Raw genomic sequence first — 144,179 nt, 5'->3', positions numbered from 1 at the left:
ACATTGCTGGACACCAACACCACCCCCAGTCTCAACCCCGAGGCCTTGCTCACTGCTTCACAGGCAGCAACAGCACTCCCCCACCAGCACACGGCCCACCAGCACCCGTCACACTGTTAAACAGACAGCAAGTGCGCCAGCCAGCTGTTTCCAGTTGTTGGAAAGTGACCACTCAGCTGTTCATAGCAGCTCCCGGCCAAAACAAGCAAGTGTGGCCAATGAGAGCCAGCGAGGAGGTGGTTTTGGGGGGGGACGGGGGGACGGGGGGACGGACACATTGAGGGTTACTCGAGGACACTGAGGAATGTGGAGCCCTTCCCAGGATATCGACTCTCCCATCACATCGACCATCGGGCGCAGTGAGACGCATCGGGCAGGAGCACGGACTGTGTGGCCCCAGTGCTGCTCCGGCATACCCACGCGGTGGGCAAGCTGAGCCGATGCCCCCCACGGTTCAATATCCAGCCAACGCTCTGTCCATTTGGAGGGAGATGCAGAGCTGGAGTCGGTGAAATGACAGCGAGGGGGGGGGGGGGGGGAGCAGCACCTCTTGGGATCACAGACCACCAACCCCCCCAACCCCCCGCCAGTTCCCCAGGGGTCCCAAATCAGAGACCGCCCCCCTCCCCCCCCACCCCCAAAGGGACCCAGAGTCCCGTACCCTCCCCTCCTCCCCCACCGCACCCCCCCCCCCCCCTACCCAGGGGTCCCTGGCACAGCTGCTGTGGGGCAGCCCCTATGGTCAAAGCCCAGATTCAATTTCCAATTCAAATTTAAAGCTCCATCTGTCTGCGTTGTGGAAGATTTGCGAAGAGTGAGATTCGGGCCAGGAACAAGCACAGTCTCGGCAGCAACAACACTCAACTCTTTCCACATCCCTCCCCTCAGCCCTGCCCTCCAGTCACCTCAACCTCATCCTGCCCTGCCCTCCCCTCCAACCGTGACCCTCGCCCACCCGTCTCACCCAGGCCCCCGTCCCTGGGACCTCAGTGCCCACAATGTGAGGATGTAGATTGGGGAGGGGGTCAGGGAGTCTCGGACCAGACAGTTCAGCGAAGGTGGGTCCACCCTCGCTCTTGTGCCTCCCCCAGCCCCCTCAACCTGCCCCAAAGTGCCTCACAGTCTGAAGGATAGTCACTGCTGTAGGATGTAGGAAAAGCAGCAGCTAACTTATGCACAGCAAGATCCCAGAAACAGCAACCTGATAATGGCCCCGATAATCTGCCTGCAGTGACCTTGACATAGCTTCCATCTGCCTGAGAAGGTAGGAAGAGCCTCGCTTCAACATTTCATCCAAAAGACAGCACTTTCAACACTGCCGCGCTCCCTCGGCGGCGACCCTCCGGCACTCCCTCGGCGCCGACCCTCCGGCACTCCCTCCCTCGGCGCCGACCCTCCGGCACTCCCTCCCTCGGTGCTGACCCTCCGGCGCTCCCTCCCTCGGCGCTGCACAGGGAGTGCCAGCCTGGATTTTGTGCTCTGTTGGGGGGGGGGGGGGTCTGGATCCTATGACTCTGAGGTGAAAGCACTGCTCACTGAGACATTGCTGATTTAATTGTGGTGAGCGTGTGCGAGTGACAGTTGTGTAAAGGATGAGAATCAGATTGCTGCAGTGTGAGTGACCCTGAGCTGACTTCATTCACCGTGTGGTAAATTTAAACAGCGGCATCTTCCCGAAGTGAGGGACCAAAAGAGAAAAAGCTCCTCGAGTGTGAAACCCCCTCTCCTGCCGGAGTCAATCCAGGGTATTTATTTAATTCCCTTCATGGTTATGTTCATCTGCAGCCTGTAGTTAAAAAGCAGCTGCTTCATTGGGAGGCTCAGAGCTGGAGAGGAGAAGGCTGTGGGTGGGTTGGGGGAGGGGGGGGGGGCGGCGGGGCGGTGGTGTTGGGGTGGGGGGGTGGGGGTTGGGGGGGTGAAGCGGTGGCTCAGCTGCAGCGGGACTGCTTCCTAAACTCAGGAATGCATTGCTCGAGTTCCAGAGCGAGTTGATAGCTCCAACCCACACACTCGACAGAGAATTCAAATCCTTACCATTCCTGCAAGGACATAAATCAACAGGTGCTCCCTGTCTCAGTGAAGATTGTTCACTTTCACACACATTCCAGATCTCCCTCTCTCTCCCTCGCACGCTCTGTCCATCCATCCCACATGCTCTCTCTCTCTCCCTCACACATACACACACACACTCTGTCCAACTTTCTCTCTCACACTCCGTCTTTCTGAATTTCCCTCACACGCTCTGTCTCGCCCTCTCCCTCTCGCATACATGCACCTCATCCACACTCTCTCCCTCTGGCACACTCACCCCGTCCAAATCCGTCAAAAACAGTCCCTCTCCCTCACTTTAAAGCAGACACAAGCACTGGACGTAACATATTGACATGGATAGAAGATTGGTTGGCTAACAGGAGGCAGAGAGTATGTATAAATGGGTATTTTTCATGTTGGCAGGATGTGATGAGTGGTGTTCCACAGGGATCAGTGCAGGGACCTCAACTGTTTACAGTTTATATGAATGGGCTGGATGAGGGGATGGGATAGTTGCCAAATTTGCTGATGACACAAAGATAGACAGGAAAGTAAATTGTGAAGAAGACAAAAGGAGGCTACAGAAAGATATAGACAGGTTCAGTGAGGGGGCAAAGATCTGGCAAATGGAGCGTAATGTGGGCAAATGTGAAATTGTCCATTCTGGCAGGAAGAATAAAGAGAGGCATATTATCTAAATGGTGAGAGATTGCAGAGCTCTGAGGTGCAGAGGGATCTGGGTGTCTTAGCGCATGATTCACAAAATGCTAGTGTGCAGGTGTAGCACGTAATTAGGAAAGTTAATAAAACGTTATAATTTATTGTGAGGGGATTTGATTACAAAAGTAGCGAGGTTATGCTTCAATTATACAGAGCACTAGTGAGACCACATCTGGAGTACTGGGTACAGTTTGGTCACCTTATTTAAGGAAGAATGTAATTGCGTTGGAAGCAGTTCAGAGAAGGTTTACCAGACTAATACCTGGAATGGGTGGGTTGTCTAATGAGGAAAGGCTGGACAGGTTAGGCTTGTATCTGCTGGAGTTTAGGAGAGTGAGAGGCGACTTAATTGAAACATATAAGACCCTGAGGGGTCTTGACAGGGTGGATGTGGAGAGGGTGTTTCCTCTTGTGGGAGAATCTAGAACCAGGGGGTCACAGTTTAAAAATAAGGGGTCGCTCAATTATAATGGAGATGAGGAGAATTTTTTCTCCCAGGGTTGAGAGTCTTTGGAACTCTTCCGAAAAGGTGGTGGAAGCAGAGTCTCTGAATAATTTTAAGGCAGAGGTGGATTGTAATCAAGGGGGTGATAGGTTATCGGGGGTGGGTGGGATGCAGATTTGAGGTTACTATTGGATCAGCTGTGATCTTATTAAATAGCGGAGCAGGCTCGAGGGGCTGAATGGCCTACTCCTGCTCCTTGTTCGTTTGTTTGTATGACACGCACACAGACACACACTCCTGCTATCACACTAACACTCTCCTAATGTCTGCCTGTCTCTCTCTCCCTGTGTAACAGAAGGGCACTTGTTACCTCTACAAGAGTGGGACCAGCTGTTCTGCACAGGCAGGGGATGGAGCTGGGATCTTGCTGTGCTGTGTGTGCAGTACTCAGTGCCAAAGAAGACAGTACAGTTACAAGGACAGCCTGTCTCAGCTATCCTCCAGAATGAACAGAGTCTGCTTTCCAAGCAGGCAGCCCATTGGAGGGTTAATTTAAAATGGAGACAGTTGTTATTGTGCGAGAGTGAGAGTTGGCTGAAGGAGAATCAATTTACATTGCTATTCAACTGTGAACTTTTCTTTTTTTACTCATTCACGGTATATGGGTGTCTCTGGCTGGACCAGCATTTGTTGCCCATCCCTAATTGCCCCTTGAGAAGGTGGGGGTGAGCTGCCTTCTTGAGCCGCTGCAGTCCATGTGGTGTAGGTACACCCACAGCGCTGTTAGGGAGGGAGTTCCAGGATTTTGACCCAGTGACAGTGAAGGAACGGCCGATATATTTCCAAGTCAGGATGGTGTGGGGCTTGGAGGGGAACTTCCAGGTGGTGGTGTTCCCATTTATCTGCTGCCCTTGTCCTTCTAGATAGTAGTGGTCGTGGATTTGGAAGGTGCTATGTCAGAAGCCTTGATGAATTTCTGCAGTGCATCTTGTAGATGGTACACACACTGCTGCTACTGTGTCTCGATGGTGGAGGGAGTGAATGTTTGTGGATGTGGTGCCAGTCAAGCAGCTGCTTTGTCCTGGATGGTGTCCAGCTTCTTGAGTGTTGTGGGAGCGGCACTCATCCAGGCAAGTGGGGACTATTCCATCACACTCCTAACTTGTGCCTTGTAGATGGTGGACAGGCTTTGGGGAGTCAGGAGGTGAGTTACTCGCTGCAGGATTTCCAGCCTCTGACCTGCTCTTGTAGCCACAGTATTTATATGGCTGGTGCAGTTCAGTTTCTGGTCAATGGTAACCCCCAGGATATTGATAGTGGGGGATTCAGTGATGGTAATGCTATTGAACGTCAAGGGGCGATGGTTGGATTCTCCCTTGTTGGAGATGGTCATTGCCTGGCACTTGTGTAGTGCGAATGTTACTTGCCACTTGCCGCATTTGGACATGGACTGCTTCAGTATCTGAGGAGTCGTGAATGGTGCTGAACATTGTACAACTATCAGCGAACATCCCCACTTCTGACCTTATGATGGAAGGAAGGTCATTGATGAAGCAGCTGAAGATGGTTGGGCCAAGGACACTAACCTGAGGAACTCCTGCAGTGATGTCCTGGAGCTGAGATGACTGACCTCCAACAACCACAACCATCTTCCTTTGTGCTGGGTATGACTCCACCCAAAGGAGAGTTTTCCCCCTGATTCCCATTGACTCCAGTGTTGCGAGGGCTCCTTGATGCCACACTCAGTCAAATGCTGCCCTGATGTCAAGGGCAGTCACTCTCACCTCACCTCAGGAGTTCAGCTCTTTTGTCCATGTTTGACCCAAGGCTGTAATGAGGTCAGGAGCTGAGTGGCCCTGGCGGAACCCAAACTGGGCATCAGTGAGCAGGTTATTGCTAAGCAAGTGCCACTTGATAGCACTGTTGATGACCCCTTCCATTACTTTACTGATGATGGAGAGTAGACTGATGGGGCGGTAATTGGCCGGGTTGGATTTGTCCTGCTTTTTGTGTACAGGACATACCTGGGCAATTTTCCACATAGCCGGGTAGATGCCAGTGTTGGAGGTGTACTGGAACAGCTTGGCTAGGGGCACGGGCACACACAACAATACATAAGATCAGCTCTTCAGCTATCCTGTGAAAGGGATCAAGGGACACCAGCCAACTGACATCAATTGCTTGACACAGTCACAACATTCCATTTCAAGGGATCATAGAGAACAGAAGGCAGCCATTCAGTGCATCGTTTCCTGTATTAGCACCTTTGAAAGAGCTATTCAATTATTCCCACTCCACCACCACCCCCCATTTCTCCCCCAGCCCTGCACATTTACCCCTTCAGGTATTTATCCAATTCCCTGTTGAAAGTTCCTGTTGAATCTGCTTCCACCGCCCTTTCAGGCAGCGCCTTCCAGATCACAATAACTCGCTGTGTAAATAAACCGTCCCCTCTGGTCCTTTTCCCGATTCTCTTCAATCTGTGTCCCTCTGGTTACCAACCCTCCTGCCACTGGAAACAGTTTCTCCTGATTGATTCTATCCAAACCCCCTCATGATTTTGAACGCCTCGATTCAATCTCCCCCTTAACCTTCTCTGCTCTAAGGAGAACAATCCCAGCTTCTCCAGTCTCTCCACATGAACTGAACTCCCTCAGCCCTGGGAACATTCTAGTAAATCTCCCTCTGCACCCTCCCCAAGGCCTGGACATCCTACCTAAAGGGCGGAGCCCGGAATTGGAGCCAATCCTCCAGCTGAGGCTGAACCCCTGATTTATAAAGGGTTTAGCAATAACTGTATTTCCCATAGCTCGACTGATGAATTCCAGAACTCACAACTCATTCTGCCATGTTTGTGAGGATTACACCGAAACACAGGGAACAACAATACATGATCCCAGTCTGACAGGAAATGTTATTAAACGGGGAATACACAGATCAGACTCAGAGTCATTCCACTTGTCACTGAGACCATCCTGGACACAGAGCCCATCCACTGCCTGTGTCACCTTAGGTCACACCAACAGGTTTCACCATCGCCCAGTGTGAAGAGTCAGGCTTCACGATTGAGGGTGGGAGATTGTGACGCCCTCAGAGTAGAAGAGCCATCTTGCACTGGCGCAATGGGGGCACAGACCCAAGGATCAGAGTCAGAAACTTCTGGGTTCTCCGACTCTCGAAAGATGAGCCTCAAAATACAGACAATTACACTAGTGCAGGACTGAGGGAGTGCCGCACTGTCAGAGGGTCAGTACTGAGGGAGTGCCGCACTGTCGGAGGGTCAGTACTGAGGGAGTGCCGCACTGTCAGAGGGTCAGTACTGAGGGAGTGCCGCACTGTCAGAGGGTCAGTACTGAGGGAGTGCTGCACTGTCGGAGGGTCAGTACTGAGGGAGTGCCGCACTGTCGGAGGGTCAGTACTGAGGGAGTGCCGCACTGTCAGAGGGTCAGTACTGAGGGATGCAGCACTGTCGGAGGGTCAGTACTGAGGGAGCGCCGCACTGTCGGAGGGTCAGGACTGAGGGAGTGCCGCACTGTCGGAGGGTCAGTGCTGAGGGAGTGCCGCACTGTCGGAGGGTCAGTGCTGAGGGAGTGCCGCACTGTCAGAGGGTCAGTACTGAGGGAGTGCCGCACTGTCGGAGGGTCAGGACTGAGGGAGCACTGTCCAGGGCTGTGTTGGATGGGCCACATGTTTCTCACTTATTCTGTTGCGTACTTAACATCATAAAGCTCTAGGGGCTTTTACTTAAGTTAGAAAATCAAAAGTAGCCTTTGAGATTTGTGAAGATGTCATCTTCGAGTGGTTCTCACCTTTTTTAAATAAATCAAATTATATTCAATTCAACTTTTTGAATCCTGGATCATTTTGTCTGATTTGGAATTCTGCCTGAGAGCTCAGACAGAAAACATGACTTTGAGGATTGAGGATTGGTTATTAACCCAACAACGAGCTGCTCTGCTGCGGCTCAATGTCTGAGACACTCAGCTGAGTTGACAGCACTCCCAAAGAGCCAGCACAGGTACGATGGGCTGATCGGCCTCCCTGTGCACCCTATGATACTGTATGAGCAAAATTCTACACCCCCAGTCACCCCATGTCCTAGAACAACATTTGCCCCTCAATCAACATCACTTAATGTAGATAACCTGGTCCCAGAAAGATAGCTGCATTCACCTAGATACCTCAGTCACTATCACTACACCCTCGCGTGATGTGTGCAGAGAAATTAGGGTAATTGGCCACAGAAGTATGGTAAATACGAGGTAAATCAAACTCTTTCACACAGCGAGTGGCTGTGCGCTGCCTGAGAGCTGGGGGGAGGCAGGTTCATTTGAAGCATTCGAAAGGGAATTGAGTGTATCTGAAAATGGTGGTGGTGCAGGGTTACAGGGAGAAAGCAGGAGAATGGCACGAGGTGAGCACAGGCGTGAAGGGCTGAATGGCCTCCTTCTGTGCTGGAACCATTCTGAGAGTTGTCGGAGATGCGCGATGGGCCCCGAGTCATATCCTTACCACGGGGTTAAACTACCTCCAGCAACGCTCCCTCGCTCAAGTGTTCAAAAATGCTGGGCAGAATTGAGCTTGTTAAATTACTTCAGTTAATAATTGGCAGCTAGAGCGATGGCCCACACCGAGCTGAACGCGCCGAGCTGAACGCCGAGCGCCGAGCTGAACGCGCCGAGCTGAACGCGCCGAGCTGAGCGCCGAGCTGAGCGCCGAGCTGAGCGCGCCGAGCTGAGCGCGCCGAGCTGAACAGGCCAGCCTCGGGACGGCACGGTCCAGCCCGGGCCAGCCTCGGGACGGCACGGTGCAGCCCGGGCCAGCCTCGGGACGGCACGGTCCAGCCCGGGCCAGCCTCGGGACGGCACGGTCCAGCCCGGGCCAGCCTCGGGACGGCACGGTCCAGCCCGGGCCAGCCTCGGGACGGCACGGTCCAGCCCGGGCCAGCCTCGGGACGGCACGGTCCAGCCCGGGCCAGCCTCGGGACGGCACGGTCCAGCCCGGGCCAGCCTCGGGACGGCACGGTCCAGCCCGGGCCAGCCTCGGGACGGCACGGTCCAGCCCGGGCCAGCCTCGGGACGGCACGGTCCAGCCCGGGCCAGCCTCGGGACGGCACGGTCCAGCCCGGGCCAGCCTCGGGACGGCACGGTCCAGCCCGGGCCAGCCTCGGGACGGCACGGTCCAGCCCGGGCCAGCCTCGGGACGGCACGGTCCAGCCCGGGCCAGCCTCGGGACGGCACGGTCCAGCCCGGGCCAGCCTCGGGACGGCACGGTCCAGCCCGGGCCAGCCTCGGGACGGCACGGTCCAGCCCGGGCCAGCCTCGGGACGGCACGGTCCAGCCCGGGCCAGCCTCGGGACGGCACGGTCCAGCCCGGGCCAGCCTCGGGACGGCACGGTCCAGCCCGGGCCAGCCTCGGGACGGCACGGTCCAGCCCGGGCCAGCCTCGGGACGGCACGGTCCAGCCCGGGCCAGCCTCGGGACGGCACGGTCCAGCCCGGGCCAGCCTCGGGACGGCACGGTCCAGCCCGGGCCAGCCTCGGGACGGCACGGTCCAGCCCGGGCCAGCCTCGGGACGGCACGGTCCAGCCCGGGCCAGCCTCGGGACGGCACGGTCCAGCCCGGGCCAGCCTCGGGACGGCACGGTCCAGCCCGGGCCAGCCTCGGGACGGCACGGTCCAGCCCGGGCCAGCCTCGGGACGGCACGGTCCAGCCCGGGCCAGCCTCGGGACGGCACGGTCCAGCCCGGGCCAGCCTCGGGACGGCACGGTCCAGCCCGGGCCAGCCTCGGGACGGCACGGTCCAGCCCGGGCCAGCCTCGGGACGGCACGGTCCAGCCCGGGCCAGCCTCGGGACGGCACGGTCCAGCCCGGGCCAGCCTCGGGACGGCACGGTCCAGCCCGGGCCAGCCTCGGGACGGCACGGTCCAGCCCGGGCCAGCCTCGGGACGGCACGGTCCAGCCCGGGCCAGCCTCGGGACGGCACGGTCCAGCCCGGGCCAGCCTCGGGACGGCACGGTCCAGCCCGGGCCAGCCTCGGGACGGCACGGTCCAGCCCGGGCCAGCCTCGGGACGGCACGGTCCAGCCCGGGCCAGCCTCGGGACGGCACGGTCCAGCCCGGGCCAGCCTCGGGACGGCACGGTCCAGCCCGGGCCAGCCTCGGGACGGCACGGTCCAGCCCGGGCCAGCCTCGGGACGGCACGGTCCAGCCCGGGCCAGCCTCGGGACGGCACGGTCCAGCCCGGGCCAGCCTCGGGACGGCACGGTCCAGCCCGGGCCAGCCTCGGGACGGCACGGTCCAGCCCGGGCCAGCCTCGGGACGGCACGGTCCAGCCCGGGCCAGCCTCGGGACGGCACGGTCCAGCCCGGGCCAGCCTCGGGACGGCACGGTCCAGCCCGGGCCAGCCTCGGGACGGCACGGTCCAGCCCGGGCCAGCCTCGGGACGGCACGGTCCAGCCCGGGCCAGCCTCGGGACGGCACGGTCCAGCCCGGGCCAGCCTCGGGACGGCACGGTCCAGCCCGGGCCAGCCTCGGGACGGCACGGTCCAGCCCGGGCCAGCCTCGGGACGGCACGGTCCAGCCCGGGCCAGCCTCGGGACGGCACGGTCCAGCCCGGGCCAGCCTCGGGACGGCACGGTCCAGCCCGGGCCAGCCTCGGGACGGCACGGTCCAGCCCGGGCCAGCCTCGGGACGGCACGGTCCAGCCCGGGCCAGCCTCGGGACGGCACGGTCCAGCCCGGGCCAGCCTCGGGACGGCACGGTCCAGCCCGGGCCAGCCTCGGGACGGCACGGTCCAGCCCGGGCCAGCCTCGGGACGGCACGGTCCAGCCCGGGCCAGCCTCGGGACGGCACGGTCCAGCCCGGGCCAGCCTCGGGACGGCACGGTCCAGCCCGGGCCAGCCTCGGGACGGCACGGTCCAGCCCGGGCCAGCCTCGGGACGGCACGGTCCAGCCCGGGCCAGCCTCGGGACGGCACGGTCCAGCCCGGGCCAGCCTCGGGACGGCACGGTCCAGCCCGGGCCAGCCTCGGGACGGCACGGTCCAGCCCGGGCCAGCCTCGGGACGGCACGGTCCAGCCCGGGCCAGCCTCGGGACGGCACGGTCCAGCCCGGGCCAGCCTCGGGACGGCACGGTCCAGCCCGGGCCAGCCTCGGGACGGCACGGTCCAGCCCAGGCCAGGCTCGGGACGGCACGGTCCAGTCCAGGCCAGGCTCGGGACGGCACGGTCCAGCCCAGGCCAGGCTCGGGACGGCACTGTCCAGTCCAGGCCAGGCTCGGGACGGCACAGTCCAGTCCAGGCCATGCTCGGGACGGCACAGTCCAGTCCAGGCCAGGCTCGGGACGGCACAGTCCAGTCCAGGCCATGCTTGGGACAGCACAGTCCAGCCACAGGAGATACAAACCATGTTGGGGTCAGCAAGCCCGAACAACAATTGTGAAAAGCACCAAGAATTATTTCAGCAAATATCCCAAGAGATTTAACCTCAGCTCTTCCACTTGAGTTGAACAATGTAAGTGTATTTATACAGTGCATGTAGCACAGTTACATATCCCAAACCAGGGAACGATTATCAAACACAAACTGACCCTGAGACTCAGCAATATTGACAGGTGTGGTCCAAAGCCATTCATGGTGGAGTGATTGAAATCGGTGGGGGGGTGGGGGCGGTGTTCAAGAGCCCAGAATTGGAGTAGTGCAGGGAGCTTGGAGGGTTGTAGGGGCCGGAGGAGGTTACAGAGATAGGGAGGGTTGTAGGGGCTGGAGGAGGTTACAGAGATAGGGAGGGTTGTAGGGGCTGGAGGAGGTTACAGAGATAGGGAGGGTTGTAGGGGCTGGAGGAGGTTACAGAGATAGGGAGGGGTGTAGGGGCTGGAGGAGGTTACAGAGATAGGGAGGGTTGTAGGGGCTGGAGGATGTTACAGAGATAGGGAGGGTTGTAGGGGCTGGAGGAGGTTACAGAGATAGGGAGGGTTGTAGGGGCTGGAGGATGTTACAGAGATAGGGAGGGTTGTAGGGGCTGGAGGAGGTTACAGAGATAGGGAGGGTTGTAGGGGCTGGAGGAGGTTACAGAGATAGGGAGCGTTGTAGGGGCTGGAGGATTTTACAGAGATAGGGAGGGTTGTAGGGGCTGGAGGAGGTTACAGAGATAGGGAGCGTTGTAGGGGCTGGAGGATGTTACAGAGATAGGGAGGGTTGTAGGGGCTGGAGGAGGTTAGAGATAGGGAGGGTTGTAGGGGCTGGAGGAGGTTACAGAGATAGGGAGGGTTGGAGGGACTGGAGGAGATTACCATCACCCCCACCACCTCAGTATCACAGACAGGTTCCTGTTAATATTCTGAAAGCATTAACATCTTTCACAATCTGTAACTGAAATATCAGATTCTCTCCAAAAGGACCTGGTAACCAAATGCTACGATGATTAACGGCTACAACATTACAACGCTGGGTTCTGAGGGCAGCCTGAACAGATTCTGATTGGATCAGCAGTGGGCGTGATTTACAGAGAAAAATGTGAGGAAATCACTGATCATTACTAGAAGAGGAAGCTGTCAGTGTTGGGGTGACACAACAAAACTAATTCACTGCAACTTAGACATGAGAGAACCAACTCCAGTTACCGGGCTAAAGCTTCCACACACACTGACTCTCACTGGGGTACGGGTCCCACACACACTGACTCTCACTGGGGTACGGGTCCCACACACACTGACGCTCACTGGGGTACGGGTCCCACACACACTGACGCTCACTGGGGTACGGGTCCCACACACACTGACTCTCACTGGGGTACGGGTTCCACACACGCTGACTCTCACTGGGGTACGGGTCCCACACACGCTGACTCTCACTGGGGTACGGGTCCCACACACACTGACTCTCACTGGGGTACGGGTCCCACACACACTGACTCTCACTGGGGTACGGGTCCCACACACACTGACTCTCACTGGGGTACGGGTCCCACACACACTGACTCTCACTGGGGTACGGGTCCCACACACACTGACTCTCACTGGGGTACGGGTTCCACACACACACACTAACTCTCACTGGGGTACGGGTTCCACACACACACACTAACTCTCACTGGGGTACGGGTCCCACACACACTGACTCTCACTGGGGTACGGGTCCCACACACACTGACTCTCACTGGGGTACGGGTCCCACACACACTGACTCTCACTGGGGTACGGGTCCCACACACACTGACTCTCACTGGGGTACGGGTCCCACACACGCTGACTCTCACTGGGGTACGGGTCCCACACACGCTGACTCTCACTGGGGTACGGGTCCCACACACGCTGACTCTCACTGGGGTACGGGTCCCACACACGCTGACTCTCACTGGGGTACGGGTCCCACACACGCTGACTCTCACTGGGGTACGGGTCCCACACACGCTGACTCTCACTGGGGTACGGGTCCCACACACGCTGACTCTCACTGGGGTACGGGTCCCACACACACTGACTCTCACTGGGGTACGGGTCCCACACACACTGACTCTCACTGGGGTACGGGTTCCACACACACACACTGACTCTCACTGGGGTACGGGTCCCACACACACTGACTCTCACTGCGGTACGGGTCCCACACACACTGACTCTCACTGCGGTACGGGTCCCACACACACTGACTCTCACTGGGGTACGGGTTCCACACACACACACTGACTCTCACTGGGGTACGGGTCCCACACACACACACTGACTCTCACTGGGGTACGGGTCCCACACACACTGACTCTCACTGGGGTACGGGTCCCACACACACTGACTCTCACTGGGGTACGGATCCCACACACACTGACTCTCACTGGGGTACGGGTCCCACACACACTGACTCTCACTGGGGTACGGGTCCCACACACACTGACTCTCACTGGGGTACGGGTCCCACACACACTGACTCTCACTGGGGTACGGGTCCCACACACACTGACTCTCACTGGGGTACGGGTCCCACACACACTGACGCTCACTGGGGTACGGGTCCCACACACACTGACTCTCACTGGGGTACGGGTCCCACACACACTGACTCTCACTGGGGTACGGGTCCCACACACACTGACTCTCACTGGGGTACGGGTCCCACACACACTGACTCTCACTGGGGTACGGGTCCCACACACACTGACTCTCACTGGGGTAGGGGTCCCACACACACTGACTCTCACTGGGGTACGGGTCCCACACACACTGACTCTCACTGGGGTACGGGTCCCACACACACTGACTCTCACTGGGGTACGGGTCCCACAAACACTGACTCTCACTGGGGTACGGGTCCCACACACACTGACTCTCACTGGGGTACGGGTCCCACACACACTGACTCTCACTGGGGTACGGGTCCCACACACACTGACTCTCACTGGGGTACGGGTCCCACACACACTGACTCTCACTGGGGTACGGGTCCCACACACACTGACTCTCACTGGGGTACGGGTCCCACACACACTGACTCTCACTGGGGTACGGGTCCCACACACACTGACTCTCACTGGGGTACGGGTCCCACACACACTGACTCTCACTGGGGTACGCGTCCCACACACACTGACTCTCACGGGTTGCACTGTTGTACAGAACTCTGCCCACTGAGTGTCGGCAGGATATTTGATGAGAAGAGGGAGAGAGTGGAATAAGAATGAGAGAAGTTTGTGAGGAGGGGCAAGGCTCTTTATAGCTTGAGGAACTGTGGTGTAAGGATAATTCTGATTCTCCTCCATCATCATCCTACCGAAATTTGACAAGGGCGGTGACAGCTTCTGTCTACGCGCCACGGAATCTTTTCAGGGCAGAACGAGGCTATTTGGCCCATCGAGTCTGCACTGGCTCTCTGAAAGAGCATTCCACCTAGGCCCACTCCCCTGCCTTAACCCCGTAACATTGCACATTCTCTCTTTTCAGGTAGAAATCCTATTCCCTTTTGAATACCTTGATTGAACCTGCCTCAAACACCCTTTCGGGAAGTTTGTTCCAGACTCCAAATACCTTCTGGGTGAAAAGATTTTTTCCTCCAATCACATTTACTTTTTTTGCCAATTATTTTGAATCTGTGCCTGCTAGTTCTTGATGTTCTCTTGAATGGGAACAGTTTCTCACTATTTACCCTGTCCATACCCCTCAAGATCTTGAAAACCTCTTTCAAATCTCCTCTCAGCCTCTTTTCTCCAAGGAAAACAGTCCCAACCTCTCCAATCTATCCTCATAGTTCTTCATCCCGGGAATCATTCCTGTGAACCTCCTCTGTATTCTCTCCAATGCCTTCACATCCTTTCTCAAGTCTGGTGCCCAGAACTGGATGCAGGACTCCAAATGAGGCCTAACTAGCTTCTTATTCAAGTTCAACATGATCTCCTTACTCTTGTACTCAATGCTCCTATTAATAAAGCCTAAGATACCATGTGCTTTATTGACTGTTTTCTCAACATGCCCCGCCATCTTCAATGACCTATGTACATATACACCGAGGTCCCTCTGTTCCTGCAACTCCTTTAGACTTTCTCCCTTCATTTTATACAGTCTCTCCATATTTTTCCTGCCAAAATGAATCACCTCACACTCCTCTGCATTGACCTTCACCTGCTACTTGTCTGCTGTAATCCAGCAACATGTTTGTGTCCTTTTGAAGTTCAAGACTATTCCCATCGCAGTTGACAACATTTCCAATCTTCGTATCATTTGGAAATTTTGAAATCGTGCCCTGAACACCCAGTCTAGGTCAATAACACACGTCAGGAAGAGCAAGGGTCCCACCACTGGCCCCCACATCCGCTACAAACTTTCTTCCAATCTGGAAAAACAACCATTTATCAAAACTCTGTTTCCTGTCTCTCAGCCAATTTCTTACCCAAGGGCCTAGTTTCCCTTTTATTCCATGAGCTACAATCTTGCTAAGTCTGTTGTGTGGCACTGTATCAAATGCCTTTTGAAAATCCATATACACCACATTAACAGCATTTCCTTTATCAACCTTCTCTGTTAGCTCCTCAAAACACGCCAGCAAGTTACTTAAACAATAATTTCCCTTGACAAATCCCTGCTGGCTTTTAATTATCCCGCACTTGTCTAAGTGACTATTGATTTTAACCAGTGCCATAGTTTCTAGAAGTTCCTCTACCACTGGGGTCAAAGTGACTGGTCAGTAGTCGCCGGCTTTATCCTGGCAGCCCATTCAGCCCATTCACAACAAGAGTGTAACATTCACAATTCTCCAGTCCTCGGGCACACCAGCTGACCGGGTCTCAGAAATGACCCACCCAGGGGTATGAGAGAAGCAGCCCAAACTCGCACCTTCACTTACTCATCACACGCACACACGTGTGCGCACACGTGCGCGCACACGTGCGCGCGCACACGCGCGCGCACACACGCGCGCACACACGCGCACACACGCGCGCACACACGCGCGCACACACGCGCGCACACACACGCGCACACACACGCGCACACACACGCGCACACACACGCGCACACACACACGCGCACACACACACGCGCACACACACGCGCACACACACGCGCACACACACGCGCACACACACACGCGCACACACACACGCGCACACACACACACGCACACACACACACACGCACACGCGCACACACACACACGCGCACACACACACGCGCACACACACACGCGCACACACACACACGCGCACACACACACACGCGCACACACACACGCGCACACACACACACACGCGCACACACACACACGCGCACACACACACGCGCACACACACGCGCACACACGCGCGCACACACGCACGCACGCACGCACGCACGCGCGCGCACACACACACACACGCGCGCGCGCACACACACAGACTCCTGGGCACAGCGATTCAGAAAGAGCAACATTCCAACTCGGCCAAGCAGAGAAACTGCAAGTGCCTGGAAATGAATACCTCCTAACCGCAAATATTCTCGACTGAAAGAATAGGAAACAAATTCACAGCAAAGATTCAAAAGTCACTTGTCAGAATGTGAATCAGGAACAAGAAATAGAAAATGCTACAAACCCCCAACACAACAGCCCCAAGTACATTCTCCCCACTCCCCCCCCGCCCCCCCCCCCATGTACACTCTCCCCCCGCCCCCCACCACGTACACTTTCCCCTCGCACCCCCCCACCATGTACACTCCCCCCCCGCCCCCCCCATGTACACTCCCCCCCACCCCCCCATGTACACTCCCCCCCCCCGCCCTCCGCATGTACACTCTCCCCTCGCACCCCCCCATGTACACTCCCCCCCGCCATGTACACTCTCCCCACAATCCCCCCCATGTACACTACCCCCCCGCCCCCCCCCATGTACACTCTCCCCCCGCACCCCCCATGTACACTCTCCCCCCGCACCCCCCCATGTACACTCTCCCCCTCGCACCCCCCCATGTACACTCTCCCCTCGCACCCCCCCATGTACACTCTCCCCCCCCCATGTACACTCCCCCCCCACACCCCCCATGTACACTCTCCCCTCGCACCCCCCATGTACACTCTCCCCTCGCACCCCCCCCATGTACACTCCCCCCCCGCCATGTACACTCTCCCCCCGCCACCCCCCATGTACACTCTCCCCCCGCCTCCCCCCATGTACACTCTCCCCCCGCCACCCCCCCATGTACACTCCCCCCCCGCCACCCCCCCATGTACACTCCCCCCCCGCCACCCCCCCATGTACACTCCCCCCCCGCCACCCCCCCATGTACACTCCCCCCCCGCCCCCCCCACCATGTACACTCTCCCCTCGCACCCCCATGTACACTCCCCCCCCCGCCATGTACACTCTCCCCCCGCCTTCCCCATGTACACTCCCCCCCCACCTCCCCCATGTACACTCCCCCCCGCCTCCCCATGTACACTCCCCCCCACCTCCCCCATGTACACTCCCCCCGCCTCCCCCATGTACACTCCCCCCGCCTCCCCCATGTACACTCCCCCCCGCCTCCCCCATGTACACTCCCCCCGCCATGTACACTCCCCCACGCCCCCCTCCATGTACACTCCCCCCCGCCTCCCCCATGTACACACCCCCCCCCCCCGCCCCCCCATGTACACCCCCCCCCGCCATGTACACTCTCCCCCCACACCCCCCATGTACACTCTCCCCTCGCACCCCCCCCATGTACACTCCCCCCCCATGTACACTCTCCCCCCATGTACACTCTCCCCCCACACCCCCCATGTACACTCTCCCCTCGCACCCCCCCCATGTACACTCCCCCCGCCATGTACACTCTCCCCCCGCACCCCCATGTACACTCTCCCCCCGCCACGCCCCATGGACACTCTCCCCTCGCACCCCCCCATGTACACTCCCCCTGCCATGTACACTCTCCCCCGCCCCCCCCCCATGTACACTCTCCCCTCGCACCCCCCCCATGTACACTCCCCCCCCATGTACACTCTCCCCCCACACCCCCCATGTACACTCTCCCCTCGCACCCCCCCCATGTACACTCCCCCCCCATGTACACTCTCCCCCCACACCCCCCATGTACACTCTCCCCCCGCACCCCCATGTACACTCTCCCCCCGCCACGCCCCATGTACACTCTCCCCACAATTCCCCCCATGTACACTCCCCCCCCGCCCCCCCCACCATGTACACTCTCCCCCCGCCCCCCCCCACCATGTACACTCCCCCCCCGCCCCCCCCACCATGTACACTCCCCCCCCCGACCCCCCATGTACACTCCCCCCCCGCCATGTACACTCTCCCCACAATCCCCCCCATGTACACTCCCCCCCCACCTCCCCCATGTACACTCCCCCCCGCCTCCCCCATGTACACTCCCCCCGCCATGTACACTCCCCCCCGCCCCCCCCCATGTACACTCCCCCCCGCCTCCCCCATGTACACCCCCCCCAGCCCCCCCCATGTACACCCCCCCCACCCTGTACACTCTCCCCTCGCACCCCCCCCATGTACACTCCCCCCGCCATGTACACTCTCCCCTCGCACCCCCATGTACACTCTCCCCCCGCCACGCCCCATGTACACTCCCCCCGCCATGTACACTCTCCCCCCGCACCCCCATGTACACTCTCCCCACAATTCCCCCCATGTACACTCCCCCCCCCGCCCCCCCCACCATGTACACTCTCCCCTCGCACCCCCCACCATGTACACTCCCCCCCCGACCCCCCCCATGTACACTCCCCCCCCCGCCATGTACACTCTCCCCACAATCCCCCCCATGTACACTCCCCCCGCCCCCACCCATGTACACTCCCCCCCCGCCCACCCATGTACACTCCCCCCCGCCCCCCCCCCCCATGTACACTCCCCCGCCCCCCCCCCATGTACACTCCCCCCGCCCCCCGCCCCGCCATGTACAATTTCCCCACTATCCCCCCCCACAGCCCCTATACATTTTCCCATAGCACTGACGACCCACCCATTTAACCCCCTCCCCCAGACAACCTATTCTCCACGTATGTTTGGCATTGTGACAGCCGCCCGGGCCTGCGCCGGGACGCCCGGGCCTGCGCCGGGACGCCCGGGCCTGCGCCGGGACGCCCGGGCCTGCGCCGGGACGCCCGGGCCTGCGCCGGGACGCCCGGGCCTGCGCCGGGACGCCCGGGCCTGCGCCGGGACGCCCGGGCCTGCGCCGGGACGCCCGGGCCTGCGCCGGGACGCCCGGGCCTGCGCCGGGACGCCCGGGCCTGCGCCGGGACGCCCGGGCCTGCGCCGGGACGCCCGGGCCTGCGCCGGGACGCCCGGGCCTGCGCCGGGACGCCCGGGCCTGCGCCGGGACGCCCGGGCCTGCGCCGGGACGCCCGGGCCTGCGCCGGGACGCCGGGCCTGCGCCGGGACGCCCGGGCCTGCGCCGGGACGCCCGGGACGCCCGGGCCTGCGCCGGGACGCCGGGCCTGCGCCGGGACGCCGGGCCTGCGCCGGGACTGCGCCGGGACGCTATTTTAGCAGCAGCTGAGATGAGCTGGGAGTCACCGAGACCAGATGGGGCAATGAGATAATTAGACTGATCTGGGCACTTCCCCTAAATCCTCGCACCAACACAAACCGACATGTACAGGGCACCGCAGCAGCTCCTGCAAGGGAACCTCAGCCAGTGCAAGAGAGAGTGTGGACGCGAGACCGAGTGACCCAGTGCGAGAGAGTGAGAGTGAGCAGGAGAGTGAGAGTGAGAGTGAGTGTGAGAGTGAGAGTGAGAGTGAGCAGGAGAGTGAGTGTGAGTGTGAGAGTGAGAGTGAGAGGGAGATTCAGCCCACAGCCTCTGCCTGCCTGACACACTTGCACGTTTCCGCTGCTAGTTCTCTCAGGATGTGGTTTTGCCTGTGCACATTGAGATCAGCTTCTTCCTGGCTCTGGTGTAAACAACCCAAACTGCCTGTCTTGGGCTGCATAACACACGGCCAAACAGGCCACACAGGGTCAAAGTGCAAAGTTAAATACCACCTCCTAACACCATCTGTCAAAGAATGGTAGCATTTACTCTGATTATAAATTTATATTCTCTTGTCCTGGTCACTGCCACCATCTCAATCTCTCTCTCTCTCTCTCTCTCTAACCTACCAATTCCTCTTAAAATGCAAAAAACCTCAAACTGCTAAATACAGGTCCAGATTATATAACCTCCCCTCATAATCCAACCTTTATCGGGATCGGAAATGATTCTGCTGAATCTATGCTGCATCCTCGCTTAAGGACAATATGTCCTTCATCTGGTACAGAGCCCAGGACTGAATCCAGTGACGCCCAGATTCTGGATAGCTCTGGATAAACTTTCTCCCAAAGGCACTGGCACCAATTTGCCAAAAACTTTGTGGCTATCACAATGATATTCACTGGACAGTGATCAGGAGCAGGAATACTGTCTGATTTCCCCTCTCTCTCTCTAAACCAGGGATCACTGGACAGTGATCAGGAACAGGAATACTGTCTGATTTCCGCTCTCTCTCTCTAAACCAGGGATCACTGGACAGTGATCAGGAACAGGGACCCTGGCTGATTTCCCATCTCACTGGACAGTGTTTGGGAAGCTGGATATTCCTGGTCTGTTGCCTCTATTTCACACAAGGTCGTGTCCACTGGGGGAGTAGCAATTGCTGATCTAAACTGTTTGTCAATCTCGGAGATGAGGGAGCTGGGCTAAGAGCCAGTGAGGTGATAACTGTGATCAAGTGGCTCAGATTCACAGCCAGCAGTGAGATTCTCTGTTAATGACCTTGGGCATGGTCCCATATCTCCAGGCAGTTACTGATTAAATAGTAAGCTCAGCTTTACATATGCGTGCTCTCTCTCCCTCACAGCAGACTCGGTTCCTTGGTAAAGACTTTATAAAAAAACATTCTACAAGGCCAATTGCATGAAACATCTCAGTAATACCAATGCTCCAAAGGATTTAATACTTTCAGGTCTCGATCAGGGTAACGGGCTGATGTTCCATATCATGCACAGTCCTGTGCCCCAGGCCAATAAGAAAGCTGTACAGAGGAACATCGGGCACACCCAGTTCCCAAATCACTTCATGGGTAATATCTCAATGAGAGACAAAGAGACACAGACAGAGAGAGCGAAAGAGAGAGAGACACACACAGCGAGAGAGAGCGAAAGAGAGAGAGACACACACAGCGAGAGAGAGCGAAAGAGAGAGAGACACACACAGCGAGAGAGGCGAAAGAGAGAGAGACAGCGAGAGAGGGCGAAAGAGAGAGAGAGACAGCGAGAGAGGGCGAAAGAGAGAGAGAGACAGCGAGAGAGGGCGAAAGAGAGAGAGAGACAGCGAGAGAGGGCGAAAGAGAGAGAGAGACAGCGAGAGAGGGCGAAAGAGAGAGAGAGACAGCGAGAGAGGGCGAAAGAGAGAGAGAGACAGCGAGAGAGGGCGAAAGAGAGAGAGAGACAGCGAGAGAGGGCGAAAGAGAGAGAGAGACAGCGAGAGAGGGCGAAAGAGAGAGAGAGACAGCGAGAGAGGGCGAAAGAGAGAGAGAGACAGCGAGAGAGGGCGAAAGAGAGAGAGAGACAGCGAGAGAGGGCGAAAGAGAGAGAGAGACAGCGAGAGAGGGCGAAAGAGAGAGAGAGACAGCGAGAGAGGGCGAAAGAGAGAGAGAGACAGCGAGAGAGGGCGAAAGAGAGAGAGAGACAGCGAGAGAGGGCGAAAGAGAGAGAGAGACAGCGAGAGAGGGCGAAAGAGAGAGAGAGACAGCGAGAGAGGGCGAAAGAGAGAGAGAGACAGCGAGAGAGGGCGAAAGAGAGAGAGAGACAGCGAGAGAGGGCGAAAGAGAGAGAGAGACAGCGAGAGAGGGCGAAAGAGAGAGAGAGACAGCGAGAGAGGGCGAAAGAGAGAGAGAGACAGCGAGAGAGGGCGAAAGAGAGAGAGAGACAGCGAGAGAGGGCGAAAGAGAGAGAGAGACAGCGAGAGAGGGCGAAAGAGAGAGAGAGACAGCGAGAGAGGGCGAAAGAGAGAGAGAGACAGCGAGAGAGGGCGAAAGAGAGAGAGAGACAGCGAGAGAGGGCGAAAGAGAGAGAGAGACAGCGAGAGAGGGCGAAAGAGAGAGAGAGACAGCGAGAGAGGGCGAAAGAGAGAGAGAGACAGCGAGAGAGGGCGAAAGAGAGAGAGAGACAGCGAGAGAGGGCGAAAGAGAGAGAGAGACAGCGAGAGAGGGCGAAAGAGAGAGAGAGACAGCGAGAGAGGGCGAAAGAGAGAGAGAGACAGCGAGAGAGGGCGAAAGAGAGAGAGAGACAGCGAGAGAGGGCGAAAGAGAGAGAGAGACAGCGAGAGAGGGCGAAAGAGAGAGAGAGACAGCGAGAGAGGGCGAAAGAGAGAGAGAGACAGCGAGAGAGGGCGAAAGAGAGAGAGAGACAGCGAGAGAGGGCGAAAGAGAGAGAGAGACAGCGAGAGAGGGCGAAAGAGAGAGAGAGACAGCGAGAGAGGGCGAAAGAGAGAGAGAGACAGCGAGAGAGGGCGAAAGAGAGAGAGAGACAGCGAGAGAGGGCGAAAGAGAGAGAGAGACAGCGAGAGAGGGCGAAAGAGAGAGAGAGACAGCGAGAGAGGGCGAAAGAGAGAGAGAGACAGCGAGAGAGGGCGAAAGAGAGAGAGAGACAGCGAGAGAGGGCGAAAGAGAGAGAGAGACAGCGAGAGAGGGCGAAAGAGAGAGAGAGACAGCGAGAGAGGGCGAAAGAGAGAGAGAGACAGCGAGAGAGGGCGAAAGAGAGAGAGAGACAGCGAGAGAGGGCGAAAGAGAGAGAGAGACAGCGAGAGAGGGCGAAAGAGAGAGAGAGACAGCGAGAGAGGGCGAAAGAGAGAGAGAGACAGCGAGAGAGGGCGAAAGAGAGAGAGAGACAGCGAGAGAGGGCGAAAGAGAGAGAGAGACAGCGAGAGAGGGCGAAAGAGAGAGAGAGACAGCGAGAGAGGGCGAAAGAGAGAGAGAGACAGCGAGAGAGGGCGAAAGAGAGAGAGAGACAGCGAGAGAGGGCGAAAGAGAGAGAGAGACAGCGAGAGAGGGCGAAAGAGAGAGAGAGACAGCGAGAGAGGGCGAAAGAGAGAGAGAGACAGCGAGAGAGGGCGAAAGAGAGAGAGAGACAGCGAGAGAGGGCGAAAGAGAGAGAGAGACAGCGAGAGAGGGCGAAAGAGAGAGAGACACAGCGAGAGAGGGCGAAAGAGAGAGAGACACAGCGAGAGAGGGCGAAAGAGAGAGAGACACAGCGAGAGAGGGCGAAAGAGAGAGAGACACAGCGAGAGAGGGCGAAAGAGAGAGAGACACAGCGAGAGAGGGCGAAAGAGAGAGAGACACAGCGAGAGAGGGCGAAAGAGAGAGAGACACAGCGAGAGAGGGCGAAAGAGAGAGAGACACAGCGAGAGAGGGCGAAAGAGAGAGAGACACAGCGAGAGAGGGCGAAAGAGAGAGAGACACAGCGAGAGAGGGCGAAAGAGAGAGAGACACAGCGAGAGAGGGCGAAAGAGAGAGAGACACAGCGAGAGAGGGCGAAAGAGAGAGAGACACAGCGAGAGAGGGCGAAAGAGAGAGAGAGACAGCGAGAGAGGGCGAAAGAGAGAGAGAGACAGCGAGAGAGGGCGAAAGAGAGAGAGAGACAGCGAGAGAGGGCGAAAGAGAGAGAGACACAGCGAGAGAGGGCGAAAGAGAGAGAGAGACAGCGAGAGAGGGCGAAAGAGAGAGAGACACAGCGAGAGAGGGCGAAAGAGAGAGAGACACAGCGAGAGAGGGCGAAAGAGAGAGAGACACAGCGAGAGAGGGCGAAAGAGAGAGAGACACAGCGAGAGAGGGCGAAAGAGAGAGAGACACAGCGAGAGAGGGCGAAAGAGAGAGAGAGACAGCGAGAGAGGGCGAAAGAGAGAGAGACACAGCGAGAGAGGGCGAAAGAGAGAGAGACACAGCGAGAGAGGGCGAAAGAGAGAGAGACACAGCGAGAGAGGGCGAAAGAGAGAGAGACACAGCGAGAGAGGGCGAAAGAGAGAGAGACACAGCGAGAGAGGGCGAAAGAGAGAGAGACACAGCGAGAGAGGGCGAAAGAGAGAGAGACACAGCGAGAGAGGGCGAAAGAGAGAGAGACACAGCGAGAGAGGGCGAAAGAGAGAGAGAGACAGCGAGAGAGGGCGAAAGAGAGAGAGACACAGCGAGAGAGGGCGAAAGAGAGAGAGAGACAGCGAGAGAGGGCGAAAGAGAGAGAGAGACAGCGAGAGAGGGCGAAAGAGAGAGAGACACAGCGAGAGAGGGCGAAAGAGAGAGAGACACAGCGAGAGAGGGCGAAAGAGAGAGAGACACAGCGAGAGAGGGCGAAAGAGAGAGAGACACAGCGAGAGAGGGCGAAAGAGAGAGAGACACAGCGAGAGAGGGCGAAAGAGAGAGAGACACAGCGAGAGAGGGCGAAAGAGAGAGAGACACAGCGAGAGAGGGCGAAAGAGAGAGAGACACAGCGAGAGAGGGCGAAAGAGAGAGAGACACAGCGAGAGAGGGCGAAAGAGAGAGAGACACAGCGAGAGAGGGCGAAAGAGAGAGAGACACAGCGAGAGAGGGCGAAAGAGAGAGAGACACAGCGAGAGAGGGCGAAAGAGAGAGAGACACAGCGAGAGAGGGCGAAAGAGAGAGAGACACAGCGAGAGAGGGCGAAAGAGAGAGAGACACAGCGAGAGAGGGCGAAAGAGAGAGAGACACAGCGAGAGAGGGCGAAAGAGAGAGAGACACAGCGAGAGAGGGCGAAAGAGAGAGAGACACAGCGAGAGAGGGCGAAAGAGAGAGAGACACAGCGAGAGAGGGCGAAAGAGAGAGAGACACAGCGAGAGAGGGCGAAAGAGAGAGAGACACAGCGAGAGAGGGCGAAAGAGAGAGAGACACAGCGAGAGAGGGCGAAAGAGAGAGAGACACAGCGAGAGAGGGCGAAAGAGAGAGAGACACAGCGAGAGAGGGCGAAAGAGAGAGAGACACAGCGAGAGAGGGCGAAAGAGAGAGAGACACAGCGAGAGAGGGCGAAAGAGAGAGAGACACAGCGAGAGAGGGCGAAAGAGAGAGAGACACAGCGAGAGAGGGCGAAAGAGAGAGAGACACAGCGAGAGAGGGCGAAAGAGAGAGAGACACAGCGAGAGAGGGCGAAAGAGAGAGAGACACAGCGAGAGAGGGCGAAAGAGAGAGAGACACAGCGAGAGAGGGCGAAAGAGAGAGAGACACAGCGAGAGAGGGCGAAAGAGAGAGAGACACAGCGAGAGAGGGCGAAAGAGAGAGAGACACAGCGAGAGAGGGCGAAAGAGAGAGAGACACAGCGAGAGAGGGCGAAAGAGAGAGAGACACAGCGAGAGAGGGCGAAAGAGAGAGAGACACAGCGAGAGAGGGCGAAAGAGAGAGAGACACAGCGAGAGAGGGCGAAAGAGAGAGAGACACAGCGAGAGAGGGCGAAAGAGAGAGAGACACAGCGAGAGAGGGCGAAAGAGAGAGAGACACAGCGAGAGAGGGCGAAAGAGAGAGAGACACAGCGAGAGAGGGCGAAAGAGAGAGAGACACAGCGAGAGAGGGCGAAAGAGAGAGAGACACAGCGAGAGAGGGCGAAAGAGAGAGAGACACAGCGAGAGAGGGCGAAAGAGAGAGAGACACAGCGAGAGAGGGCGAAAGAGAGAGAGACACAGCGAGAGAGGGCGAAAGAGACACACACAGCGAGAGAGGGCGAAAGAGACACACACAGCGAGAGAGGGCGAAAGAGACACACACAGCGAGAGAGGGCGAAAGAGACACACACAGCGAGAGAGGGCGAAAGAGACACACACAGCGAGAGAGGGCGAAAGAGACACACACAGCGAGAGAGGGCGAAAGAGACACACACAGCGAGAGAGGGCGAAAGAGACACACACAGCGAGAGAGGGCGAAAGAGACACACACAGCGAGAGAGGGCGAAAGAGACACACACAGCGAGAGAGGGCGAAAGAGACACACACAGCGAGAGAGGGCGAAAGAGACACACACAGCGAGAGAGGGCGAAAGAGACACACACAGCGAGAGAGGGCGAAAGAGACACACACAGCGAGAGAGGGCGAAAGAGACACACACAGCGAGAGAGAGCAGAGCGAGAGACACAGCGAGAGAGAGCAGAGCGAGAGACACAGCGAGAGAGAGCAGAGCGAGAGACACAGCGAGAGAGAGCAGAGCGAGAGACACAGCGAGAGAGAGCAGAGCGAGAGACACAGCGAGAGAGAGCAGAGCGAGAGACACAGCGAGAGAGAGCAGAGCGAGAGACACAGCGAGAGAGAGCAGAGCGAGAGACACAGCGAGAGAGAGCAGAGCGAGAGACACAGCGAGAGAGAGCAGAGCGAGAGACACAGCGAGAGAGAGCAGAGCGAGAGACACAGCGAGAGAGAGCAGAGCGAGAGACACAGCGAGAGAGAGCAGAGCGAGAGACACAGCGAGAGAGAGCAGAGCGAGAGACACAGCGAGAGAGAGCAGAGCGAGAGACACAGCGAGAGAGAGCAGAGCGAGAGACACAGCGAGAGAGAGCAGAGCGAGAGACACAGCGAGAGAGAGCAGAGCGAGAGACACAGCGAGAGAGAGCAGAGCGAGAGACACAGCGAGAGAGAGCAGAGCGAGAGACACAGCGAGAGAGAGCAGAGCGAGAGACACAGCGAGAGAGAGCAGAGCGAGAGACACAGCGAGAGAGAGCAGAGCGAGAGACACAGCGAGAGAGAGCAGAGCGAGAGACACAGCGAGAGAGAGCAGAGCGAGAGACACAGCGAGAGAGAGCAGAGCGAGAGACACAGCGAGAGAGAGCAGAGCGAGAGACACAGCGAGAGAGAGCAGAGCGAGAGACACAGCGAGAGAGAGCAGAGCGAGAGACACAGCGAGAGAGAGCAGAGCGAGAGACACAGCGAGAGAGAGCAGAGCGAGAGACACAGCGAGAGAGAGCAGAGCGAGAGACACAGCGAGAGAGAGCAGAGCGAGAGACACAGCGAGAGAGAGCAGAGCGAGAGACACAGCGAGAGAGAGCAGAGCGAGAGACACAGCGAGAGAGAGCAGAGCGAGAGACACAGCGAGAGAGAGCAGAGCGAGAGACACAGCGAGAGAGAGCAGAGCGAGAGACACAGCGAGAGAGAGCAGAGCGAGAGACACAGCGAGAGAGAGCAGAGCGAGAGACACAGCGAGAGAGAGCAGAGCGAGAGACACAGCGAGAGAGAGCAGAGCGAGAGACACAGCGAGAGAGAGCAGAGCGAGAGACACAGCGAGAGAGAGCAGAGCGAGAGACACAGCGAGAGAGAGCAGAGCGAGAGACACAGCGAGAGAGAGCAGAGCGAGAGACACAGCGAGAGAGAGCAGAGCGAGAGACACAGCGAGAGAGAGCAGAGCGAGAGACACAGCGAGAGAGAGCAGAGCGAGAGACACAGCGAGAGAGAGCAGAGCGAGAGACACAGCGAGAGAGAGCAGAGCGAGAGACACAGCGAGAGAGAGCAGAGCGAGAGACACAGCGAGAGAGAGCAGAGCGAGAGACACAGCGAGAGAGAGCAGAGCGAGAGACACAGCGAGAGAGAGCAGAGCGAGAGACACAGCGAGAGAGAGCAGAGCGAGAGACACAGCGAGAGAGAGCAGAGCGAGAGACACAGCGAGAGAGAGCAGAGCGAGAGACACAGCGAGAGAGAGCAGAGCGAGAGACACAGCGAGAGAGAGCAGAGCGAGAGACACAGCGAGAGAGAGCAGAGCGAGAGACACAGCGAGAGAGAGCAGAGCGAGAGACACAGCGAGAGAGAGCAGAGCGAGAGACACAGCGAGAGAGAGCAGAGCGAGAGACACAGCGAGAGAGAGCAGAGCGAGAGACACAGCGAGAGAGAGCAGAGCGAGAGACACAGCGAGAGAGAGCAGAGCGAGAGACACAGCGAGAGAGAGCAGAGCGAGAGACACAGCGAGAGAGAGCAGAGCGAGAGACACAGCGAGAGAGAGCAGAGCGAGAGACACAGCGAGAGAGAGCAGAGCGAGAGACACAGCGAGAGAGAGCAGAGCGAGAGACACAGCGAGAGAGAGCAGAGCGAGAGACACAGCGAGAGAGAGCAGAGCGAGAGACACAGCGAGAGAGAGCAGAGCGAGAGACACAGCGAGAGAGAGCAGAGCGAGAGACACAGCGAGAGAGAGCAGAGCGAGAGACACAGCGAGAGAGAGCAGAGCGAGAGACACAGCGAGAGAGAGCAGAGCGAGAGACACAGCGAGAGAGAGCAGAGCGAGAAAGGGAGAGGGAGAAAGGGAGAGGGAGAAAGGGAGAGGGAGAAAGGGAGAGGGAGAAAGGGAGAGGGAGAAAGGGAGAGAGAGAAAGGGAGAGAGAGAAAGGGAGAGAGAGAAAGGGAGAGAGAGAAAGGGAGAGAGAGAAAGGGAGAGAGAGAAAGGGAGAGAGAGAAAGGGAGAGAGAGAAAGGGAGAGAGAGAAAGGGAGAGAGAGAAAGGGAGAGAGAGAAAGGGAGAGAGGGAAAAGGGGAGAGAGGGAAAAGGGGAGAGAGGGAAAAGGGGAGAGAGGGAAAAGGGGAGAGAGGGAAAAGGGGAGAGAGGGAAAAGGGGAGAGAGGGAAAAGGGGAGAGAGGGAAAAGGGGAGAGAGGGAAAAGGGGAGAGAGGGAAAAGGGGAGAGAGGGAAAAGGGGAGAGAGGGAAAAAGGGAGAGAGAGAAAAAGGGAAAGAGAGAAAAAGGGAAAGAGAGAAAAAGGGAAAGAGAGAAAAAGGGAAAGAGAGAAAAAGGGAAAGAGAGAAAAAGGGAAAGAGAGAAAAAGAAAGGGAGAGAGAGAGCAAGGGAGAGAGAGAAAGGGAGAGAGAGAAAGAGAAAGGGAGAGAGAGAGAGGAGCAGTGCTGTTTTAATCACTCCACTACCTGTGGCCCTGTCTTCAGCTGACTGAGCCCTAAGCAGGAGAAAGGTCACTGATACACCACACAAGATCCAGGCTGCACATGGGACTCTCTCAGCCTCCAGTGCAACCACAAACAGAACCAGACAGTAGCTTAGAGCTGGGGAGGGCGTTGGGGGGGAAGAGAGCGCGCACGTGTGAGTGGGTGGGGGAGGGTGAGGAGGTGGGGGGTGGTGGTGAGGAACATGGCTGAGGTATGAAATGAATACTTTGCACCCGTCTTTAGCCAGGAAGCAGGAGCTGCTCAGGGCCGGGTGAGATGCACTGAAGGACACTCAGGGAAGTGAGAGTACAGAGCAGGCAGTTTAACTTTCTGGAGGAAAACTTCCAGAAACAATAAATTGGGACAAAATTAATAGTCACCTGGCCAATTGTGGGATATTCAAGCACAGATTTGTCAAAGTGAAATCATGTTTAATTAACTTGGAGTTTTTTGAAGAGCTAACACAGAGGGTTGATGAGGGCAATGGTCTTGATGTGGTGCACATGGACTTCCAAAATCCCTTTGATACCGTTCCATACAACAGACTTGTGAAAAGGTTATAGCTCAGGGAGTAAAAGGCAACAGCAGCAACAGGGAGACGGAACTGGCCGAGTTACAGGGAATGGGGATCAGCCTGTGTCAGGGTTCATGTCTGTTTCTCAGGGTGAAGAGAGGGTTATCGTAGAGTTCCCCAGGGGTCAGGGTTGGGACTCTTGCTTTTCCGGATATATATTTATGACCTAGACTGTGGTGCTCAGGGCACAATTTCAAAAAGGGTGGATGATACAAAAAACTTGAAAGCATTGTCAACGGTGAGGAGGATAGTGCAAAACTTCAGGAGGACACAGACAAGTTGGTGGAGTGGGCAGACAGGCGGCAGATGAAGTTCAATGCGGAGAAATGTGAGGTGATTCACTATGGTAGGAAGAACATGGGGAGACAATATAAAATAGGGGGTACAACTCTAAAGGGGGTGCAGGAGCAGAGGGACCTGGGTGTATATGTGCATCAGTCATTGAAGGTGGCAGGACAGGTGGAGAGAGCGGTTAATAAAGCATAACAGTATCCTGGGCTTTATTAATAGGGGCATAGGGTACAAGAGCAAGGAGGTTATGTTGAACTTGTGTAAGGCACTACTACAACATCAGCTGGAGTATTGTGTCCAGTTCTGGGAACTGCACCTTCGGAAGGATGTGAAGACATACAGAGAGAGAGTGGGAGAGTGGGATGAGGGACTTCAGTTCCATAGATCGACTGGAGAAAGTTAGGACTGTTTTTCTTGGAGAAGAGAAGGCTCAGAGGAGATTTGTTAGAGATATTCAAAATCATGAGGGGCCTGGGCCAAGTAGATCTGGAGAAACTGTTCCCACTCGTGGAAGGATCGAGAACCAGAGGGCCCAGGTTGAAGGTAACTGGTAAAAGAAGCAGAAGTGATACGAGGAGAAACCTTGTCACACAGTGAGAGGTTAGGGTCTGGAGGGCTCTGCCTGAGAGTGTGGTGGAGGCAGGTTCAATCGAGGCTTTCGAAAGATAGTTGGAGCGTTATCTGAAAAGGGAGAATGTGCAGGGTGAGGGGGAGAAGGGGGATTAGGTGATGCTGCTCATTCGGAGAGCCGGCACCGGCACGATGGGCCAAATGGCCTCCTACTGTACTGTAACAATTCTGTGAGTCTGCGATGGAAGAGGGAGAGGGAGCTTAAATCCGATTGCAACAGAGAATTTGAATAGAGTTTAAAAATAAAACAAAAAGTTAACTGCGGCTGTGAAAGAGCCAGACTGTTGTTAAAAAAAAAACCCCTAGTGATTTGTTTAGGGAAGGAAGCGGATGATCCATACACTGTCTGCTCTGTATGTGACTACAACCTACAGCGATGTGGCTGGCTGTCAGCAAGTCACTCAGTCAGATCAAACTGCTAACCAATGGCAACCATTGGCCGATGTCTTTGCTGGTGACACCCTCGGGCCTCAGAACACTCATTCTTAAAAGTACAGAGTCAAAAAGAATCAAAGTGAAGCCGCTAATATAATAACAGAGTGAAATCTCAGTCACTCATTTCAAAACAGAGACAGTTTAGGCCGGAATTTTCAATAAAGGAGAGAATCAGGTTGTGGAATTAGAAACCAGGATAGGGCAGGCGAGGTCCCAAGCCGAGAGAGAGCGAGAGGTGGAGCGGGACAGGTGCAGTGTCAGAGAGCAGGAGAAGCCGGAGAGGATTCAATGTTAAGGGGCAGGTGGGTGACAGACCCGATCCTGAGCTTTGCAGCAAAACAGACACAAGGGCTCCCCCCAGGGCAGCTACAGCACGGGGTTAGATACAGAGTAAAGCCCTCTCTACACTGTACCCATCAAACACTCCCAGGAAAGGAACAGCATGAGGTTAGATACAGAGTAAAGCTCCCTCTACAGTGTCCTCATCAAACGCTCCCAGGACAGGTATAGCACGGGGTTAGATACAGAATAAAGCTCCCTCTATATTGTCCCCATCAAACCCTCAAATAACAGGTACAGCACAAGGTTAGATACAGAGTAAAGTTCCCTCTATATTGTCTCCATCAAACAGTCCCAGGACAGGTACAGCACGGGGTTAGATACTGAGTAAATCTCCCTCTACACTGTCCACGTCAAACACTCCCAGGCCAGGCACAGCACGGGGTTAGATACAGAGTAAATCTCCCTCTACAGTGTCCCCATCAAACACTCCCAGGACAGGTGCAGCACGGGGTTAGATACAGAGTAAAGCTCCCTCTACACTGTACCCATCAAGCACTCCCAGGACAGGTACAGCACGGGGTTAGATACAGAGTAAAGCTCCCTCTACAGTGTCCCCATCAAACACTCCCAGGACAGGTACAGCACGGGGTTAGATACAGAGTAAATCTCCCTCTACAGTGTCCCCATCAAACACTCCCAGGACAGGTACAGCACGGGGTTAGATACAGAGTAAAGCTCCCTCTGCACTGTCTCCATCAAATACTCCCAGGACAGGTACAGCACGGGGCTAGATACAGAGTAAAGCTCTCTCTACACTGTCCCCATCAGACTGTGGGTTTGGATGTCAGTACTGCCTCTCTGGTAGTCAGACACTCCTTCAGGACTGACCCACTGGCAGGCTGGTGTTTCCTCGGTTCTGAACGACAGACAGAACAGGGCTCCCTCGGTATAACACTACGTGTTGGTCTGGGTTTTGTGCTCAGGTCTCCGCAGTGGAGCCTTGAATCCCCAGGTCTGAGTGGGAGACGTGAGTGGTGCCCTCTGAGCTGCTGCTGGTACCTGAACCTGAGGGTCACCTCCTACAGCACACAGGGGGGGGCCCTTCCATTCTACTCCCTGGCCAGATTGTTAAAATACTTTCTCATGGTCACTGGCTGGACTGTGGGCTCCACAGCCCCCAAGACCATCCTGGCTTCTTACCCAACAGTCGCAATGGGCAGTTACAGGCAGTCCAGGCAGCCTTGGGGGGGGGCTAAGGAACGGAGACAAAAGGTGTCACGCTGCACACACAACCCCCACCCCCACCCCCAACCCCAACCCCACCAAGAATCCACCAACTGGGTTTAAAGCAGGGGTAACTTTCCCTCAGACGATCATCGTTAATGGATCCTGTCTCTTACAGGATGGTAGAATCCTGTAGTCTGGGCTCTTTCAAAGCCCAGGATCCTATTCAGGCAGTGGATCCACAGAACATTCCTCCTGAAATTCTAAGATAATCTCGAGCTCTGCACCCGGAGCGGAACTCTAAGGCTCTGAATAAGGTTGGCAAGCTGCCTGCACTGACACAGTCCAAATGGCACCGAGTAAGAGCTTGTGTTTCACAATCTCCTTCTACTGTCACAAACTGCCCCGAGGCATTTCACAGGGAGCATCAGACAAACATCAGACCCTGAGCCACATGAGCAGATGTTAGGACAGGTGACCAGAAGCTCAGTCAAAGAGGGAGGTTTTTTAAGAAGCACCTTAAAAGCAGGAGAGAGGCGGAGAGGTTTAGGGAGTGGGGCGATGGGAATCGGGGGATGGTCAAGAGGCCGGAATTGGAGGAGCACAGAGATCTCGGAGGGTTGTAGGGGCTGGAGGAGGTTACAGAGATAGTGAGGGTTGTAGGGGCTTGGAGGAGGTTACAGAGATAGGGAGGGGTGTAGGGGCTGGAGGGGTGTAGGTGCTGGAGGAGGTCACAGAGATAGGGAGGGGTGTAGGGACTGGAGGAGGTTACAGAGATAGGGAGGGGTGTAGGGGCTGGAGGAGGTTACAGAGAATGGGAGGGGTGTAGGGGCTGGAGGAGGTTACAGAGATAGGGAGGGGTGTAGGGACTGGAGGAGGTTACAGAGATAGGGAGGGGTGTAGGGGCTGGAGGAGGTTACAGAGATAGGGAGGGGTGTAGGGGCTGGAGGAGGTTACAAAGATAGGGAGGGGTGCAGGGGCTGGAGGAGGTTACAGAGATAGGGAGGATTGTAGGGGCTGGAGGAGTTTACAGAGATTGTGTGGTGGGGGTTGGGTGTGCGAGACAATGGAGGGATTTGAAAACAAGGATGATAACTTTTAAAATTGAGGCCTTGGTGAGTGGGAGTCAATGTTGGTCAAGAAGCATGGGGTGTGGGGGTACTGGGAGAATCAGGGCAGGGTGTTGCTGGGAGAATGGGACTCAGTGAGAGTTAGGATATGGAAAGCAGAGTTATGGCTGATTTGAAGTTCACCGTGAGAGTGGTTAATAAACAATTCAGGAGCCGACCAAAGGATCCCAACACTCAGCAAACGAACTTTGCCCTGGTCCAGATCAGAAGTTACCAGGTGTGACCCAGATGGGGGAAAATGGTCAGGAGTTGGCTCTGGATGCAGAGACATGCACAGTTCAGAATCCTCTGATCCCGCTGTGATATACAATGCTCCCTCTCCCCAGATACCCCTGTACTCCCTGCCCCAGATACCCCTGTACTCCCTGCCCCCAGATACCCCTGTACTCCCTGCCCCCAGATACCCCTGTACTCCCTGCCCCCAGATACCCCTGTACTCCCTGCCCCAGATACCCCCTCCCCAGATACCCCTGTACTCCCTGCCCCTGTACTCCCTGCCCCCAGATACCCCTGTACTCCCTGCCCCCAGATACCCCTGTACTCCCTGCCCCCAGATACCCCTGCACTCCCTGCCCCCAGATACCCCTGCACTCCCTGCCCCTGTACTCCCTGCCCCCAGATACCCCTGTACTCCCTGCCCCCAGATACCCCCGTACTCCCCTCCCCAGATACCCCCGTACTCCCCGCCCCTGTACTCCCTGCCCCCAGATAACCCCTGTACTCCCCTCCCCAGATACCCCTGTACTCCCTGCCCCCAGATAACCCCTGTACTCCCCTCCCCAGATACCCCTGTACTCCCTGCCCCCAGATACCCCTGTACTCCCCGCCCCAGATACCCCTGTACTCCCTGCCCCTGTACTCCCTGCCCCCAGATACCCCTGTACTCCCTGCCCCCAGATAACCCCTGTACTCCCCTCCCCAGATACCCCTGTACTCCCCCAGCCCCTATTCCACCAGAGGATTGCCCCTGCCCCAGCCCCGCTGCTTCCCGGTACTCACCAGCCTGGATCAGATCCGACAAGTCATAGTTAGTGGCTGCTCGGGGGAACTCTCGCAGTTTCCTGTTGCTCAGGTTGAGGATGCCGTTGCTGACCGCCTCCTCCAGCGCCTTCTCCACACTGCGGCTCAGATTGGCCACCGCCGAGCCCGAGGGCTGAGGCTCGTCTCCCGTGGCCATATCGCCCGCCCTGTCCGGAGCTGGACTGACGCTGCCAGCGGCGGGGATACAGTGTAACCAGCCGAGGATACACCGTCTCCACTCGGGGGATACTCTGCCACCAGCGCCGGGATCGCCCAGGAAAGCAGGGCGGGGCCCCCTGGGCCTGACTGACAGACCTGCCGACCAATCACAGCCCGGGCCCTGCAGCCTGCTCCGGCTCATTGGCTCCTATTAGCCTATCAGAGCTCGGCTGGGCTGGGCTGGGCTGGGCTGGGCTGAGCGGGCGGGGGGTGGGGGGGGGGGTGGGGGCGGCGCCCAGGCGCTGATGGACACCCGGTCTACCCAATCGGTAAACAGATCGGCCAACCAGGCGGGTCCCGATAATGATTGACACAGGTGTGGACCTCTCAAGATAGAGGAATTGGCGCTCCTCGACCAATGGGAGGAGGAGCGCCATTTCGGTCGTCAAGGCCAGGTGGACCCCCACCTAGCCAATCAGGAACATCGATAGGCAGGTCAATTGGCCAATAGTGAAGGAGAGAAGCTCGTTGGTCTTTAACCCAATCAGAGAGGGAGATCCAAAAAGCGAAAGGTCCCAAATGCTGGAGTTGCCCCAGAGTAGAGAGAGGGGTGGTGGGGGGAGTATGTTAATGAGGGAGACAGCCAATGAATGGAAGGGTGAATGAGGGTCTCAGCCAATGATGGCGAATGACTGAACGGCAAAGTGACAGAGGCCCCTCATTGGCTCAACAGCCCAAAGGTTTGGGCCAATGAAGAGCGGCGAGCTCCCTGGTACTTGGACCCTGGTGCCCAAGTGGTGCCAACTTGCCTTTGGGACTGGAATCCTTCACTCCTTCAGGGGGCAGAGTTAGTGCAGATACCACACCGCCCCTCCCCTCCCCTCCCCCCACCCCCCCCCCCCCCCCCTCCCCCTCAGAGGTTGGAAGAGGAGGGCGGACAGAGGAGCTTCCAATTTTGGGTGTTTCAGTGAAGTGAATGGGGAAGTTCTGTTGGCTTGTGTGCTGGTAAGTACAGCAACAACTCGCGTTTGTATAGCCCTTCTAAATAGCGAAATATTCCCAGGCACTTCGTAGGAGGGGATTATGAGATGGAATGTGCCACCGACTGACTGCATTGAGCAGATACTGGCACAGGTGACTGGCCAATAGCTTGGTCAAAGAGGGAGGTTTTTAAGGAGCATCTTTCAGGAGGAGAGAGAGGTGGAGAGGGTTAGGGAGGGAATTCCAGAGCTGAAGGCAAGTAGTCAGTTGAAGCATGTGAAGCTATAGTTAGATCTTGGAAGGTTGTGTGGCTGGAGGAGGTTACAGAGATAGGGAGGGTTGTAGGGTCTGGAGGAGGTTACAGAGCTAGGGAGGGTTGTAGGGGCTAGAGGAGGTTACAGGGATAGGGAGGTTTGTAGGGTCTGGAGGAGGTTACAGAGATAGGGAGTGTTGCAGGGGCTGGAGGAGGTTACAGATTTAGGGAGGGGTGTAGGGGCTGGAGGAGGTTACAGAGATAGGGAGGGGTGTAGGGACTGGAGGAGGTTACAGAGATAGGGAGGGTTGTAGGGGCTGGAGGAGCTTACAGAGATAGGGAGGGTTGTAGGGTCTGGAGGAGGTTACAGAGATAGGGAGGGTAGTAGGGGCTGGAGGAGGTTACAGAGATAGGGAGGGTTGTAGGGGCTGGAGGAGGTTACAGAGATAGGGAGGGTTGTAGGGGCTGGAGGAGGTTACAGAGATAGGGAGGGGTGTAGGGGCTGGAGGAGGTCACAGAGAAAGGGAGGGTTGTAGGGGCTGGAGGAGTTTACAGAGGGATAAGAATTTTAAATTGAGGTTTCACTTGACGGGGGTCAATGTGGGTCAGCAAGCACAGGGGTGATGGGGGAATGGGACTTCGTGTGAGGTAAGACACAGTCAGTAAAGGATTGGGGCAGCTGAAGATTGCAGATGTTGGAAGGTTGAAGATAAGCTGAGGGAGGGGCACATTTGGGCGATGCTATGGAAATGGAGATGGGCGATCTGAGTGATGAAGAGGGTATAGAGTCAGAAGCTCCTCTCAGGGTTAAGGAGAACTCCAAGGCTGTGAACAGTCTGAGTCATTGTCTGAAAATTGTCCATTTAAGGTTAGAATGAATTTTTGGACAGAAGGTTGTTTTGGGCTTGACATCCTTACAGAAAATGGTCAAGCAGAATGCGTGGTGAGAGAAAATGGAAAGTATTTCTAGTTAAATCAGGTGGTGATGTGTGACCACCATCTTTAATGACCTTGCCCAACCTTAATTCTGTTTCCTATTCTATCTTTATTCCACTCCCTGCCCAGCTGTGACTCTGTCCTCTACCCCGGCCCTGTTCCATCCCACCCCTCCCCACAGCTCTGTCCCCACAGCCACCCTGCACTGCCCCCTGATCCCCTACCTCCCTCCGTTCTAACATCCCGCCCTTGTCCCCAGACCCACATCCACATCTTGTGCTGCCATGTCCTTTCTCCACCTCCCCTCCTGGCTGTTCCCCTCAGCCCCTTGCCCTGCCTTGCTCACACCCTCTATCCTTGTCCCAGTGTAACCCACGGCACTATCATATTCCACTCCTTTACCCCGAGTCTGCAGCTACAGAAACAGGCCATTCGGCCCATCTGCTCCGTGCTGGTGTTTCTGCTCCACACGAGCCTCCTCCCCACCCCGCTCTCCGTCTCCCCCCATCCCCATATCCTTCTGTTCCTTTCTCCCTCATGTGTTTATCCAGCTTCCCCTTAAATGTCTCCACACCATTCACCTCAACCACTCCCTGTGGGAGCGAGTTCCACATTTTCAAGTGAATTTTTTAGAGAACACCTTTTTATGGCCATACTAGTGCTTTGATTTTGCAAGTCTAAGCATCTTCTTTAAAAAATATAAGAAATAAGAAATAGAAGCAGGAGTAGGCCATTCAGCCCCTCTAGCCAACTCCTGCCATCCAGTAAGATCAAGGCTGAACTGTCCCAGGCCTCAACTCCTCATAACCCTCAGTTCCCCGATATTTCAAAAATCTATCCACCTCCTCTTTAAACACTTTGTGATCCAGCCTCCACAAATCTCTGGGGTAGAGAATTCCAGACATTCACTACTCTCTGAGAGAAGAAATTCCTTCACATCTCAGTTTTAAATGAGTGTCCCCTTATTCTGTAACTATGTCCCCTTAGTTTGAGATTCCCCCACTAGTGGAAAGATCTCAACATCTATCCTGTCAAACCCCCTCAGAATCTTATATGTTTCAATAAGATCACCCCTCATTCTTCTAAATTCTAATGAATAAAGACCTAACCCATTTAGCTGTTCTTGATAAATCAACCCCTTCATCCCAGGAATCAGCCTGGTGAATCTCTTTAGAACTGCCTCCAATGCCAGCATATTCTTTCTTAAACATGGGGACCAGGACTGTACACAGAGCTCCAGATGCAGCCGCACCAACGCCCTGTACAGTTGTAACAAGACTTCCCTATTTTTAAACTCTAACCCCCCGAGCAATACAGGCCAAAATTCCACTTGCCTTCTTAATGACTTGCGCCTGCATACTAACTTTTTGTGTCTCATGCACAAGAACACCCAGATCCCTCTGCCTTTTTGTCTACCCTCTTGAACCCCTCCATAATGTTAAACCTTATCTTTCTGAGGCACAGTCAACTCAGCCCCTCTGGGTAATCTCTACACCCCCCCCCCCGCCACCGAGACCCCCCTGAGAACCCCTCAGCCCTGCAGCCCTCCTGCGCCCCCAACTCCAGCTCTGCTCCCCTCCCCCACCCCCCCCACCCAGTTTTTGCCCTCAGGCCAGGGGTCTGCCTGGGACCCCCAGCGGTGATGTCAAAAGTCCGACTGTGACATCACAATCGTCACTGTTATCTCCGGGGCGACCGCTGAGGGTGACATCAGCGCTGAGGGTAGATTAATGGGGGGGGGAGCTGCTTGCAAACACTTTTACACCACAAACAGCTGAAACAATGACATGCATGTGGTTACCCTGGGGAAAACTGCAGATCACAATCAGTCCTTAGCAGTACAACCTGGACAAAAATAGCTGCAGAGAGAGAGAGAGAGAAGGATAATGACCAGCAGAGGCAAACTTCAAAAATATTCCCGATTAAATAAAACTGAGAGGGCACCCAGTGTAAGTATCAGGCACATCGACCACTTAGAATATGTTCTCCGCAAGCCTCGTGACCCTCAGACGCGCCTGCTTCGTCCCCCTCGGTAGCCGAGAGGGGAGGGGGTTTAACGGGGTCAAACTGGGCACGGTTTAGACCTGTGCTCCCGACGTCTCGCTGGCTCCATTCCACTTGCTCCGGATCTGGCTGTGGGCGGTCATTATTCCGGGTCTCGAATGCCCACTCCCGGTGGGCACACCCATGGCAGTGCTCGGGGAGTCCTGCATTCCCACAGGAGCCGCCCATCGGACTGGATGGTTCCTGGGTTGTCTGTTAAAGGTACAGTTGGGGAAGGCCATTCCTGCCCATTCTGAAGTTCTCTTCTCTTCACCGTGGCGATTGTTTGTTAAATTATTCCAGGTGCTTTTTGCCTCTATTATAAAGACCCCATGGCACTATTGAAGGAATTTTGTACCTGATGTCCCGGCCAACACTCCTCCTAAATCCAAGAGAACCAAATCGTCCCAATGGGTAACCTGTCATCTACAACAGAGTTAAATGGGTGGTTAGAGTGGGCAGGGACTGAGGGTGGAGTGGGCGGGGACTGAGGGTGGAGTGGGCGGGGACTGAGGGTGGAGTGGGCGGGGACTGAGGGTGGAGTGGGCGGGGACTGAGGGTGGAGTGGGCGGGGACTGCGGGTGGAGTGGGCGGGGACTGAGGGTGGAGTGGGCGGGGACTGCGGGTGGAGTGGGCGGGGACTGTGGGTGGAGTGGGCGGGGACTGCGGGTGGAGTGGGCGGGGACTGCGGGTGGAGTGGGCGGGGACTGCGGGTGGAGTGGGCGGGGACTGTGGGTAGAGTGGGCGGGGACTGTGGGTGGAGTGGGCGGGGACTGTGGGTGGAGTGGGCGGGGACTGCGGGTAGAGTGGGCGGGGACTGTGGGTGGAGTGGGCGGGGACTGTGTGTGGAGTGGGCGGGGACTGCGGGTAGAGTGGGCAGGGACTGAGGGTGGAGTGGGAAGGGGCTGGAGGTGGAGTGGGCAGGGACTGAGGGTGGAGTTGGAAGGGGCTGGAGGTGGAGTGGGAAGGGGCTGGAGGTGGAGTGGGAAGGGGCTGGAGGTGGAGTGGGAAGGGGCTGGAGGTGGAGTGGACAGGGACTGCAGGTGGAGTGGACGGTGTCTGGGGGTGGAGTGGACGGTGTCTGGGGGTGGAGTGGACGGGGTCTGGGGGTGGAGTGGACGGGGTCTGGGGGTGGAGTGGACGGGGTCTGGGGGTGGAGTGGACGGTGTCTGGGGGTGGAGTGGACGGGGTCTGGGGGTGGGGTGGACGGGGTCTGGGGGTGGAGTGGACGGGGTCTGGGGGTGGGGTGGACGGGGTCTGGGGGTGGGGTGGACGGGGTCTGGGGGTGGAGTGGACTGGGTCTGGGGGTGGGGTGGACGGGGTCTGGGGGTGGGGTGGACGGGGTCTGGGGGTGGGGTGGACGGTGTCTGGGGGTGGAGTGGACGGGGTCTGGGGGTGGAGTGGACGGGGTCTGGGGGTGGAGTGGACGGGGTCTGGGGGTGGAGTGGATGGAGACTGAGGGTGGGGTGGACGGTGTCTGGGGTTGGAGTGGACGGTGTCTGGGGTTGGAGTGGACGGTGTCTGGGGGTGGAGTGGACGGGGTCTGGGGGTGGAGTGGACGGGGTCTGGGGTTGGAGTGGACGGGGTCTGGGGTAGAGTGGACGGGGTCTGGGGGTGGAGTGGACGGTGTCTGGGGGTGGAGTGGACGGGGTCTGGGGGTGGAGTGGACGGAGACTGAGGGTGGGGTGGACGGGGTCTGGGGGTGGGGTGGACGGGGTCTGGGGGTGGAGTGGACGGGGTCTGGGGGTGGAGTGGACGGGGTCTGGGGGTGGAGTGGACGGGGTCTGGGGGTGGAGTGGACGGGGTCTTGGGGGTGGAGTGGACGGGATCTGGGGGTGGAGTGGACGGGATCTTGGGGGTGGAGTGGACGGGATCTGGGGGTGGAGTGGACGGGATCTTGGGGGTGGAGTGGACGGGATCTGGGGGTGGCGTGGACGGGGTCTGGGGGTGGAGTGGACGGGATCTGGGGGTGGAGTGGACGGGATCTGGGGGTGGAGTGGACGGGGTCTGGGGATGGAGTGTATGGGGTCTGGGGGTGGAGATTGGAAATAAATTTCTTCTGTCCTCTGCTGTGGGAAGGGGAGTGAAACAGAAAAGCCTAAAACTCGCTTCCCTTTGTCTTTCTAAACAGGTGAAGAGAAGGCGGATTACTTTCTCCAGGCTGGATGGACAATGTGACCTTGGTGGAGGATTTAGCATCAAAAAGGACAGAACAGGTCCCTTCTCCATCCTGTCGATCCCTCCTGAGTTAGTGAGTATCCAGTGTAGTACATGGAGGAGAATGCACCACCTTCATCCAAAGGATGAACACAAAATTCCACAAGCATCCAAACCTTGTAAGACACAGTTATCATACCGCTTCCTTAGAGCAAACTCCTGTTAATGTTAATCACTGTGTGCTTATCCTGGGCTCTATTCTGGTTATATGCTCTGTGTTGTGTTCCGTGTTGGATATATTCTCTGCTACCATGAGTTTACTCCATCTATACTGTACTCCATTCTAGCTGTGTTCTGTACACGATGTGACCTTGTCTCAGGCCAACTTAACCTGAGCTGTGATATTAGTTTCTTTCCCTCAGGGAGTAAGTTCAGCTGTGGTGCAGAGGGTAGCGCTCTTGCCTGAGAGGCCAGCTGGTTACGGGTTCAAGTCCCACTACAGAAACTTGAGGCCGCAGTCTGGATTTCCACTGCAATGCAGCCATTGGGTGTTGTTGGAGATGCTGTATTTCAGTTGACCAATGAGGTGTCTACCCTTTTAATTGGAAATTAAAAAATCCTACTGTGTGGTTTCAAAGTGGAGTGTGTCTAAACCAATATCACTAACACAGCTTATCAAATCATTGTATCACAGAATCACACAGTGCTGAAGAGGCCCTTCGGCCCATCGAGTCTGCACCGACATGTGAGAAACACCTGACCTATCTACCTAATCCCATTTACCAGCACTTGGCCCATAGCCTTGAATGTTATGATGTGCCAAATGCTCATCCAGCTACTTTTTAAAGGGTGTGAGGCAACACACCTCCACCACCCTCCCAGGCAGCGCATTCCAGACCATCACCACCCTCTGGGTAAAAAAGTTTTTCCTCACATCCCCCCTAAACCTCCTGCCCCTCACCTTGAACTTATGCCCCCTTGTGACTGACCCTTCAACTAAGGGGAACAGCTGCTCCCTATCCACCCTGTCCATGCCCCTCATAATCTTGTACCCCTTGATCAGGTCACCCCTCGGTCTTCTCTGCTCCAACAAAAACAACCCAAGTCTATCCAACCTCTCTTCATAACTTAAATGTTTCATCGCTGGCAACATCCTGGTGAATCTCCTCTGCACCCCCTCCAGTGCAATCACATCCTTCCTATAATGTGGTGACCAGAACTGCACACAGTACTCCAGCTGTGGCCTCACCAAGGTTCTATACAACTCCAACATGGCCTCCCTACTTTTGTAATCTGTGCCTCAATTGATAAAGGCAAGTGTCCCATATGCCTTTTTCACCACCCCACTAACATGCCCCTCCGCCTTCAGAGATCTATGGACACACACACGCCAAGGTCCCATTGTTCCTCAGGACTTCCTAGTGCCATGCTGTTCATTGAATACTTCCTTGTCAAATTACACCTTCCAAAGTGTATCACCTCACACTTTTCAGGGTTAAATTCCATCCGCCACTCATCTGCCCATTTGACCATCCCGTCTATATCTTCCTGTAGCCCAAGACACTCAACCTCACTGTTAACCACCCGGCCAAGCTTTGTGTCATCCACATATCATTGCTGTTGGTTGGAGCTTGCTATGTGGAAATTGACTGTTATGTCAGTGACTACAAATCAAAAGTGTTTAATTGCCTGTAAACTTGGGGATGTTATGAAAGGTGCTAAATGCAAGTCTTTCTCTCTTTCTTTTTATAGATTTTCTACCAATCTGACCAGTTTCTCAGGAACCCCAAAGATCCTGAAGACAGGCCTTACCCCTTCACCCCCTCCTGCTCACAGGCCTGATTCAAACCAATGAAGTTGTTGTAATGATGGAAGTGGTGTTTTATATGTTTTTCTGAAACCTACCTCATGACAAACACTTGATCGATTGCAAACTATCCCGTGAAAAGCCAGCTTCAGCTCCAACCCATATCTCCCCACCTATAGTTCTTTATTAATATCTTGGCAAATACTTATCTGCATATAATGCTATGTACCACTCAGTACAATGTCCTGCTCTGGATTGACTCTCTCCAGTTTCCTGTTCTGGATCGACTATCGCCGGTATCCTGTTCTAGAACGACACTCTCCTGTTCTGGATCGACTCTCTTCCACCTCCTGATCTAGATCAACTCTTTCTTTCTCTCTTCTGTTTTGGACCAACTCTCTCATCTCTTGTTCTGGATCAACTCCCTCCTGTCTCCTGTTCTTGATTGACTCCCTCCTATCTCCTGTCCTGGATCGACTTTCTCCAATCACCTGTTCAGAAATGATTCTATCCCACTTCCTGTTCTGGACACTCTCTCCCCCAGCCCATGTTCTGGATTGACTGTCTCCCATCTCCTGTTTTGGACTGACTCATTCTCATCTCCTGTTCTGGATCAGCTCCCTCCTACCTCCTGTTCTTGATCCTCGGTTCCCCACAGCCTGTTCTGGAGCGCCCCCCCCCCCCCCCCGCATCCTCTTCTGGAATGACCCTTTCTTGCCTTCTATTCTGGATTGACTCTCTCCCATCGCCTGTCCTGGATTGACTCTCTCTCACCTCCTGTTCTGGATCCTCTCTCTCCTGCCTCCTGTTCTGGATTGACTCTGTCCCATCTCCTGTTCTGTATTGACTTTCTCCCATCTCCTGTTACGGATTGGCTCTTTACCATCTTCTGTTCGGCATTGACTCTCTACCGTCTCCTGTTCTGAATGGACTCTCTCCCATCTCCTGTTCTGGATGGACTCTCTCCCATCTCCTGTTCTGGATCCACTCTCTCCCATCTCCTGTTCTGGATTGATTCTCTCCCATCTCCTGCTCTGGATCCACTCTCTCCCATCTCCTGTTCTGGAGCGACTCTCTCCCCTCTCCTGTTTTTACATGACTCTCTCGGGCCTCCTGCTCTGGATTGACTCTCTCTTATCCCCTGTATTGGATTGACTCTCTCCTCTCTCCTGTTCTGGATGGACTCCCAACTCCTGTTCTGGATAGACCCTCTCCTGTTTGTGAATGATTCTTTCCCATGTCCTGTTCTGGATCAACTCTCACCCAAGTCCTGTTCTGGATTGGCTCTCTCCCATCTTCTGCTCTGAACCGACTCTCTCCTACCTCCTGTTCTGCATCGACTCTCTTCCATCTCCTGTTCTGCATCGACTCTCTTCCATCTCCTGTTCTGGATCGACTCTCTCCCAACTCCTATTCTGGATCAACTCTCTTCCATCTCCTATTCTGGATTGACTCTCTCCCATCTCCTGCTCTGAACCAACTCTCTCCCACCTCCTGTTCTGGATCAACTCTCTCCCTTCTCCTGTTCTGGATCAACTCTCTCCCATCTCCGGTTCTGGATCGACTCTCTCCCATCTCCGGTTCTGGATCGACTCTCTCCCTTCTCCTGTTCTGGACCAACTCTCTCCCATCTCCGGTTCTGGGTCGACTCTCTCCCACTCCTTGTTCTGGATTGACTCTCCCCTCCCCTGTTTGTGAATGACTCTCTCGAGCCTCCTGTCCTGGAATGTCTCTCTCCTTTTTGCCAGTTTAGCCCTTGGACCCTGTTCTGCCATTCATTGATACGATGGTTGATCTACAACCTAATTCCATCAACCTGCCTTTGCCCTAGCTCCCTCCGATACTTGGTTCATAAAAATATTTCAATCTCAGAACTAAAAGTAATAATTGATCTGGAAGATAGTGCCGAACTTCTACCACCCTTTGTATGTGGAAGCGTTTCCTAATCTCACTCCCGAAAGGTCTGGCTGGAAGTTTCAGACTCTGAGCCCTTGTCCTAGCTACAGCAGAAATACCTCCTCTACATTTAACCTACATGTTTCATTATATTTCTTGAAAACTTTGATCAAGTTACCCATTAATGTTCTAAATTCCAGGGAATACAAATCTAGTTGGTGTAATCTTTCCTCACATTTGAAGTCCAGTGCTATCATTCAGGTAGACCATAAGACCATAAGACATAGGAGCAGAAATTAGGCTATTCGGCCCATCGAGTCTGCTCCGCCATTTAGTCATGGCTGATAAGTTTCTCAACCCCATTCTCCTGCCTTCTCCCTGTAACCTTTGATCCACTTACCAATCAAGAACGTATCTATCTCGGTTTTAAATACACTCAATGACCTGGTCTCCACAGCCTTCTGTGGCAAAGAGTTCCATAGATTCACCACTCTCTGGCTAAAGAAGTTTCTCTTCATCTCTGTTCTAAAAGGTCTTCCCTTTACTCTGAGGCTGTGCCCTCGGGTCCTAGTCTCTCCTACTAATGGAAACATCTTCCCCACGTCCACTCTATCCAGGCCTTTCAATATTCTGTAAGTTTCAATCAGATCCCCCCTCACCCTTCTAAACTCCATCGAGTATAGACCCAGAGTCCTCAAATGTTCCTCATATGTTAAGCCTTTTATTCCTGGGATCATTCTCGTGAACCTCCTCTGGACCCTCTCCAGGACCAGCACATCCTTCCTGAGATACAGGGCCCAAAATTGCTCACAATATTCTAAATGTGGTCTGACCAGAGCCTTATAAAGCCTCAGCAGCACATCCCTGCTTTTATATTCTAGTCCTCTCGAAATAAATGCCAACATTGCATTTGCCTTCCTAACTACCGACTCAACCTGCAAGTTAACCTTAAGAGAATCCTGGACTAGGACTCCCAAGTCCCTTTGCACTCCAGATTTCTGAATTCTCTCCCCATTTAGAAAATAGTCTATGCCTCTATTCTTCCTACCAAAGTGCATGACCTCACACTTCCCCACGTTTTATTCCATCTGCCACTTCTTTGCCCATCTCCTAACCTGTCCAAATCCTTCTGCAGCCTCCCCACCTCCTCAGTACTACCTGTCCCTCCACCTATCTCTGTATCATCTGCAAACTTAGCCAGAATGCCCTCAGTTCCTTCATCTAGATCATTAATGTATAAAGTGAAAAGTTGTGGTCCCAACACTGACCCCTGCGGATCTCCACTTGTCACCAGCCGCCATCCTGAGAAGGACCCCCTTATCCCCACTCTCTGCCTCCTGCCAGACAGCCAATCTTCTATCCATGCTAGTACCTTGCCTCTAACACCATGGGCTCTTATCTTACTGAGCAGCCTCCTGTGCGGCACCTTGTCAAAGGCCTTCTGGAAGTCCAAGTAGTTAATATCCATTGGCTCTCCCTTGTCTAACCTACTTGTTACCTCCTCAAAGAATTCTAACAGATTTGTCAGGCATGACCTCCCCTTGATGAAACCATGCTGACTTTGCCCTATCTTACCATGCACTTCCAAGTATTCTGAAATCTCATCCTTAATAATGGACTCTAAAATCTTACCAACGACCAAGGTCAGTCTAATCGGCCTGTAATTTCCCATCTTTTGCCTCACTCCCTTCTTAAACAGGGGGAGGTTACATTAGCAATTTTCCAGTCCTCTTGGACCCTCCCTGACTCGAGTGATTCCTGAAAGATCACGACTAACGCCTCCACTATCTCTTCAGCTATCTCCTTCAGAACTCTGGAGTGTAATCCATCTAGTCCAGGTGATTTATCCACCTTCAGACCTTTCAGTTTTCCAAGCATCTTCTCCTTGGTAATGGTCACCATCTCACCTCTGCCCCCCCCCGACTCTCTTGAACTTTGGGGATGTTACTCGTGTCTTCCACTGTGAAGACTGACGCAAAGTACCTATTCAGTTCCTCCGCCATTTCTTTGTTCCCCACTACTACTTCTCCAGCGTCATTTTCCAGTGGCCCAATGTCCACTTTTGCCTCTCTCTTACACTTTATATATCTAAAAAAACTCTTGCAATCTTCTTTTATATTACTGGCTAGTTTACCCTCATATTTAATCTTCTCCCTCCTTATTTCTTTTTTAGTTGTCCTCTGTTGGTCTTTGTAGGCTTCCCAATCCCCTGGTCTCCCACTGCTCTTCGCCACATTGTACGCTTTCTCTTTAGCTTTTATGCCGTCCCTGACTTCTCTTGTCAGCCATGGTTGCCTCGTCCTCCCTTTAGTATGCTTCTTCTTCCTAGGGATGAATTTTTGCTGTGTCTCCCAAATTACTCCCAGAAACTCCTGCCATTGCTGTTCCACTGTCTTTCCTGCTAGGCTCATCTCCCAGTCAATTCTGGCCAGCTCCTCCCTCATGCCTCTGGAGTTGCCTTTATTCAACTGTAATACCGTTACATCTGATTCCAGCTTTTTCCTTTCAAATTGCAGGGTAAATTCTATCATATTATGGTCACTTCCTCCTAAGGGTTCCTTCACCTTAAGCTCCCCTATCAAATCTGCCTCATTACACATCACTAAATCTAGAATTGCCTGTTCCCTAGTGGGCTCCACCACAAGCTGTTCCAAAAAGCCATCTCGTAGACATTCCACAAATTCCTTTTCTTGGGATCCACTACCAACCTGATTTTCCCAGTCTACCTGCATATTGAAATCCCCCATGATCACTGTAACCTTGCCTTTCTTACACACCTTTTCTATCTCCTGGTGTATCTTGTGCCCCACATCCTGACTACTGTTCGGAGGCCTGTTCATAACTCCCATTATGGTTTTTTTCAGCTTTGCGGTTCCTCAACTCTACCCACACCGATTCTACATCATCTGAGCCTAAATCATTTCTTGCTATCGATTTAATTTCATTTCTTACAAATAAAGCAACCCTACCCCCTCTGCCAACCTGCCTATCTTGTCGATAGGATGTATATCCTTGGATGTACAGTAAATCCACACTGCGCTCCCATTCTGATCCATTTGGACCTACTCTCTTGTTATGTTATGTTCTGAATATAATCTCAACTGGGTTATAATTGAGATTAATTCTCTATTGTATTCTATTCTGTGTATATTCTTTACTGTGTTCCGTTCTGGGTATATTCTGTTTGAAATTCTATTTTAATGTTTCCAGTACCAAGTTCTACTCTGAGTAGATTCAGTACTGTTTTTAAAACCTATGCATATTCTTTAACTGATTTTATTCTAGACGCGCTAAGCCCACTCCCAGCCCCAGACTGCATTCTCGGTGTATCCTGCACTATGTTCTATTCTGGATGTAATTTATACTGAGCTCCATGCAATGGGTATTCTCTGTTCTGTTATATTGCTGGGTGTGTTATATATAATGATCTGTTAACCCTGGGTGTGTCATATTTAATGCTTTGTTAATTAAGAGTGTGGACTATTTAATGATTGGTGAATTCTGGGTGTGGAATATTTAATGATTTGTTAATCCTGGGTGTAAGATTTTAATTGATTTATAAATCTCGAGAGTGACACCAGTAGAATTTAGGCACAGTGAGAAGAACTCTCTCTTCTCAGACAGAAGATTGTCCGTTCGAGCCCTACTCAAGCGATCTGAACTCCTAGTTTGGGCTAACATCCAGAGTGTAATACTGAGGGGGTGCTGCACTGTCAGAGGCTCAGTACTGAAGGAGTGCTGCACTGTCGGAGGGTCAGCACTGAGGGAGTGCAGCACTGTCGGAGGGTCAGTACTGAGGGAGAACTGCACTGTCAGAGGGTCAGTACTGAGGGAGTGCCGCCCTGTCAGAGGGTCAGTACTGGGGGAGCGCCGCACTGTCGGAGGGTTAGTACTGAGGGAGTGCCGCACTGTCGGAGGGTCAGCACTGAGGGAGCACCAAACTGTCAGACGGTCAGTACTGAGGGAGTGCTGCCCTGTCGGAGGGTCAGTACTGAGAAAGTGCTGCGCTGTCGCAGGATCAGTTCTGATTGAGCACTATATTGTCGGAGGGTCAGTGCTGAGGGAGTGCCGCACTGTCAGAGCGTCAGCACTGAGGTAGCACTAAACTGTCGGAGGGTCAGTACTAAGGGAGTACTGCACTGTTGGAGGGTCAGTACTGAGGGAGTGCCGCACTGTCGGAGGGTCAGTACTAGGGGAGCGCCACACTGTCAGAGGGTCAGTACTGAGGGAGTGCCGCACTGTCGGAGGGTCAGTACTGAGGTAGTGCCGCACTGTCGGAGGGTCAGTACTGAGGGAGTGCCGCACTGTCAGAGGGTCAGTACTGAGAGTGCTGCACTGTCAGAGGGTCAGTACTGAGGGAGTTCCCTGCTGTCAGAGGGTCAGTACTGAGGGAGTGCTGCACTATCGGAGGGTCAGTACTGAGCAAGCGCCGCACTGTCGGAGGGTCAGTACTGAGGGAGCGCCGCACTGTCAGAGGGTCGGTACTGAGGGAGTGCCGCACTGTCAGAGGGTCAGTACTGAGGGAGTGCCGCACTGTCAGAGGGTCAGTACTGAGGGAGTGCCGCACTGTCAGAGGGTCAGTACTGAGGGAGTGCCGCACTGTCAGAGGGTTAGTATTGAGGGAGTGCCGCACTGTCAGAGGGTCAGTACTGAGGGAGTGCCGCGCTGTCAGAGGGTCAGTACTGAGGGAGTGCCGCACTGTCGGAGGGTCAGTACTGAGGGAGTGCCGCACTGTCAGAGGGTCAATACTGAGGGAGTGCCGCACTGTCAGAGGGTCAGTACTGAGGGAGGGCTGTGCTGTTGGAGGGTCAGTACTGAGGGAGTGCCGCACTGTCAGAGGGTCAGTACTGAGGTAGGGCTGTGCTGTTTGAGGGTCAGTACTGAGGGAGTGCCGCACTGTCAGAGGGTCAGTACTGAGGGAGGGCTGTGCTGTTGGAGTGTCAGTACTGAGGGAGTGCTGCACTGTTGGAGGGTCAGTACTGAGGGAGGGCTGTGCTGTTGGAGTGTCAGTACTGAGGGAGTGCTGCACTGTCAGAGGGTCAGTACTGAGAAAGTGCTGCGCTGTCAGGGGATCAGTTCTGATGGAGCATTATGTTGTCGGAGGGTCAGTACTGGGGGAGTCCTGCACTGTTAGAGGGTCAGTACTGAGGGAGGGCTGTGCTGTTGGAGGGTCAGTACTGAGGGTGCGCCTCACTTGGAGGATCAGTACTGTGGCAGTGCTGCACTATTGGAGGTGCTGCCTCTCAGATGAGACATTAAACCGAGCCTTCATCTGTGCTTTAGTGAAACTAGAACTGATCCCAGTCATCCCATCATTGTGATACATTCTCAGTTGACTGGAGTGTTTGCCAATGTTGAAATGGTCACTAGCCCCTACAGTGGTCACTAACCCCCACAGTGGTCACTAACCCCCACGGTGGTCACTAGCCCCTACAGTGTTCACTAGCCCCTACAGTGGTCACTGACCCCTACACTAGTCAATAACCCCTACAGTGGTCACTAGCCCCTACACTGGTCATTAGCCCCTACACTGGTCACTAGCCCCTACACTGGTTACTAGCCCCTACACTGGTCATTAGCCCCTACAGTGGTCATTAGCCCCTACAATGGTCATTAGCCCCTACCCTGGTCACTAACACCCACAGTGGTTACTAGAATCTACAGTGGTCATTTGCCTCTATGATGGTCACTAGCCCCTACACCGGTCACTAGTGCTGACAGTGGTCACTAGTGCCTATGGTGGTCACTAACCCCTACAGTGGTCACTAGCTCCTACAATGGACACTAGCCCCTACAGTGGTCACTAGCCCCTACAGTGGTCACTAGCCCCTACAGTGGTCACTAGCCCCTACACTGGTCACTAACCCCCACACTGGTCACTAACCCCAATAGGGGTCACTAGAACCTACAGTGGTCACTAGCCTCTATGATGGTCAGCAGCTCCTACAATGGTCACTATTCCCCACAGTGGTCACTAACGCCCATTGTGGTCACTAGCACCTACAGTGGTCACTAGCAACTACACTGGTCACTGGCCCCTACACTGGTCATAATACCTCTGATGATCACTGGTACCACCAGCGGTCATTAGCCCCTACAGTGGTCACTAGAACCTACGATGGTCACTAGCCCCTACACGGGTCACTAACCCCCACAGTGGTTACTAGAATCTACAGTGGTCACTAGCCCCTACAGTGGTCACTAGCCCCTACAATGGTCACTAGCAGCTACAGTGGTCACTAGCATTTACAGTGGTCACCTACACTGGTTACTAGCCCCTACACTGGTTACTAGCCCCTACAGTGGTCACTAGCACCTACAGTGGTCACTAACCCCTACACTGGTCATTAGCCCCTACACTGGTCATTAGCCCCTACACTGGTCACTAGCCCCTACACTGGTCATTAGCCCCTACAGTGGTCACTAGCACCTACAGTGGTCACTAGCACCTACAGTGGTCACTAACCCCTACTCTGGTCATTAGCCCCTACACTGGTCATTAGCCCCTACACTGGTCACTCGCCCCTACAGTGTTCACTAGCCCCTGCACTGGTCACTAGCCCCTACAGTGGTCACTAGCACCTACAGTGGTCACTTGCCCCTACAGTGGCCACTAGCCCCTGCGATGGTCACTAGCCTGTAAGATGGTCACTAGCTCCTACAGTGGTCACTATCCACCACAGTGGTCACTAACCCCAATATGGATCACTAGAACCTACAGTGCTCATTAGCCCCTTCGATGGTTACTAACACCTATAGTGGTCACTAGCCCCTATGATGGTCACTAGCACCTACAGTGGTCACTATTCCCCACAGTAGTCACTAACTCCCATTGTGGTCACTAGTACCTACAGTGGTCATTAGCACCTACACTGGTCACTAGCCCCTACACTGGTCACTAACCCCCACATTGGTCACTAACCCCAATAGGGATCACTAGAACCTACAGTGGTCACTAGCCTCTATGATGGTCAGCAGCTCCTACAGTGGTCACTATTCCCCACAGTGGTCACTAGCCCCCATTGTGGTCACTAGTATCTACAGTGGTCACTAGCAACTACACTGGTCACTGGCCCCTACACTGGTCATAATACCTCTGATGATCACTGGTACCATCAGTGGTCATTAGCCCCTACAGTGGTCACTAGAACCTACGATGGTCACTAGCCCCTACACTGGGCACAAGCACCTACACTGGTCACTAGCACCTATGATGGTCACTAGTCCACACAGTGGTCACTAGCCCCTACACTGGTCACTAGCACCTACAGTGGTCACTATTCCCCTCAGTGGTCACTATTCCCCTCAGTGGTCACTAGCCCCCACAGTGGTCACTAGCCCCCACAGTGGTCACTAACCCCCACAGTGGTCACTAAAGCCTACAGTGTTCACTAAACCCCACAGTGGTTACTAGAATCTACAGTGGTCACTGCCTCTATGATGGTCACTAGCCGCTAAACCGGTCACTAGTGCCTACAATGGTCACTAGCCCCTACAGTGGTCATTAGCCCCTACAATGGTCACTAGCCCCTACAGTGGTCACTAGCACTTACAGTGGTCACCTGCACCTACTCTGGTTACTAGTCCCTACACTGGTTACTAGCCCCTACACTGGTCACTAGCCCCTACAGTGTTCACTAGCCCCTACACTGGTCACTAGCCCCTACAGTGTTCACTAGCCCCTACAATGGTCACTAGCCCCTACAGTGTTCACTAGCCCCTACAGTGTTCACTAGCCCCTACAGTGTCCACTAGCCCCTACACTGGTCACTAGCCCCTACACTGGTTACTAGCCCCTACACTGGTCATTAGCCCCTACAGTGGTCACTAGCCCCTACAGTGGTCACTAGCCTCTATGACGGTCAGCAGCTCCTACAGTGGTCACTATTCCCCACAGTGGTCACTAACGCCCATTGTGGTCACTAGTACCTACAGTGGTCACTAGCAACTACACTGGTCACTGGCCCCTACACTGGTCATAATACCTCTGATGATCACTGGTACCACCAGCGGTCATTAGCCCCTACAGTGGTCACTAGAACCTACAATGGTCACTAGCCCCTACACTGGGCACTAGCACCCACACTGGTCACTAACACCTATGATGGTCACTAGTCCACACAGTGGTCACTAGCCCCTACACTGGTCACTGGACCTACAGTGGTCACTATTCCCCTCAGTGGTCATTAGCACCTACAGTGGTCACTAGCCCCCACAGTGTTCACTAGCCCCTACACTGGTCACTAACCCCCACAGTGGTTACTAGAATCTACAGTGGTCGCTGCCTCTATGATGGTCACTAGCCACTAAACCGGTCACTAGTACCTACAATGGTCACTAGCCCCTACAGTGGTCACTAGCCCCTACAGTGGTCACTAGCCCCTACAATGGTCACTAGCAGCTACACTGGTCACTAGCACTTACAGTAGTCACCTGCACCTACTCTGGTTACTAGTCCCTACACTGGTTACTAGCCCCTACACTGGTCACTAGCCCCTACAGTGGTCACTAGCACCTACAGTGGTCACCAGCCCCTACAGTGCTCACTAGCCCCTACACTGGTCACTAACCCCCACACTGGTTACTAGCCCCTACACTGGTCACTAGCCCCTACAGTGGTCACTAGCACCTACAGTGGTCACCAGCACCTACACTGGTCACTAGCCCCTACAGTGCTCACTAGCCCCTACACTGGTTACTAGCCCTTACACTGGTCACTAACCCCCACACTGGTTACTAGCCCCTACACTGGTCATTAGCCCCTACACTGGTCACTAGCCCCTACAGTGGTCACTAGCACCTACAGTGGTCACTAGCACCTACAGTGGTCACTTGCCCCTACAGTGGCCACTAGCCCCTGCGATGCTCACTAGCCTGTAAGATGGTCACTAGCTCCTACAGTGGTCACTATCCACCACAGTGGTCACTAACCCCAATATGGATCACTAGAACCTACAGTGCTCATTAGCCCCTTCGATGGTTACTAGCACCTATAGTGGTCACTAGCCCCTATGACGGTCACTAGCACCTACAGTGGTCACTATTCCCCACAGTGGTCACTAACTCCCATTGTGGTCACTAATACCTACAGTGGTCACTAGCCCCTATGATGGTCACTAGCACCTACAGTGATCACTAGTCTCTACACTGGTCACTAGGTGCCATGATGGTCACTAGCCCCCACAGTAGTCACTAGCACCTACACTGGTCACAAGCCCCAACACTGGTCACTTGCATGTACAATTGACACGAGCCCCTACAGTGGTCACTGGCCCCTACGATGGTCACCAGCAACTACACTGGTCACCAGCAAATACACTGGTCACTAGCACCTACAGTGATCACTAGTCTCTACACTGGTCACTAGGTGCCATGATGGTCACTAGCCCCCACAGTGGTCACTAGCACCTACGCTGGTCACTGACCCCCACAGTGGTCACTAGCCCCTACACAGGTCACTAGCCCCTACACTGGTCAGTATCACCTACGGTGGTTACTAACGCCTACACTGGTCACTAGCACATACAGTGGCCACTAGCCCCTACAGTGGTCACTAGCAGCTACAGTGGTCACTAGCCCCTACAGTGGCCACTAGCCCCAACAGTGGTCACTAGCCCCTATGATGGTCACCAGCACCTCCAGTGGTCACTGGCCCCTAGGATGGTCACTAGCACCTACAGTGGCCACTAGCCCCTACAGTGGTCACTGGCCCCTACGATTGTCACTAGCCCCAACAGTGGCCACTAGCCCCTACACAGGTCACTAGCCCCTACACTGGTCACTATCGCCTACAGTGGTCACTAGCACATACAGTGGCCACCAGCACCTACAGTGTTCACTAGCCCCTACAGTGTTCACTAGCCCCTACACTGGTCATTAGCCCCTACACTGGTCATTAGCCCCTACACTGGTCATTAGCCCCTACAGTGGTCACTAGCACCTACAGTGGTCACTAGCACCTACAGTGGTCACTAACCCCTACACTGGTCATTAGCCCCTACACTGGTCATTAGCCCCTACAGTGTTCACTAGCCCCTACACTGGTCATTAGCCCCTACACTGGTCACTAGCCCCTACACTGGTCACTAGCCCCTACACCGGTCACTAGCCCCTACAGTGGTCACTAGCTCCTACAGTGGACACTAGCCCCTACAGTGGTCACTAGCCTCTATGATTGTCAGCAGCTCCTACAGTGGTCACTATTCCCCACAGTGATCACTAACGCCCATTGTGGTCACTAGTACCTACAGTGGTCACTAGCAACTACACTGGTCACCGGCCCCTACACTGGTCATAATATCTATGATGATCACTGGTACCACCAGCGGTCATTAGCCCCTACAGTGGTCACTAGAACCTACGATGGTCACTAGCCCCTACACTGGGCACTAGCACCTACACTGGTCACTAACACCTATGATGGTCACTAGTCCACACAGTGGTCACTAGCCCCTACACTGGTGACTAGACCTACAGTGGTCACTATTCCCCTCAGTGGTCATTAGCACCTACAGTGGTCACTAGCCCCCACAGTGGTCACTAACCCCCACAGTGGTCACTAACCCCCACAGTGGTCACTAAACCCCACAGTGGTCACTAGCCCCTTCAGTGTTCACTAGCCCCTGCACTGGTCACTAACCCCCACAGTGGTTACTAGAATCTACAGTGGTCACTAGCCGCTAAACCGGTCACTAGTGCCTACAATGGTCACTAGCCCCTACAGTGGTCACTAGCCCCTACAATGGTCACTAGCAGCTACTGTGGTCACTAGCACTTACAGTGGTCACCTGCACCTACTCTGGTTACTAGTCCCTACACTGGTTACTAGCCCCTACACTGGTCACTAGCCCCTACAGTGGTCACTAGCAGCTACAGTGGTCACTAGCACCTACAGTGGTCACCAGCACCTAGAGTGGTCACCAGCACCTACAGTGCTCACTAGCCCCTACAGTGCTCACTAGCCCCTACAGTGGTCACTAGCCCCCACAGTGATCACTAACCCCCACAGTGGTCACTAAACCCCACAGTGGTCACTAGCCCCTACAGTGTTCACTAGCCCCTGCACTGGTCACTAACCCCCACAGTGGTTACTAGAATCTACAGTGGTCACTGCCTCTATGATGGTCACTAGCCGCTAAACCGGTCACTAGTGCCTACAATGGTCACTAGCCCCTACAGTGGTCACTAGCCCCTACAGTGGTCACTAGCAGCTACAGTGGTCACTAGCCCCTACAGTGCTCACTAGCCCCTACAATGGTCACTAACCGCCACACTGGTTACTAGCCCCTACACTGGTCATTAGCCCCTACACTGGTCATTAGCCCCTACACTGGTCACTAGCCCCTACAGTGGTCACTAGCCCCTACAGTGGTCACTAGCACCTACAGTGGTCACTAGCCCCTATGACGGTCACTAGCACCTACAGTGGTCACTATTCCCCACAGTGGTCACTAACTCCCATTGTGGTCACTAGCACCTACAGTGATCACTAGTCTCTACACTGGTCACTAGGTGCCATGATGGTCACTAGCCCCCACAGTAGTCACTAGCATCTACACTGGTCACAAGCCCCAACACTGGTCACTTGCATGTACAATTGACACGAGCCCCTACAGTGGTCACTGGCCCCTACGATGGTCACCAGCAACTACACTGGTCACCAGCAAATACACTGGTCACTAGCACCTACAGTGGTCACTAGTCTCTACACTGGTCACTAGGTGCCATGATGGTCACTAGCCCCCACAGTGGTCACTAGCACCTATGCTGGTCACTGACCCCCACAGTGGCCACTAGCCCCTACACAGGTCACTAGCCCCTACACTGGGCAGTATCACCTACAGTGGTTACTAACGCCTACACTAGTCACTAGCACATACAGTGGCCACTAGCCCCTACAGTGGTCACTAGCCCCTACAGTGGTCACTAGCCCCTACAGTGGCCACTAGCCCCAACAGTGGTCACTAGCCCCTATGATGGTCACCAGCACCTCCAGTGGTCACTGGCCCCTAGGATGGTCACTAGCACCTACAGTGGCCACTAGCCCCTACAGTGGTCACTGGCTCCTACGATTGTCACTAGCCCCAACAGTGGCCACTAGTCTCTACACTGGCCACTAGGTGCCATGATGGTCACTAGCCCCCACAGTAGTCACTAGCACCTACAGTGGTCACTATTCTCCACAGTGATCACTAGCCCCCACAGTGGTCAATAGCACCTATGATGGTCACTAGCAGTTATGATGATCACTACAGCCTACCGTGGTCACTCGCACATACAGTGGCCACTAGAGCCTACAGTGGCCACTAGCCCCTGTGATGGTCATCAGCACCTACAGTGGTCACTAGCAACTACACTGGTCACTGGTCCCTACACTTGTCATAATAACAATGATGATCACTGGTACCACCAGCGGTCATTAGCCCCTACAGTGGTCACTAGAACCTACGATGGTCACTAGCCCCTACAGTGGCCACAAGCAGCCAAAGTGGTCCGTAGCCCCTACAGTGGTCACTAGAACCTACAGTGGTCACTAGCCCCTATAGTGGCCACTAGCAGCTACAGTGGTCACTAGCAGCCAAAGTGGTCAGTAGCCCCTACAGTGGTCACTAGCACCTACAGTGGTCACTAGCACCTACAGTGGTCACTAGCCCCTACACTGGTCACTAACACCCACAGTGGTTACTAGAATCTACAGTGGTCATTGGCCTCTATGATGGTCCCTAGTCCCTACACCGGTCACTAGTGCTGACAGTGGTCACTAGCCCCTACAGTGGTCACTAGCCCCTACAGTGGTCACTAGCAGCTACAGTGGCTACTAGCAGCTACAGTGGTTACTAGTCCCTACAGTGGTCACTAGCGCCTACAGTGGTCACTAGCAGCTACAGTGGTCACTAGCGCCTGCAGTGTTCACTAGCAGCTACAGTGGTCACTAGCAACTACAGTGGTCACTAGCACAGACAATGACCACTAGGAGCTACAGTGATCACTAGCAGCTACAGTGGTCACTAGCACATACAGTGACCACTAGCCCCTACAGTGGTCACTAGCAGCTGCAGTGGCTACTAGCAGCTACAGTGGTCACTAGTCCCTACAATGGTCACTAGCAGCTACAGTGGTCACTAGCACCTACAGTGGTCACTGATGCCTACAGTGGTCACTAGCAGCTACACTGGTCACTAGCCCCTATAGTAGTCACTAGCAGGTACAGTGGTCACTAGCCCCTACAGTGGTCACTAGTGCCTACACTGGTCACTAGCAGCTACAGTGGTCACTAACCCCTACAGTGGTCACTAGCAGCTACAGTGGTCACTAACCCCTACAGTTGTCACTAGCAGCTACAGTGGCTACTAGCAGCTACAGTGGTCACTAGTGCATATGATGGTCACCAGCAACTACACTGGTCACTAGCCCCTACACTGGTCACTAACCCCCACAGTGGTTACTAGAATCTACAGTGATCATTGGCCTCTATGATGGTCACTAGCCCCTACACCGGTCACTAGTGCCTACAGTGTCACTAGTGCCTACAGTGGTCAGTAGCCCCTACACCGGTCACTAGCACCTACAGTGTCACTAGTGCCTACAGTGGTCAGTAGCCCCTACAGTGGTCACAAGCAGTTACAGTGGTCACTAACCCCCACAGTGGTCATTAGCCCCTACAGTGGTCATTAGCCCCTACAGTGGTCACTAGCCCCCACAGTGGTCACTAGCACCTACATTGGTCACTAGCACCTACAGTGGCCACTAACACCTACAGTGTCACTAGTGCCTACAGTGTTCACTAGCCCCTACAGTGGTCATAAGCACCTACAGTGGTCACTAGCCCCTACAGTGGTCACTGGCACCTACAGTGGTCACTGGCACATACAGTGGCCACTAGCCCCTACAGTGGCCACTAGCCCCTACAGTGGTCACTAGTGCCTACAGTGGTCACTAGCCCCTATAGTGGTCACTAGCCCCTATAGTGGTCACTAGTGCCTACAGTGGCCACTAGCCCCTACAGTGGTCACTAGCCCCTATAGTGGTCACTAGTGCCTACAGTGGCCACTAGCCCCTACAGTGGTCACTAGCACCTACACTGGTCACTAGCCCCTACAGTGGTCACTAGCAGCTACACTGGTCACTGGCCCCTACACTGGTCATAATACCTATGATGATAATTGGTACCACCAGCGGTCATTAGCCCCTACAGTGGTCACTAGAACCTACGATGGTCACTAGCCCCTACACTGGGCACTAGCATCTACACTGGTCACTAGCACCTATGATGGTCACTAGTCCACATAGTGGTCACTAGCCCCTACACTGGTCACTAGCACCTACAATGGTCACTGGCCACTACACAGGTCACTAGCACCTAAGTTGGTCACTAGCCTCAACAGTGGTCATTAGCCCCAACAGTGGTTACTAGCAGTGACAGTGGTCGCTAGTGCCTACACTGGTCACTAGCACATACAGTGGTCACTAGCAGCTACAGTGGTCGCTAGCACATACAGTGACCACTAGCCCCTACAGTGGTCACTAGCAGCTACAGTGGCTACTAGCAGCTACAGTGGTCACTGGTCCCTACAGTGGTCACTAGCGCCTACAGTGGTCACTAGCAGCTACAGTGGTCACTAGCGCCTGCAGTGTTCACTAGCAGCTACAGTGGTCACTAGCAACTACAGTGGTCACTAGCACAGACAATGACCACCAGGAGCTACAGTGATCACTAGCAGCTACAGTGGTCACTAGCACATACAGTGACCACTAGCCCCTACAGTGGTCACTAGCCCCTACAGTGGTCACTAGCAGCTGCAGTAGCTACTAGCAGCTACAGTGGTCACTAGTCCCTACAGTGGTCACTAGCAGCTACAGTGGTCACTAGCACCTACAGTGGTCACTAATGCCTACAGTGGTCACTAGCAGCTACAGTGGTCACTAGCCCCTATAGTGGTCACTAGCAGGTACAGTGGTCACTAGCCTCTACAGTGGTCACTAGTGCCTACACTGGTCACTAGCAGCTACAGTAGTCACTAACCCCTACAGTGGTCACTAGCAGCTACAGTGGTCACTAACCCCTACAGTTGTCACTAGCAGCTACAGTGGCTACTAGCAGCTACAGTGGTCACTAGTCACTACAGTGGTCACTAGCAGCTAAAGTGGTCACTAGCACCTAAAGTGTTCACTAGGACCTAAAGTGGTCACTAGTGCCTATAGTGGTCACTAGCCCCTACAGTGGTCACTAGCCCCTACAGTGTTCACTAGTGCCCACACTGGTCACTAGCAGCTACAGTGGTCACTAACCCCTACAGTGGTCACTAGCAGCTACAGTGGTCACTAACCCCTACAGTGATCACTAGCAGCTACAGTGGTCACTAACCCGTACATTGGTCACTAGCAACTACAGTGGTCACTCGCAGCTACAGTGGTCACTAACACATACAGAGGCCACTAGCCCCTACAGTGGTCAGTAGCGCCTACAGTGGTCACTGGCCCCTTCACTGGTCATAATACCTCTGATGATAACTGGTACCACCAGCGATCATTAGCCCCTAAAGTGGTCACTAGAACCTACGATGGTCACTAGCATCTACACAGGTCACTAGCACCTATGATGGTCACTAGCATCTACACAGGTCACTAGCACCTATGATGGTCACTAGTCTCAACAATGGTCATTAGCCCCAACAGTGGTTACTAGCAGTGACAGTGGTCACTAGTGCCTACACTGGTCACTAGCACATACAGTGTTCTCTGGCCCCTACACTGGTCACTAGCACCTACAATGGTCACTAGTACCTACAGTGGTCACTCGCAGCTACAGTGGTCACTAACACATACAGTGGTTACTAGCACCTACAGTGGCCACTAGCCCCTACAGTGGCCATTAGCCCCTACAGTGGTCACTAGCTCCTACAGTGGCCACTAGCCCCTATGATGGTCACTAGCTCCTACAGTGGTCACTAACCCCAATAGGGATCACTAAAACCTACTGTGGTCATTAGCCCCTTCAATGGTCACTAGCATCTATAGTGGTCACTAGTCCCTGTGACGATCACTAGGTCCTACAGTGGTCACTAACTCCCATTGTGGTCACTAACTCCCATTGTGGTCACTAGCACCTACAGTGGTCACTAGCCCCTATGATGGTCTCTAACACCTACAGTGGTCACTAGCCCCAAAAGTGGCCACTATCCACCACAGTGGTCACTAACCCCAATAGGGATCACTAAAACCTTAAGTGGTCATTAGCCCCTTTGATGGTCACTAGCATCTATTGTGGTCACTAGTCCCTATGATGGTCACTAGGTCCTACAGTGGTCACTATTCCCCACAGTGGTCACTAACTCCCATTATGGTCACTAGCACCTGCAGTGGTCACTAGCAACTGCACAGGTCACTGGCCCCTACACTGGTCATAATACCTATGGTGATAACTGGTAACACCAGTGGTCATTAGCCCCTACAGTGGTCACTAGAACCTACGATGGTCACTAGCCCCTACACTGGGCACTAGCATCTACATTGGTCACTAGCACCTATGATGGTCACTAGTCCACATAGTGGTCACTAGCCCCTACACTGGTCACTAGCATCTACACTGGTCACTAGCACCTATGATGGTCACTAGTCCACATAGTGGTCACTAGCATCTACAGTGGTCACTAGCACCTATGATGGTCACTGGCCTGTACACTGGTCAAGAGCACCTAAGTTGCTTATTAGTCCGAACAGTAGTCATTAGCCCCTACAGTGGTCACTGGCCCCTACAGTGGTCACTGGCCCCTACACAGGTCACTAGCACCTACAATGCTCACTAGTGACTACAGTGGTCACCAGCAGCTACAGTGGTCACTAGCCCCTTCAGTGGCTACTAACAGCTACAATGGTCACTAGCAGCTACAGTGGTCACTAACCCCTATAGTGGTCACTAACACATACAGAGGCCACTAACCCCTACAGTGGTCACTAGCAGCTACAGTGGTCACTAACCCCTACAGTGGTCACTAACCCCTACAGTGGTCACTAGCAACTACAGTGGTCACTGGCCCCTTCACTGGTCATAATACCTCTGATGATAACTGGTACCACCAGCGGTCATTAGCCCCTAAAGTGGTCACTAGAACCTACGATGGTCACTAGCATCTACACTGGTCACTAGCACCTATGATGGTCACTAGTCTCAACAGTGGTCATTAGCCCCAACAGTGGTTACTAGCAGTGACAGTGGTCACTAGCGCCTACACTGGTCACTAGCAGCTACAGTGGTCACTAACACATACAGTGGCCACTAGCCCCTACAGTGGTCACTAGCAGCTACAGTGGTCACTAGCGCCTACAGTGGTCACTAGCAGCTACAGTGGTCACTAACATACAGTGGCCACTAGCCCCTACAGTGGTCGCTAGCAGCTACAGTGGTCACTAGCACATACAGTGGTCACTAGCAGCTACAGTGGTCACTAGCACATACAGTGGTCACTAGCAGCTACAGTGGTCACTAGCACATACAGTGGTCACTAGCCGCTGCGATGGTCACTAGCCTGTAAGATGGTCACTAGCTCCTACATTGGTCACTATCCACCACAGTGGTCACTAACCCCCATTGTGGTCACTAGTACCAACAGTGGTCACTGGCCCCAAAAATTGTCACTAGCACCTACAGTGGTCACTAGTCTCTACACTGGTCACTAGGTGCCATGATGGTCACTAGCCCCCACAGTAGTCACTAGCACCTACGCTGGTCACGAGCCCCAACACTGGTCACTTGCATGTACAATTGACACGAGCCCCTACAGTGGTCACTGGCCCCTACAATGGTAACCAGCAACTACACTGGTCACTAGTAACTACACTGGTCACTAGCACCTACAGTGGTCACTATTCTCCACAGTGATCACTAGCCCCCACAGTGGTCAATAGCAGCTATGATGGTCACTAGCAGCTATGATGATCACTAGAGCCTACCGTGGTCACTCGCACATACAGTGGCCACTAGAGCCTACAGTGGCCACTAGCCCCTATAGTGGCCACTAGCCCCTACAGTGGTCAATAGCAGCTACACTGGTCACTGGTCCCTACACTGGTCATAATACCTATGATGATCACTGGTACCACCAGTGGTCATTAGCCCCTACAATGGTCACTAGAACCTACGATGGTCACTAGCCCCTACACTGGGCACTAGCATCTACACTGGTCACTAGCACCTATGATGGTCACTAGTCCACATAGTGGTCACTAGCCCCAGCACTGGTCACTAGCACCTACGATGGTCACTGGCCACTACACAGGTCACTAGCACCTAAGTTGGTCACAAGTCTCAACAGTGGTCTTTAGCCCCAACAATGGTCGCTAGCCCCTACAGTGGTTACAAGCAGCTACAGTGGTCACTAGTGCATACAGTGGTCACTAGCAGCTACAGTGGTCACTAACCCTTACAGTGGTCACTAGCCCCTGCAGTGGTCACTAGCAGCTACAGTGGTCACTAGTGCCTACAGTGGTCACTAGTGCCTACACTGGTCACTAGCACATACAGTGGTCACTAGCAGCTACAGTGGTCGCTAGCACATACAGTGACCACTAGCCCCTACAGTGGCCACTAGCATCTACAGTGGCTACTAGCAGCTACAGTGGTCACTAGTCCCTACAGTGGTCACTAGCAGCTACAGTGGTCACTAGCAGTTACAGTGGTCACTAGCGCCTACAATGTTCACTAGCAGCTACAGTGGTCACTAGCCCCTACAGTGGTCACTAGCAGCTACAGTGGTCACTAGCACATACAGTGACCACTGGCCGCTACAGTGATCACTAGCAGCTACACTGGTCACTAGCACATACAGTGACCACTAGCCCCTACAGTGGTCACTAGCAGCTACAGTGGCTACTAGCAGCTACAATGGTCACTAGTCCCTACAGTGGTCACTAGCCCCTACAGTGGTCACTAGCAACTACAGTGGTCACTAGCAGCTACAGTGGTCACTAGCAGCTACAGTTGTCACTAACCCCTACAGTGGTCATTAGCAGCTACAGTGGTCACTAGCGCCTAAAGTGTTCACTAGCCCCTACAGTGGTCACTAGCAGCTACAGTGGTCACTAACCCCTACAGTGGTCACTAGCCCCTACAGTGGTCACTAGCAGCTACAGTGGTCACTAGCACATACAGTGACCACTAGCCCCTACAGTGATCACTAGCAGCTACAGTGGTCACTAGCACATACAGTGACCACTAGCCCCTACAGTGGTCACTAGCAGCTACAGTGGTCATTAGCACATACAGTGACCACTAGCCCCTACAGTGGTCACTAGTCCCTACAGTGGTCACTAGCAGCTACAGTGGTCACTAGTCCCTACAGTGGTCACTAGCAGCTACAGTGGTCACTAACCCCTACAGTGGTCATTAGCAACTACAGTGGTCACTAGCAGCTACAGTGGTCACTAGTGCATACAGTGGTCACTAGCAGCTACAGTGGTCACTAACCCTTACAGTGGTCACTAGCCCCTGCAGTGGTCACAAGCAGCTACAGTGGTCACTAGTGCATACAGTGGTCACTAGCAGCTACAGTGGTCACTAACCCTTACAGTGGTCACTAGCCCCTGCAGTGGTCACTAGTGCCTACAGTGGTCACTAGTGCCTACAGTGGTCACTAGTGCCTACACTGGTCACTAGCACATACAGTGGTCACTAGCAGCTACAGTGGTCGCTAGCACATACAGTGACCACTAGCCCCTACAGTGGTCACTAGCATCTACAGTGGCTACTAGCAGCTACAGTGGTCACTAGTCCCTACAGTGGTCACTAGCGCCTACAGTGGTCACTAGCAGTTACAGTGGTCACTAGCGCCTACAATGTTCACTAGCAGCTACAGTGGTCACTAGCCCCTACAGTGGTCACTAGCAGCTACAGTGGTCACTAGCACATACAGTGACCACTGGCCGCTACAGTGATCACTAGCAGCTACACTGGTCACTAGCACATACAGTGACCACTAGCCCCTACAGTGGTCACTAGCAGCTACAGTGGCTACTAGCAGCTACAATGGTCACTAGTCCCTACAGTGGTCACTAGTCCCTACAGTGGTCACTAGTGCCTACAGTGATCACTAGCCCCTACAGTGGTCAATAGCAACTACAGTGGTCACTAGCAGCTACAGTGGTCACTAGCAGCTACAGTTGTCACTAACCCCTACAGTGGTCATTAGCAGCTACAGTGGTCACTAGCGCCTAAAGTGGTCACTAGCCCCTACAGTGGTCACTAGCAGCTACAGTGGTCACTAACCCCTACAGTGGTCACTAACCCCTACAGTGGTCACTAGCCCCTACAGTGGTCACTAGCAGCTACAGTGGTCACTAGCACATACAGTGACCACTAGCCCCTACAGTGATCACTAGCAGCTACAGTGGTCACTAGCACATACAGTGACCACTAGCCCCTACAGTGGTCACTAGCAGCTACAGTGGTCATTAGCACATACAGTGACCACTCGCCCCTACAGTGGTCACTAGTCCCTACAGTGGTCACTAGCAGCTACAGTGGTCACTAGTCCCTACAGTGGTCACTAGCAGCTACAGTGGTCACTAACCCCTACAGTGGTCATTAGCAACTACAGTGGTCACTAGCAGCTACAGTGGTCACTAGTGTATACAGTGGTCACTAGCAGCTACAGTGGTCACTAACCCTTACAGTGGTCACTAGCCCCTGCAGTGGTCACAAGCAGCTACAGTGGTCACTAGTGCATACAGTGGTCACTAGCAGCTACAGTGGTCACTAACCCTTACAGTGGTCACTAGCCCCTGCAGTGGTCACTAGTGCCTACAGTGGTCACTAGTGCCTACACTGGTCACTAGCACATACAGTGGTCACTAGCAGCTACAGTGGTCGCTAGCACATACAGTGACCACTAGCCCCTACAGTGGTCACTAGCATCTACAGTGGCTACTAGCAGCTACAGTGGTCACTAGTCCCTACAGTAGTCACTAGCGCCTACAGTGGTCACTAGCAGTTACAGTGGTCACTAGCGCCTACAATGTTCACTAGCAGCTACAGTGGTCACTAGCCCCTGCAGTGGTCACAAGCAGCTACAGTGGTCACTAGTGCATACAGTGGTCACTAGCAGCTACAGTGGTCACTAACCCTTACAGTGGTCACTAGCCCCTGCAGTGGTCACTAGTGCCTACAGTGGTCACTAATGCCTACACTGGTCACTAGCACATACAGTGGTCACTAGCAGCTACAGTGGTCGCTAGCACATACAGTGACCACTAGCCCCTACAGTGGTCACTAGCATCTACAGTGGCTACTAGCAGCTACAGTGGTCACTAGTCCCTACAGTAGTCACTAGCGCCTACAGTGGTCACTAGCAGTTACAGTGGTCACTAGCGCCTACAATGTTCACTAGCAGCTACAGTGGTCACTAGCCCCTACAGTGGTCACTAGCAGCTACAGTGGTCACTAGCACATACAGTGACCACTGGCCGCTACAGTGATCACTAGCAGCTACACTGGTCACTAGCACATACAGTGACCACTAGCCCCTACAGTGGCTACTAGCAGCTACAGTGGCTACTAGCAGCTACAATGGTCACTAGTCCCTACAGTGGTCACTAGTCCCTACAGTGGTCACTAGTGCCTACAGTGATCACTAGCCCCTACAGTGGTCACTAGCCCCTACAGTGGTCACTAGCAACTACAGTGGTCACTAGCAGCTACAGTGGTCACTAGCAGCTACAGTTGTCACTAACCCCTACAGTGGTCATTAGCAGCTACAGTGGTCACTAGCGCCTACAGTGGTCACTAGCGCCTACAGTGGTCTCTAGCCCCTACAGTGGTCACTAGCAGCTACAGTGGTCACTAACCCCTACAGTGGTCACTAGCCCCGACAGTGGTCACTAGCAGCTACAGTGGTCACTAGCACATACAGTGACCACTAGCCCCTACAGTGATCACTAGCAGCTACAGTGGTCACTCGCACATACAGTGACCACTAGCCCCTACAGTGGTCACTAGCAGCTACAGTGGTCATTAGCACATACAGTGACCACTAGCCCCTACAGTGGTCACTAGCAGCTACAGTGGCCACTAGCAGCTACAGTGGTCACTAGTCCCTACAGTGGTCACTAGCAGCTACAGTGGTCACTAGTCCCTACAGTGGTCACTAGCAGCTACAGTGGTCACTAACCCCTACAGTGGTCATTAGCAACTACAGTGGTCACTAGCGCCTACAGTGGTCACCGGCCCCTTCACTGCTCATAATACCTCTGATGATCACTGGTACCACCAGCAGTCATTAGCCCCTAAAGTGGTCACTAGAACCTACAATAGTCACTAGCCCCTACACTGGTCACTAGCATCTACACAGGTCACTAGTACCTATGATGGTCACTAGTCTCAACAGTGGTCATTAGCCCCAACAGTGGTTACTAGCAGTGACAGTGGTCACTAGTGCCTACACTGGTCACTAGCACATACAGTGGTCACTAGCAGCTACAGTGGCCACTAGTGCCTACAGTGGTCACTAGCGCCTACAGTGGTCACTAACACCTACAGTGGTCACTAGAAGCTACAGTGGTCACTAACACATACAGTGGCCATTAGCCCCTACAGTGGTCACTAGCGCCTACAGTGGTCACTAGCGCCTACAGTGGTCGCTAGCAGCTACACTGGTCATTAGCACATACAGTGGTCACTAGCCGCTAGAGTGGCCACGAGCCCCTGCGATGGTCACTAGCCCCTACAGTGGTCACTAGCCCCTACAGTGGTCACTAGCCCCTACAGTGGTCACTAACACATACAGTGGCCACTAGCCCCTACAGTGGTCACTAGCAGCTACAGTGGTCACTAACACATACAGTGGCCACTAGCCCCTACAGTGGTCGCTAGCAGCTACACTGGTCATTAGCACATACAGTGGTCACTAGCCGCTAGAGTGGCCACGAGCCCCTGCGATGGTCACTAGCCCCTACAGTGGCCACTAGCCCCTACAGTGGTCACTAACCCCAATATGGATCACTAGAACCTACTGTGGTCATTAGCCCCTTCGATGGTCACTAGCATCTATAGTGGTCACTAGTCCCTGTGACGGTCACTAGTTCCTACAGTGGTCACTATTCCACACATTGGTCACTAACTCCCATTGTGGTCACTAGTACCTACAGTGGTCACTAGCCCCTATGATGGTCACTAGCACCTACAGTGGTCACTAGCCCCCACAGTGGTCACTAGCACCTACGCTGGTCACGAGCCCCAACACTGGTCATTTGCATGTACAATTGACACGAGCCCCTACAGTGGTCACTGGCCCCTACACTGGTCACCAGCAACTACACTGGTCACCAGTAACTACACTGGTCACTCACACCTACAGTGGTCACTATTCTCCACAGTGATCACTAGCCCCCACAGTGGTCAATAGCACTTATGATTGTCACTAGCAGCTATGATGATCACTAGAGCCTACCGTGGTCACTCGCACATACAGTGGCCACTAGCCCCTATAGTGGCCACTAGCCCCTACAGTGGTCAATAGCAGCTACACTGGTCACTGTTCCCTACACTGGTCATAATACCTATGATGATAACTGGTACCACCAGTGGTCATTAGCCCCTACAGTGGTCACTAGAACCTACGATGGTCACTAGCCCCTACACTGGGCACTAGCACCTATGATGGTCACTAGTCCACATAGTGGTCACTAGCCCCTACACTGGTCACTAGCACCTACAATGGTCACTGGCCACTACACAGGTCACTAGCACCTAAGTTGGTCACAAGTCTCAACAGTGGTCGTTAGCCCCAACAGTGGTCGCTAGCCCCTACAGTGGTCACTAGCAGCTACAGTGGTCACTAGTGCCTACAGTGGTCACTAGTGCCTACACTGGCCACTAGCACATACAGTGGTCACTAGCAGCTACAGTGGTCGCTAGCCCCTACAGTGGTCACTAGCAGCTACAGTGGTCACTAGTGCATACAGTGGTCACTAGCAGCTACAGTGGTCACTAACCCCTACAGTGGTCGCTAGCCGCTGCAGTGGTCACTTGCAGCTACAGTGGTCACTAGTGCCTACAGTGGTCACTAGTGCCTACACTGGTCACTAGCACATACAGTGGTCACTAGCAGCTACAGTGGTCGCTAGCACATACAGTGGTCACTAGCATCTACAGTGGCTACTAGCAGCTACAGTGGTCACTAGCAGCTACAGTTGTCACTAACCCCTACAGTGGTCACTAGCAGCTACAGTGGGCACTAGCAGCTACAGTGGTCACTAACCCCTACAGTGGTCACTAGCAGCCACAGTAGTCACTAGCCCCTACAGTGGTCACTAGCAGCTACAGTGATCACTAGCAGCTACAGTGGTCACTAGCACATACAGTGACCACTAGCCCCTACAGTGGTCACTAGCAACTACAGTGGCTACTAGCAGCTACAGTGGTCACTAGTCCCTACAGTGGTCACTAGCAGCTGCAGTGGTCACTAGCACCTACAGTGGTCACTAACCCCTACAGTGGTCACTAACCCCTACAGTGGTCATTAGCAATTACAGTGGTCACTAGCAGCTACAGTGGTCACTAACACATACAGTGGTCACTAGCCCCTTCACTGGTCATAATACCTCTGATGATCACTGGTACCACCAGCGATCATTAGCCCCTAAAGTGGTCACTAGAACCTATGATAGTCACTAGCCCCTACACTGGGCACTAGCATCTACACAGGTCACTAGCACCTATGATGGTCACTAGTCTCAACAGTGGTCATTAGCCCCAACAGTGGTTACTAGCAGTGACAGTGCTCACCAGTGCCTACACTGGTCACTAGCACATACAGTGTTCACTGGCCCCTACACTGGTCACTAGCACCTACAATGGTCACTAGTGCCTACAGTGGTCACTAGCCCCTACAGTGGTACTAGCAGCTACAGTGGTCACTAGCACCTACAGTGGTCACTAGCGCCTACATTGATCACGAGCACATACAGTGGCCACTAGCCCCTGCAGTGGTCAGTAGCAGCTACAGTGGTCACTAGAACCTACAGTGGTCACTAGCACCTACAGTGGTCACTAGCCCCTACAGTGGTCATGAACCCCCACAGTGGTCACTAACCACCAGAGTGGTCACTAGCCCCTACACTGGTCACTGACCGCGACACAAGTCAATAACCCCTACACTGGTCACGAGCCCCTACACTAGTCACTCGCCCCATACACTGGTCATTAGCCCCTACATTGGTCACTGACCCCCACAGTGGTCACTAGCCCCTACACTGGTCAATAGCGCCTACACTGGTCACTAACCACCACATTGGTTACTAGAATCTACAGTGGTCATTTGCCTCTATGATGGTCACTAGTCCCTACACCGGTCACTAGCGCTGACAGTGGTCACTAGTGCCTACAGTGGCCACTAGCCCCTACAGTGGTCACTAGCCCCTACAGTGGTCACTAACCACCACAGTGGTCAGTAACCCCAATAGGGATCACTAGAACCTACAGTGGTCACTAGCCTCTATGATGGTCAGCAGCTCCTACAGTGGTCACTATTCCCCACAGCGGTCACTAACCCCCATTGTGGTCACTAGTACCTACAGTGGTCACTAGCAACTACACTGGTCACTGGCCCCTACACTGGTCATAATATCTATGATGATCACTGGTACCACCAGCGGTCATTAGCCCCTACAGTGGTCACTAGAACCTATGATAGTCACTAGCCCCTACACTGGTCACTCGCATCTACACAGGTCACTAGCACCTATGATGGTCACTAGTCCCAACAGTGGTCATTAGCCCCAAAAGTGGTTATTAGCAGTGACAGTGGTCACTAGTGCCTACACTGGTCACTAGCACATACAGTGTTCACTGGCCCCTATGCTGGTCACTAGCACCTACAATGGTCACTAGTACCTACAGTGGTCACTAGCCCCTACAGTGGCTACTAGCAGCTACAGTGGTCACGAGCACATACAGTGGCCACTAGCGCCTACATTGATCATGAGCACATACAGTGGCCACTAGTCCCTGCTGTGGTCACTAGCAGCTACAGTGGTCACTAGAAACTATAGTGGTCACTAGCACCTACAGTGGTCACTAGCCCCCACAGTGGTCATGAACCCCCCCAGTGGTCGCTAACCACCAGAGTGGTCACTAGCCCCTACACTGTTCACTGACCCCTACACTAGTCAATAACCCCTACACTGGTCACGAGCCCCTACACTAGTCACTCGCCCCATACACTGGTCATTAGCCCCTACATTGGTCACTGACCCCCACAGTGGTCACTAGCCCCTACATTGGTCACTGACCCCCACAGTGGTCACTAGCCCCTACACTGGTCACTAGCCCCTACATTGGTCACTGACCCCCACACTGGTCACTAGCCCCTACACTGGTCACTAACCCCCACATTGGTTACTAGAATCTACAGTGGTCATTTGCCTCTATGATGGTCACTAGTCCCTACACTGGTCACTAGTGCTGACAGTGGTCACTAGTGCCTACAGTGGCCACTAGCCCCTACAGTGGTCACTAGCCCCTACAGTGGTCACTAACCACCACAGTGGTCAGTAACCCCAATAGGGGTCACTAGAACCTACAGTGGTCACTAGCCTCTATGATGGTCAGCAGCTCCTACAGTGGTCACTATTCCCCACAGTGGTCACTAACCCCCATTGTGGTCAATAGTACCTACAGTGGTCACTAGCAACTGCACAGGTCACTGGCCCCTACACTGGTCATAATATCTATGATGATCACTGGTACCACCAGCGGTCATTAGCCCCTACAGTGGTCACTAGAACCTATGATGGTCACTAGCCCCTACACTGGGCACTAGCACCCACCCTCGTCACTAGCACCTATGATGGTCACTAGTCCCCACAGTGGTCACTAGCCCCTACATTGGTCACTAGCATCTACATTGGTCACTAGTCCCTACAGTGTTCACTCACCCCCACAGTGGTCACTAACCCCTACACTGGTTACTAGCCCCTACAGTGATCACTAGCCCCTACAGTGGTCACTAGCAGCTATAGTGGTCACTAGCACCTACAGTGGTCACCAGCACCTACAGTGGTCACTAGCCCCTACAGTGTTCACTGGCCCCTACACTGGTCACTAGCCCCTACAGTGGTTACTAGCACCTACAGTGGTCACTTGCCCCTACAGTGTCCACTAGCCCCTGCGATGCTCACTAGCCTGTAAGATGGTCACTAGCTCCTACAGTGGTCACTATCCACCACAGTGGTCACTAACCCCAATATGGATCACTAGAACCTACTGTGGTCATTAGCCCCTTCGATGGTTACTAGCACCTATAGTGGTCACTAGCCCCTATGACGGTCACTAGCACCTACAGTGGTCACTATTCCCTACAGTGGTCACTAACTCCCATTGTGGTCACTAGTACCTACAGTGGTCACTAGCCCCTATGATGGTCACTAGCACCTACAGTGGTCACTAGCCCCAAAAGTGGTCACTAGCCCCAACAGTGGTCACTAGTCTCTACACTGGTCACTAGGTGCCATGATGGTCACTAGCCCCTACAGTGGTCACTAGCCCCCACAGTAGTCACTAGCACCTACATTGGTCACGAGCCCCAACACTGGTCACTTGCATGTACAACTGACAGGATCCCCTACAGTGGTCACTGGCCCCTACGATGGTCACCAGCAACTACACTGGTCACCAGCAACTACACTGGTCACTAGCACCGACACTGGTCACTAGCCCCAACAGTGGACACTAGTCCCAACAGTGGTCACTAGCACCTACAGTGGTCACTAGTCTCTACACTGGTCACTAGGTGCCATGATGGTCACTAGCCCTCACAGTGGTCACTAGCACCTATGCTGGTCACTGACTCCCACAGTGGCCACTAGCCCCTACACAGGTCACTAGCCCCTTCACTGATCACTATCGCCTACAGTGGTCACTAACACCTACAGTGGCCACTATCCCCTACAGTGGCCACTATCCCCTACAGTGGCCACTACCCCCTACAGTGGTCACTAGCAGCTATAGTGGTCACTAGCCCCTACAGTGGCCACTAGCACCTACAGTGGTCACTAGCAGCTACATTGGTCACTAGTCCCAACAGTGGTCATTAGCACATACAGTGGTCTCTAGCCCCCACAGTGGTCATCAACCCCCACACTGGTCACTAACCACCAGAGTGGTCTCTAGCCCCTACACTGGTCACTGACCCCTACACTGGTCAATAACCCCTACACTGGTCACGAGCCCCTACACTAGTCACTCGCCCCATACACTGGTCACTAGCCCCTACATTGGTCACTGACACCCACAGTGGTCACTTGCCCCATACACTGGTCACTAGCCCCTACATTGGTCACTGACCCCCACAGTGGTCATTAGCCCCTACACTGGTCACTAGCCCCTACACTGGTCACTAACCCCCACATTGGTTACTAGAATCTACAGTGGTCATTTGCCTCTATGATGGTCACTAGTCCCTACACCGGTCACTAGTGCTGACAGTGGTCACTAGTGCCTACAGTGGTCACTAGCCCCTACAGTGGTCACTAGCCTCTATGACGGTCAGCAGCTCCTACAATGGTCACTATTCCCCACAGCGGTCACTAACCCCCATTGTGGTCACTAGTACCTACAGTGGTCACTAGCAACTACACTGGTCACTGGCCCCTACACTGGTCATAATATCTATGATGATCACTGGTATCACCAGCGGTCATTAGCCCCTACAGTGGTCACTAGAACCTATGATGGTCACTAGCCCCTACACTGGGCACTAGCACCCACCCTCGTCACTAGCACCTATGATGGTCACTAGTCCCCACAGTGGTCACTAGCCCCTACATTGGTCACTAGCATCTACATTGGTCACTAGCATCTACATTGGTCACTAGTCCCTACAGTGTTCACTCACCCCCACAGTGGTCACTAACCCCTACACTGGTTACTAGCCCCTACAGTGATCACTAGCCCCTACAGTGGTCACTAGCAGCTATAGTGGTCACTAGCACCTACAGTGGTCACCAGCACCTACAGTGGTCACTAGCCCCTACAGTGTTCACTGGCCCCTACACTGGTCACTAGCCCCTACAGTGGTCACTAACACCTATAGTGGTCACTTGCCCCTACAGTGGCCACTAGCCCCTGCGATGCTCACTAGCCTGTAAGATGGTCACTAGCTCCTACAGTGGTCACTATCCACCACAGTGGTCACTAACCCCAATATGGATCACTAGAACCTACTGTGGTCATTAGCCCCTTCGATGGTCACTAGCACCTATAGTGGTCACTAGCCCCTATGACGGTCACTAGCACCTACAGTGGTCACTATTCCCTACAGTGGTCACTAACTCCCATTGTGGTCACTAGTACCTACAGTGGTCACTAGCCCCTATGATGGTCACTAGCACCTACAGTGGTCACTAGCCCCAAAAGTGGTCACTAGCCCCAACAGTGGTCACTAGTCTCTACACTGGTCACTAGGTGCCATGATGGTCACTAGCCCCTACAGTGGTCACTAGCCCCCACAGTAGTCACTAGCACCTACATTGGTCACGAGCCCCAACACTGGTCACTTGCATGTACAACTGACATGATCCCCTACAGTGGTCACTGGCCCCTACGATGGTCACCAGCAACTACACTGGTCACCAGCAACTACACTGGTCACTAGCACCGACACTGGTCACTAGCCCCAACAGTGGACACTAGTCCCAACAGTGGTCACTAGCACCTACAGTGGTCACTAGTCTCTACACTGGTCACTAGGTGCCATGATGGTCACTAGCCCTCACAGTGGTCACTAGCACCTATGCTGGTCACTGACTCCCACAGTGGCCACTAGCCCTTACACAGGTCACTAGCCCCTTCACTGATCACTATCGCCTACAGTGGTCACTAACACCTACAGTGGCCACTAGCACATACAGTGGCCACTATCCCCTACAGTGGCCACTACCCCCTACAGTGGTCACTAGCAGCTATAGTGGTCACTAGCCCCTACAGTGGCCACTAGCCCCTACAGTGGTCACTAGCAGCTACATTGGTCACTAGTCCCAACAGTGTTCATTAGCACATACAGTGGTCTCTAGCCCCCACAGTGGTCATCAACCCCCACACTGGTCACTAACCACCAGAATGGTCTCTAGCCCCTACACTGGTCACTGACCCCTACACTGGTCAATAACCCCTACACTGGTCACGAGCCCCTACACTAGTCACTCGCCCCATACACTGGTCACTAGCCCCTACATTGGTCACTGACACCCACAGTGGTCACTTGCCCCATACACTGGTCACTAGCCCCGACATTGGTCACTGACCCCCACAGTGGTCATTAGCCCCTACACTGGTCACTAGCCCCTACACTGGTCACTAACCCCCACATTGGTTACTAGAATCTACAGTGGTCATTTGCCTCTATGATGGTCACTAGTCCCTACACCGGTCACTAGTGCTGACAGTGGTCACTAGTGCCTACAGTGGTCACTAGCCCCTACAGTGGTCACTAGCCTCTATGACGGTCAGCAGCTCCTACAATGGTCAATATTCCCCACAGCGGTCACTAACCCCCATTGTGGTCACTAGTACCTACAGTGGTCACTAGCAACTACACTGGTCACTGGCCCCTACACTGGTCATAATACCTCTGATGATCACTGGTACCACCAGCGGTCATTAGCCCCTACAGTGGTCACTAGCCCCTACACTGGGCACTAGCGTCTACACTGGGCACTAGCACCTACCCTCGTCACTAGCAACTATGATGGTCACTAGCCCCTACAGTGGCCACTAGCCCCTACATTGGTCACTAGCTTCTACATTGGTCACTAGTCCCAACAGTGGTCATTAGCACCTACAGTGGTCACTAACCCCCACAGTGGTCACTAACCCCCACAGTGGTCACTTGCCCCTACACTGGTTACTAGACCCTCCACTGGTTACTAGCCCCTACACTGGTCACTAGCCCCTACAGTGGTCGCTAGCCCCTACAGTGGTCACTAGCCCGTACAGTGTTCACTAGCCCCTACACTGGTTACTAGCCCCTACACTGGTCACTAGCCCCTACACTGGTCACTAGCCCCTACACTGGTCACTAGCCCCTACACTGGTCACTAGCCCCTGCAGTGGTTACTAGCACCTATAGTGGTCACTAGCCCCTATGACAGTCACTAGCACCTACAGTGGTCACTATTCCCCACAGTGGTCAATAACTCCCATTGTGGTCACTACTAACTACAGTGGTCACTAGCCCCTATGATGGTCACTAGCACCTACATTGGTCAGTAGCCCCCACAGTAGTCACTAGCACCTACGCTGCTCACGAGACCCAACACTGGTCACTTGCATGTACAATTGACACGAGCCCCTACAGTGGTCACTGGCTCCTACGATGGTCACCAGCAACTACACTGGTAACCAGCAACTACACTGGTCACTAGCCCCTACAGTGGTCACTAGCAGCTACACTGGTCACTGGCCCCTTCACTGTTCATAATACCTATGATGATTACTGGTACCACCAGCGGTCATTAGCCCCTACACTGGGCACTAGCACCCACCCTCGTCACTAGCACCTATGATGGTCACTAGTCCACATAGTGGTCACTAGCCCCTACACTGGTCACTAGCACCTACGATGGTCACTGGCCACTACACAGGTCACTAGCACCTAAGTTGGTCATTAGTCTCAACAGTGGTCATTAGCCCCAACAGTGGTTACTAGCAGTGACAGTGGTCGCTAACGCCTGCAGTGGTCACTAGCAGCTACAGTGGTCACTAGTGCCTACAGTGGTCACTAGTGCCTACACTGGTCACTAGCACATACAGTGGTCACTAGCAGCTACAGTGGTCTCTAGCACATACAGTGACCACTAGCCCCTACAGTGGTCACTAGCAGCTACAGTGGCTACTAGCAGCTACAGTGGTCACTAGTCCCTACAGTGGTCACTTGTGCCTACAGTGGTCACTAGCAGCTACAGTGGTCACTAGTGCCTACAGTTTTCACTAGCAGCTACAATGGTCACTAGCGCCTACAGTGGTCACTAGCGCCTACAGTGGTCACTAGCGCCTACAGTGGTCACTAACCCCTACAGTGGTCACTAGCCCCTACAGTGGTCACTAGCAACTACAATGGTCACTAGCACAGACAGTGACCACTAGCCCCTACAGTGATCACTAGCAGCTGCAGTGGTCACTAGCCCCTACAGTGGTCACCAGCAGCTACAGGGGCCACTAGCCCCTACAGTGGTCACTAGTGCATACACTGGTCACTATCACATACAGTGACCACTAGCCCCTACAGTGGTCACTAGCAGCTACAGTGGTCACTAGCAGCTACAGTGGCTACTAGCAGCTACAGTGGTCACTAGTCCATACAGTGGTCACTAGTGCCTACAATGGTCACTAGCAACTACAGTGGTCACTAACCCCTACAGTGGTCACTAGCAGCTACAGTGGTCACTAACCCCTACAGTGGTCACTAACCCCTACAGTGGTCACTAGCAACTACAGTGGTCACTAGCAGCTACAGTGGTCACTAGCAGCTACAGTGGTCACTGGCCCCTTCACTGGTCATAATACCTCTGATGATCACTGGTACCATCAGCTGTCATTAGCCCCTAAAGTGGGCACTAGAACCTACGATGGTCACTAGCATCTACACAGGTCACTAGCACCTATGATGGTCACTAGTCTCAACAGTGGTCATTAGCCCCAACAGTGGTTACTAACATGACAGTGGTCACTAGTGCCTACACTGGTCACTAGCACATACAGTGGTCACTAGCACCTACAGTGGTCACTATTCCCCACAATGGTCAATAACTCCCATTGTGGTCACTAGTACCTACAGTGGTCACTAGCCCCTATGATGGTCACTAGCACCTACAGTGGTCACTGGCCCCAAAAGTGGTCACTAGCCCCAACAGTGGTCACTAGTCTCTACACTGGTCACTAGGTGCCATGATGGTCACTAGCCCCCACAGTAGTCACTAGCACCTACGCTGGTCACGAGCCCCAACACTGGTCACTTGCATGTACAATTGACACGAGCCTCTACAGTGGTCACCAGCAACTACACTGGTAACCAGCAACTACACTGGTCACTAGCACCTACACTGGTCACTAGCCCCAACAGTGGACACTAGCCCCAACAGTGGACACTAGTCCCAACAGTGGTCACTAGCACCTACAGTGGTCACTAGCAACTACACTGGTCACTGGCCCCTTCACTGGTCATAATACCTATGATGATAACTGGTACCACCAGCGGTCATTAGCCCCTACAGTGGTCACTAGAACCTACGATGGTCACTAGCCCCTACACTGGGCACTAGCATCTACACTGGTCACTAGCACCTATGATGGTCACTAGTCCACATAGTGGTCACTAGCACCAATGATGGTCACTGGCCACTACACAGGTCACTAGCACCTATGTTGGTCACTAGTCTCAACAGTGGTCATTAGACCCAACAGTGGTTACTAGCAGTGACAGTGGTCGCTAGCCCCTGCAGTGGGCACTAGCAGCTACAGTGGTCACTAGTGCCTACAGTGGTCACTATTGTCTACACTGGTCACTAGCAGCTACAGTGGTCACTAGTGCCTACAGTGGTCACTAGTGCCTACACTGGTCACTAGCACATACAGTGGCCACTAGCAGCTATAGTGGTCACTAGCACATACAGTGACCACTAGCCCCTACAGTGGTCACTAGCAGCTACAGTGGCTACTAGCAGCTACAGTGGTCACTAGTCCCTACAGTGGTCACTAGCGCCTACAGTGGTCACTAGCAGCTACAGTGGTCACGAGCACCTACAGTGTTCACTAGCAGCTACAGTAGTCACTAGCCCCTACAGTGGTCACTAGCAGCTGCAGTGGTCACTAGCACATAGTGACCACTAGCCCCTACAGTGGTCACTAGCAGCTACAGTGGCTACTAGCAGCTACAGTGGGCACTAGTCCCTACAGTGGTCACTAGCCCCTACAGTGGTCACTAGCCCCTACAGTGGTCACTAGTGCCTACAGTGGTCACCAGCAGCTACAGGGGTCACTAGCCCCTACAGTGGTCACTAGTGCCTACACTGGTCACTAGCACATACAGTGACCACTAGCCCCTACAGTGGTCACTAGTGCCTACACTGGTCACTAGCACATACAGTGACCACTAGCCCCTACAGTGGTCACTAGCAGCTACAGTGGTCACTAGCAGCTACATTGGCTACCAGCAGCTACAGTGGTCACTAGTCCCTATGGTGGTCACTAGCCCCTACAGTGGTCACTAGTGCCTACACTGGTCACTAGCAGCTACAGTGATCACTAACTCCTACAGTGGTCACTAGCAGCTACAGTGGTCACTAACCCCTACAGTGGTCACTAGCAGCTACAGTGGTCACTAACCCCTACAGTGGTCACTAGCAACTACAGTGGTCACTAGCAGCTACAGTGGTCACTAACACATAAAACGCCACTGGCCCCTACAGTGGTCAGTAGCGCCTACAGTGGTCACTGGCCCCTTCACTGGTCATAATACCTCTGATGATCACTGGTACCATCAGCTGTCATTAGCCCCTAAAGTGGTCACTAGAAGCTATGATGGTCACTAGCCCCTACACTGGTCACTAGCATCTACACAGGTCACTAGCACCTATGATGGTCACTAGTCTCAACAGTGGTCATTAGCCCCAACAGTGGTTACTAACATGACAGTGGTCACTAGTGCCTACACTGGTCACTAGCACATACAGTGATCACTAGCAGCAACAGTGGCCACTAGTGCCTACAGTGGTCACTAGCGCCTACAGTGGTCACCAGCAGCTACAGTGGCCACTAGTGCCTACAGTGGTCACTAGCACATACAGTGGTCTCTAGCTGTTACAGTGGCCATGAGCCCCTGCGATGGTCACTAGCCGCTACAGTGGCCACTAGCTCCTGCGATGGCCATTAGCCCCTACAGTGGCCACTAGCCCCTGCGATGGTCACTAGCCCCTACAGTGGCCACTAGCCCCAATAGGGATCACTAGAACCTACAGTGGTCATTAGCCCCTTCGATGGTCACTAGCATCTATAGTGGTCACTAGTCCCTATGACGGTCATTAGCTCCTACAGTGGTCACTATTCCCCACAGTGGTCACTAACTCCCATTGTGGTCACTAGCACCTTCAGTGGTCACTAGCAACTGCACAGGTCACTGGCCCCTACACTGGTCATAATACCTCTGATGATCACTGGTACCACCAGTGGTCATTAGCCCCTACAGTGGTCACTAGAACCTACGATGGTCACTAGCCCCTACACTGGGCACTAGCATCTACACTGGTCAATAGCACCTATGATGGTCACTAGTTCACATAGTGGTCACTAGCACCTATACTGGGCACTAGCACCAATGATGGTCACTGGCCTGTACACTGGTCAAGAGCACGTACGTTGGTTACTAGTCCCAACAGTAGTCATTAGCCCCTACAGTGGTCACTGGCCCCTACAGTGGTCACTGGCCCCTACACTGGTCACTAACACCTACAATGGTCACTAGTGCCTACAGTGGTCACTAGCCCCTTCAGTGGCTACTAACAGCTACAATGGTCACTAGCACCTACACTGGTCACGAGCACCTACACTGGTCACGAGCACATACAGTGGCTACTAGCAGCTACAGTGGTCACTAGCACCTACAGTGGTCACTAACACATACAGAGGCCACCAACCCCTACAGTGGTCACTAGCAGCTACAGTGGTCACTAACCCCTACAGTGGTCACTAGCAACTACAGTGGTCACTGGCCCCTTCACTGGTCATAATACCTCTGATGATTACTGGTACCACCAGCGGTCATTAGCCGCTAAAGTGGTCACTAGAACCTACGATGGTCACTAGCCCCTACACTGGTCACTAGCATCTACACAGGTCACTAGCACCTATGATGGTCACTAGTCTCAACAGTGGTCATTAGCCCCAACAGTGGTTACTAGCAGTGACAGTGGTCACTAGTGCCTACACTAGTCACTAGCACATAAAGTGGTCACTAACCCCTACAGTGGTCACTAACACGTACAGTGGCCACTAGCCCATACAGTGGTCACTAGCAGCTACCGTGGTCACTAGCGCCTACAGTGGTCACTAGCACATACAGTGGTCACTAGCCGCTACAGTGGCCACGAGCCCCTGCGATGGTCACTAGCAGCTACAGTGGCCACTAGCCCCTACAGTGGCCACTAGCCCCTGTGATGATTACTAGCCCATAGGATGGTCACTAGCAGCTACAGTGGTCGCTAGCAGCTACAGTGGTCACTAGCACCTACTGTGGTCACTAACCCCTACAGTGGCCACTAGCAGCTACAGTGGTCACTAAACCCTACAGTGGTCACTGGCCCCTACAGTGGTCACTGGCCCCTACACTGGTCACTAGCACCTACAGTGGTCAGTAGCACCTACACTGGTCACGAGCACATACAGTGGCTACTAGCAGCTACAGTGGTCACTAGCACCTACAGTGGTCTCTAACACATACAGAGGCCACCAACCCCTACAGTGGTCACTAACCCCTACAGTGGTCACTAGCAACTACAGTGGTCACTGGCCTCTTCATTGGTCATAATACCTCTGATGATCACTGGTACCACCAACGGTCATTAGCCGCTAAAGTGGTCACTAGAACCTACGATGGTCACTAGCCCCTACACTGGTCACTAGCATCTACACAGGTCACTAGCACCTATGATGGTCACTAGTCTCAACAGTGGTCATTAGCCCCAACAGTGGTTACTAGCAGTGACAGTGGTCACTAGTGCCTAAACTAGTCACTAGCACATAAAGTGGTCACTAGCAGCTACAGTGGTCACTAGCGCCTACAGTGGTCACTAGCAGCTACAGTGGTCACTAACACATACAGTGGCCACTAGCCCATACAGTTGTCACTAGCAGCTACCGTGGTCACTAGCGCCTACAGTGGTCACTAGCACATACAGTGGTCACTAGCCGCTACAGTGGCCATGAGCCCCTGCGATGGTCACTAGCAGCTACAGTGGCCACTAGCCCCTACAGTGGCCACTAGCCCCTGCGATGGTTACTAGCCCATAAGATGGTCGCTAGCAGCTACAGTGGTCACTAGCACCTACTGTGGTCACTAACCCCTACAGTGGTCACTAGCAGCTACAGTGGTCACTAAACCCTACAGTGGTCACTGGCCCCTACAGTGGTCACTGGCCCCTACACTGGTCACTAGCACCTACAATGGTCACTAGTGCCTACAGTGGTCACTAGCCCCTACAGTGGCTACTAGCAGCTACAGTGGCTACTAGCAGCTACAGTGGTCACTAGTAGCTACAGTGGTCAGTAGCACCTACACTGGTCTCGAGCACATACAGTGGCTAATGGCAGCTACAGTGGTCACTAGCACCTACAGTGGTCACTAACACATACAGAGGCCACTAACCCCTACAGTGGTCACTAGCAGCTACAGTAGTCGCTAGCCCCTACAGTGGTCACTAGCAGCTACAGTGGTCGCTAGCCCCTACAGTGGTCACTAGCGCCTACAGTGGTCACTAGCAGCTACAGTGGTCACTAGCTGCTACAGTGGTCACTAGCAGCTACAGTGGTCACTAGCACATACAGTGACCACTAGCCCCTACGGTGATCACTAGCAGCTACAGTGGTCACTAGCAGCTACAGTGGTCACTAGTCCCTACAGTGGTCACTAGCAGCTACAGTGGTCACTAACCCCTACAGTGGTCACTAGCAGCTACAGTGGTCACTAACACATTCAGAGGCCACTAGCCTCTACAGTGGTCACTAGCGCCTACAGTGGTCACTGGCCCCTTCACTGGTCATAATACCTCTGATGATCACTGGTATCACCAGCGGTCATTAGCTCCTAAAGTGGTCACTAGAACCTACAATGGTCACTAGCCACTACAGTGGTCACTAGCTGCTACAGTGGTCACTAGCTGCTACAGTGGTCACTAACCCCTACAGTGGTTACTAACACATACAGAGGCCACTAACCCCTACAGTGGTCACTAGCAGCTACAGTGGTCGCTAGCCCCTACAGTGGTCACTAGCAGCTACAGTGGTCACTAGCACCTACTGTGGTCACTAGCAGCTACAGTGGTCACTAACCCCTACAGTGGTCACTAGCAGCTACAGTGGTCACTAAACCCCACAGTGGTCACTAGCAACTACAGTGGTCACTGGCCCCTTCACTGGTCATAATACCTCTGATGATCACTGGTACCACCAGCGGTCATTAGCCGCTAATGTGGTCACTAGAACCTACGATGGTCACTAGCCCCTACACTGGTCACTAGCATCTACACAGGTCACTAGCACCTATGATGGTCACTAGTCTCAACAGTGGTCATTAGCCCCAACAGTGGTTACTAGCAGTGACAGTGGTCACTAGTGCCTACACTGGTCACTAGCACATACAGTGGTCACTAGCACCTACAGTGGTCACTAGCAGCTACAGTGGTCACTAACACATACAGTGGCCACTAGCCCCTACAGTGGTCACTAGCAGCTACAGTGGTCACTAGCACCTACAGTGGTCACTAGCACATACAGTGGCTACTAGCAGCTACAGTGGTCACTAGCACCTACAGTGGTCACTAACACATACAGAGGCCACTAACCCCTACAGTGGTCACTAGCAGCTACAGTGGTCGCTAGCCCCTACAGTGGTCACTAGCAACTACAGTGGTCACTAGCCCCTACAGTGGTCACTAGCACCTACAATGGTCACTAGCACCTACAGTGGTCTCTAACCCCTACAGTGGTCACTAACACATACAGAGGCCACTAACCCCTACAGTGTTCACTAGCAGCTACAGTGGTTGCTAGTCCCTACAGTGGTCATTAGCAGCTGCAGTGGTCGCTAGCCCCTACAGTGGTCACTAGCACCTACTGTGTTCACTAACCCCTATAGTGGTCACTAGCAGCTACAGTGGTCACTAACCCCTACAGTGGTCACTAGCAGCTACAGTGGTCACTAACCCCTACAGTGGTCACTAGCAACTACAGTGGTCACTAACCCCTACAGTGGTCACTAGCAGCTACAGTGGTCACTAACCCCTACAGTGGTCACTAGCAACTACAGTGGTCACTGGCCCCTTCACTGGTCATAATACCTCTGATGATTACTGGTACCACCAGTGGTCATTAGCCGCTAAAGTGGGCACTAGAACCTACGATGGTCACTAGCCCCTACACTGGTCACTAGCATCTACACAGGTCACTAGCACCTATGATGGTCACTAGTCTCAACAGTGGTCATTAGCCCCAACAGTGGTTACTAGCAGTGACAGTGGTCACTAGTGCCTAAACACATTAGCACATAAAGTGGTCACTAGCGCCTACAGTGGTCACTAGCAGCTACAGTGGTCACTAACACATACAGTGGCCACTAGCCCCTACAGTGGTCACTAGCAGCTACCGTGGTCACTAGCGCCTACAGTGGTCACTAGCACATACAGTGGTCACTAGCCGCTACAGTGGCCATGAGCCCCTGCGATGGTCACTAGCCGCTACAGTGGCCACTAGCCCCTACAGTGGCCATTAGCCCCTGCAATGGTTACTAGCCCATAAGATGGTCACTAGCTCCGACAGTGGTCACTAACCCCCTTTGTGGTCACTAACCCCCATTGTGGTCACTAGTACCTACAGTGGTCACTAGCCCCAAAAATGGTCACTAGCACCTACAGTGGTCACTAGTCTCTACACTGGCCACTAGGTGCCATGATGGTCACTAGCCCCCACAGTGGTCACTAGCACCTACGCTGGTCACGAGCCCCAACACTGGTCACTTGCATGTACAATTGACACGAGCCCCTACAGTGGTCACTGGCCCCTACGATGGTCACCAGCAACTACACTGGTCACCAGTAACTACACTGGTCACTCGCACCTACAGTGGTCACTATTCTCCACAGTGATCACTAGCCCCCACAGTGGTCAATAGCAGCTATGATGGTCACTAGCAGCTATGATGATCACTAGAGCCTACCGTGGTCACTCGCACATACAGTGGCCACTAGAGCCTACAGTGGCCACTAGCCCCTATAGTGGCCACTAGCCCCTACAGTGGTCACTAGCAACTACACTGGTCACTGGCCCCTACACTGGTCATAATACCTATGATGATAACTGGTACCACCAGTGGTCATTAGCCCCTACAGTGGTCACTAGCCCCTACACTGGGCACTAGCGTCTACACTGGTCACGAACACCTATGATGGTCACTAGTCCACATAGTGGTCACTAGCCCCTACACTGGTCACTAGCACCTACGATGGTCACTGGCCACTACACTGGTCACTAGCACCTACGATGGTCACTGGCCACTAGACAGGTCACTAGCACCTAAGTTGGTCACAAGTCTCAACAGTGGTCACTAGCCCCTGCAGTGGTCACTAGCAGCTACAGTGGTCACTAGTGCCTACAGTGGTCACTAGTGCCTTCACTGGTCACTAGCACATACAGTGGTCACTAGCAGCTACAGTGGTCGCTAGCCCCTACAGTGGTCACTAGCAGCTACAGTGGTCACTAACCCCTACAGTGGTCGTTAGCCCCTGCAGTGGTCACTAGCAGCTACAGTGGTCACTAGTGCCTACAGTGGTCACTAGTGCCTACACTGGTCACGAGCACATACAGTGGTCACTAGCGCCTACAGTGTTCACTAGCAGCTACAGTGGTCACTAGCCCCTACTGTAGTCACTAGCCGCTACAGTGGTCACTAGCACATACAGTGACCACTAGCCCCTACAGTAGTCACTAGCCGCTACAGTGGTCACTAGCACATACAGTGACCACTAGCCCCTACAGTGGTCACTAGCAGCTACAGTGGCTACTAGCAGCTACAATGGTCACTAGTCCCTACAGTGGTCACTAGCAGCTACAGTGGTCACTAGTGCCTACAGTGGTCACTAGCACCTACAGTGTTCACTAGCAGCTACAGTGGTCACTAGCACCTACAGTGTTCACTAGCAGCTACAGTGGTCACTAGCAACTACAGTGGTCACTAGCAGCTATAGTGGTCACTAACCCCTACAGTGTTCACTAGCAGCTACAGTGGTCACTAGCAACTACAGTGGTCACTAGCAGCTACAGTGGTCACTAACCCCTACAGTGGTCACTAGCAGCTACAGTGGTCACTAACCCCTACAGTGGTCACTAGTGCCTACAGTGGTCACTAGCCCTTACAGTGGTCACTAGCAGCTACAGTGGTCACTAGTGCCTACAGTGGTCACTAGCAGCTACAGTGGTCACTAGCCGCTACAGTGGTCACTAGCAGCTACAGTGGTCACTAGTGCCTACAGTGGTCACTACCCCCTTCAGTGGTCACTAGCAGCTACAGTGGTCACTAACCCCTACAGTGGTCACTAGCAGCTGCAGTGGTCACTACCTGCTACAGTGGTCACTAGCAGCTACAGTGGTCACTAGCACATACAGTGACCACTAGCCCCTACGGTGATCACTATCAGCTACAGTGGTCACTAGCAGCTACAGTGGTCACTAGTCCCTACAGTGGTCACTAGCAGCTACAGTGGTCACTAACCCCTACAGTGGTCACTAGCAACTACAGTGGTCACTAGCAGCTACAGTGGTCACTAGCAGCTACAGTGGTCACTAGCGCCTACAGTGTTCACTAGCAGCTACAGTGGTCACTAGCTCCTACAGTGGTCACTAGCAGCTACAGTGGTCACTAGCAGCTACAGTGGTCACTAGCACATACAGTGACCACTAGCCCCTACAGTGGTCACTAGCAGCTACAGTGGCTACTAGCAGCTACAATGGTCACTAGTTCCTACAGTGGTCACTAGCAGCTACAGTGGTCACTAGCACCTATGATGGTCACTAGTCTCAACAGTGGTCATTAGCCCCAACAGTTGTTACTAGCAGTGACAGTGGTCACTAGTGCCTACACTGGTCACTAGCACATACAGTGGTCACTAGCAGCTACAGTGGCCACTAGTGTCTACAGTGGCCACTAGCCCCTACAGTGGTCACTAGCAACTACAGTGGTCACAAGCAGCTACAGTGGTCACTAGTCCCTACAGTGGTCACTAGCACCTACAGTGGTCACTAGCAGCTAGAGTGGTCACTAGCGCCTACAGTGTTCACTAGCAGCTACAGTGGTCACTAGCAGCTACAGTGGTCACTAGCACATACAGTGACCACTAGCCCCTACAGTGATCACTAGCAGCTACAGTGGTCACTATCACATACAGTGACCACTAGTCCCTATAGTGATCACGAGCCTCTACAGTGGTCACTAGCAGCTACAATGGTCACTAGTCCCTACAGTGGTCACTAGCAGCTACAGTTGTCACCAGTGCCTACAGTGGTCACTAGCCCCTACAGTGCTCACTAGCCCCTACAGTGGTCACTAGCAACTACAGTGGTCACTAGCAGCTACAGTGGTCACTAACCCCTACAGTGGTCACTAGCCCCTACAGTGGTCACTAGCACCTACAGTGGTCACTAGCAGCTACAGTGGTCACTAACCCCTACAGTGGTCACTAGCGCCTACAGTGGTCACTAGCGCCTACAGTGGTCACTAGCAGCTACAGTGGTCACTAACAAATACAGTGGCCACTAGCCCCTTCATTGGTCACTAGCAGCTACAGTGGTCACTAGCACCCACAGTGGTCACTAGCACATACAGTGGTCACTCGCCGCTACAGTGGCCACTAGCCCCTGCGATGGTCACTAGCCTGTAAGATGGTCACTAGCTCCTACAGTGGCCACTATCCACCACAGTGGTCACTAACCCCAATAGGGATCACTAGAACCTACAGTGGTCATTAGCCCCTTCGATGGTCACTAGCATCTATAGTGGTCACTAGTCCCTGTGATGGTCACTAGGTCCTACAGTGGTCACTAACTCCCATTGTGGTCACTAGCTCCTACAGTGGTCACTAGCCCCTATGATGGTCTCTAACACCTACAGTGGTCACTAGCAACTGCACAGGTCACTGGCCCCTACACTGGTCATAATACCTCTGATGATAACTGGTACCACCAGTGTTCATTAGCCCCTACAGTGGTCACTAGCAGCTACAGTGGTCACTAGCACCTACAGTGGCCACTAGTAGCTACAGTGGCCACTATCCACCACAGTGGTCACTAACCCCAATATGGATCACTAGAACCTACTGTGGTCATTAGCCCCTTCGATGGTCACTAGCATCTATAGTGGTCACTAGCCCCTATGATGGTCACTAGCTCCTACAGTGGTCACTATTCCCCACAGCGGTCACTAACCTCCATTGTGGTCACTAGTACCTACAGTGGTCACTAGCAAGTGCACAGGTCACTGGCCCCTACACTGGTCATAATACCTCTGATGATCACTGGTACCACCAGCGGTCATTAGCCCCTACAGTGGGCACTAGAACCTACGATGGTCACTAGCCCCTACACTGGGCACTAGCATCTACACTGGTCACTAGTACCTATGATGGTCACTAGTCCACATAGTGGTCACTAGCCCCTACACTGGTCACTAGCACCTACAATGGTCACTAGTCTCAACAGTGGTCATTAGCCCCAACAGTGGTCACTAGCAGTGACAGTGGTCACTATAACCTACGATGGTCACTAGCCCCTACACTGGGCACTAGCACTTACACTCATCACTAGCACCTATGATGGTCACTAGTCCCCACAGTGGTCACTAGCACCTACACTGGTCACTAGCACCTACGATGGTCACTGGCCTGTACACTGGTCAAGAGCACCTACATTGGTTACTAGTCCCACCAGTAGTCATTAGCCCCTACAGTGGTCACAGGCCCCTACAGTGGTCACTGGCCCCTACACTGGTCACTAGCACCTACAATGGTCACTAGCACCTACAATGGTCACTAGTGCATACAGTGGTCACTAGCCCCTACAGTGGCTACTAGCAGCTACAATGGTCACTAGCCCCTACAGTGGTCACTAGCAGCTACAGTGGTCAGTAGCACCTACACTGGTCACGAGCACAGACAGAGGCCACTAACCCCTACAGTGGTCTCTAGCGCCCACAGTGGTCACTAGCACCTACATGGTCACTAACCCCTACAGTGGCCACTAGCCCCTGCGATGGTTACTAGCCCATAAGATGGTCACTAGCTCCTACAGTGGTCACTATCCACCATGTGGTCACTAAACCCCATTGTGGTCACTAGTACCTACAGTGGTCACTAGCCCCAAAAATGGTCACTAGCCCCAACAGTGGTCACTAGCACCTACAGTGGTCACTAGTCTCTACACTGGTCACTAGGTGCCATGATGGTCAGTAGCCCCTACAGTGGTCACTAGCACCTACACTGGTCACGAGCCCCAACACTGGTCACTTGCAAGTACAATTGACACGAGCCCCTACAGTGGTCACTGGCCCCTAAGATGGTCACCAGCAACTACACTGGTCACCAGTAACTACACTGGTCACTAGCCCCTACATTGGTCACTGACCCCCACAGTGGTCACTAGCCCCTACACTGGTCACTGACCCCTACACTAGTCAATAACCCCTACACTAGTCACTCGCTCCATACACTGGTCACTAGCCCCTACAGTGGTCACTGACCCCCACAGTGGTCATTAGCCCCTACACTGGTCACTAGCCCCTACACTGGTCACTAACCCCCACACTGGTCACTAACCCCAATAGGGATCACTAGAACCTACAGTGGTCACTAGCCTCTATGACGGTCACTAGCTCCTACAGTGGTCACTATTCCCCACAGCAGTCACTAACCCCCATTGTGGTCACTAGTACCTACAGTGGTCACTAGCAACTACACTGGTCACTGGCCCCTACACTGGTCATAATACCTCTGATGATCACTGGTACCACCAGCGGTCATTATCCCCTACAGTGGTCACTAGAACCTACGATGGTCACTAGCCCCTACACTGGGCACTAGCACCCACCCTCGTCACTAGCAACTATGATGGTCACTAGCCCCTACAGTGGTCACTAGCCCTTCCATTGGTCACTAGCATCTACATTGGTCACTAGACCCAACAGTGGTCATTAGCACCTACATTGGTCACTAGCCCCCACAGTGGTCACTAACCCCCACAGTGGTCACTAGCCCCTACACTGGTTACTAGCCCCTCCACTGGTTACTAGCCCCTACAGTGGTCACTAACCCCCACAGTGGTCACTAACCCCTACACTGGTTACTAGCCCCTCCACTGGTTACTAGCCCATACACTGGTCACTAGCAGCTACAGTGGTCACTAGCACCTACAGTGGTCACCAGCACCTACAGTGGTCACTAGCGCCTACACTGGTTACTAGCCCCTCCACTGGTTACTAGCCCATACACTGGTCACTAGCAGCTACAGTGGTCACTAGCCCCTACAGTGGTCACTAGCCCCTACAGTGGTCACTAGCAGCTACAGTGGTCACTAGCACCTACAGTGGTCACCAGCACCTACAGTGGTCACTAGCCCCTACAGTGTTCACTAGCCCCTCCACTGGTTACTAGCCCATACACTGGTCACTAGCCCCTACAGTGGTCACTAGCCCCTACAGTGGTCACTAGCACCTACAGTGGTCACTTGCCCCTACAGTGGCCACTAGCCCCTGCGATGGCCACTAGCCCCTGCGATGGTCACTAGCCTGTAAGATGGTCACTAGCTCCTACAGTGGTCACTATCCACCACAGTGGCCACTAGCAGCTACAGTGGTCACTAGCACCTACAGTGGTCACCAGCACCTACAGTGGTCACTAGCCCCTACAGTGTTCACTAGCCCCTCCACTGGTTACTAGCCCATACACTGGTCACTAGCCCCTACAGTGGTCACTAGCCCCTACAGTGGTCACTAGCACCTACAGTGGTCACTTGCCCCTACAGTGGCCACTAGCCCCTGCGATGGCCACTAGCCCCTGCGATGGTCACTAGCCTGTAAGATGGTCACTAGCTCCTACAGTGGTCACTATCCACCACAGTGGCCACTAACCCCAATATGGATTACTAGAACCTACAGTAGTCATTAGCCCCTTCGATGGTTACTAGCACCTATAGTAGTCACTAGCCCCTATGACGGTCACTAGCACCTCCAGTGGTCACTATTCCCCACAGTGGTCACTAACTCCCATTGTGGTCACTAGTACCTACAGTGGTCACTAGCCCCTATGATGGTCACTAGCACCTACAGTGGTCACTAGCCTCAAAAGTGGTCACTAGCCCCAACAGTGGTCACTAGTCTCTACACTGGTCACTAGGTGCCATGATGGTCACTAGCCCCCACAGTAGTCACTAGCACCTACATTGGTCACGAGCCCCAACACTGGTCACTTGCATGTACAATTGACACGAGCCCCTACAGTGGTCACTAGCGCCTACACTGGTCACGAGCACATACAGTGGCCACTAGCCCCTGCTGTGGTCACTAGCAGCTACAGTGGTCACTAGCACCTATAGTGGTCACTAGCACCTACAGTGGTCACTAGCCCCCACAGTGCTCACGAACCCCCACAGTGGTCACTAACCACCAGAGTGGTCACTAGCCCCTACACTGGTCACTGACCCCTACACTAGTCAATAACCCCTACACTGGTCACGAGCCCCTACACTAGTCACTCACCCCATACACTGGTCACTAGCCCCTACATTGGTCACTGACCCCCACAGTGGTCACTAGCCCCTACACTGGTCACTAACCCCCACATTGGTTACTAGAATCTACAGTGTTCATTTGCCTCTATGATGGTCCCTAGTCCCTACGCCGGTCACTAGCGCTGACAGTGGTCACTAGCCCCTGCAGTGGTCACTAGCTCCTACAGTGGTCACTAGCTCCTACAGTGGTCACTAACCACCACAATGGTCACTAACCCTAATAGGGATCACTAGAACCTACAGTGGTCACTAGCCTGTAAGATGGTCACTAGCTCCTACAGTGGTCACTGACCCCCACAGTGGTCACTAACCCCAGTAGGGATCACTAGAACCTACATTGGTCACTAGCCTTTATGATGGTCAGCAGCTCCTACAGTGGTCACTATTCCCCACAGCGGTCACTAACCCCCATTGTGGTCACTAGTACCTACAGTGGTCACTAGCAACTACACTGGTCACTGGCCCCTACACTGGTCATAATACCTATGATGATCACTGGTACCACCAGCGGTCATTAGCCCCTACAGTGGTCACTAGAACCTACGATGGTCACTAGCCCCTACACTGGGTACTAGCATCTACACTGGTCACTAGCAACTATGATGGTCACTAGTCCCCACAGTGGTCACTAGCTCCTACATTGGTCACTAGCATCTACATTGGTCACTAGTCCCAACAGTGGTCATTAGCACCTACAGTGATCACTAACCCCCACAGTGGTCACTAACCCCTACACTGGTTACTAGCCCCTCCACTGGTTACTAGCCCATACACTGGTCACTAGCAGCTACAGTGGTCACTAGCACCTACAGTGGTCACCAGCACCTACAGTGGTCACTAGCGCCTACACTGGTTACTAGCCCCTCCACTGGTTACTAGCCCATACACTGGTCACTAGCAGCTACAGTGGTCACTAGCCCCTACAGTGGTCACTAGCCCCTACAGTGGTCACTAGCAGCTACAGTGGTCACTAGCACCTACAGTGGTCACCAGCACCTACAGTGGTCACTAGCCCCTACAGTGTTCACTAGCCCCTCCACTGGTTACTAGCCCATACACTGGTCACTAGCCCCTACAGTGGTCACTAGCCCCTACAGTGGTCACCAGCACCTACAGTGGTCACTTGCCCCTACAGTGGCCACTAGCCCCTGCGATGGCCACTAGCCCCTGCGATGGTCACTAGCCTGTAAGATGGTCACTAGCTCCTACAGTGGTCGCTATCCACCACAGTGGCCACTAACCCCAATATGGATTACTAGAACCTACAGTAGTCATTAGCCTCTTCGATGGTTACTAGCACCTATAGTAGTCACTAGCCCCTATGACGGTCACTAGCACCTCCAGTGGTCACTATTCCCCACAGTGGTCACTAACTCCCATTGTGGTCACTAGTACCTACAGTGGTCACTAGCCCTATGATGGTCACTAGCACCTACAGTGGTCACTAGCCTCAAAAGTGGTCACTAGCCCCAACAGTGGTCACTAGTCTCTACACTGGTCACTAGGTGCCATGATGGTCACTAGCCCCCACAGTAGTCACTAGCACCTACATTGGTCACGAGCCCCAACACTGGTCACTTGCATGTACAATTGACACGAGCCCCTACAGTGGTCACTAGCGCCTACACTGGTCACGAGCACATACAGTGGCCACTAGCCCCTGCTGTGGTCACTAGCAGCTACAGTGGTCACTAGCACCTATAGTGGTCACTAGCACCTACAGTGGTCACTAGCCCCCACAGTGCTCACGAACCCCCACAGTGGTCACTAACCACCAGAGTGGTCACTAGCCCCTACACTGGTCACTGACCCCTACACTAGTCAATAACCCCTACACTGGTCACGAGCCCCTACACTAGTCACTCAACTCATACACTGGTCACTAGCCCCTACATTGGTCACTGACCCCCACAGTGGTCACTAGCCCCTACACTGGTCACTAACCCCCACATTGGTTACTAGAATCTACAGTGTTCATTTGCCTCTATGATGGTCCCTAGTCCCTACGCCGGTCACTAGCGCCTACACTGGTCACGAGCACATACAGTGGCCACTAGCCCCTGCTGTGGTCACTAGCAGCTACAGTGGTCACTAGCACCTATAGTGGTCACTAGCACCTACAGTGGTCACTAGCCCCCACAGTGCTCACGAACCCCCACAGTGGTCACTAACCACCAGAGTGGTCACTAGCCCCTACACTGGTCACTGACCCCTACACTAGTCAATAACCCCTACACTGGTCACGAGCCCCTACACTAGTCACTCACCCCATACACTGGTCACTAGCCCCTACATTGGTCACTGACCCCCACAGTGGTCACTAGCCCCTACACTGGTCACTAACCCCCACATTGGTTACTAGAATCTACAGTGTTCATTTGCCTCTATGATGGTCCCTAGTCCCTACGCCGGTCACTAGCGCGGACAGTGGTCACTAGCCCCTGCAGTGGTCACTAGCCCCTACAGTGGTCACTAGCCCCTACAGTGGTCACTAGCTCCTACAGTGGTCACTAGCTCCTACAGTGGTCACTAACCACCACAATGGTCACTAACCCCAATAGGGATCACTAGAACCTACAGTGGTCACTAGCCTTTATGATGGTCAGCAGCTCCTACAGTGGTCACTATTCCCCACAGCGGTCACTAACCCCCATTGTGGTCACTAGTACCTACAGTGGTCACTAGCAACTACACTGGTCACTGGCCCCTACACTGGTCATAATACCTATGATGATCACTGGTACCACCAGCGGTCATTAGCCCCTACAGTGGTCACTAGAACCTACGATGGTCACTAGCCCCTACACTGGGCACTAGCATCTACACTGGTCACTAGCAACTATGATGGTCACTAGTCCCCACAGTGGTCACTAGCTCCTACATTGGTCACTAGCATCTACATTGGTCACTAGTCCCAACAGTGGTCATTAGCACCTACAGTGGTCATTAACCCCCACAGTGGTCACTAACCCCTACACTGGTTACTAGCCCCTCCACTGGTTACTAGCCCATACACTGGTCACTAGCAGCTACAGTGGTCACTAGCACCTACAGTGGTCACCAGCACCTACAGTGGTCACTAGCGCCTACACTGGTTACTAGCCCCTCCACTGGTTACTAGCCCATACACTGGTCACTAGCAGCTACAGTGGTCACTAGCCCCTACAGTGGTCACTAGCCCCTACAGTGGTCACTAGCAGCTACAGTGGTCACTAGCACCTACAGTGGTCACCAGCACCTACAGTGGTCACTAGCCCCTACAGTGTTCACTAGCCCCTCCACTGGTTACTAGCCCATACACTGGTCACTAGCCCCTACAGTGGTCACTAGCCCCTACAGTGGTCACTAGCCCCTACAGTGGTCACTAGCAGCTACAGTGGTCACTAGCACCTACAGTGGTCACCAGCACCTACAGTGGTCACTAGCCCCTACACTGGTCACTAGCCCCTACAGTGGTCACTAGCACATATGATGGTCACTGGCCCCTACACTGGTCAATAGCACCTACGTTGGTCACTAGTTCCAACAGTAGTCATTAGCCCCTACAGTGGTCACTGGCCCCTACAGTGTTCAATGGCCCCTACACTGGTCACTAGCACCTACAATGTTCACTAGTGCCTACAGTGGTCACTAGCGTCTACAGTGGTCAGTAGCGCCTACACTGGTCACGTGCACATACAGTGGCCACTAGCCCCTGCAGTGGTCACTAGCAGCTACAGTGGTCACTAGCGCCTATAGTGGTCACTAGCACCTACAGTGGTCACTAGCCCCTACAGTGGTCATGAACCCGCACAGTGGTCACTAACCACCAGAGTGGTCACTAGCCCCTACACTGGTCACTGACCCCTACACTAGTCAATAACCCCTACACTGGTCACGAGCCCCTACACTAGTCACTCGCCCCATACACTGGTCACTAGCCCCTACATTGGTCACTGACCCCCACAGTGGTCATGAACCCCCACAGTGGTCGCTAACCACCAGAGTGGTCACTAGCCCCTACACTGGTCACTGACCGCGACACAAGTCAATAACCCCTACACTGGTCACTAGCTCCTACACTGGTCACTGACCCCCAGAGTGGTCACTAGCCCCTACACTGGTCACTAGCCCCTACACTGGTCACTAGCCCCTACACTGGTCACTAACCCCCACAGTGGTTACTAGAATCTACAGTGGTCATTTGCCTCTATGATGGTCACTAGTCCCTACACCGGTCACTAGCGCTGACAGTGGTCACTAGTGCCTACAGTGGTCACTAGCCCCTACAGTGGTCACTAGCCCCTACAGTGGTCACTAGCCCCTACAGTGGCCACTAACCACCACAGTGGTCAGTAACCCCAATAGGCATCACTAGAACCTACAGTGGTCACTAGCATTTATGACGGTCAGCAGCTCCTACAGTGGTCACTATTCCCCACAGCAGTCACTAACCCCCATTGTGGTCACTAGTACCTACAGTGGTCACTAGCAGCTACACTGGTCACTGGCCCCAACACTGGTCATAATACCTATAATGATCATTGGTACCACCAGCGGTCATTAGCCCCTACAGTGGTCACTAGAACCTACGATGGTCACTAGCCCCTACACTGGGCACTAGCACCTACCCTCGTCACTAGCACCTATGATGGTCACTAGTCCCCACAGTGGTCACTAGCCCCTCCATTGGTCACTAACATCTACATTGGTCACTAGTCCCAACAGTGGTCATTAGCACCTACAGTGGTCACTAGACCCCACAGTGGTCACTAACCCCCACAGTGGTCACTAGCCCCTACACTGGTTACTAGCCCCTACACTGGTCACTAGCCCCTACAGTGGTCACTAGCCCCTACAGTGGTCACTTGCCCCTACAGTGGCCACTAGCCCCTGTGATGGTCACTAGCCTGTAAGATGGTCACTAGCTCCTACAGTGGTCACTAACCCCAATAGGGATCACTAGAACCTAGAGTGGTCATTAGCCCCTTCAATGGTTACTAGCACCTATAGTGGTCACTAGCCCCTATGACGGTCACTCGCACCTCCAGTGGTCACTATTCCCCACAGTGGTCACTAACTCCCATTGTGGTCACTAGTACCTACAGTGTTCACTAGCCCCTATGATGGTCACTAGCACCTACAGTGGTCACTAGCCCCAAAAGTGGTCACTAGCCCCTACAGTGGTCACTAGCCCCTACAGTAGTCACTAGCCCCTACACTGGTCATGAGCCCCAACACTGGTCACTTGCAAGTACAATTGACACGAGCCCCTACAGTGGTCACTGGCCCCTACGATGGTCACCAGCAACTACACTGGTCACTAGCACCTACACTGTTCACTAGCCCCAACAGTGGATACTAGTCCCAACAGTGGTCACTAGCACCTACAGTGGTCAATAGTCTCTACACTGGTTACTAGGTGCCATGATGGTCACTAGCCCCCACAGTGGCCACTAGCCCTTACACAGGTCACTACCCCCTACACTGGTCACTATCGCCTACAATGGTCACTAATGCCTACTGTGGTCACTAGCACATACAGTGGTCACTAGCAGCTACAGTGGCCACTAGCCCCTACAGTGGCCACTAGCCCCTACAGTGGTCACTAGCGCATATGATGGTCACTAGCACCTACAGTGGTCACTAGCAACTGCACTGGTCACTGGCCCCTACACTGGTCATAATACCTCTGATGATCACTGGTACCACCAGCGGTCATTAGCCCCTATAGTGGTCACTAGCCCCTACACAGGTCACTAGCACCTACAGTGGTCACTATTCCCCTCAGTGGTCACTAACCCTCATTGTGGTCACTAGCACCTACAATGGTCACTAGCAGCTACAGTGGTCACTAGTGCATATGATGGTCAGCAGCAACTACAGTGATCACTAGCACCTACAGTGGTCACTGGCCCCAACAGTGGTCACTAGCCCCAACAGTGGTCACTAGCACATACAGTGGTCACTAGTCTCCACACTGGTCACTAGGTGCCATGATGGTCAGTAGCCCCCACAGTGGTCACTAGCACATACGCTGGTCACTAGCCCCAACACTGGTCACTTGCATGTATAATTGACACGAGCCTCTACAGTGGTCACTGGCCCCTACGATGGTCACCAGCAACTACACTGGTCACCAGTAACTACACTGGTCACTAGCCACTACAGTGGTCACTAGCAGCTATAGTGGTCACTAGTGCCTACAGTGGTCACTAGTGCCTACAGTGGTCATTGGCCCCTACAGTGGCCACTAGCAGCTACAGTGGTCACTAGCAGCCAAAGTGGTCACTAGTCCCTACAATGGTCACTAGCACCTACAGTGGTCACTAGTCCCTACAATGGTCACTAGCCCCTACAATGGTCACTAGCAGCTACAGTGGTCACTAGTGCATATGATGGTCAGCAGCAACTACAGTGATCACTAGCACCTACAGTGGTCACTAGCCCCTACACTGGTCACTAACCCCCATAGTGGTTACGAGAATCTACAGTGATCATTGGCCTATATGATGGTCACTATCCCCTACACCGGTCACTAGCACCTACAGTGGTCACTAGTGCCTACAGTGGTCACTAGCCCCTACACCGGTCACTAGTACCTACAGTGTCACTAGTGCCTACAGTGGTCAGTAGCCCCTACAGTGGCCACTAGCAGCTACAGTGGTCACAAGCAGTTACAGAGGTTGCTAGCTCCCACAGTGGTCACTAGCCCCCACAGTGGTCACTAGCCCCCACAGTGGTCACTAGCCCCCACAGTGGTCACTAGTGCCAACAGCGGTCACTCACACATACAGTGGTCACTAGCCCCTCCAGTGGCCACTAGCCCCTACAGTGGCCACTAGCACCTACACTGGTCACTGGCCCCTACACTGGTCATAATACCTATGATGATAACTGGTACCACCAGCAGTCATTAGCCCCTACAGTGGTCACTAGAACCTACGATGGTCACTAGCCCCTACACTGGGCACTAGCATCTACACTGGTCACTAGCACCTATGATGGTCACTAGTTCACATAGTGGTCACTAGCACCTATACTGGGCACTAGCATCTACACTGGTCACTAGCACCTATCATGGTCACTAGTCTCAACAGTGGTCATTAGCCCCAACAGTGGTAACTAGCAGTGACAGTGGTCGCTAGCCCCTACAGTGGTCACTAGCAGCTACAGTGGTCACTAGTGCCTACAGTGGTCACTAGTGCCTACACTGGTCACTACACATACAGTGGTCACTAGCAGCTACAGTGGTCGCTAGCACATACGGTGACCACTAGTCCCTACAGTGGTCACTAGTGCCTACAGTGTTCACTAGCAGCTACAGTGGTCACTAGCGCCTACAGTGTTCACTAGCAGCTACAGTGGTCACTAGCCCCTACAGTGGTCACTAGCAGCTACAGTGGCTACTAGCAGCTACAGTGGTCACTAGTGCCTACAGTGGTCACTAGCAGCTACAGTGGTCACTAGCCCCTACAGTGGTCACTAGCAACTACAGTGGTCACTAGCAGCTACAGTGGTCACTAACCCCTACAGTGGTCACTAGCAGCTACAGTGGTCACTAGCGCCTACAGTGGTCACTAGCTGCTACAGTGGTCACTAACCCCTACAGTGGTCACTAGCAGCTACAGTGGTCACTAATGCCTACAGTGGTCACTAGCAGCTATAGTGGTCACTAACCCCTACAGTGGTCACTAGCAACTACAGTGGTCACTAGCAGCTACAGTGGTCACTAGTGCCTACAGTGGTCACTAGTGCCTACACTGGTCACTAGCACATATAGTGGTCACTAGCAGCTACAGTGGTTGCTAGCACATACAGTGACCACTAGTCCCTACACTGGGCACTAGCATCTACACTGGTCACTAGCACCTATGATGGTCACTAGTCCACATAGTGGTAACTAGCCCCTACACTGGTCACTAGTACCTACGATGGTCACTGGCCACTACACAGGTCACTAGCACCTATGATGGTCACTAGTCTCAACAGTGGTCATTAGCCCCAACAGTGGTTACTAGCAGTGACAGTGGTTGCTAGCCCCTACAGTGGTCACTAGCAGCTACAGTGGTCACTAGTGCCTACCGTGGTCACTAGTGCCAACACTGGTCACTAGCACATACTGTGGTCACTAGCAGTTACAGTGGTCGCTAGCACATACAGTGACCACTAGCAGCTACAGTGGTCACTAGCCCCTACAGTGGTCACTAGCAACTACAGTGGTCACTAGCACATACAGTGACCACTAGCCCCTACAGTGATCTCTAGCAGCTACAGTGGTCACTAGAACATACAGTGACCACTAGCCCCTACAGTGGTCACTAGCAGCTACAGTGGCTACTAGCAGCTACAGTGGTCACTAGTCCCTACAGTGGTCACTAGCAGCTACAGTGGTCACTAACCCCTACAGTGGTCACTAGCAGCTACAGTGGTCACTAGCGCCTACAGTGGTCACTAGCCCCTACAGTCATCACTAGCAGCTACAGTGGTCACTAACACCTACAGTGGTCACTAGCAGCTACAGTAGTCACTAACCCCTACAGTGGTCACTAGCAGCTACAGTAGTCACTAACCCCTACAGTGGTCACTAGCAGCTACAGTGGTCACTAACCCCTACAGTGGTCACTGGCAGCTATAGTGGTCACTAACCCCTACAGTGGTCACTAGCAACTACAGTGGTCACTAGCAGCTACAGTGGTCACTAGTGCCTATAGCGGTCACTAGCGCCTACACTGGTCACTAGCACATACAGTGGTCACTAGCAGCTACAGTGGTCGCGAGCACATACAGTGACCACTAGTCCCTACAGTGGTCACTAGCAGCGACAGTGGCTACTAGCAGCTACAGTGGTCACTAGTCCCTACAGTGGTCACTTGCGCCTACAGTGGTCACTAGCAGCTACAGTGGTCACTAGCACCTACAGTGTTTACTAGCAGCTACAGTGGTCACTAGCCCCTAAAGTGGGCAATAGCAACTACAGTGGTCACTAGCACATACAGTGAACATTAGCCCCTACAGTGATCACTAGCAGCTACAGTGGTCATTAGCACATACAGTCACCACTAGCCCCTACAGTGGTCACTAGCAGCTACAGTGGCTACTAGCAGCTATAGTGGTCACTAGTCCCTACAGTGGTCACTAGCAGCTACAGTGGTCACTAGTGCCTACAGTGGTCAATAGCAGCTACAGTGGTCACTAACCCCTACAGTGGTCACAAGCAACTACAGTGGTCACTAGCAGCTACAGTGGTCACTAACCCCTACAGTGGTCACTAGCACCTACAGTGGTCACTAGCGCCTACAGTGGTCACTACCCCCTACAGTGGTCACTAGCAGCTACAATGGTCACTAACCCCTACAGTGGTCACTAGCAGCTACAATGGTCACTAGCCCCTACAGTGGTCACTAGCAACTACAATGGTCACTAGCAGCTACAGTGGTCACTAGTGCCTACAGTGGTCACTAGTGCCTACACTGGTCACTAGCACATACAGTGGTCACTAGCAGCTACAGTGGTCGCTAGCACATACAGTGACCACTATCCCCTACAGTGCTCACTAGCAGCTACAGTGGCTACTAGCAGCTACAGTGGTCACTAGTCCCTACAGTGGTCACTAGTAGCTACAGTGGTCACTAGCACCTACAGTGGTCACTAGTCCCTACAGTGGTCACTAGCATCTACAGTGGTCACTAGTGCCTACAGTGGTCACTAGCAGCTACAGTGGTCACTAGCCCCTACAGTGGTCACTAGCCCCTACAGTGGTCACAAGCAACTACTGTGGTCACTAGCAGCTACAGTGTTCACTAACCCCTACAGTGGTCACTAGCAGCTACAGTGGTCACTAGCACCTACAGTGGTCACTAGCAGCTACAGTGGTCACTAACCCCTACAGTGGTCACTAGCAGCTACAGTGGTCACTAGCCCCTACAGTGGTCACTAGCAACTACAGTGGTCACTAGCAGCTACAGTGGTCACTAGGGCCTACACTGGTCACTAGCACATACAGTGGTCACTAGCAGTTACAGTGGTCGCTAGCACATACAGTGACCACTAGCCCCTACAGTGGTCACTAGCAGCTACAGTGGCTACTAGCAGCTACAGTGGTCACTAGTCCCTACAGTGGTCACTAACCCCTACAGTGGTCACTAGCAGCTATAGTGGTCACTAACCCCTACAGTGGTCACTAGCAACTACAGTAGTCACTAGCAGCTACAGTGGTCACTAGTGCCTATAGTGGTCACTAGTGCCTACACTGGTCACTAGCACATACAGTGGTCACTAGCAGCTACAGTGGTCACTAGCACATACAGTGACCACTAGCCCCTACAGTGGTCACTAGCAGCGACAGTGGCTACTAGCAGCACCAGTGGTCACTAGGCCCTACAGTGGTCACTAGCAGCTACAGTGGTCACTAGCGCCTACAGTGTTTACTAGCAGCTACAGTGGTCACTAGCCCCTACAGTGGTCACTAGCCCCTACGGTGGTCACAAGCAACTACAGTGGTCACTAGCAGCTACAGTGGTCACTAACCCCTACAGTGGTCACTAGCAGCTACAGTGGTCACTAGCGCCTACAGTGGTCACTAGCCCCTACAGTGGTCACTAGCAGCTACAGTGGTCACTAACCCCTCCAGTGGTCACTAGCAGCTACAGTGGTCACTAGCCCCTACAGTGGTCACTAGCAACTACAGTGGTCACTAGCAGCTACAGTGGTCACTAGTGCCTACACTGGTCACTAGTGCCTACACTGGTCACTAGCACATACTGTGGTCACTAGCAGTTACAGTGGTCGCTAGCACATACAGTGACCACTAGCCCCTACAGTGGTCACTAGCAGCTACAGTGGTCACTAGTCCCTACATTGGTCACTAACGCCTACAGTGTTCACTAGCAGCTACAGTTGTCACTAGCCCCTACAGTGGTCACTAGCAGCTACAGTGGTCACTAGCACATACAGTGACCACTAGTGACTACAGTGGTCACTCGTGCCTACAGTGGTCACTAGCAGCTACAGTGGTCACTAGCCCCTACAGTGGTCACTAGCAACTACAATGGTCACTAGCAGCTACAGTGGTCACTAACCCCTACAGTGGTCACTAGCAGCTACAGTGGTCACTAGTGCCTACACTGGTCACTAGCACATACAATGGTCACTAGCAGTTACAGTGGTCGCTAGCACATACAGTGACCACTAGCCCCTACAGTGGTCACTAGCAGCTACAGTGGCTACTAGCAGCTACAGTGGTCACTAGTGCCTACAGTGTTCACTAGCAGCTACAGTCGTCACTAGCCCCTACAGTGGTCACTAACAGCTACAGTGGTCACTAGCAGCTACAGTGGTCGCTAGCACATACAGTGACCACTAGCCCCTACAGTGGTGACTAGCAGCTACAGTGGCTACTAGCAGCTACAGTGGTCACTAGTCCCTACAGTGGTCACTAGCAGCTACAGTGGTCACTAGTGCCTACAGTGGTCACTAGCCCCTACAGTGGTCACTAGCAGCTACAGTGGTCACTAGCCCCTACTGTGGTCACTAGCAGTGACAGTGGTCACTAGTGCCTACACTGGTCACTAGTGCCTACACTGGTCACTAGCACATACAGTGGTCACTAGTCCCTACAGTGGTCACTAGCAGCTACAGTGGTCACTAGCGCCTACAGTGGTCACTAGCGCCTACAGTGGTCACTAGCACCTACAGTGGTCGCTAGCAGCTACAATGGTCACTAACCCCTACAGTGGTCACTAGCAGCTACAGTGGTCATTAGCAGCTACAGTGGTCACTAGTGCCTACAGTGGCCACTAGCAGCTACAGTGGTCACTAGCCCCTACAGTGGTCACTAGCAGCTACAGTGGTCACTAGCGCCTACAGTGGCCACTAGTAGCTACAGTGGCCACTAGCAGCTACAGTGGTCACTAGTCCCTACATTGGTCACTAATGCCAACAGTGTTCACTAGCAGCTACAGTTGTCACTAGCCCCTACAGTGGTCACTAGCAGCTATAGTGGTCACTAGTCCCTACATTGGTCACTAACGCCTACAGTGTTCACTAGCAGCTACAGTTGTCACTAGCCCCTACAGTGGGCACTAGCAGCTACAGTGGTCACTAGCACATACAGTGACCACTAGCCCCTACAGTGGTCACTAGCAGCTACAGTGGCTACTAGCAGCTACAGTGGTCACTAGTCCCTACAGTGGTCACTAGCAGCTACAGTGGTCACTAGTGCCTACAGTGGTCACTAGTGCCTACAGTGATCACTCGTGCCTACAGTGGTCACTAGCAGCTACAGTAGTCACTAGCCCCTACAGTGGTCACTAGCAACTACAGTGGTCACTAGCAGCTACAGTGGTCACTAACCCCTACAGTGGTCACTAGCAGCTACAGTGGTCACTAGTGCCTACACTGGTCACTAGCACATACAGTGGTCACTAGCAGTTACAGTGGTCGCTAGCACATACAGTGATCACTAGCCCCTACAGTGGTCACTAGCAGCTACAGTGGCTACTAGCAGCTACAGTGGTCACTATTGCCTACAGTGTACACTAGCAGCTACAGTCGTCACTAGCCCCTACAGTGGTCACTAACAGCTACAGTGGTCACTAGCAGCTACAGTGGTCGCTAGCACATACAGTGACCACTAGCCCCTACAGTGGTCTCTAGCAGCTACAGTGGCTACTAGCAGCTACAGTGGTCACTAGTCCCTACAGTGGTCACTAGCAGCTACAGTGGTCACTAGCGCCTACAGTGGTCACTAGTGCCTACAGTGGTCACTAGCCCCTACAGTGGTCACTAGCAGCTACAGTGGTCACTAGCCCCTACTGTGGTCACTAGCAGTGACAGTGGTCACTAGCAGCTACAGTGGTCACTAGCAGCTACAGTGGTCACTAGTGCCTACAGTGGTCACTAGCACCTACAGTGGTCACTAGCAGCTACAGTGGTCACTAGCAACTACAGTGGTCACTAGCAGCTACAGTGGTCACTAACCCCTACAGTGGTCACTAGCAGCTACAGTGGTCACTAGTGCCTACACTGGTCACTAGCACATACAGTGGTCACTAGCAGTTGCAGTGGTCGCTAGCACATACAGTGACCACTAGCCCCTACAGTGGTCACTAGCAGCTACAGTGGCTACTAGCAGCTACAGTGGTCACTATTGCCTACAGTGTACACTAGCAGCTACAGTCGTTACTAGCCCCTACAGTGGTCACTAACAGCTACAGTGGTCACTAGCAGCTACAGTGGTCGCTAGCATATACAGTGACCACTAGCCCCTACAGTGGTGACTAGCAGCTACAGTGGCTACTAGCAGCTACAGTGGTCACTAGTCCCTACAGTGGTCACTAGCAGCTACAGTGGTCACTAGCGCCTACAGTGGTCACTAGTGCCTACAGTGGTCACTAGCCCCTACAGTGGTCACTAGCAGCTACAGTGGTCACTAGCCCCTACTGTGGTCACTAGCAGTGACAGTGGTCACTAGCAGCTACAGTGGTCACTAGCAGCTACAGTGGTCACTAGTGCCTACACTGGTCACTAGTGCCTACACTGGTCACTAGCACATACAGTGGTCACTAGCAGCTACAGTGGTCACTAGCGCCTACAGTGGTCACTAGCACCTACAGTGGTCACTAGCAGCTACAATGGTCACTAACCCCTACAGTGGTCACTAGCAGCTACAGTGGTCACGAGCAACTACAGTGGCCACTAGCAGCTACAGTGGTCACTAGCAGCTACAGTGGTCACTAGCAGCTACAGTGGTCACTAGCACCTATAGTGGCCACTAGTAGCTACAGTGGCCACTATCCACCACAGTGGTCACTAACCCCAATATGGATCACTAGAACCTACTGTGGTCATTAGCCCCTTCGATGGTCACTAGCATCTATAGTGGTCACTAGCCCCTATGATGGTCACTAGCTCCTACAGTGGTCACTATTCCCCACAGCGGTCACTAACCCCCATTGTGGTCACTAGTACCTACAGTGGTCACTAGCAACTGCACAGGTCACTGGCCCCTACACTGGTCATAATACCTCTGATGATCACTGGTACCACCAGTGGTCATTAGCCCCTACAGTGGTCTCTAGAACCTACGATGGTCACTAGCCCCTACACTGGGCACTAGCATCTACACTGGTCACTAGCACCTATGATGGTCACTAGTCCACATAGTGGTCACTAGCCCCTACACTGGTCACTAGCACCTACAATGGTCACTAGTCTCAACAGTGGTCATTAGCCCCAACAGTGGTCACTAGCAGTGACAGTGGTCACTATAACCTACGATGGTCACTAGCCCCTACACTGGGCACTAGCACTTACACTCGTCACTAGCACCTATGATGGTCACTAGTCCCCACAGTGGTCACTAGCACCTACACTGGTCACTAGCACCTACGATGGTCACTGGCCTGTACACTGGTCAAGAGCACCTACATTGGTTACTAGTCCCACCAGTAGTCATTAGCCCCTACAGTGGTCACTGGCCCCTACAGTGGTCACTAACCCCCACATTGGTTACTGGCCCCTACACTGGTCACTAGCACCTACAATGGTCACTAGTGCCTACAGTGGTCACTAACCCCTACAGTGGCCACTAGCCCCTGTGATGGTTACTAGCCCATAAGATGGTCACTAGCTCCTACAGTGGTCACTATCCACCACAGTGGTCACTAACCCCCATTGTGGTCACTAGTACCTACAGTGGTCACTAGCCCCAAAAATGGTCACTAGCCCCAACAGTGGTCACTAGCAACTACAGTGGTCACTAGTCTCTACACTGGTCACTAGGTGCCATGATGGTCACTAGCCCCCACAGTGGTCACTAGCACCTACGCTGGTCACGAGCCACAACACTGGTCACTTGCAAGTACAATTGACACGAGCCCCTACAGTGGTCACTGGCCCCTACGATGGTCACCAGCAACTATACTGGTCACCAGTAACTACACTGGTCACTAGCACCTACAGTGGTCACTATTCTCCACAGTGATCACTAGCCTCCACAGTGGTCAATAGCACCTATGATGGTCACTAGCACCTATGATGACCACTAGAGCCTACCGTGGCCACTAGCCCCTATGATGGCCATCAGCACCTACAGTGGTCACTAGCAATTGCACTGGTCACTGGCCCCTACACTGGTCATAATACTTATAATGATCACTGGTACCACCAGTGGTCATTAACCCCTACAGTGGTCACTAGAACCTATGATGGACACTAGTCTCAACAGTGGTCATTAGCCCCAACAGTGGTTATTAGCAGTGACAGTGGTCACTAGTGCCTACACTGGTCACTAGCCTCCACAGTGGAAATCGGCCCCTACACTGGTCACCGGCCCCTACACTGGTCCTAATACCTATAATGATCACTGGTACCACCAGTGGTCATTAGCCTCTACAGTGGTCACTAGAACCTATGATGGTCACTAGCCCCTACACTGGTCACTAGCCCCTATGATGGTCACTGGCCTGTACACTGGTCAATAGCACCTACGTTGGTCACTAGTTCCAACAGTAGTCATTAGCCCCTACAGTGGTCACTGGCTCCTACAGTGGTCACTAACCCTCACAGTGTTCACTGGCCCCTACACTTGTCACTAGCACCTACAATGGTCAGTAGTGCCTACAGTGCTCACTAGCCCCTACAGTGGCTACTAGCAGCTACAGTGGTCACTAGCCCCTACAGTGGTCACTAGCCCCTACAGTGGCTACTAGCAGCTACAGTGGTCACTAGCACCTACAGTGGTCACTAGCCCCTACACTGGTCACTAACCCCCACAGTGGTTACTAGGATCTACAGTGGTCATTGGCCTCTATGATGGTCACTAGCCCCTACACCAGTCACTAGCGCTGACAGTGGTCACTAGTGCCTACAGTGGTCACTAGCCCCTACAGTGGCCACTAGCAGCCAAAGTGGTCCATAGCCACTACAGTGGTCACTAGTGCCTACAGTGGTCACTAGCACATACAGTGGTCGCTAGCCCCTACAGTGGTCACTAGTGCCTAAAGTGGTCACTAGCACAAACAGTGGCCACTAGTGCCTACAGTGGTCACTAGCACATACAGTGACACTAGCCCCTACAGTGGTCACTGGCCACCAGAGTGGTCACTAATCCCAATATGGATCACTAGAACCTACAGTGGTCACTAGTATCTACAGTGGTCACCAGCATCTACACTGGGCACTGGTACCTATGATGGTCACTAGCACCAATGATGGTGACTAGCACCTACAGTGGTCACTTGCCCCTATGATGGTCACTAGCACCTACAGTGGTCACTAATCTCTACACTGGTCACTAGGTGCCATGATGGTCACTAGCCCCCACAGTAGTCACTAGCACCTTTGCTGGTCACGAGCCCCAACACTGGTCACTTGCAAGTACAATTGACACGAGCCCCTACAGTGGTCACCAGCAAATACACTGGTCACCAGTAACTACACTGGTCACTAGCACCTACAGTGGTCACTATTCTCCACAGTGATCACTAGCCTCCACAGTGGTCAATAGCACCTATGATGGTCACTAGCACCTATGATGACCACTAGAGCCTACCGTGGCCATTAGCCCCTATGATGGCCACTAGCCCCTACAGTGGTCACTAGCAACTACACTGGTCACTGGCCCCTACACTGGTCATAATACCTATAATGATCACTGGTACCACCAGCGGTCATTAGCCCCTACAGTGGTCACTAGAACCTACGATGGTCACTAGCCCCTACACTGGTCACTAGCACCTACAATGGTCACTAGTTTCAACAATGGTTATTAGTCCCAACAGTGGTCACTAGCAGTGACAGTGGTCACTAGCACCTACGATGGTCACTAGCCTCCACAGTGGTCACCGGCCCCTACAGTGGTTATTGGCCCCTACACTGGGCACTAGCAGCTACACTGGTCACTAGCACCAATGATGGTCACTAGCCCCCACAGTGATCACTAGCCCCTACACTGGTCACTAACACCTACGATGGTCACCAGCCCCTACAGTGGTCACTAGCCCCAACAGTGGTCATTGGCCCCTACACTGGTCACTAGCACTTATGTTGGTCATTAGCCCCAACAGTGGTAATTAGCCCCAACAGTGATCACTAACACCAACAATGGTCACTAGCACCTACGATGGTCACTAGCCTCCACAGTGGTCACTAGAGCCTTCAGTGGTCACCAGCCACTACACTGGTTACTAGCCCCTGTGATGTTCGCTAGCCCCCATAATGGTCACTAGCACCTATGATGGTCACCAGCACATACACTGGTCACTAGCCCCTGCGATGGTCACTAGTCACTGTGATGGTCACTATCATCTACAATGGTCATTCACCCCCACAGTGGTCACTAGCATCTACACTGGGCACTGGCACCTATGATGGTCACTAGCACCAATGATGGTCACTAGCCCCTACAGTGGTCACTAGCCCCGACAGTGGTCACTAGCCCCGACAGTGGTCACTAACCCCCACAGTGGTCACTAGCCCCTATAGTGGTCACTAACCCCTACACTGGTCACTTGCCCCTATGATGGTCAGTAGCCCCTACACTGGGCACTAGCCCCTACAGTGGTCATTAGCCCCAACAGTGGTCACTAGTACCTACAGTGGTCACTAGGCCCTAGGATGACCACTAGCACCTACAATGGTCACTAGCCTCCACAGTGGTCACTGGCACCTACATTTGTCACTAGTACCTACAATGGTCACCAGCCCCTACCCTGGTCACTAGCCCCCGTGATGGTCATTAGCCCCTGTGATGGTCACTAGCACCTACAATGGTCACTAGCAGCTATGATGGTCACTAGCCCCCATGATGGTCACTAACCCCTATGATGGTCACTAACCCCTATGATGGTCACTAGCCCATACACTGGTCATTAGCCCCTACACACAATGGTCACTAGCCCCTATAATGATCACTAGCACCTGCGATGGTCACTAGCACCTACACTGGTCACTAGCCCCAACAGTGGTCACTAGCACCAACACTGGGCACCTGCACCTACGATGGTCACTGGCACCAATGATCACTAACCCCCCCACAGTGGTCACTAGTATCTACAATGATCACTAACCCCTACGATGGTCACTAACCCCCCCCCCCAACAATGGTCATTAGTACCTTCAATGGTCACTAACCCTTACGATGGTCACTAACCCCCACCCCCCAACAGTGCTCATTAGTACCTTCGATGGTCACTAACCCTTATGATGATCACTAGCCCCCACGATGGTCACTAAGCTCTACAACGGTCACTAGCCGTTCCAATGGGGTGAGGGTGGGATGGGGTGGAAAGGTGACCAAGTACAGGAGCCCCCCTCCCCGCCACCCCCAACTCCCCAGTCCCCTCACTGACCCTGGAGCTCTGTCCAGAATCCGAGCAATTCGGTCTGACTGAGGTTGCTGGACACAGCACCAGCCTGTGCTCGGCTCTACGCTGTAGTTTGTGCCACGACCCTGGCAGACTGACCCACCCTGATTTTCTGTTGGGTTTGGCCTGCCTGTTTCGGTGCCAGTGTGATGCCCGGTGCACTTTTACACACAAACTCGCCCACCCTGCACGATTCCTGGGAGAGACGAATTTAACAATAAAACTCAGGCTATTTTCGCAGTGGACAATATCCAGGAAATTCACCTCCAATGTTAACAGGATCCAAGCAGGTTGGTGAAGTTCAAACCAAGACACAACACTTTTCTTTATTGAGAGAGGTTATTGACTTGTTCAATCTCACAGCTCTCGCTACCCGCCCCCCCCCACCCTCACTCCACCCAGTGTCCCATATGAACATACGAATTAGGAACAGGACTAGGCCATTCGGCCCCTCGATTCTGCTCTGCCATTCAATAAGACCGTGGTTGATCTGATTGTAACCTCAACCCCACATTTCTGCCTACCCCCGATAACCTTTCACCCCCCCCACTTGTTAATCAAGAATCTATCAAGCTCTGCCTTAAAAATATTCATAGACTCCTGCTCCCACCGTCCTTTGAGGAGGAGAGTTCCAAAGACTCACCACCCTCTGACAGAAAAGAATTCTCCTCACCTGTCTTAAATGGGCGACCCCTTATTTTTAAACAGTGACCCCTGGTTCCAGATCCTCTCTCAAGAGGAAACATCCTCCCCACATCCACCCCGTCAAGTTCCCTCAGGATCGTAAAGGCCCCAATCAAGTCTCCAGCCATCCCTTATTTGTACGTGCTCGAAGACCATGAACACCCCTCACCTGTTTCTCTTAAACCGTAACAACGTGATTGACATGAACGAACTTTAACACCGTAATTGACGTGACATTCACATCCGACCCCCTTGTTGATCGAAGCTAGTCCAAGAGGGTCAGTCAGGTGTTGAATTCCTCGCATTATCTACCCACTTGATCGAAGGCCTAGCCTCCGACCAGGTGATGTCCCACTCTCTCACTTGCTGGAACTCAGCCACTCAGCCACACAAGCCAGCAGCTTATTCTGGAGGTCCCCTGCTCCCTGGCAGCTCCCTGTACCCCAAAAAAGGCCATGAGCTTCCCTCGCACGTTAAACCTGGTAGAATACCTTGCTTCTGGTTAGGGACGAGGTGAGCTGTTCTGAGTGAGTTGTTGCACTATGTTTGAACTGGGATATCTTTCTCTGGCCCTTAGCTTGATCAGATCATATCTGACCTGTCGGTGAAGGATCTGGTGATGCTGGGACAGACCTGCCGCTACTTTCACGAGTTCTGCAACAATGCAGCCGTTTGGAAACGCATCAGCCGGAAGTTATCACCGAGGCTAAACAGCGAGGAGACAACAGAGGACAGCTTCTGGAAACGAGCCTCCATCCTGAACTGTTAGTAACAGCCGAGCTCTTTCACTGTCCACAGCCCAGCGCTTCTCACTCGCAAAGTATGGTCAGTTCAGGACGAGGCCCATTCAGCCCCTCTCGAGCCTGTTACACAGGAACAGGACGAGGCCCATTCAGCCCCTCTCCAGCCTGTTGCACAGGAACAGGAGGAGGCCATTCAGCCCTCTCGAGCCTGTTACACAGGAACAGGAGGAGGCCATTCAGCCCCCTCGAGCCTGTTACACAGGAACAGGAGGAGGCCATTCAGCCCCCTTGAGCCTGTTACACAGGAACAGGAGGAGGCCCATTCATCCCCTCTCGAGCCTATTACACAGGAACAGGAGGAGGCCATTCAGCCCCTCTCGAGCCTGTTACACAGGAACAGGAGGAGGCCCATTCATCCCCTCTCGAGCCTGTTACACAGGAACAGGAAGAGGCCATTCAGCCCCTCGAGCCTGTTACACAGGAACAGGAGGAGACCATTCAGCCCCTCGAGCCTGTTGCACAGGAACAGGGGGAGACCATTCAGCCCCTCGAGCCTGTTACACAGGAACAGGAAGAGGCCGTTCAGCCCCTCGAGCCTGTTACACAGGAACAGGAAGAGGCCATTCAGCCCCTCGAGCCTGTTACACAGGAACAGGAGTAGGTTACTCAAACCCTTAAACCTGTTCCACCATTCAACCAGATCGTATCTAATCCATATCTTAACCAACATTTCCATAGGCCATGCAGAGGAGAAACAAGCCAAGTACAAGCCGTGGTCCCTTTAAGAGGCACGCACAGCAACAGGCTGATTTTAAAGTGTCTGTACAACGCAAGGAACAGGCCATGCACAGTGATGAAAGACTATAGGAAACATTGATTGTGTTCCAAGTTCTGTAACCCTTAATCCCCTTGCCCAAAAAAAAATTTTAAATCTCAAGTTTTGAAATTTCCTATTGACCCCACCCCATCCCCACCCAGCCTCAACAGCTTTTTCAGTGGGGTGGGGGGAGAGTTCCAGATTCCTGCTCCCCTCTGTGTGATGCTTCCTGACATCTCCCCTGAACGGCCGGGATCCAATCGGAAGGTTCTGTCCCCGTGTTCTGGACCCTCCCCCACCATCGCGACCAGAGGAAAAAGCCTCTCTCTATCGACCCTCTCGAATCCTTTAAACAACTTAAACCCCCTCGAGCAGGTCACCCCTCAATCTCCTACACTCGAGGGAGTACCCCGTGGTCTGTGTAACCCTTTTACTGAGACATCATTGAAAAGAGTGATTAGGAGCAAGGATCCTGTCGGTTTCCACTCTCCCCGGTGTTGCTCTGTTCAGTGAGTTGTATTGCATGTTGATTGATGTGTAGGGTGACCACCCCCCCCCCCCACTCTCTCTCTCTCTCTCCTTGCTGCTAAACACCTTATGGTTCTGCCACCCCAACAGATACCAAAGGCCTGTTTTTCCAGACATTTGGAGGTCGTAGGAAGACGGTGAGCCGGACTGTTGCCCCTCACCTGTCACACGGATACCGCAAGTTCATCCCGACAAAGGACAATGTCTTCATCCTGGATTACAGCGGAACCCTGTTCTTCCTGAAGAATGCCCTGGTCTCCTCCACACTCGGACAGATCCAGTGGAAGAGGGCGTGTCGCTATGTTGTTCTGTGTCGAAATGTAAAGGATGTGAGTAAAAGCTGTTCCCGCACATTGTGAGTCATTGAACAGGAGGGGTTAAACTCTGCAGCACGTGACAGAACCTCCCCACCCCACACGTATCCACCCCCCACCCCCTCTGGTCCTCCTCACACCCCCTAAGCTTCTGTTTGTTCTGAACAGTGTTGGGGAAGTGGGCTTTTGGTGATTGGGGTTTTCAATATCAGTCTGGGCAGTGTGAGGGAGAGTTTCTTTCTAAGGGAGCAGTAGGAATCGCAAGAGAAAGAGCTCCATTCAATTCTAAATGGCTCATGTACCTGCCCTGGGAGTGTTTGATGGGGACGGTGTAGAGGGAGCTTTACTCTGTATCTAACCCTGGGCTATACCTGTCCTGGGAGTGTTTGATGGGGACAGTGTAGAGGGAGCTTTACTCTGTATCTAACCCCGTGCTGTACCTGTCCTGGGAGTGTTTGATGGGGACAGTGTAGAGAGAGCTTTACTCTGTAGCTAACCCCGTGCTGTACCTGTCCTGGGAGTGTTTGATGGGGACATTTAGTGCCTGAAATGTGATGTGGTTTACCCCCCCATCAATAACTTTGACAAGCTGAAAATTCAGTGGACGTAAACACAATCTTTCTGTCTGTTGTGTCGAGGTTATTCTGTGGAGATGAGTCATTAAATTTCCCACATTTGTTCCCTCCTAGTTTGCAACTGACCCGAGGAATGATACAATATACCGGAAATATTTATACGTGTTGGGTACGAGAGACATTCCTCCCTTGGTGACCCAAGACCCTGGTAATTGCACCCACACTTGTGACTGTGTGGAGGTATATCTACAGTCCAGTGGCCAGCGGGTGTTCAAGATGACCTTTCACTCCTCCATGCGATTTAAGAAGATCAAGTTGGTGGGTCAGGAGACTGAACGCTCTCTGCTGTTGTTGACGGGTAGGTACAGGGGGAACCTGTCTGTTTAACAGTCTGTAACCCTGCCATAAGCAGCATGCTCTATCAGACTGGCATCTGCAAGAGATGGTGCATGGGGCACTGCTAGTCTGGTTTTAAACATCTGTGCATTGGAGGATGTCAAACCCACGGACTGGAGTCTTGGGTTTATTTCCCACCTCCTTTCTCTGGTGTGTTTTCAGTGGGGAGGTCAGATTCTGTCCCCTGTAACTAAAGCCAACTGAAAACCAGGGGATTGGAAAAACACTAACCCTTTCCAGCCAGGGCTGATGTTAAGGGTTAGGGTTTAGGATTAGGGTTAAGGTTAAATTTAGGATTAGGTACAACGCAAGGAACAGGCCATGCACAGTGATGAAAGACTATAGGAAACATTGATTGTGTTCCAAGTTCTGTAACCCTTAATCCCCTTGCCCAAAAAAAAATTTAAATCTCAAGTTTTGAAATTTCCTATTGACCCCACCCCATCCCCACCCAGCCTCAACAGCTTTTTCAGTGGGGTGGGGGGAGAGTTCCAGATTCCTGCTCCCCTCTGTGTGATGCTTCCTGACATCTCCCCTGAACGGCCGGGATCCAATCGGAAGGTTCTGTCCCCGTGTTCTGGACCCTCCCCCACCATCGCGACCAGAGGAAAAAGCCTCTCTCTATCGACCCTCTCGAATCCTTTAAACAACTTAAACCCCCTCGAGCAGGTCACCCCTCAATCTCCTACACTCGAGGGAGTACCCCCGTGGTCTGTGTAACCCTTTTACTGAGACATCATTGAAAAGAGTGATTAGGAGCAAGGATCCTGTCGGTTTCCACTCTCCCCGGTGTTGCTCTGTTCAGTGAGTTGTATTGCATGTTGATTGATGTGTAGGGTGACCACCCCCCCCCCCCCACTCTCTCTCTCTCTCTCCTTGCTGCTAAAACACCTTATGGTTCTGCCACCCCAACAGATACCAAAGGCCTGTTTTTCCAGACATTTGGAGGTCGTAGGAAGACGGTGAGCCGGACTGTTGCCCCTCACCTGTCACACGGATACCGCAAGTTCATCCCGACAAAGGACAATGTCTTCATCCTGGATTACAGCGGAACCCTGTTCTTCCTGAAGAATGCCCTGGTCTCCTCCACACTCGGACAGATCCAGTGGAAGAGGGCGTGTCGCTATGTTGTTCTGTGTCGAAATGTAAAGGATGTGAGTAAAAGCTGTTCCCGCACATTGTGAGTCATTGAACAGGAGGGGTTAAACTCTGCAGCACGTGACAGAACCTCCCCACCCCACACGTATCCACCCCCCACCCCCTCTGGTCCTCCTCACACCCCCTAAGCTTCTGTTTGTTCTGAACAGTGTTGGGGAAGTGGGCTTTTGGTGATTGGGGTTTTCAATATCAGTCTGGGCAGTGTGAGGGAGAGTTTCTTTCTAAGGGAGCAGTAGGAATCGCAAGAGAAAGAGCTCCATTCAATTCTAAATGGCTCATGTACCTGCCCTGGGAGTGTTTGATGGGGACGGTGTAGAGGGAGCTTTACTCTGTATCTAACCCTGGGCTATACCTGTCCTGGGAGTGTTTGATGGGGGACAGTGTAGAGGGAGCTTTACTCTGTATCTAACCCCGTGCTGTACCTGTCCTGGGAGTGTTTGATGGGGACAGTGTAGAGAGAGCTTTACTCTGTAGCTAACCCCGTGCTGTACCTGTCCTGGGAGTGTTTGATGGGGACATTTAGTGCCTGAAATGTGATGTGGTTTACCCCCCCATCAATAACTTTGACAAGCTGAAAATTCAGTGGACGTAAACACAATCTTTCTGTCTGTTGTGTCGAGGTTATTCTGTGGAGATGAGTCATTAAATTTCCCACATTGTTCCCTCCTAGTTTGCAACTGACCCGAGGAATGATACAATATACCGGAAATATTTATACGTGTTGGGTACGAGAGACATTCCTCCCTTGGTGACCCAAGACCCTGGTAATTGCACCCACACTTGTGACTGTGTGGAGGTATATCTACAGTCCAGTGGCCAGCGGGTGTTCAAGATGACCTTTCACTCCTCCATGCGATTTAAGAAGATCAAGTTGGTGGGTCAGGAGACTGAACGCTCTCTGCTGTTGTTGACGGGTAGGTACAGGGGGAACCTGTCTGTTTAACAGTCTGTAACCCTGCCATAAGCAGCATGCTCTATCAGACTGGCATCTGCAAGAGATGGTGCATGGGGCACTGCTAGTCTGGTTTTAAACATCTGTGCATTGGAGGATGTCAAACCCACGGACTGGAGTCTTGGGTTTATTTCCCACCTCCTTTCTCTGGTGTGTTTTCAGTGGGGAGGTCAGATTCTGTCCCCTGTAACTAAAGCCAACTGAAAACCAGGGGATTGGAAAAACACTAACCCTTTCCAGCCAGGGCTGATGTTAAGGGTTAGGGTTTAGGATTAGGGTTAAGGTTAAATTTAGGATTAGGGTTAGGGTTAGATTTAGGGTTAGGAGTCTGGTTAGAATTAGGGTTAGGGGTCTGGTTATGGTCAGGGTCTGGTTAGAGTTAGGGTTAGAGTTCATATTATGGTTAGGGGTAGGGTTAAGGATCAGTTTAGGGTTAGATTTAGGGTTAGGGTTAGATTTAGGGTTAGGGGGCTGGTTAGGGTTAGGAGTCTGGTTACAGTTAGGGCTTGGGTTAGGCTTAATTGAGGTTTAGGGTTAGGGTTTAAGATTAGGGTTAGGGTTTAAGATTAGGGTTAGGCTTTAAGATTAGGATTAGGTTTAGGAGTAGGGTTAGTGCTAGGTTTAGGTTTAAGGTTAGGGGTCTGGTTAGGGTTAGGGGTAGGGTTAGGGTTATTGTTTGGGGTAGGATTAGGGGTTGGGTTAGGGTTAGGGTTAGGGTTTGGTTCAAGATTATGGTTAGGGTTGGGGTTAAATTATGTTTGGGGTTAGGGTTTGTGTTTAGGGTTAGGGTTAGGTTTAGGGTTAGGGTGAAGATTAGGGTGAGGCTTGGGTTTAAGGTTAGGGTTAGTGTTTAGGATTAGTGTTTAGGATTAGTGTTTAGGAGTAGGGTTAGGGTTAGGGTTAGTGTTTAGGGTTAGGGTTAGGGTTGGGTTTAGGGTTAGGGTTGGGTTTATGGTTAGGGTTAGGGTTAGGGTTAGTGTTTAGGGTTAGGGTTAGGGTTAGGATTAGGGTTTAGGATTAGAGTTAGGGTTAAGGATAGGGTTAGGGTTAGGGTTAGTATTAGGGTTTAGGATTAGGGTTAGGGTTAGGGTTTGGGAAAACTCTAACATGCCACAGCCGAGTGACTAAGTGTATTCATCGGTTTATAGTTTATAATTAGTTAGTATTGGAATATTACTGGGCCATTTGACTCTGACAGATACACAAGGTCACAAAGGGTTACTGAGAGTGCCAAGGTGGATAGAGGGAGTTCAGTTACAGATCACCCTGCTCTATTTGACTAGGTGTACAGGCTCCAGATTCTGAATGGCATCCTCCTGTGCCCATATTCAAATGTTTAAGTCCTTTCTGTTATAGATACATAGCATTTCCAAAAGAGCTGCAGAAGAAAGGAGCTTATTTTCAACACAGAAGTTTGAAGTTTTTGAAAGAAGAGCAGGTCACACTTCAGTCGACTGCGAACTGGATAATTTCTGACCCTATCCCTATCCTAGAAACATCTTAAACAACTCCATGAGATTACCCCTTAACCTTCTATACTCGAGGCAATACACAAGGCTGTGCAACCTCGTAATCCTCCCCCACTCACCCTCAAACACATCCTCCCCCTACACACCCTCCCCCCCACACACCCTCCCCCCACACACCCTCCCCCAACACGCCCTCCCCCCAACACACCCTCCCCCCCACACACCCTCCCCCACACACCCTCCCCCCCACACACCCTCCCCCCCACACACCCTCCCCCACACACCCTCCCCCCCACACACCCTCCCCCTACACACCCTCCCCCCCACACACACCCTCCCCCCCACACACCCTCCCCCAACACTCCCTCCCCCAACACACCCTCCCCCCCACACACCCTCCCCCCAACACACCCTCCGCCCCACACACCCTCCCCCACACACCCTCCCCCACACACCCTCCCCCCACACACCCTCCCCCCCACACACCCTCCCCCCAACACCCTCCCTCCCCCAACACACCCTCCCTCCCCCACACACCCTCCCCCAACACACCCTCCCCCAACACACCCTCCCCCCCACACACCCTCCCCCTACACACCCTCCCCCCAACACACCCTCCCCCAACACACCCTCCCCCCCACACACCCTCCCCCCAACACACCCTCCCCCCAACACACCCTCCCCCCAACACACCCTCCCCCCAACACACCCTCCCCCAACACACCCTCCCCCCACACACCCTCCCCCCACACACCCTCCCCCACACACCCTCCCCCCACACACCCTCCCTCACACACCCTCCCCCCAACACACCCTCCCCCAACACACCCTCCCCCCACACACCCTCCCCCCACACACCCTCCCCCACACACCCTCCCTCACACACCCTCCCCCCCACACACCCTCCCCCACACACCCTCCCCCAACACACCCTCCCCCAACACACCCTCCCCCCCACACACCCTCCCCCAACACACCCTCCCCCCCACACACCCTCCCCCCACACACCCTCCCCCCACACACCCTCCCCCTACACACCCTCCCCCCAACACACCCTCCCCCCAACACACCCTCCCCCAACACACCCTCCCCCCAACACACCCTCCCCCCAACACACCCTCCCCCCAACACTCCCTCCCCCAACACACCCTCCCCCTACACACCCTCCCCCCCAACACACCCTCCCCCCAACACACCCTCCCCCAACACACCCTCCCCCCAACACACCCTCCCCCCAACACACCCTCCCCCAACACACCCTCCCCCACACACCCTCCCCCCCACACACCCTCCCCCCAACACACACCCTCCCCCCACACACCCTCCCCCCCACACACACCCTCCCCCACACACACCCTCCCCCCCACACACCCTCCCCCCACACACCCTCCCCCCCACACACCCTCCCTCCCCCACACACCCTCCCCCTACACACCCTCCCCCCCACACACCCTCCCCCCCACACACCCTCCCCCCCACACACCCTCCCCCACACACCCTCCCCCCCACACACCCTCCCCCACACACCCTCCCCCCCACACACCCTCCCCCCACACACCCTCCCCCACACACCCTCCCCCCCACACACACCCTCCCCCCCACACACCCTCCCCCACACACCCTCCCCCACACACCCTCCCCCCACACACCCTCCCCCACACACACCCTCCCCCCACACACCCTCCCCCCACACACCCTCCCCCACACACCCTCCCCCCACACACCCTCCCCCACACACACCCTCCCCCCCACACACCCTCCCCCACACACCCTCCCTCACACACCCTCCCCCCAACACTCCCTCCCCCAACACACACCCTCCCCCCACACACCCTCCCCCCACACACCCTCCCCCACACACCCTCCCCCCACACACCCTCCCCCCTACACACCCTCCCCCCTACACACCCTCCCCCACACACACCCTCCCCCCCACACACCCTCCCCCACACACACACCCTCCCCCACACACCCTCCCCCCCACACACCCTCCCCCCACACACACCCTCCCCCCAACACACCCTCCCCCCAACACACCCTCCCCCCACACACCCTCCCCCCCACACACCCTCCCCCAACACACCCTCCCCCCCACACACCCTCCCCCCACACACCCTCCCCCCCACACACCCTCCCCCACACACCCTCCCTCCCCCACACACACCCTCCCCCACACACACCCTCCCTCCCCCACACACCCTCCCCCACACACCCTCCCCCAACACACCCTCCCCCCAACACACCCTCCCCCTACACACCCTCCCCCTACACACCCTCCCCCCACACACCCTCCCCCACACACACCCTCCCCCCACACACCCTCCCCCCCACACACCCTCCCCCACACACACCCTCCCTCCCCCACACACCCTCCCCCACACACCCTCCCCCAACACACCCTCCCCCCCAACACACCCTCCCCCTACACACCCTCCCCCTACACACCCTCCCCCCACACACCCTCCCCCAACACCCCTCCCCCACACACCCTCCCCCACACACCCTCCCCCACACACCCTCCCCCACACACCCTCCCCCACACACCCTCCCTCCCCCACACACCCTCCCCCACACACCCTCCCCCACACACCCTCCCCCACACACCCTCCCCCCCACACACCCTCCCTCACACACCCTCCCCCAACACACCCTCCCCCACACACCCTCCCCCCCACACACCCTCCCCCCCACACACCCTCCCCCCCACACACCCTCCCCCCCACACACCCTCCCTCCCCCTACACACCCTCCCCCCACACACCCTCCCCCACACACCCTCCCCCTACACACCCTCCCCCCACACACCCTCCCCCCACACACCCTCCCCCACACACCCTCCCCCACACACCCTCCCCCACACACCCTCCCCCACACACCCTCCCCCACACACCCTCCCCCACACACCCTCCCCCACACACCCTCCCCAACACACCCTCCCTCCCCCACACACCCTCCCCCACACACCCTCCCCCACACACCCTCCCCCACACACACCCTCCCCCACACACCCTCCCCCACACACCCTCCCCCACACACACCCTCCCCCACACACCCTCCCCCCCTACACACCCTCCCCCACACACCCTCCCCCTACACACCCTCCCCCCCACACACCCTCCCCCCCACACACCCTCCCCCACACACCCTCCCCCACACACCCTCCCCCACACACCCTCCCCCCACACACCCTCCCCCCACACACCCTCCCCCACACACCCTCCCCCCACACACCCTCCCTCACACACCCTCCCCCCACACACCCTCCCTCACACACCCTCCCCCCACACACCCTCCCCCAGACACCCTCCCCCACACCCCCCCCCCACACACACCCTCCCCCCCACACACACACCCTCCCCCCCACACACCCTCCCCCCCACACACCCTCCCCCACACACCCTCCCCCCAACACCCCCCCCCCACACACACCCTCCCCCCACACACCCTCCCCCCCACACACCCTCCCCCACACACCCTCCCCCCAACACCCCCACACCCACACACACCCTCCCCCCAACACCCCCCCCCCCCACACACACACCCTCCCCCACACACCCTCCCCAACACACCCTCCCCCACACACCCTCCCCCACACACCCTCCCCCCCACACACCCTCCCCCAACACACCCTCCCCCCCACACACCCTCCCCCTACACACCCTCCCCCCACACACCCTCCCCCACACACCCTCCCCCCAACACACCCTCCCCCCCACACACCCTCCCCCACACACCCTCCCCCCCCACACACCCTCCCCCACACACACCCTCCCCCACACACCCTCCCCCCCTACACACCCTCCCCCCACACACCCTCCCCCCCACACACCCTCCCCCACACACCCTCCCCCCCACACCCCCTCCCCCCACACACCCTCCCCCCACACACCCTCCCCCCACACACCCTCCCCCACACACCCTCCCCCTACACACCCTCCCCCCCACACACCCTCCCTCACACACCCTCCCCCAACACACCCTCCCCCCCACACACCCTCCCTCACACACCCTCCCCCAACACACCCTCCCCCCCTACACACCCTCCCCCCACACACCCTCCCCCCAACACACCCTCCCCCACACACCCTCCCCCCAACACACCCTCCCCCCAACACACCCTCCCCCCTACACACCCTCCCCCCAACACACCCTCCCCCAACACACCCTCCCCACTGCCCAACACCCTCCGGCCCCCCCTCCCTCTCCCCCATTAATGCCAATATCTCCTTCCTGAGTTGCGGGACCCTGAACTGAACCCAGTTGCTCCCGGTGGGGTCTGTCATCGGTACTTTCAAAAACTCACCTCCTACCACCCCACAACCATAACCAGCCCCACCCCACTGTGTCCCACTGCCTGCAGGCTGTACATTGGTGAACAGACTCAACAGAAAGAATTCACCCTGTTATTTGGTTTCCTGTAGACGATGGCAAGATTTACAGTTTAACAATCAATGAGACCCAACTGGACCAGCCGAGATCCTACACTGTCCAACTGTCCACACGAAAAATCACCAAATGTCTCCCTCATATCACCATCTCAGAGGTGCACTCCAACCAGAGCAGTGCCCTCTACATCACAGGTAATTTCTCTCAGAGGGTCGTGAATCTATGGGATTCTTTACCGCAGAGGGCTGTAGAGGCTGGGTTGAGCGAGACACAAAGATTGTGCAACATTCTGTGCAGAGACTGAGTTTCAGGTCAGGGGCTCGTACCATGTCTAACACCCTGGGTGAGGGTTACTTTGGCCCACTCCAGGGTGTATCCCAGAGCAGGATAAATGTAAACTCAGGAGCTGGGTATCATGTGTGGGACACATAGGGAGGAAATACGAGAGGAAATCTGATGAAGGATCGAGACCTCGGGGAGCAGTGTAGTCGTCTGTACTTAATCCTGTAACAGATATTCCTGGCTTCAGTGGGGATATGTATCACGTCTAGTCAGGGGGTTGGGGTTCAAATCACACTCCAGAAACTTGAGCACGAAATATAGGCTAACATTCCCAGTGAAGTCCACAGGAGGCGCAGCACTGTCGGAGGGTCAGTACTGAGGGAGTGCTGCACTGTTGGAGGGTCAGTACTGAGGGAGTGCAGCACTGTCGGAGGGTCAGTACTGAGGGAGTGCCGCACTGTCGGAGGGTCAGTACTCAAGGAGTGCCGCACTGTCGGAGGGTCAGTACTAAGGGAGTGCCGCACTGTCGGAGGGTTAGTACTGAGGGAGTGCTGCACTGTCAGAGGGTCAGTACTGAGGGAGTGCTGCACTGTCAGAGGGTCAGTACTGAGGGAGTGCTGCACTGTCGGAGGTCAGGGATGAGGGAGTGCTGCACTGTCAGAGGGTCAGTACTGAGGGAGTGCCGCACTGTCAGAGGGTCAGTACTGAGGGAGTGCCGCACTGTCGGAGGGTCAGTACTGAGGGAGTGCCAGACTGTCAGAGGGTCACTACTGAGGGAGTGCTGCACTGTCGGAGGTCAGGGATGAGGGAGTGCTGCACTGTCAGAGGGTCAGTACTGAGGGAGTGCCGCACTGTCAGAGGGTCAGTACTGAGGGAGTGCCGCATTGTCGGAGGGTCAGTACTGAGGGAGTGCCAGACTGTCAGAGGGTCAGTACTGAGGGACTTTCAAGTGAAACATTAACTTAGGCCCTACCTCCCTCTCAGATGGATTTAAATGATCGCAGCAAGGGAAATGATGGTGATTAGCAGAGTTCTCCCTGCTATTCTGGAGCTGTTATTTATCCTCCAACCAACTGATGATTTATCTGATTGAGTTAGTGGAAACTCACTGTGAGACAGTCACTAATAAATCCAATTCAGGAGAAACCTCTTTATCCAGAGAGCGGAGAGAATGTGGAACTCGCTCCCACAGGGAGTGGCTGAGGTGAATAGTTCAGAGACATTTAAGGGGAAGCTGGATAAGCACGTGATGGAGAAAGGAGTAGAAGGATATGGGGATGGGGGGAGATAGAGGGGGGGTGGGAGGAATCTCATGCAGAGCAGAAACACCAGCACAGAGCAGATGGGCAGAATGGCCTGTTTCTGAGCTGGAACAGCGTTGTAATATTTTGAAGCTGCCTCCATCTGTACATATTCAGGTGATTAAAGTTCTGTGAGTTAAGAGGAGGAGGTTTGACCAGCTCTAGCAGATGACATTTGATGCTCTCTGGCACTCTCCCTGGTCTATCTTAACAGCTGGATTTAACTTATTTCAAAGCAATGGAATGCAGAGTCCATTAGATCCGTGATAATGAATGTTGTCTCAGATCCTAGTCAAATGCCAAGTATTGTCCACCAATAGCAAGTTGTAACTTCATGTGAACTGGCAGAAGGAGAGATTTCGTATCACTCCCACGAGTTAATCAGAATCTCTAAGGGTCAGGCACCAGGGTCAGAAACAGCTGAGAGACAGCCTGGGTTAGGAAGACTGTCAATTATCGACTGGAATCATTCTGCTAAACCCCAACTATCTTTAAAAATAGAACAGCAGAAATTCGAACCGAATGGAAAAATATTTAGACCCAGGAACAAAGGTTAAGTGTCCGAAATCCTCCTGGGTACAGGAGATACAACCCCTCGAGTTCACCTTGAATATTGGCTGGACCTGAGCATGTCCTTAGAACAGCCCAAAGCACCTTGAGCCAATCCCTTAATCTCGACATGTTCAACTGACAGAGTATTGACTGACCATTGGTCAAATGTCCTGTAAACTTTGACCTCTCATTTTGTACTGGACTTTGAGTTGCAGATTCTGGAGCTGTTTATTTGGAAGTCCACACTGCTGGTGTTTATCGAGACCTCTTCGGGACTCTGCATGCCTTCGACCCCTTTGACCAACAGATCCCACTGGCCCTGGCTCTTTGTTCCAAGGTAAACACCAACCCTCAACCTCCTCCAAAACGCTCATCGCAATAACCTGGAAACTGGGTGTAAATCACAGCTTCACCAACCCGATTGTTCGTCTCATCAAATCATCCTCACACCCCCAACACCACACACCCACAACTCCACACCACCCCCCCAAACTCCACACCCACCCAAACTCCACACCCCCAACTCCACACCACCCCCCCAACTCCACACCCCCAACTCCACACCACCCCCCCAAACTCCACACCCACCCAAACTCCATAGCCCCCCCAACACCACACACCCCCAACTCCACACCACCCCCCCAAACTCCACACCCCCCCAAACTCCACACCCCCAACTCCACACTACCCCCCCAAACTCCACACCCCCCCAAACTCCACACCCCCAACTCCACACCACCCCCCCAAACTCCACACCCCACCAAACTCCACACCCCCAACTCCACACCACCCCCCCCAAACTCCACACCCCCCCAAACTCCACAACCCCCCAACTCCACACCAGCCCACAAACTCCACACCCACCCAAATTCCACACCCACCCAAACTCCACACCCACCCAAACTCCACACCCCCCCCAACTCCACATCCCCAACACCACACACCCCCAACTCCACACCCGCCCAAACTCCACACCCCCCCAAACTCCACACCCCCCAAACTCCACACCCCCCCAAACTCCACACCCATCCAAACTCCACACACCCCCAACTCCACACCCCCAACACCACACACCCCCCCAACTCCACACCCCCCCAAACTCCTCACCCCCCCAAACTCCACACCCCCAACACCACACCCCCCCAAACTCCACACCCCCAACTCCACACCACCCCCCCAAACTCCACACCCCCCCAACTCCACACTCCCCCAACTCCACACCCCCAAACTCCACACCCCCCCAACTCCACACCCCCCCAACTCCAAACCCCGCCAACTCCACACCCCCCAAACTCCACACCCCCCAAACTCCACACCCCCCAAACTCCACACCCCCCAAACTCCACACCCCCAAACTCCACACCCCCAAACTCCACACCCCCCCAACTCCACACCCCCCAAACTCCACACCCCCCAAACTCCACACCCACCCCAACTCCACACCCCCCAAACTCCACACCCCCCAAACTCCACACCCCCCAACTCCACACCCCCCCAAACTCCACACCCGCCCAAACTCCACACCCCCCAAACTCCACACCCCCCCCAAACTCCACACCCCCCCAACTCCACACCCACCCCCCAAACTCCACACCCCCCCAAACTCCACACCCCCCCAAACTCCACACCCCCCCAAACTCCACACCCCCTCAAACTCCACACCCCCCAAACTCCACACCCACCCAAACTCCACACCCCCCAAACTCCACACCCCGCCAACTCCACAACCCCGCCAACTCCACACCCCCAACTCCACACCCCCAAACTCCACACCCCCCCAAACTCCACACCCCCCCAACTCCACACCCCCCCAACTCCACACCCCCCCAACTCCACACCCCCCCAACTCCACACCCCCCCAACTCCACACCCCTCCAACTCCACACCCCCCCAACTCCACACCCCCCCAACTCCACACCCCCAAACTCCACACCCCCCCAACTCCACACCCCCCAAACTCCACACCCCCCAAACTCCACACCCCCAAACTCCACCCCACCCCAACTCCACACCCCCCCAAACTCCACACCCCCCAAACTCCACACCCCCCAAACTCCACACCCCCCCAAACTCCACACCCCCCCAAACTCCACACCCCCCCAAACTCCACCAACCCCCCCCCAAACTCCACACCCCCCCAACTCCACACCCACCCCCAAACTCCACACCCCCCCAACTCCACACCCCCCCCAAACTCCACACCCCCAACTCCACACCCCCCCAAACTCCACACCCCCCAACTCCACACCCCCCAAACTCCACACCCCCCAAACTCCACTCCCCCCCAACTCCACACCCCCCCCAAACTCCACACCCCCAACTCCACACCCCCCCAAACTCCACACCCTCCAACTCCACACCCCCCAAACTCCACACCCCCCAAACTCCACACCCCCCAAACTCCACACCCCCCAAACTCCACACCCCCCCAAACTCCACACCCCCCCAACTCCACACCACCCCCCCAACTCCACACTCCCCCAACTCCACACCCCCAAACTCCACACCCCCCCAACTCCGCACCCCCCAAACTCCACACCCCCCAACTCCACACCCCCCAACCTCCACACCCCCCAAACTCCACACCCCCCAAACTCCACACCCCCCCAAACTCCACACACCCCCAACTCCACACCCCCCCAACTCCACACCCCCCCAACTCCACACCCCCCCAACTCCACACCCCCCAAACTCCACACCCCCCCAAACTCCACACCCCCCCAAACTCCACACCCCCCCAAACTCCACACCCCCCCAAACTCCACACCCCCCCAAACTCCACACCCCCCCAAACTCCACACCCCCCAAACTCCACACCCCTCAAACTCCACACCCCCCAAACTCCACACACCCCCAACTCCACACCCCCAACACCACACACCCCCCCAACTCCACACCCCCCCAAACTCCTCACCCCCCCAAACTCCACACCCCCAACACCACACCCCCCCAACTCCACACCCCCCCAAACTCCACACCCCCCAAACTCCACACCCCCCCAAACTCCACACCCCCCCAAACTCCACACCCCCCAACTCCACACCCCCAACACCACACACCCCCCCAACTCCACACCCCCCAACTCCACACCCCCCCAACTCCACACCCCCCCAAACTCCACACCCCCCCAAACTCCACACCCCCCCAACTCCACACCCCCCAAACTCCACACCCACCCCCCCAAACTCCACACCCCCCCAAACTCCACACCCCCCCAAACTCCACACCCCCCCAAACTCCACACCCCCCAACTCCACACCCCCAACACCACACACCCCCCCAACTCCACACCCCCCCAACTCCACACCCCCCCACAACTCTACACTCCCCCACAAACTCCACACCCCCCCAACTCTACACCAACCCCCACAAACTCCACACCCCCCCTAACTCCACACTCCCACAGCTCCACCTACCCCTCCCCCCACCTCCACACAGCCCTTCAAACTCCGCAGACCCCCTCCCCTATCTCTGCACACCCGTCCTCCATCTCCACACACCTTTCCCTCAACTCTGCACCGTTCCTCTCCCTGAGCCTGCACCTCTCCCTCCACCTCCGTTAGCCCAGTCACCCCCAGGAACTATCCCTGTGTCATTCTGTGATGGTCTTTGTCCCGATATTCCCCCCTCCCTCGCAGGAGGTTCTGAGTTTCACACGAATGTCGGTCCCACCACAGTCATCTCCCCCCTCTGCTCTCTCGCCAATTCTCCACGTCGGTCTCTGGGTTTGAGTTTTGCTGCTGTAAGGATCTCACTGCCAGTCCCTGTGTCTTTCAGCAACCCAGTTTTGGACTGTGATTGGGAGCTGGAGGCCCAGCTGAGTTGTCCCCTCCTATTTTGGGGAACTGAGGCCAATTGCAAGACACCTGGTGTCGGAGAGAAGTGGGAAGGGAGTCAGAATGGATCCTGTCTATTCCCCCTCAGCGCCTCGATCTGTCCTTTCACTCCCTGTTTAGTGAGTGTTGATCCCAGGGGTCGGTCAGTTCTGGGGTAGGGCACGATAACACAGCCACAAAACCTCTCCAATGTCTCTCCACTGATCACTGCTGTCAGGAATATCCTTGCAGGTCATCAGCTGCTCCTTGGGATACAACCATCTGGGATTGGTGGATGAATTTGGCCGGATTTTCATGCAAGGAAACAACCGTTATGGACAACTCGGAACAGGAGACAAGATCGATCGAGGAGAACCCACTCTGGTACCGTCAGCCTCTCTGTTAGCTCCAACCACTTAGCAAACTGTACACGGTTAGGATTCAAAACTGAGCACAATTCATCTGTTAGTCAGATTGTGTTAGCATCTAATCCCCATGCTGTACGTGGCCTGGGAGTGTTTGATGGGGACAGTGTAGAGGGAGCTTTACTCTGTATCTAACCCCATGCTGTACCTGTCCTGGGAGTGTTTGATGGGGACAGGGTAGACTGATTTCTCTATCTTTATTACCCCTGAACTCTCTCCTCCTTTACCCCAATCAGACATTCATTTTCAGAGGAGAGAATAACCCATTTACTATTAGAACTAAATGTTCAGCCTCACACTTACCTGTAGTGAGGTCCATTTACCAATTACATGCTCAATCTGCAAGTTTACTAATGTCTTGATGTATTTTGTCAGTCTTCCTCTGTATTAACTGCATCTCCCGATTTGGTATCACCTGCAACTTTTGGAATTGTGTTTCTGATTCCCGAGTTCAAAGCGTTGGTGTAGATGCTGAAGAATAATGATCCCAGCGCTGATCCCTGTGGAACACCTTTCACCAGTCTGAGGCGATATTAACCCCACTCTCTGCTTGCTGTTTTGTGGCCAGCTCGCTGGTCATTCTGTCACTTGTCCCCCACTCTGCACACGCTCCGACCTTCACCCCCGAGGTCTCTCTTGTGGACCTTTCCGGAAGTTGCCATGGATCCCAGATTCACACCTGTACAGGCTGGGCAGCCGGGATTGAGGTGTCCCTGGGCTGGGATCTGTCCAAACCCTGAGTGGGCGTGGAGCGCCCGAGTGGGATGGTCAAGGGGGCTAAGGGTGTCAAGGGTGAGGGTCAGAGAGCCAGGTGGTCACCATCTGCTTCTGATGGGGTGGGATGCGGGGTAAGGGGAGCAAAGGCAGAGGGAATCATGTGGGGAGTGATGTGACTGTGTGAGCTGTATCATTGTTGTATCGACTATCTGGAGTGAGATTCACCTTTTTACTTAAAGCTGGTTAATTCGAGTGTAATTTGTGTTGGTTCTGATTCATGTTAAAGTAAAAGGTAGAAAAGGTGTAATCCTGTGGGTATTCTCTTTAACTGGGGTTCATACGGTAAATTTGGTGATTTTGGTTTAGGGTTTCCCCAGACAGATCGGGACAATGTTGCTGCGATGGTTCATGGAGATTGTGCATGGCCAGCAAACACCCACCCACCCGCTGGGGGATCTGTGGGTGTGTGTGAGTGTGTGAGTGTGTGTGTGTGTGCGGGTGTGTGTGAGTGTGTCAGCCTGTGTGTGTTTGTGTGTGTGTGTGAGTGTGTCAGTCTGTGTGTGTGTGTCAGTCTGTGTGTGTGTGTGTGAGTGTCAGTCTGTGTGTGTGTGTGTCAGTCTGTGTGAGTGTGTCAGTCTGTGTGTGTGTGTGTCAGTCTGTGCGTGTTGTGTCAGTCTGTGTGTGTTGTGTCAGTCTGTGTATGTTGTGTCAGTCTGTGTGTGTGTGTCAGTGTGTGTGTGTCAGTCTGTGTGTGTGTCAGTGTGTGTGTGTGTTGTGTCAGTCTGTGTGTGTGTGTGTCAGTCTGTGTGTGTGTGTGTTGTGTCATTGCGTGTGTGTGTCAGTCTGTGTGTGTGTGTGTCAGTCTGTGTGTGTGTGTGTCAGTGTGTGTGAGTGTGTCAGTGTGTGTGAGTGTGTCAGTCTGTGTGTGTGTGTGTCAGTCTGTGTGTGTGTGTGTGTGTGTGTCAGTCTGTGTGTGTGTGTGTCAGTGTGTGTGTGTGTCAGTCTGTGTGTGTGTGTGTCAGTCTGTGTCTGTGCGTGTGTGTGTCAGTCTGTGTGTGTGTCAGTCTGTGTGTGTGTCAGTGTGTGTGTGTCAGTGTGTGTGTGTCAGTCTGTGTGTGTGTGTGTCAGTGTGTGTGTGTGTGTCAGTCTGTGTGTGTGTGTGTGTCTGTGTGTGTGAATGTGTCAGTCTGTGTGTGTGTGTCAGTCTGTCTGTGTGTGTGTCAGTCTGTGTGTGTGTGTGTGTGTGTGTGTGTCAGTCAGTGTGTGTGTGTCAGTCTGTGTGTGTGTGTCAGTCTGTGTGTGTGTGTGTGTGTGTGTGTCAGTCTGTGTGTGTGTGTGTCAGTGTGTGTGTGTGTCAGTCTGTGTGTGTGTGTGTCAGTCTGTGTCTGTGCGTGTGAGTGTGTCAGTCTGTGTGTGTGTCAGTCTGTGTGTGTGTCAGTGTGTGTGTGTCAGTGTGTGTGTGTCAGTCTGTGTGTGTGTGTGTCAGTGTGTGTGTGTGTGTCAGTCTGTGTGTGTGTGTGTGTGTCTGTGTGTGTGAATGTGTCAGTCTGTGTGTGTGTGTGTGTCTGTGTGTGTGTGTCAGTCTGTCTGTGTGTGTGTCAGTCTGTGTGTGTGTGTGTGTGTGTGTCAGTCTGTCTGTGTGTGTGTGTCAGTCTGTGTGTGTGTGTCAGTCTGTGTGTGTGTGTGTGTGTCAGTCTGTCTGTGTGTGTGTGTGTCAGTCTGTGTGTGTGTGTGTGTGTGTGTGTGTGTGTAAGTCTGTCTGTGTCTGTGTGTGTGTGTGTGTGTGTGTCAGTCTGTGTGTGTGTGTGCGCGAGCGAGCGAGACATCAGGAAGGAGGTGAGCTGCTCCTTTCTCTGCTTTTAAAGGTCACTGTCTGTCCTTCCAGGTGCCGTATCTGAAGAGGCCGGTGGATATCTGGTGTGGGCTGAATCATTCCCTGGCCCTGTCCCAAGTCAGCGATTTCAGTAAAGAGGTTCATGGCTGTGGCTGTGGAGCTGGAGGGCGACTACCAGGCTTCCCGAAAGGCAGCGCGTTCTTCGTCAAACTGTACGTTCAGGTAAGCGCTGAACACAGGCTCTCCACAAGGAGATGTGGGTGTCGCTGGCCAGGCCAGCATTTCTTACCCATCCCTAATTGCCCTTGAACTGAGTGTCTTGCTGGGCCATTTCAGAGGGGCAGTTAACATCGCTGTGGGTCTGGAGTCACATGTAGGGCCAGACCGGGTAAGGAGGGCAGATTTCCTTCACTAAAGGGACATTAGTGACCCAGATGGGCTTTTTATGACAATCGATGAAAGTTGAGACGAGTTTTATATTCCAGATTTATTAATTAAATCCAGCTAGCGTGGTGGGATTTGAACCTGTGTCTTCAACACGTTAACCGAGCCTCTGGATCACTCGTCCAGTGACATTACCCCACATTACCCCACATTACCCCACATTACCCCACATTACCCAACATTACCCCACATTACCCCACATTACCCCACATTACCCAACATTACCCAACATTACCCCACATTACCCAACATTACCCCACATTACCCCACATTACCCAACATTACCCCACATTACCCCACAACTTCCAATGAGACACTGCAGGGAATGTGGAGAGACGAGAGAAGCTGGGACTTTTTTTTTTACTCATTCCCGGGATATGGGCTTCGCTGGCTGGGCCCAGCATTTATTGCCCATCCCTTATTGCCCCTTGATAAGGTGGTGGGTGAGCTGCTGCCTTCTTGAACCGCTGCAGTCCATGTGGTGTAGGTACACCCACCGTGCTGTTAGGGAGGGAGTTCCAGGATTTTGACCCAGCGACAGTGAAGGAACGGCCCATATATTTCCAAGTCAGGATGGTGAGTGACTTGGAGGGGAACTCCCAGATGGTGGTGTCACCATGTGTCTGCTGCCCTTGTCCTTCTAGATGGTAGCGGTCGTGGGTTTGGAAGGTGCTGTCTAAGGAGCCTTGGTGAATTTCTGCAGTGCATCTTGTAGATGGTACACACACTGCTGCTACTGTGCGTCGGTGGTGGAGGGAGTGAATGTTTGTGGATGTGGTGCCAATTAAGCGGGGCTGCTTTGTCCTGGATGATGTTGAGCTTCTTGAGTGTTGTAGGAGCTGCACTCATCCAGGCAAGTGGAGAGTATTCCATCACACTCCTGACTTGTGCCTTGTAGATGGTGAACAGGCTTTGGGGAGTCAGGAGGTGAGTTACTCCCCACAGGATTCCCAGCCTCTGACCTGCTCTTGTAGCCACAGTATTTATATGGCTGGTCCAGTTCAGTTTCTGGTCAATGGTAATCCCCAGGATGTTGATAGTGGGGGATCCTGTGATGGTAATGCCATTGAACATCAAGGGGCAATGGTTGGATTCTCTCTTGTTGGAGATGGTCATTGCCTGGCACTTGTGTGGTGTGAATGTTACTTGCCACTTGTCAGCCCAAGTCTGGATATTGTCCAGGTCTTGCTGCATTTGGACATGGACTGCTTCAGTATCTGAGGAGTCGCGAATGGTGCTGAACATTGTCAGAGGGTCAGTACTGAGGGAGTGCTGCACTGTCAGAGGGTCAGTACTGAGGGAGTGCCGCACTGTCGGAGGGTCAGTACTGAGGGAGTGCTGCACTGTCAGAGGGTCAGTACTGAGGGAGTGCCGCACTGTCGGAGGGTCAGTACTGAGGGAGTGCCGCACTGTCAGAGGGTCAGTACTGAGGGAGTGCCGCACTGTCAGAGGGTCAGTACTGAGGGAGCGCCGCACTGTCGGAGGGTCAGTACTGAGGGAGTGCCGCACTGTCGGAGGGTCAGTACTGAGGGAGCACCGCACTGTCAGAGGGTCAGTACTGAGGGAGCGCCGCACTGTCAGAGGGTCAGTACTGAGGGAGCGCCGCACTGTCAGAGGGTCAGTACTGAGGGAGCGCCGCACTGTCAGAGGGTCAGTACTGAGGGAGTGCCGCACTGTCAGAGGGTCAGTACGGAGGGAGCGCCGCACTGTCAGAGGGTCAGTGCTGAGGGAGTGCTGCACTGTCGGAGGGTCAGTACTGAGGGAGTGCCGCACTGTCAGAGGGTCAGTGCTGAGGGAGTGCTGCACTGTCGGAGGGTCAGTACTGAGGGAGTGCTGCACTGTCGGAGGGTCAGTACTGAGGGAGTGCCGCACTGTCGGAGGGTCAGTACTGAGGGAGTGCCGCACTGTCGGAGGGTCAGTACTGAGGGAGCGCCGCACTGTGGGAGTGACTAAAAGGACTTACTGTATCGAATGTAAATCACTTTGGTGCATCTTGAGGATGTGAAAGTCTGTATGTAATTGCGGGTGTTATTCTCCGCCCCACCCCCAGGTCCCTCACTGTACCAAGCTGCTGTGCTCCACCCGCGAGTGCCTCTATATGCTCTCCTGCTTCGACATCAGCAACGTGTTAGTGTTCCGGGAACTCCCCTCCACCAAGGTGCGGAGCCAGGGTGCCGACTCGGAGATGGAGGGGACCCGCCTGTGCGCCCACTACCTCAGCCAGCTGGAGAACTGCAGCAGCCTGGGGGAGCAGATGGAGAAGATGAAGGAGATTATTAACCAGATGGGGCTTTGCAGCTACCAGAAAGACTTCCTGCAAGAAGCCATCAGCACCCTCCAACGCTCGACCGGGGGCTCGGTGGCTGTCGCGGCCCGAGACTGTGCACTGTGACCACGCTCCCACCCCGAACCCTCACCGTCCAGCAGGGTTACCCCGGAGCACAGTCCCACACTAATCTATGGATATTTACTACTTTGAAACCTGCGCAGGCAAAGCTCCTAGAATTCAGGACTTTAATTTGTGTTTTTATGGCAATAAATTGCATTAATAAAACAGACAGGAACTAACTGGGTTTGTAGCTGAACATCTCCTGAGTCCCATGTATGTTTCCAGCACGTGACACCTTGCTCAGCTCCCCGAGGGTGGGTGGGTGAGTGAGCGAGTGGCGGGTGGAGCCCCGGTCACAGCGGGATAGGGGTCGGCTCTGGAGATGAGACTTGCCCTCCCCAGCGTCACCCACCCTGGGGGCGGTGGCGCCAGCTGCTTAAGGCCACCGCACCTCCCCCAGCCCCCCAGCCCCCGCCACATACCCACCCACCCACCCTCGCTGCAGCATCACCCGCACAGCCCAGACAGAGAGGGTCTCTCCGCTGAATCAGCCACGACGGTTCTGGTTACGAAGCCGAGGGAGCTGTTCACCCCCGTCAATCCCCATCCTCCCCCCCACCACCCCCTGGGCTCTCGTTCCATCCCCCTGTCTGCCAGGCACCCGCTCATTGTCTGTCTGTGTCGGGGAGCGGAGCACGGGATGGGAGTTATACTGTGGAAAGGAATAACGCCGTACGACACTGCCACTTGCTGGGGGCTCGCTGTAACTACAAGCAGAACAATTTCTCCCCTTCGGCCCATTCAGTCCCTCCGCCCTCGCTCGCATCTTCCAGCTCTTGGCTCTTGCGGGTGTGGCCCAGCTCCCGACCCCTATCCCGCTAACGCCTGCTATTCCGCCATGGTGTGAATTGCGGTTTCCAGCCCCTCTGTCTGATACCCTCCCACATTCTCACCTCCCGTTTGTGATGTCGCGCGTCAGAATGCCGAGAATCTGAATCAAAATATTAGTTTTCAACAGGACGGGATGTTCCAGAACCTCCCACCGGCCCCACCCCACCCCCCCACCCCCCAGGAGGAGTGTATTCACCGAATCTTCTCCGGGTGTTGATTTCTGAAGCTGTTGTGCTGCCGTGTTCGGAGGGTGACTGAAGGTGAGCAGGTGGAATGCCGGGGGGGGGGGGGGGGGTGGAAGTTGGGGTGGGGGGGGTGGTCTGTCACCCCAGGGCCACGCTGGGGGGAGCTACCACACCCCTTACCACCTCCCCCCACCACCCCGGGCTGCTGGGGGTTGAGGGAGGAGGGGTGTCCCCAGCCCCTGCACAACCTCCGAGGGAGATGTTAGAGACCCCTGAATAGAAAGGCGGGGGTGGGGGGGGGGGGTGGCGGGGGGAGGTGGTGGTGGGGGTGGGGGTTGTGGGGGGGGGGGGGGGGAGGTGGTTGGGGTGGGGGGGGGGAGGTGGTGGGGGTGGTGGGGGGGGGGTTGCGGGGGTGGGGAGAGTGAGTTCTCCTTGGTGCTCAGGGGTGTGAGTGGGGCCAATATTTATCTCCCCCCCCCCCCCCAACCAACCAGATCTTTTTAAAAAACCTGGTCAGGTTCTGGGTGCAAATTGAGACATCAGGTGACCGCACTTTGGAGAGTTTGTCATTGGCTGCGAAGCACTAGGCGCTAGACAAATGTACTTTCTCTACTCTTTGTTCACATGGGGCGTGGGTGTCGCTGGCAAGACCAGCATTTGTTGCCCTTGGGCTGAGTGGCTCACTGCACCATTTCAGAGGGCACTTCAGAGGCAACCCCATTGCTGTGGGTCTGGAGTCACATGTAGGGCCCGACTGGGTAAGGAGGGCAGGGTTCCTTCCCTAAAGGGATATTCATGAAGCAGATGTGTTTTCAGGACAATGGTACATAGGTGGTCACCATTACTGAGACCCACTTTCAATTCCAGATCGATTGAATTGAACTTTCAGGAGCTGCTGTGGTAGGATGTGAATCTCTGTGCTCCAGAGCATCACACTGGGTCTCTGGGTGCTCCAGAGCATCACACTGGGCCTCTGGGTGCTCCAGAGCATCACACTGGGCCTCTGGATGCTCCAGAGCATCACACTGGGTCTCTGTGTGCTCCAGAGCATCACACTGGGTCTCTGGGTGCTCCAGAGCATCACACTGGGTCTCTGTGTGCTCCAGAGCATCACACTGGGCCTCTGTGTGCTCCACAGCATCACACTGGGTCTCTGTGTGCTCCGGAGCATCACACTGGGTCTCTGTGTGCTCCAGAGCATCACACTGGGTCTCTGTGTGCTCCAGAACATCACACTGGGTCTCTGTGTGCTCCAGAGCATCACACTGGGTCTCTGTGTGCTCCAGAGCATCACACTGGGCCTCTGTGTGCTCCAGAGCATCACACTGGGCCTCTGGGTGCTCCAGAGCATCACACTGGGTCTCTGTGTGCTGCAGAGCATCACACTGGGCCTCTGGGTGCTCCGGAGCATCACACTGGGTCTCTGTGTGCTCCAGAGCATCACACTGGGCCTCTGGGTGCTCCAGAGCATCACACCGGGTTTCTGTGTGCTCCAGAGCATCACACTGGGCCTCTGGGTGCTCCAGAGCATCACACTGGGTCTCTGTGTGCTCCAGAGCATCACACTGGGTCTCTGGGTTATTACTCCGGTGATATTAGCACTGTTGCATTGTCTTCCAATGACATGCCTGGGTCTCTGGAGAGAGACTTGGACCCATGGTGACCTGACTGGGGGTTGATAATGGGACCCACTGAGCCAGGGTCCTGGTGGCTGGAGAAGGGCGGGCGGTGGGTGTGGTTGCTAAATTGGGTAGTGGGTGGTCACTCAAGAGCATTTCATTGCCCCCTTGTGACGTTTGCTTATCTCTTTCACCCCCCCTCACACCCCCCAACCCCCACCCACCCCCTCACACCCACTTCCTGCCCCCCCACTCCAATGTGGCCGCTCAGATGGAATTTGTGACAGGCTATCGGGACCACCTGATTGATTTCTCGGAGCTGATATTCCACTGGTACAGGAAGTACGTGACGGAGCGTGGACAGGGAGCGGGCGAGGCTGAGGGCTGGTGCCGGAGGAAGGAATGTGCAGTGAGGAAGGTGCCGGCAAACGGATCTCTCTGGACCCTCCACGTCATCCGGAACTCCAGGACTGCGCTAACGGTGGAAAATCTGGCCCAGCAAATCCAGGAGCGGTTTTACAATGACGAGGCCTTGTCTCTCCGGGACCTGAGCAAATACGTCAGCCTCATCAACCTGGAGGAGAAGGAACAGGAGGAACTGGGTACGTAAGCCACCGGCCTCTCTGCTGACCCGTTAGCTAAACTGGTTAAATATCACTCACCACTACTGACCCGTCAGCTAAACTGGTTAAATATCACTCACCGCTACTGACCCGTCAGCTAAACTGGTTAAATATCACTCACCGCTACTGACCCGTCAGCTAAACTGGTTAAATATCACTCACCGCTACTGACCCGTCAGCTAAACTGGTTAAATATCACTCACCGCTACTGACCCGTCAGCTAAACTGGTTAAATATCACTCACCGCTACTGACCCGTCAGCTAAACTGGTTAAATATCACTCACCGCTACTGACCCGTCAGCTAAACTGGTTAAATATCACTCACCGCTACTGACCCGTCAGCTAAACTGGTTAAATATCACTCACCGCTACTGACCCGTCAGCTAAACTGGTTAAATATCACTCACCGCTACTGACCCGTCAGCTAAACTGGTTAAATATCACTCACCGCTACTGACCCGTCAGCTAAACTGGTTAAATATCACTCACCGCTACTGACCCGTCAGCTAAACTGGTTAAATATCACTCACCGCTACTGACCCGTCAGCTAAACTGGTTAAATATCACTCACCGCTACTGACCCGTCAGCTAAACTGGTTAAATATCACTCACCGCTACTGACCCGTCAGCTAAACTGGTTAAATATCACTCACCGCTACTGACCCGTCAGCTAAACTGGTTAAATATCACTCACCGCTACTGACCCGTCAGCTAAACTGGTTAAATATCACTCACCGCTACTGACCCGTCAGCTAAACTGGTTAAATATCACTCACCGCTACTGACCCGTCAGCTAAACTGGTTAAATATCACTCACCGCTACTGACCCGTCAGCTAAACTGGTTAAATATCACTCACCGCTACTGACCCGTCAGCTAAACTGGTTAAATATCACTCACCGCTACTGACCCGTCAGCTAAACTGGTTAAATATCACTCTCCGCTACTGACCCGTCAGCTAAACTGGTTAAATATCACTCACCGCTACTGACCCGTTAGCTAAACTGGTTAAATATCACTCACCGCTACTGACCCGTTAGCTAAACTGGTTAAATATCACTCATCGCTGATTTTTCACTGAGTATTCTCTTCAGGAAGCGATAACAGCCCCATGGCTATTGCCTGGACCCTGCTCCTGGCTCTGGCTCTATAAGGCGAGGGACTGAGTAACCGATCCCTGCTCATCATTTGTAGGGGCGTCTCTTTTAAGCAGCGTCTTAAAAGATAAGACAGAGAGAGAGAGAGAGAGAGATGGAGAGGTTCAGGGAGGGAATTTCAGAGCTTAGTCCCCCAGGTAGCTGAAGGCCCGGCCGCCAGTGGTGGAGCGATGGGAATCGAGGGGTGGTCAAGAGGCTGGAATTGGAGATCAGAGATCTTGGAGGGTTGTTGGGGCTGTAGGAGGTTACAGAGATAGGGAGTGTTGTAGGGGCTGGAGGAGGTTACAGAGATAGGGAGGGTTGTAGGGACTGGAGGAGGTTACAGAGATAGGGAGGGGTGTAGGGACTGGAGGAGGTTACAGAGGTAGGGACGGGTGTAGGGGCTGGAGGAGGTTACAGAGATAGGGAGGGTTGTAGGGGCTGTAGGATGTTACAGAGATAGGGAGGGGTTTAGGGGCTGGAGGAGGTTACGGAGATAGGGAGGGTTGTAGTGGCTCGAGGATGTTACAGAGATAGGGAGGGTTTTAGGGGCTGGAGGAGGTTACGGAGATAGGGAGGGTTGTAGGGGCTGGAGGAGGTTGCAGAGATAGGGAGAGTTGTAGGGGCTGGAGGAGATTACAGAGATAGGGAGGGTTGTAGGGACTGGAGGAGGTTACGGAGATTGGGAGGGTTGTAGGGACTGGAGGAGGTTACGGGGATAGGGAGGGTTGTAGGGGCTGGAGGAGGTTACAGAGATAGGGAGGGGTGTAGGGACTGGAGGAGGTTACGGGGATAGGGAGGGTTGTAGGGACTGGAGGAGGTTACGGGGATAGGGAGGGTTGTAGGGACTGGAGGAGGTTACGGAGATAGGGAGGGTTGTAGGGACTGGAGGAGGTTATGGGGATAGGGAGGGTTGTAGGGGCTGGAGGAGGTTACAGAGATAGGGAGGGGTGTAGGGGCTGGAGGAGGTTACAGAGATAGGGAGGGGTGTAGGGGCTGGAGGAGGTTACAGAGATAGGGAGGGGTGTAGGGGCTGGAGGAGGTTACAGAGATAGGGAGGGGTGTAGGGACTGGAGGAGGTTACGGGGATAGGGAGGGTTGTAGGGACTGGAGGAGGTTACGGGATAGGGAGGGTTGTAGGGACTGGAGGAGGTTACGGGGATAGGGAGGGGTGTAGGGGCTGGAGGAGGTTACAGAGATAGGGAGGGGTGTAGGGACTGGAGGAGGTTACAGAGATAGGGAGGGGTGTAGGGGCTGGAGGAGGTTACAGAGATAGGGAGGGGTGTAGGGACTGGAGGAGGTTACGGGATAGGGAGGGTTGTAGGGACTGGAGGAGGTTACGGGGATAGGGAGGGTTGTAGGGACTGGAGGAGGTTACGGGGATAGGGAGGGGTGTAGGGGCTGGAGGAGGTTACAGAGATAGGGAGGGGTGTAGGGACTGGAGGAGGTTACAGAGATAGGGAGGGGTGTAGGGGCTGGAGGAGGTTACAGAGATAGGGAGGGGTGTAGGGACTGGAGGAGGTTACGGAGATAGGGAGGGTTGTAGGGACTGGAGGAGGTTACGGGGATAGGGAGGGTTGTAGGGACTGGAGGAGGTTACGGGGATAGGGAGGGTTGTAGGGACTGGAGGAGGTTACGGGGATAGGGAGGGGTGTAGGGACTGGAGGAGGTTACAGAGATAGGGAGGGTTGTAGGGACTGGAGGAGGTTACGGGGATAGGGAGGGTTGTAGGGACTGGAGGAGGTTACGGGGATAGGGAGGGTTGTAGGGACTGGAGGAGGTTACGGGGATAGGGAGGGTTGTGTACATGGAGGGTTTTGAAAATGAGAATCAGGATTTTAAATATAAAATTTTTATATTACCCCGAGTCTGCAGCTACAGAAACAGGCCATTCGGCCCATCTGCTCCGTGCTGGTGTTTCTGCTCCACACGAGCCTCCTCCCCACCCCCCTCTCCGTCTCCCCGCATCGCCATATCCTTCTGTTCATTACCCCCTCGTGTGTTTATCCAGCTTCCCCTTTAACTACCATTAATGTTTATTTTAACTGTGACTTTTGTTGTCTTTCCTGCCCTTTGCATCTTCCCCTCCCCCCTGCACCCCCCCGCACCCCCTCCCCCCGCAACCCCCTCCCCCTGCAAAACCCTCCCCCTGCACCCCCCCTCCCCCCGCACCCCCTCCCCCCGCAACCCCCTCCCCCCGCAACCCTCCCCCCGCAACCCCCGCACCCCCTCCCCCCGCACCCCCTCCCCCCGCACCCCCTCCCCCCGCACCCCCTCCCCCCGCAACCCCCCGCACCCCCTCCCCCCGCACCCCCTCCCCCCGCAACCCCCTGCACCCCCTCCCCCCGCACCCCCTGCCCCCGCAACCCCCCGCACCCCCTCCCCCCGCACCCCCTCCCCCCGCACCCCCTCCCCCCGCAACCCCCCTCCCCCCACACCCCCTCCCCCCACACCCCCTCCCCCCACATGCATCCCGCCGCAACCCCCTCCCCCCCGCACCCCCCTCCCCCTCCCCCCGCAACCCCTTCCCCCGCACCCCTCTCCCCCTCCCCCCGCAACCCCTCCCCCCGCAACCCCTCCCCCCTCCCCTGCACCCCCCCCGCAACCCCCTCCCCCCCCGCACCCCCCTCCCCCTCCCCCCGCAACCCCCTCCCCCTGCAATCCCCCCCCTACACCCCCTCCCCCGCAACCCCCCTCCCCCGCAATCCCCTCCCCCACACACCCCCCACCCCCCGCACCCCCCTACCCCCTCCCGACTGCCTCACCCTCCGTCTCCCCAATCTCCCCTTTCCCCTCATACCCACTCCCTCCTTTTGCTCTCCCGGCACCTCGATCACCCACCCTTCCCCTCTGTCCCTCTTCGTCAGCCTCCCCCTCCCCTCCCCTCCGTCCCTCACTCTCTATTTACCCCCCCCTCCCCCCGCCATCCTGCCCCCTTACTCACCCCACGTCCTCTGTAGCCGTGGAGCATGATCACTTTATCCACATCGACTACCTTCTCCTGCTGACCGATGAGGCTGGCTTCGTGATGGGCCTGGACTTCACACTGACCAACGAGGCTCCTCTGACGGCCGCCCAACTCGCAATCAGAGCCTATGACCTGCTGTGCCAGAGCATCACCTTCCCCATGTGCGGCTGTGAACCCCATCGACCCCGACAGCTCATCCTCGGAGATGAGGATATCCAGAGGTACGTGTCCCATCAAACACTCCCAGAACAGGTACAGCACGGGGTTAGATACAGAGTAAAGCTCCCTCTACACTGTCCCCATCAAACACTCCCAGGACAGGTACAGCACGGGGTTAGATACAGAGTAATGCTCCCTCTACACTGTCCCCATCAAACACTCCCAGGACAGGTACAGCACGGGGTTAGATACAGAGTAAATCTCCCTCTACACTGTCCCCATCAAACACTCCCGGGACAGGTACAGCACGGGGTTAGATACAGAGAAAATCTCCCTCTACACTGTCCCCATCAAACACTCCCAGGACAGGTACAGCACGGGGTTAGATACAGAGTAAACTCCTTGTACACTGTCCCCATCAAACACTCCCAGGACAGGTACAGCACGGGGTTAGATACAGAGTAAACTCCTTGTACACTGTCCCCATCAAACACTCCCAGGACAGGTACAGCACAGGGTTAGATACAGAGTAAAGCTCCCTCTACATTGTCCCCATCAAACACTCCCAGGACAGGTACAGCACAGGGTTAGATACAGAGTAAAGCCCCCTCTACATTGTCCCCATCAAACACTCCCAGGACAGGTACAGCACGGTGTTAGATACAGAGTAAATCTCTCTCTACACTGTCCCCATCAAACACTCCCAGGACAGGTACAGCACGGGGTTAGATACAGAGTAAAGCTCTCTCTACACTGTTCCCATCAAACACTCCCAGGACAGGTACAGAATGGGGTTAGATACAGAGTAAAGCTCCCTCTACACTGACCCATCAAACACTCCCAGGACAGGTACAGCACGGGGTTAGATACAGAGTAAAGCTCCCTCTACACTGTCGCCATCAAACACTCCCAGGACAGGTACAGCACGGGGTTAGATACAGAGTATATCTCCCTCTACACTGTCCCCATCAAACACTCCCAGGACAGGTACAGCACGGGGTTAGATACAGAGTAAAACTCCCTCTACAGCGACCCCATCAAACTCTGTTCACTTTCTTGTTCTGCAGAATTTTGAAGCCAATGGTTCTGAGGTTGGGAGTGAGAAGTACCAGGGTGGTTTACCAGTGCAGCACTCCAAGGACGTTCAGCTTCCGCTCAACCCGAGTTAAGGCCTGTCATGTCTGTAAGAAACGTAGCTTTGAAACTACAGTCACTGCATGGTAAGGTCAGAGATTCCAGTGTTGTCGCAGTCCATTTGTGAACTGAGAGCCTGCAGTGCTGGGCACATACTGAGAATGCCAAAGGCCACAGGCTTCTCCAGTGGCTCATGGTTAACTGCAAACTCTGAAAAATCCCACATGGTAATCGGGCCCATCCCACAGGGGCACCAGGGAGACGGGGCCCAGTACCAGGCTGCTGTCAATGTGAGAGAGGAATTACTTTGGAATTTGGGAGCTAGAGGAGGCCATTCAGCCCCTCGAGGCGCCCTGCTATTAAGGGTGACCCTGGCCGATCTGTGTTTCACCCTCATTGATCTACCTTGGCTCCTAACTTTGAACCCCCGCGCCAGGAAGAGTAGGTGTTTGAGGGCTGTTCCCATTGAGACAGCCAGGGTGTGTGGGGTTACCCAGCTGTTTATCTATCACTCAGTCACCGCTCTCCCTCCCCTGCTCCCACCCTCTTCACCTTCCTCCCCCACCCACTCAGGACCAATCGTGGATTGGGGCAAGGGGCTGGTTCTGGGTGCAGGCTGGGCTTATCCAGGGGCCTTCAGCAGGAAGGAGGCAAGTCCTGGAACCACTGCCTCGACACCTCTTCCTCTAACAAGGCCACGCGGAGCAGACTAGCTGCAGCTCCAAGCAGGGACTGTGTTAATTCCACCATCTGGCCGGGGAGTGTCTCAACATTCAGGGGGTTAGGGACTCCTGGCTCCTGTCCACTGACCCCTCCCTGATCCCTGGCGGAGAATGCAAGTGTGCTGACTGAGGACAGCAGAGGCCAGTTGTGATTCCTCCTGCGGTCGAATAGCCTTGCAATGCATGCTGTGCCACAGACCTGTGTGGAGCAGCCTATAGGACGCTCCACTGAGGACAATCCTGGCCACGACACTGGTGATTCGTTTCCACCCCTGCCCACCAAACCTTGGCACTGAGGTCAGTCAGTGTCTCTGTACCCCGTGCAGCATAGACCCCAATGGCCAGCAGATGGGCTTTCTCACTTGGCACTGTGTCTCTCCAACAGTGAGCGATGTAAAGCTGTTCTGTACTGCTCGGAGAGCTGCCAGAGGCTGGACTGGACCAAGACGCCGGAAGACGGAAGCCATCAGTACTGGTGTCAGAAGCTGCAGGACTACATGAACCATGGATGGGCGTTGGCACAGTTCCCATTCACCTTCAGCACAGGTAACAGCACAAGGTCACAGAGAAAGTAAAGGGCCGAGGGGGAGCGATTGAACCAAGTGCAGAGCTTTACTCTGTCTCTAACCCCATGCTGTACCTGTCCTGGGAGTGTTTGATGGGGACAGTGTAGAGGGGGCTTCACTCTGTATCTAACCCTGTGCTGTACCTGTCCTGGGAGTGTTTGATGGGGACAGTGTAGAGGGGGCTTTACTCTGTATCTAACCCCGTTCTGTACCTGTCCTGGGAGTGTTTGATAGGGACAGTGTAGAGGGAGCTTTACTCTGTATCTAACCCCGTGCTGTACCTGTCCTGGGAGTGTTTGATGGGGACAGTGTAGAGGGGGCTTCACTCTGTATCTAACCCCGTGCTGTACCTGTCCTGGGAGTGTTTGATGGGGACAGTGTAGAGAGAGCTTTACTCTGTCTCTAACCCCGTGCTGTACCTGTCCTGGGAGTGTTTGATGGGGACAGTGTAGAGGGGGCTTTACTCTGTATCTAACCCCATGCTGTACCTGTCCTGGGAGTGTTTGAGAGGGACAGTGTAGAGGGAGCTTTACTCTGTATCTAACCCCGTGCTGTACCTGTCCTGGGAGTGTTTGATGAGGACAGTGTAGAGGGAGCTTTACTCTGTATCTAACCCCGTGCTGTACCTGTCCTGGGAGTGTTTGATGGTGACAGTGTAGAGGGAGCTTTACTCTGTATGTAACGCCGTGCTGTACCTGTCCTGGGAGTGTTTGATAGGGACAGTGTAGAGGGAGCTTTACTCTGTATCTAACCCCGTGCTGTACCTGTCCTGGGAGTGTTTGATGGGGACAGTGTAGAGGGAGCTTTACTCTGTACCTAACCACGTGCTGTACCTGTCCTGGGAGTGTTTGATGGGGACAGTGTAGAGGGAGTTTTACTCTGTACCTAACCACGTGCTGTACCTGTCCTGGGAGTGTTTGATGGGGACAGTGTAGAGGAACCTTTACTCTGTATCTAACCCCGTGCTGTACCTGTCCTGGGAGTGTTTGATGGGGACAGTGTAGAGGGACCTTTACTCTGTATCTAACCCCGTGCTGTACCTGTCCTGGGAGTGTACCCACACCTGATCTCTCTGGTGAGTGTGAGAGTCCTGGATGTTGTCATGTTCTCTCTGGACTGGTGATCAATGGTCCTTCAGGTGAGGTGCTGAGGTGGGTTTGGG

At 54.4% G+C, this 144,179-nt stretch overlaps 2 protein-coding genes across 4 annotated transcripts in view; one reads left to right on the top strand and one right to left on the bottom strand.

The window, feature by feature from the left end:
* LOC121272314 (leucine-rich repeat and calponin homology domain-containing protein 4-like) overlaps positions 1 to 34,399 on the bottom strand; it is a 142,208-nt gene extending 107,809 nt beyond the window's left edge. For all 3 annotated transcript variants that reach the window (XM_041178919.1, XM_041178918.1, XM_041178920.1), the window contains exon 1: positions 34,112 to 34,399. In XM_041178919.1, coding sequence (XP_041034853.1) covers positions 34,112 to 34,289 — 178 coding nt within the window. In that variant the 5' untranslated portion in view covers positions 34,290 to 34,399. The remainder of the gene's footprint in view (positions 1 to 34,111) is intronic.
* A 3,948-nt stretch (positions 34,400 to 38,347) lies between these two features.
* On the top strand, positions 38,348 to 133,103 carry LOC121272202 (F-box only protein 24-like). Its single transcript, XM_041178728.1, has 10 exons — positions 38,348 to 38,410; positions 40,636 to 40,755; positions 110,555 to 110,741; positions 112,156 to 112,394; positions 113,069 to 113,312; positions 121,351 to 121,509; positions 123,666 to 123,787; positions 127,518 to 127,649; positions 130,293 to 130,463; positions 132,736 to 133,103. Exons 1-10 carry the CDS (start codon positions 38,348 to 38,350, stop codon positions 133,075 to 133,077), a joined length of 1,779 nt encoding a protein of 592 aa, XP_041034662.1. The 3' UTR covers positions 133,078 to 133,103.
* The last annotated feature ends 11,076 nt before the right edge of the window (positions 133,104 to 144,179 follow it).

This window comes from Carcharodon carcharias, chromosome 33 (genome assembly GCF_017639515.1).
Source record: "Carcharodon carcharias isolate sCarCar2 chromosome 33, sCarCar2.pri, whole genome shotgun sequence".
Lineage (NCBI taxonomy): Eukaryota > Metazoa > Chordata > Chondrichthyes > Lamniformes > Lamnidae > Carcharodon > Carcharodon carcharias.
The sequence above is the reverse complement of the archived record's forward strand: the minus strand, read 5'-3'. Positions and strand labels throughout refer to the sequence as shown.

Coding starts and splice junctions, on each gene's coding strand:
- LOC121272202 (XM_041178728.1), top strand. CDS start 38,348: ATGACCAGCAGAGGCAAACTTCAAAAATATTCCCGATTAAATAAAACT. Junction 40,756..110,554: donor TGTCGATCCCTCCTGAGTTA/GTGAGTATCCAG, acceptor TCTGGCCCTTAG/CTTGATCAGATCATATCTGA. Junction 110,742..112,155: donor ACGAGCCTCCATCCTGAACT/GTTAGTAACAGC, acceptor CCACCCCAACAG/ATACCAAAGGCCTGTTTTTC.